Here is a 107,158-nt window from a genome sequence, read left to right on the forward strand (position 1 = left end):
GCAACACCTTATATTCTATCTGGGTAGCCTCCAACCTGATAGAATGAACATCAATTTCTCGAACTTCCCTTCCCTTTCTTCCATGGTTATTGGAGCTGAATTGGGCCGTTCGGCCCATCGAGTCTGCTCTGCCATTCCATCATGGCTGATTTATTATCCCTCTCAATCCCATTCTCCTGCCTTCGCTCAGTAAGCTTTGAAACCATTACTAATCAAGAACCTATCAACCTCCATTTTAAATATGAATACCCTATGACCTGGCCTCTACAGCCATCAATTGCAATGAATTCCACAGATTCACCACCCTCCAGCTAAAGAAATCCCTCCTCAACTCTGTTCTAAATAGAGATTCTTGTATTTTGAGGCATCTTGCTCTGATCCTAAACTCCCCCTCTACAGGAAACGTTCTTTCCATGTTTAGGTCTTTCAATATTTGAAAGGATTTAACGAGGTCACCCTCATTCTCATTCTTCTAAACTCCAGTGAGTACAGGCCCAGAGCCATCAAAGTTCCTAATATGTTAACCCTTTCATTCCTGAGATCATTTTTGTAAACCTTCTCAGGACCCTCTCCAAACCTAGCACATTTTTTTAAGACATGGGCACAAAACTGCTCACAATACACGAAATGTGATCTGACTAATGCCTTATAAAGCCTCAGCATTACATCCTTGCTCTTATATCCTAGTCCTCTTGAAATGAGTGCTAACATTGCATTTGCCTTCCTCACCACTGACTCAACCTTCAGGAAATCCTACACTAGGACTCCCAAGTCCCTTTGCACCTCCAATTTCTGAATTTCCTCTCTGTTCAGAAAATAGTCTACACCTTTATTCTAAGACCATACACTTCCCTACGCTAAATTCCATCTGCCACTTCTTTGCCCAGTCTCCCAACCTGTCCAAGTCCTTCTGCAGACTCCCTGCTTCCTCAATGCCACCTGCCCCCCATAGTTATCTTTGTATTACCCATCAACATGGCCACAAAACCATCAATTCTGTCAAACAGATCATTGACATACTGTATATTGTAAAAAGAAACTGTCCCAATACAACCCCTACAAAACATCACAAGTCGCCACTAGCCAACCAGAAAAGGCCCTCTTCATTCCCAATCTTTGCCTCCTGTCAGCAGCCAATGCTCTACCTATGCTAGTATCTTTGTAATACCATGGGCTTTTATCTTGTTTAGCAGCCTCATGTATGGCACCATGTCAAAGGCCTTTTGAAAGTACAACAAAACAAAATCCACTGACTCTCCTCTGTCTATCCTGTCTATTATCTCTTCAAATAATTCCTGCATATCTTAAACACGAGAAAGTCTACAGATGCTGGAATTCCAAAGCAACACAGACAAAATGCTGAAGAACTCAGCAGGTCAGGCAGCATCTGTGGAAATGAATAAACAGTCCAAGTTTCGGGCTGAGACCCTTCTTCACGACTGGAAAGGAAGGGAGAAGCTGCCAGAATAAAAAGGTGGTGGGGGGAAAGGGGAAGGAGGATAGCGAGAAGGTGATAGCTGAAGCCAGGTGGGTGAGAAAGGTAAAAGATTGGAGAGGAAGAAATCTGATGGGAGAGGAGAATGGCTGATTAGGAAAAGGGGAGGTGCAACGAGACCTGGGTGTCATTATACACCAGTCATTGAAAGTGGGCATGCAGGTACAGCAGGCGGTGAAAAAGACAAATGGTATGCTGGCATTTATAGCGAGAGGATTTGAGTACAGGAGCAGGGAGGTACTACTGCAGTTGTACAAGGCCTTGGTGAGACCACACCTGGAGTATTGTGTGCAGTTTTGGTCCCCTAATCTGAGGAAAGACATCCTTGCCATAGAGGGAGTACAAAGAAGGTTCACCAGATTGATTCCTGGGATGTCAGGACTTTCATATGAAGAAAGACTGGATGAACTGGCCTTGTACTCGTTGGAATTTAGAAGATTGAGGGGGGATCTGATTGAAACGTATAAAATCCTAAAGGGATTGGACAGGCTAGATGCAGGAAGATTGTTCCCGATGTTGGGGAAGTCCAGAACAAGGGGTCACAGTTTGAGGATAAAGGGGAAGCCTTTTAGGACCGAGATTAGGAAAAACTTCTTCACACAGAGAGTGGTGAATCTGTGGAATTCTCTGCCACAGGAAACAGTTGAGGCCAGTTCATTGGCTATATTTAAGAGGGAGTTAGATATAGCCCTTGTGGCTACGGGGATCAGGGGGTATGGAGGGAAGGCTGGGGCGGTGTTCTGAGTTGGATGATCAGCCATGATCATAATAAATGGCGGTGCAGGCTCGAAGGGCCGAATGGCCTACTCCTGCACCTATTTTCTATGTTTCTATGTTTCTATAACAGAAAGGGAAAGTGGAAGGAACCCAGTGGGAGGCAATAGACAGATAAGAAGACGTAAGAAGTCAAGGTAGGGAATAGAAGAAAAGGGTTGGGGGAACAACATTTCAAACAAGATTTTCCATTAAAGAAACCATCTGACGTCACAAACATGAAGACAACTGCAGATGCTGGAAATCCAGAGCAACACACACAAAATGCTGGAGGAACTGAGCAGGCCAGGCGGCATTTGTGGAGGCGCATGCAGTCGACGTTTTAGGCTGAGACCCTTCAACAGGACACTTCTCCATAGATGCTGCCCGGCCTGCCGAGTTCCTCCAGTATTTTGTGTGTGCTGCTATGTTGACTTCAGCCTATTTTATCCTGTGCCTCCAAGTACCCCAAAACATTCTTAATAACGGACTCCAACATTCTCCCAACCACTGAGGTAGGGCTAACTGGCCTACACACATAAATGGAAATACATAGATGATCCTAATGGAAACAAAATGTAAATATTGTAAATTGAAATTGAAATCTTGTATCTGGGGATGATCTTTGCATTGGAGTTAATGTGTTACTGTTGCTCTCCGAGTTTGGATACTAATGCAGACACATTGTATGACATTGTCTCAAGAACTCCTGTACTCACGTAGGTTTCCTGTAAGACTTCACGTTACACAATAAAACACCATATTTGGCCATTGGGGATTAACATCATATTTAAAGATCAAAATGGTGTACAATTTCAGCATCTTTTTCCATAATTAATAATAAGGCCTTATATCTGACAAGACATTTGGTATGCCATCCAAAGTTCAAAATTCAAAGTAAATTTATTCTCTAAGTACGTACAGTATATGCCACCATATACCACCTGAAGATTCATTTTCAATGTTCAAAGTACATTTATTATAAAAATATGTATACATTACACAACCTTGAGATTCTTCTCCTTACAGGCAGCCACTAAGCAAAGAAACCCAAAAGACCGTCAAACCCTTAATGTGCAGAGAGAGGGTAAGAACTGTGCAGACAATAAAAGAAAGCAAGTAGCATTTAGAATGAACGTGAGTCCTCAGACACGAAGCCTGGAGCAGGCCACAGCATCAGCATCAGTTTAGCATTGTGTGGAGTAAACATCGCGAAGCAGTGAACAGAACCAACCCTCACCTCTGTTCCGGTCCCAACACCCTGGCTTGGGGGAAAAAACTGCTGCCCAGTCTGGTCGCGAGAGCCCGAATGTTTCGGTGCCTTTTGCCAGATGGCAGGAGGGAGAAGAGTTTGTATGAGGGGTGCATGGGCTTCTTCATAATGCTGATTGTTTTACGGATGCAGTGTGTGGTATAAATGTTTGTAATGGCGGGAAGAGAGACCCCAATGATCTTCTCGGCTGACCTCACTATCCGCTGCAGGGTCTTGCGATCCAAGATGGTGCAATTTCCGAACCAGGCAGTGATGCAGCTGCTCAGGATGCTCTCAATACAACCTCTGTAGAATGTGGTGAGGATGGGGGGTGGGAGATGGACTTTTCTCAGCCCTCGCAGAAAGTAGAGATGCTGCTGGGCTTTCTTTGCTATGGAGCTGGTGTTGAGGGACCAGGTGAGATTCTCCGCCAGGTGAACACCAAGAAATTTGGTGTTCTTAACGATCTCTACGAAGGAGTCATCGATGTTCAGCAGAGAGTGGTCACTCCATGTCCTCCTGAAGTCAACAACCACCTCTTTTGTTCACATTCAGAGACAGGTTGTTGGCTCTGCACCAGTCCGTTAGCCGCTGCAACTCCTCTCTGTATGCTGACTCATCGTTCTTGCTGATGAGACCCATCACGGTCGTGTCATCGGCGAACTTGATGATGTGGTTCGAGCTGTGTGTTGCAGAACAGTCGTGGGTCAGCAGAGTGAACAGCAGTGAACTGAGCACACAGCCCTCGGGGGCCCCCGTGCTCAGTGTGATGCTGTTGGAGATGCTGCTTCCAATGTGGACTGACTTAGGTCTCCCAGTCAGGAAGTCTAGGATCCAGTTGCAGAGGGAGGTGTTCAGGCCCAGTAGGCTCAGCTTTCCAATCAGTTTCTGGGGAACGATTGTGTTGAATGCTGAACTGAAGTCTATGAACAGCCTCCGAACGTACGTGTCTTTTTTGTCCAGGTGGGTTAGGGCCAGATGGAGGGTGATGGTAATGGTGTCGTCTGTTGAACAGTTGGGACGGTACACGAACTGCAGGGGGTCCAGTGAGGGGGGCAGCAGGGTCTTGATACTCATGGCGAGCCTCTCGAAACACTTCATGATGATGGATGTGAGTGCAATGGGACAGTAGTCGTTGAGGCAGGACACTGAAGGCTTCGGCATGGGGACGATTACCATAATTACCCATGTCTAGGTAATAATCCATATTTACCCTATGTACAGGTAGTACCATAGTTACATAATAGTAATGCATCCTTCGTTAGGATGCTGTTCATTAACTATAGCTCAGCGTTTAATACCATCATTCCCACAGTCCTGATTGAGAAATTGCAGAACCTGGGCCTCTGTACCCTCCTCTGTAATTGGATCCTTGACTTCCTAACCGGAAGACCACAATCTGTGTGGATTGGTGATAACGTATCTTCTTCACTGCTGATCAACACTGGTGCACCTCAGGGGTGTGTGCTTAGCCCACTGCCCTACTCTCTGTATACACATGACTGTGTGGCTAGGCATAGCTCAAACACCATCTACAAATCAGCTGATGATACAACCATTGTTAGCAGAATCTCAGGTGGTGATGAGAGGGCGTACAGGAGTGAGATATGCCAACTAGTGGAGTGGTACCACAGCAACAACCTGGCACTCAACGTCAGTAAGACGAAAGAGCTGATTGTGGACTTCAGGAAGGGTAAGACGAAGGAACACAAACCAATCCTCATAGAGGGATCGGATGTGGAGAGTGAGCAGCTTCAAGTTCCTGATCTCTGAGGATCTAACCTGGTCCTAGTATATTGATGTAGTCATAAAGAAAGCAAGACAGCTGCTATACTTTATTAGGAGTTTGAAGCGATTTGGCATGTCAACAAATACACTCAAAAACTTCTATAGTTGTACTGTGGAGAGCATTCTGACAGGCTGCATCACTGTCTGGTATGGAGGGGCTACTGCACAGGACCGAAAGGAAGCTGCAGAGGGTTGTAAATCTAGTCAGTTCCATCTTCAGTACTAACCTAAAAAGTACCCAGGACATCTTTAGGGAGTGGTGTCTCAGAAAGGCAACGTCCATTATTAAGGACCTCCAGCACCCAGGACATGCCCTTTTCTCACTGTTACCATCAGGTAGAAGGCACAGAAGCCTGAAGGCACACACTCAGTGATTCAGGAACAACTTCTTCCCCTCTGCCATCTGATTCCTAAATGGACATTGAAGCTTTAGACACTACCTCACTTTTTAAAATAAACAGTTTTTCTGTTTTTGCAAATTTTTAAATAATCTATTTGGTATACGTAATTGATTTACTTGTTTATTTATTATTTTGTTTTATTTTATTTATTATTACTATATTTTTCTCTCTCTGCTAGATTATGTATTGCATTGAACTGCTGCTAAGTTAACAAATTTCACATCACATGCCGGTGATAATAAACCTGTTTCTGATTCTGGGTATTGTCCATTGTTACCCCATTTCTGTGCATTGTCCATAGTTATCCAATATCTGGATAATGTCCATAGTTACCCCATGTTGAGATATTGTGCATATTTAAACCATGTCTAGATATACCCCCATTTCTTGTATTGTCCATAGTTACCCCATGTCTAGGCATGACCAAAGTTACCCTATGTGTAGACAATGTCCATAATTACCCCACATCTATGTACTCTCTATAGTTACCCCATATCTGGATATTGTTCATAGTTACCCCATGTCTAGATATTGTCTGTAGTTACCCCATGTCTAGATATTGTCCCTGTGTGTGGGAGTATTTGCTCACAGGGTGCGTGTGAAGCGTCTAGCGCAGTAGTGTAGTAGTGCTTGTAGTTAGTGCATGCTGCATGCTGTATGCTGCACAGTGCTCTCTGCTTACAGCTATTGCCGCTGGCTGGCCTTCTTAATAGAGGGTGAAAAGAGGAGCCGAGTGTGTAAGCCTCCTCCTGCCAGTACAGAGCCTCTCCACCACCACGACTCCTCCTCGGGGCCACACACGGAAACTGGGTATCTTACAGTCCCAGGCCAAACTACAGGGGATCTCGGAGCAGCAGTGGGCCCCAGAGACGTGGCGTGCAGGCCCACCACTGTGTGGACACGCCCTGGCACCCGCCAACCACTGTCCTGGCTGTGGGCAAATAGCCCCACTGCCTTGTGGTAGGTCTGTTGAAACAAGGCTAAGGGAGCACACCCTGACAGAAAAGCAATGCGCTGGCGGCGTGCAGTAGGTGGACCTTAACATACCAAGGATCTAGCAGCCAAGATGTGGGACCAGTTGTCTTGGGACCACCCTTGCCACCAGGATTTACCTCGTCATGGTGAAGATAGTGCTGCTGGGGATGGCGCACCCCCTGTGGCACTTTAAAATCTTCCTTGCGCAGGTCTCCACCTCTGACCGCGGTGAACAATACCTAGGTATTGACCAGAGTTACCCCATGTCTATGTATTGTCCATAGTTACCCCATGTCTAGCTAATGTCTATAGTTACCCTATGTCTAGATATTGTCTATAGTTACCCCATGTCTAAATATTGTCTGTAGTTACCCCATGTCTAGATATTGTCCAGAATTACCCCATGTCTAGATATTGTCTGTAGTTACCCCACGTCTAGATATTGTCCATGGTTACCCCATTTTATTGGTATTGTCCACACTTAACTCATGTCAGGCTATTGTCAGTAGTAACCCTATGTATATGTATTGTCTATAGATACCGCTTATCTAGATATTGTCCAATATTACCCAGTGTCCAGGTATTGTGTACAGTTCCCCCCATGTCTAGGTAACCCATAGTTACTAACTATGGATGGACAATCATCTGTTTGAACTTCTTCCATCTGGCAGACATTATAAGATTTTCTATGCCCGCACTTCCAGACTGAAAAATAGCTTTTTCCCCAGAGCTATAATTGCTCAAGCATCATCCATAAATTTGTTATATATCTACATTTAATACTGGTTCTATGGCTGTCACGCATCTGAGTTGTGCTTTTGTACTGCTGGACATTGCTTGTACTGGCTGGTTACTTGATTTTATTTATTGTTTATTTATTTTATTTGTTGTTTTATAGCATTGAGTACGAGAGTTGCAAACTCATTTTCGCTGTATTAGTGCATGACAAATTGTACTATGCAATGACAATAAAGATATTTCATTTCATCCTATGGACAATACCTAGACATGGGGTAACTACAGACAATATCTCAACATGGGGTAACTCTGGACAATATCTAAACATGGGGTAACTACAGACAATATCTAGACATGGGGTAACTATGGACAATATCTCAACATGGGGTAACTTTGAACAATACATAGACATGGGGTAACTATGGGCATTATCTAGACATGGGGTAATTGTGAACAATATCTCAACACGGAGTAACTTTGGACAATACACAGGCTTGGGGTAACTATGGACATTATCTAGACATGGGGTAATTGTGAACAATATCTCAACATGGAGTAACTTTGGACAATACACAGGCATGGGGTAACTATGGACAATATCTAGACATGGGGTAATTGTGAACAATATGTACACATGGGGTAACTTTTGGTTATGCCTAGACATGGGGTAACTATGGTAATGTCTAGACATGGGGTAACTATTGAAAATACCTAGACATGGGGTAACTATGGTAATGTCTACTCACAATGTGCTGGAGGAACTCAGCAGCTCAGTCAGCATCAGTTGAAAAGATTAGTCGACGTTTCGGACTGAAACCGTTTGTCCTGACAAAGGGTTTCGGCCCAAAGCGTTGACTAATCTTTTCAACTGATGCTGACTGAGCTGCTGAGTTCCTCTAGCACACTGTGAGTGTTCCTTTGACAACAGCATCTGCAGATTATTTTGTGTTTATGGTAATATCTAGACATGAGGTAATTGTGGACAATATCTACACATGGGGTAACAATGGTAATGCCTAGACATGGGATAACTATGGAGAGTACCTAGACATGGGGTAATTATGGACAATATCTACTGTCCACAACTACCCCTTGCCCAGATATCGTCCATAGTTACTCCTATTGGACACGGCACATCACAATGATGATGACGATCCCAATCCTGACCGTACCCAGGTCTATGCGTCGCCCATTCCAAAGAAATGGAATGGGTATGTAGAGACTTGCTCCAAGTCTTTCATTGCCTGACTCTAGTCTGGGCGATATTCATAGATACCCGCCACCTGTCGGCGTTGCCGCTGGTTAGCCCACCCCGCCCATCTCCAGGCGCGGCCCTCTGATTGGCTGTTTCTGATCTGTCACTGTCTCGTTAGCTCGTCTCCCTAGTAACTGGTTGTAGGTCGTCTTCCTATCGGGCGCCCGGAGATGACGTTGGGCGCGCCGCGGAGCCAACATGGTGTCTGTGACTCTCGGTAAGTGCCGGGTGAACCCGCTCATGGTGTCGGCGGCAGATTGAGATGCGGATCTCGGGTTGGGGCGAGAAGACCGATCTTGGTCCTGGGGAGGGGGGAGAGGCCTCGGAACTCGGCGGCGAATCCAGATACGTCTCCTTGGTTGAGAAATGGGCTCCAGGGCCTGGGGAGGGACGAGCAGCTCCAGAGCTCGGTGGCGGCGAAGTCCAGCCGATCCCTGTCCCGCTCCCAGCCCGGCCCGGACCAGCGGCCTTCCGTCTCCCATAACGCAGGGACTGGAGCACAGAACCCAGGGAGAGTGCCTGCCGACTGGCTGAAGCTGTGCTCGGCTCCAATCCTAACCCCTACCCCTCCCCACCTTTTTTATTCTGGCGGCTTCCCCCTTCCTTTCCAGTCCTGTTAAAGGGTCTCGGCCACGAACGTTGTCTTTTTATTCCTTTCGATTGGTGCTGCCTGACCTACCAAGTTCCTCCAGCATTACGTGTGTGAGTTGCTTTGCATTTACAGCATCTGCAGACCTTCTCGTCTCGAAAGAACTCCTTTTGCTTCCAATCTAATTCGACAGGAAAAGCAGCAGCTGTTTTTTTGTAGGCAGCAAGATGTCACAAACCCCTCGAGGCAATGACCAGCTCGTCTATTTTTGACGTGGCTGGCTGGTTACATTTTCTGGAACAGGACAATCACTTTCAAAAATCTTATAAGATCATTCAGCCCTTAAAAAGACTGGGCATTTTTAAACCAAAATTAATACCATTGCACTAAGAAAATATGAAAGCTCAAAAAAACCCCTAAAATTCATTACTATATACTCGTTTCAACATTAATACTCCTTCCATTACTTCCACTTCAAGCAAGTTATCACTCAAAACCCCTTTGGTGCAGCCTGGGGGAGGCCGAGCCAAGGCCCATCTACCTCCCGTCCTGAAGTAACTTAGCCCAAAATGTCAACTCTCATTCGTTGTCCATAGTTGCTGCCTGATCTCCTGTGTTTCTTGGTGTACTTTGGATTTTCAGTAGAATCCTGCGGCCAGTTGGGTGACAGCTTGCTTGGATTATCTGAGATACAGAATTCAGACACAGGCAATGGGACAAATATTAGAACCTAGAAATCTACAACCCATTACAGGCCCTTCGGCCCACAATGTTGTGCCGACCATGTAACCTACTCTAGAAACTGCCTGGAATTTCCCCAGCGCATAGCCATCTATTTTTCTAAGCTCCATGTACTTATCTAGGAGTATCTTAAAAGACCCTTTTGTATCCGCTTCCACCACTGCCACGAGCAGCGCACTCTGTGTGGAAAAACCTACCCCTGACATCCTCTCGGTACCTATTTCCAAGCACCTTAAAACTGTACCCCCTCGTGTTAGCTCTGGGAAAAAGCCTCTGGCTATATCCACACAATCAATGCCTCTCATCATATTATACACTGTGTTAACATTAAAGCATTGAAGCAAGTGTATAGTAATGAATTTCTTTTTAGGCAAATTCAACTTTTGATTAATTTGCAACCACAGATGGATTGGAAGGGCTGAATGAACTTGTACTTGTATACCTGGTGAATGTTCCCGAAAAGGTTGTGACTGGCTATGCTGATCATTTGCTTTATGAGGGTTTGTGACAGCTGCTGCACCTCATGTCATATGGCCTGGAAGCAAAAGGGGTTCTGTAGTGATAATACACTGGAGAAAGTCTGCAGATGCTGGAAATCCAGAGCAGCTCTCTCAAAATGCTGGAGGAACTCAGCAGGTCAGGCAGCGTCTATGAAAAGCCAACGTTTCAGGCCTAGACCCTTCTTCATGACTGGAAAGGAAGGGGAAAGATGCCAGAATAAAAAGGTGGAGAGAGAAGAAGGACGAGAGCTAGAAGGTGATAGGGGAAGCCAGGTTGGTGGAAAGGTGAAGGGGAGAGTGGACTATAAGAGGAAGGGCATCAGGGGGAGGTGATAGGTAGGTGAGAAGAGGTTAGAGGCCGAAGTGGGGAATAGATGAGGAGGGGAAGGAATTTTTTTTTACTGAGAGGAGAATCTGATACTCGTGCCATGAGGTTGGAGGCTACCCAGATGGAATATAAGATGTTGTTCCACCACCCTGAGAGTGGCCTCATGCCATAAGGTGTGGTCCCAGCTCTTGAAAAGAATGTGAAAGAACTGAACTGGTTTCAGTCAATTGTTTATAACCTTTGACTTTAAAACAATTCACACCCTATAGCGATGTCATTTTATTTTTAAGCTTGTAATTTGAAGTTCAAAGCTGCAGTTACTTGTACATTATACACAGAAGAAGCTACTTTCTTGTATTGAAAGGTATTCATAACCGCTTTGGACACAAAATAATTTTACTTTGAACTTTGAAATTAGTGGACCGACAGCCCAGAGGCCCTGGATATGATCCAGAGATTTAAGTACAAATTCCACCATGCCAGCTGCTCTATTGAAATCCACTTACAGTAATTAAATAACTCTGGAATTAAAAAAAATACTGTAGATGGTGATCTATTTCCCTCTCAGCCACATTTTCCTGTTTTCTCTGTGTCCTTTCATGCTCTTGACTAATCAAGAATCTCTGCCTTAACCATACCCAATAACTTGGTTTCCAGAGCCACCTGTGGCAACAAATTCCCCAGATTCACCACACTCTGGCTAAAGCAGGGATATGGGGAGAAGTCAGGAGGATAGGGTTTGAGAGGGATAACAAATCAGCTATGATGGAATGGTGGAGTAGACTCAGTGGGCTGAATGGCCTTGACCTGCTGGAGGGTCTCAGCCCAAAACATTGACTGTACTCTTCCATGGACACTGCCTGGCCTGCTGAGTTCCTCCAGCATTTTGTGTGCTGTCGTCATCTTAGAAGTTTCTTCTCCCCCAACCCAGGCAGTTAATTGATCAACCTTTCTTGTTAGCCCCCAACCCCCTCTATTCGTCTTTGAAATTCCTCTCCATCTCTGTTTTCAAGCAACGTCTGAGGCTGTGTCCTCTGGTCCTGGACTCCACACTGTAGGAGACATCCTGTCCACATTCACTCTCTTGAAACCCTTCATCATTCTTGGTGAAAGGCCAATGTGAATTAGCAAGCCATTTTTAGTTTTGTCTTATCATTGACGCCAAAATAACCATTAAATTCATTATGGAGCTTGTCTTTGTAATAAGAACATAATATTATCCTGACTTATTCCCCTCCCTCTGTTATCCAGGTACTTGCTCTGTATTTTGGTACCTAGTTGGACCTTTTAAGAATCCATATGGAGTATGGGTGTGCTTTAGATTGTGACCTTCCCACTCCAGAGATCAAAAATGTTCCCAATGTGAGTTTTACACGGTGTTTGTTGATCTGAGGTGCAGTTTTTAATGGGGCAGCACAGTAATGTAGTGGTTAGCACAACACTTTACAGTAGCGGCCCCACCACCACCTGGAAGGAGTTTGCTCGTTCTCCCCATGGCCACGTGGGTTTTCTCCAGATGCTCCAGTTTCCTCCCACCGTTCAAAGACGTACCGGTTGGGAGGTTAATTGGTCATTGTGAATTGCCTTGTGATTAGGCGGGGATTACATCGGTGAATTGCTGGGCGGCACAGATCAAAGGGCTGGAAAAGCCTTTTGCGCGCTGTATCTCAAAATAAAGCAGATGAGCAGTCACTGGATAGTGAGGAGTAAATTTCATGGGTGACTGCAGCTGACTCAATAGTTGTAAAAAAAAATAAATTCCTTTAGATTCCAGCACTAATTTCAGATAAATTATAACTGAAAGGTGGAAAGTTTAATCAGAACATGAGGGGAAACCTCTTCACTGAGAGGGTAGTGAGAGCGTGGATGAGTTGCCAGTGCAAATGGTGCATGCAAAAGTTGAGCTTTTGAACTGCCTGTACAACCTGGCACTTTTGCAGTGTAAACCGAAGTGTTGGAGGAGCAGGCAAGTTGCGGCATGACGTGTCTGGGAACGAGCCGATGTATGCCATTGCTCGAGCGGACTTGGAGGCAATTTGATGCAGCAGAACTGAGGTGGGGCAGGGCCCGGGTCTGTGAGTGAGGAAAGACCCGAGGTTTGATCGATTTAAGTGCCGAGCTGAATTGGAAAGGTCGAGTACGGGCCAAATCGAGGTGGTAGGGCTCAGGTCTGAGAGTAGGGAACAACCCAGGCCAGGGTGTCAGGGCTGGAGGCGAGGGACGGGCTAGTTCAGCTCGTTGCTCCATGAGCTTTGCTTGTCTCTGCGCTGAACTGAGGCTGTGACCTGCAACTGACAGGCTTCTGGATCGCTGCAGTCATCCCTGGCTTTGCAAACATCAGTTCTAAATGCTATTAGCTTATGTTTATTGTTAGCACAATTTGTTTTTTTCTCTCTGCACATTGGGCTTTTGACAGTCTTTTGTTCTGATGGGTTTCTTTGTTTTGAGGCTGCCTTTTGGGAGATGAGCCTCAAGGTTGTATAAATAAATGTACTTTGGCTTTGCTGGGGAATAGATGGTCTTATTTGTTTAATTCATTGGAACAGGATGAGACCATACAGCTCTCAAGCCTGTTCTGAGTTTCAGAGGATGACTTGTGAACTGCTCTTATTTATTTTTATTTGACTCATTTCCCTTGATGTGTTTGGTCTTCCTCTTGCTGTGACAGGAGTGATGGAGAGAGGGAGATCAGAATCAGATTTAATATCACTGGCATATCGAAGTGTTGGGACAGGTACCTTTTGATGAACTTTAGATCAGGGTCTCATTGGAGGCTTTGCTGTAGCTTGCATGGTGTGTAGTGGGAGGCTGACGTTGCAGCAAGAGGTGTGGCGTGGAGGGAGAGTTGATGCTTGTGTGTTGGAAGGGGAGTGGTCTTTGGAGTTCTAACATTTTTCTGTCACTCATTCTGTGGGGTTTTCATCTGTCTCATGGATATTTACGAAGGTAACCATTTCAGGTTGGAAATTGTGTACATTCTCTGATACTAAATGGAGCCATTGAACCATTGGTCTCGGGTTTAATATTGACTTCACTTGTTTGTGGATGATTATTCCAAATTTCTACCATCTCCTGTGCATTGTTGTTCTGGCTTCGCTTCTGTGCGACTAATCTTACATTAATCTACGGATGTGTGGTAATACGTTATTCATATCACAGACCAATCTATGCCCCGTGCCTGCAAACGGTTTTATTTAGTAGTCCACGTTCTCTGTTACTCATATGGTGCTATTTTCATCCCAGCACTTGTCTCTGGGGCCCTGTGACCGCTTGACCTTCAGTGAGTGAACATCTGAGCTGCAGGTCACAGTAGAATTCCAACAGTGACAGAAATTGAAAGACGGGATTTCAAACAGCACATGAAAAGCAAAGGATTAGATCTTAGCACAGGAGATTCTGCAGATGCGGAAATCCAGAATACTGGAGGAACTCAGCAGGTCGGGCAGTGTGCATGGGAATGAACAAGCGGTCAAGCTTCTGGGTCGAGACCAAAGGAGCATTAGATCAGGGGTTCCCAACCTGGGGTCCATGGACCCCTCAGTTAATGGTAGGGTTCTATGGCATAATAAAGGTTGTGAACTCCTGGATTAGATCCATTGTTAAGTTGTAACTTAATCAGAATCGGGTTTAATATCACCAGCATATGTCATGAAAATTGTTGTTATGCGGTGGCAGTACAATGCAATACATAATAATCGTGAGAGAAAAAACTTGTGAATAATAAAAAAAGTACAAAAAATAGGAAATAAAAAAAGTACTGAGGTAGTGTTCATGGGTTCAAAGTCCATTCAGAAATCAGATGGCAGAGGGGAAGGTGCTGTTCCTGAATCGTTGAGTGTTTGCCTTCAGGCTTCTGTACCCTGTTCCTGAAGGTAGCAATGAGAACAAGGCATGTTCTGGGAAATGGAGGTCCTTAATGATGGACACCAATTTTTTGAGGCACCATTCCTTGAAGATGTCTTGGAGGCTAATGCTCATGATGAAGCTGATAGTGTTTACAACTCTCTGCAGTTGACTTTGATGCTGTGCAGTTCATCCCCCCCCCCATACTGGAAGGTGAGGCAGCTAGTTCAAATGCTCTCCATGCTACATATGTAGAAATTTGTGAGCGATTTTGGTGACATCTCCTCAAACTCCTAATGAAATATAGCCACTGTCTTGCTTACTTTATAGCTGCGTCAATATGTTGTATGCAGGTTAGGTCCTCAGAGATGTTGACACCCAGGAGCTTCACTCCCTTCATTAAGATCCCTCTGAGGACTGGTGTGTGTTCCCTCGTCTTACCCTTTCTGAAGTCCATAATCAGTTCTTTCATCTTACTGACGTTGAGGGCAAGGTTGTTGCTGTGACACCACTCAACCAGCTGGTATATCTCGCTCCTGTGTGCCCTCTCGTCATCATCTGAGGTTCTGTGCCAACAATGGTCATCAATGAACACATCTAAGATCAGCATTTGCAGTTAGGGATACATTTTATGCCCTCTTGAAATAGCTACAATTGCAACAAAAAGTTTGTGAACCCTTTGTAATTACCTGGTTGTCTGCATTGATTACTCATAAATTGCCTGATCTTAATCTAAGTCACAATAGTAGACAAACACAATCTGCCTAAACTAATAACACACAAATATTGTACTCTTCATGTCTTTATTGAACACATTGTTTAATCATTCACAGTCTAGTGTGGAAGAAGTATGTGAACACTTGTATTTAATAACTGGTAGAACTTTCTTTGGCAGCAGTAATCTCCACCAAACGGTGCCTGTAGCTACTGATCAGACTTTCACAATGGCGAGAAAGAATTTTAGATCATTCCTCCACATGAACTGTTTCAGTGTATCAATATTTCTGGGGTACCTTGCAAAAACAGCCCTCTTTAGGTCGTGCCACAGCATCTCAATTGGGTTAAGGTCTGGACACTGACTTGGCCATTCCAAACACGAATTTTCTTCTTTTTAAACCATTATTGCTGATTTACTTTTGTGTTTCGGATCATTGTTTTGTTGCATCATCCAACTTCTATTTAGCTTCAGATGATGGACTGCTACCCTGACATTCTCCTGTAAAATATCTTGATCCAATTTTAAATTCATTGTCCCCAAGCTGTCTAGACCCTGAGGCAGCAAAGCAGCTCCAAACCATGATGCTCCTTCCTCCATGCTTTACAGTTGGGATGAGGTTTTGCTGTTGATGTGTACTGCCCTTTTTCCTTATGGTGCACATAAAGGGATCTTTCTTGAGAAGAGAGCAGGCTCTGTCAGTTACCTGACTTCGTGCGTCTTTCTTAAAGGGCAGGGCACCTCTACAACCCACACCTTCAGTCTCACCTCATTGATGGAAACACCGGGCTCCAAATAGCTTTTGTAGGAGGCATCACCCCAGAGGTTTGCGTACTTTTTTTGAACCCAGACCGTGATTATTTAAATGGTATACTCAGTATTGATGAGAAGAAGCACAATTATTTGTGTGTCATTATTTTAGGCAGATTGCATTTGCCTATTTTCGTGGCTTAGATGAAGATCATTCTACAAATTATGTGTAATTAATGCAGAAAACCAGATTATTGCAAAGGGTTCACAAACTTTCTTGCAACTGTATGTCACATTGTCTTAACTGATTGATTTTAACTTTCTGATTCCCATATCTTTCATTCCCCAAAAGTCTAGAGCTCTTTTCACCCCTGAATGCATTTAATTATTTAATCGGTCTGGTTCCCCTGCCTTCAGCGGTAAAGAATTCCAAAGATTCATCATCCTCTGAGAGAAGTTCTCCTTCCTTGTCTTGGTTTTAAGTGAGTGATGTGCTGTGCTAAGAGTACCCCCTCCCATTCTAAATGATGGATACATCATGTGCACACCCGCTCATTAATTAACACCAGCTACAGGAGGTGCTGCATTTGAAAGGCAGCATCTGTTGTCAAGGATCCCACTGCTTGTGTCATGCCCGCTTCTTATGGCTGGGGGCACACAAGTCTGAAGACCCACACAACCAGGTACAGGAACAACTGCTTTCCTACAAACATCAAAGTCTATTTTTATTTTATCTTATTTATTGAGGTACAGCATGGAATAGGCCCCTCCTGCCCCTGGGGCTACACTGCCCAGCAATCCCCCCAATTTTCAATGACCAACAGGCACACTTAAGACTGTGGGAGGAAGCTGGAGCACCCGGGGGACAGAGTAGTGTAGAGGTTAGCACAACACTTTACAGAACAGGTGGCCTGGGTTCAATTCCTGACACTGCCTGTACGCTGTTCCTGTGACCATGTGGGTCTCCTCCCACAGTCCAAAGACCTACCGGTTGGTAGGTTAATTGGTCATTGTAAGTTGGCGCATGATTAGGCTAGGATTAAATCGGGGGAGCTCGAAGGGCCGGAAGAGCCTATTCTAAGTTGTAACTCAATAAATAAGTACGTAAATAAATGAGCCGATAATAAAGGAATGTGATCACGGGGAGAATGTACAAACTTCTTTCAGGCCGCACCAGGAATTGAACCCAGATTGCCAGTACTGTAAAGCATTGAGCTCACCACTACACTACCATGCTGGCCAATTCTTGAACCCACACAACCCTAACCCTATGGAACACTGTGGACCACCTCTTAAACTACCATGGGCTTGTTTCTGATTGTGTCTTTTTTGCTTTGTTTTGGCAGGTTTTGTTTTCTCAATTCACTGTTTTGATTACTTTCTGTTTGTTGTTTGTACTTGTGAGCCTTCGGTGCTGCAGACAAGTTTTCATTTTACCCAGAGTCAGCGCAGAATCAGGCCTATCGGGCCATCTAGTCCATGCCAAAACTATTTAAGCAGTCTACTTACAGTAACTTGCCCCTAGACCATAGCCTTCCATACCCCTGCCATCTACGTACCTATCGAACTTCTCTTAAGTGTTGAAATTGAGCTCGCATGTACCACTTGCACTGGCAGCTCATTCCACACTCTCATGACCCGTTGAGTGAAGAAGATTCCCCCCATGTTCCCCTCAATTTCACCATTCACCCTTAACCCATGACCTGTGGTTGTAGTCGTACCCAACCTCAGTGGGAAAAGCCTGCTTGCATTTACTCTATCTATCCCCCTCATAATTGTCTATACCTCTATCACATTGCCTCTCAATCTTCTACGTTCCAAGGAATAGCATCCTAACCTATTTAATCTTTCCATGTAACGTGGATCCTCCCAACCTAGCAACATACTTGTAAATTTTATCTGTACTCTTTTCAACCTTTACCTCTGTCCTGTAGGTAGGTGACCAAAACTACACATAGTATTTCTAATTAGGCTCAACAATGTCTTACACAACTTCAACTGACATCCCATCTCCTGTACTCAATATTTTGATTTACAAAGGCCAATATGCCAAAAGCTTTATTTACAACCCTATCTGCTTGTGACACCCACTTCAATGAATTATGGACTTGTACTCCTGGGTCCCTTTGTAGCAGCGCTACAGTGCAATACATAAAAAATCCTGTAAGTTACCATAAATAAGTGGTGCAAAAAGAGAGCCAGCAGTGAGTTAAGTTTTCATGGGTTCATGTTCTGCTGCCCAGAATGGCTGGAAGACCAAGATTTTGCCTGTAGAAGTGGGATGCAGGGGATTCGTTGCTACATCTACAACAAGTCTGTTGAAGAAGATGGGGGTGAGGCATCACTCGCTCCAACAAGCAGCCAAGTCCTTGTCAAATGCAGCAGAAGAAAGCAGCAATTGAATTTGGATTAAAAGGAAAGACAACAACTGGGCTGCAAGATGAAGACAGGAGGGTATGGAACTGAAGGGAGTGTATCTGGGACACCAGGTAGCACCTTCGAGCCCTCTGGAAACGTCATGGGCTTATCAACGAAACGTCAAAGAAGGAGGGTGCCCACCTGATGACCCCAATGCCGTACTTACCCTCCCTCCTTGTCACCACTCCAAACCCACTGCCAACATCGAGAGTGCCAACTTACCATAGGGATTGAAACATCAAGTCCTAGTAGCTCTACTGTTCAGAAATCTAATGGTGGAGGGGAAGAAGCTGATCCTAAAATGTTGGTGTGCCTTCCTCTGGCAGCTTGTTCCACATATGTTAAATCTTCACATGGAGATAATATTTGCCTCTCAGGTTCTTATTAAATCTTTTGGCTGCACCTGAATCTTATGCCCTGTAGCACTTGCTTCCTGACTCAGGGAAAAAGAATGATTACATTCAACCTCTCCATGCCCCTCATGATTTTGTACATCTTGATAAGATCACCCCGCAGTCCACTACACTTCAAGACAGGGGAAAAAGAGTACTTAAAATTTCTGGATTAACCTGCACAATTCATTCCAGCCACCAGCAGTGCAGCGTAGCCACAGTGTATACCATTTGCAGATACGGTGCAGTTATTCAACTGCGCTGCTCTGACACCAGCTTCCAAACCCATGACCTCTACCACCAAGAAGGACTTGGACAGTGGCTGCATAGAGGCACCGTGCTCTCTTCTCACTACTGGCATCAGGAAGGAGGTACAGGAACCTCAAGCCCCACACCAGCAGGTTCAGAACAATTATTATCCATCAGCCAACAGGCTCTTGAGCCAGAGAGGATAACTTCACTCACACTAACATTAAAATGATTGCACAACCTATAGACTCATTTTTAAGGACTCTACAATTCATGTTCTCAATGTTTATTGCTTATTATTTATTAGTATTATTTTGTTTCTCTTTATTTGCACAGTTTGTTGTCTTTTGCATGTTGGTTGTTTGTCCCTCTTTGTTGTGTAACATTATTGTGTTTGTGTTTACTGTGAATGCCCACAGGAAATTGAATCTCATTGTTGTATATGGTGACATATATGTACTTTGATAATAAATTCACTTTGAATTTTTAAACATTGCCATCAGTTCCTCTCCATGTCATGGAACATCCCGAGTTGGAAATGTCTCAAGGTTCGTTCACTGTTGTTCATTCTGCGCCGTGTTGTTTGATGTGGGCGATCACAGTCTTTCCATGACCATGATTGTTCTTGGCAAATTTTTCCACAGAAATGATTTGCTATTGCCACCTTCTGGGCAGAGTCTTTACAAGACAGGTGACTCCAGCCATTATCAATACTCCTCAGCGATTGTCTGCCTGGTGTCAGTGATCACATAACCAGGACTTGTGATGTCCAGCACATGCTCCCGTGGGGGGGGGGAGGGGGAGGGGGTGTGGGTATTGGGGGTAAGCAGGTGCTGTTCCTTGCCCAAGGGTGACCTGCAGGCTAGTGGAGGAAAAGAGCGCTTTACATCTCCTTTGGTAGAGACATAGTTGGATGCATCAGCAAGGGAGATGAGGCTGAGTACAGGGCTATGGTAGGAAACTTTGTCACATGGTGTGAGCAGATTATCTGCAGCTTAATGTGAAAAAGACTAAGGAGCTGGTGGTAGACCTGAGGAGAGCTAAGGTACTGGTAACCCTTGTTTCCATCCAGGGGGTCAGTGTGGACATGGTGGAGAATTATAAATACCTGGGGATACGAATTGACAATAAACTGGACTAGTCAAAGAACACTGAGGCTGTCTACAAGAAGGGTCAGAGCCGTCTCTATTTCCTGAGGAGACTGAGGTCCTTTAACATCTGCTGGAAGATGCTGAGGATGTTCTACGAGTCTGTGGTGGCCAGTGCGATCATGGTTGCTGTTGTGTGCTGGGGCAGCAGGCTGAGGGTGGCAGACACCAACAGAATCAACAAACTCATTCATAAGGCCAGTGATGTTGTGAGGATGGAACTGGACTCTCTGACAGTGGTGTCTGAAAAGAGGATGCTGTCTAAGTTGCATGCCATCTTGGACAATGTCTCCCATCCACTACATAATGTACTGCTTGGGCACAGGAGTACATTCAGTCAGAGACTCATTCCGCTGAGATGCAACACAGAGCATCACAGGAAGTCATTCCTGCCTGTGGCCATCAAACTTTACAACTCCTCCCTTGGAGGGCCAATAGGCTGGTCCTGGACTTATTTCCTGGCATAATTTACATGTTACTATTTAACTATTTATGGTTTTATTACCATTTATTATTTATGGTGCAACTGTAACGAAAACCACTTTCCTCTGGGATCAATAAAGTATGACTATGACATATCTCAACCCTGCCACCCTTTTCACTGAGTCTCAATTCTGACACCCCCTGTCTAACGACACTGTGGGAGAGGGATTGGGAGTACCTTCATCAGAAGGAGTGGCATGGTTGTCAGTAAAGCCGTTCACCACCGCCTTCTTGAAGTCTCGTCAGTGACTCTTAAGGTCCCAAAAAATGAATACAAATATAATGGTGAAGAACACACGCAAATTGCTGGAGGATCTCAGCAGGTCAGGTACCATCTGCTGAGAGGAATAAGCAGCCGATGTTTCAGACTCAAGCCCCTTCATTAGGACCCGATGAAGAGTCTTGGTCCAAATTGTCGACTGTTATTCTCCTCTGTAGATACTGCCTGACCTGCTGAGTTCCTCCATCATCCTGTGTTGCTCAGCATCTGCGGAATCTCTTGTGTTTACACAGAGAATGGTGCCCTCAATAGACTGGGGTGCCCCTTCCCATTTTACTCCAGGCAGATAGTCTGTTTACAGTTTAAATTTAGTTATTTCTTTCTATTCAGCCATAAGATTTCACCCTAATGGAGCTCAAACATTCAAAGTACATTTATTATCGAAATATGTATGCTGTATACAACCCTGAGATTCATCTCCCCACAGACAGCCACGAAACAAAGAAAACATTGGAACTAGTTCAACGAAAAGCATCAATCCCCCACCCTCCATCATGCGCAAAAAAATCAAACTGTGCAAACAACAACCAAAAAAAGCGAAAGACACAATATAAAATACAAAATCGAAAGAGTCCAGACATTTTCAGTTTAGTTCAGTGTTCATTATCTGCAGACTGCTCCGATTCAAAATCACCCAAAATAGCAACAAATAAAAAGCAGCATCCAGAAACCGAAAACACATCATAACATGAACTACAGAGAAGCGAAAATCTGCAGATGCTGGAAATCCAAGCAACGCGCACAAAATGCTGGAGGAGCTCAGCAGGCCAGGCAGCATCTGTGGAAAAGAGTACAGTCGACATTTTGGGCCGAGACCCTTCAGCAGGACAGTCGACTGTAGTCTTTTCCATAGATGCTGCCTGGCCTGCTGAGTTCCTCCAGCATTTTGTGTGTGTTGCATGAACTACAGAGTTCAATCTTGGTCAATATTTCCAGTCTGAAGTACACTTCTGTGTGGTTTTGTTTAGGATAGGTGCCCTACCTGTAAGTTGACAAACTTCAAAAATGAAAACCTTTTTTCTTTTCTGCAGCCACATCAGAGTGGATTCAGTTTTTCAAAGATGCCGGGATTCCAGCGGGACCAGCTGTCAACTACGCTGTCAGTTTTGTGGATAACAGGTAGGCCTGTGATTCTACAAGTTTTTTGTCTTCACTAGTTTGAAAATAACTTCCCTGTATAGTGAAGAATTTCTCTTATGTACTATAAACCGAGAGTGGTCAAACCTGATGTTTCTATCCATGATGTGACAATTTCAGATTTAGATTTTTTTTTATCACAAGTACCTGAAAGATACAGTGAAATGTGTGTTGGTGTTAACACACCCTGGGGATGTGCTGGGGGTACCCCACAAGTGTTGCCATATATTCCAGTGCCAATGGCATGCCCACAATGCTCGGCAGAGCAACACAGAATGCAACAAGCAGCAAAACAACAGCAAAGCAAGCTCCTTTCCTCCCGCTCTCCCACCCAGACATACACACAGTCCGCCAACCCCATTTCCAGCGTCCGTATTCGCAAATGTTGGGGCAGATACAGTGTTCTAGCCATCGGGCCCTGATGTCTGGGCTTTGGTCTTCAGCATCAACACCAGGACTCATTTGGGAGTTTGATGTAGATTAAGGGAGAATTAACAGACATTTAAGCAAAGTTTGGGTAAGTACATGGATGGGAGGAGTACAGAGAGCTATGCTGCAGGTGCAGATTGATGAGACTAGGCCGAGTAACAGTTCGGCATGCACAAGATGGGCCGAAGGGCCTGCTTCTCTGCTGTAGCACTATAACTGTAACTCCTCTCTGTGAGAAAATCTATGTGACTACACACAAAATACTGGAGGAACTCAGCAGGTCAGGCAGCATCTATGGAGGGGAATAAACATTCGACTTTTCGTGCCGAGACCCTTCTTCAGGACTGAAAAGGAAGGGGGAAGACCTCAGGATAAAAAGGTGGGGAGAGGGGGAAGAGGCTAGCTGGAAGGTTATTGGTGAAACTAGTTGGGTAGGAAAGACAAAAGGCTGGAGAGGAAGGAGTCTGATAGGAGAGGAGAGTCTCCCATAGGAGAAAAGGAAGGAGGAAGAAATCCAGAGGGAGGTGGTGGTCAGGTGAGAAGAGGTAAGAGGGCAGAGCAAAGAATAGAAGAAGGGGGAAGGGGAAAATAATTTTTTTTAACTGGAAGGAGAAATTGATATACATGCCATCAGGTTGGAGGCTACCTAGACAGAATATAAGGTGTAGCTCCTCCACCCTGAGGCTTTGAAGCGATGTGTCAGGACAGGAATGGGCATTGGAATTAAAATGTTTGGCCACCATGGTTTCTGGTTTGCCCTGGCAATGTAGCGCTTAATCACGATAACGTCCTCAGTACATTTTTCTATGTAGCCATTCACTGATCTTGCATATTCATCAATGTTGACCTGGTGATATAGGTAGTCATCTCCCTAAGTGTGCTCCAGTCCATGCTTTTGAAGCAGTCCTGAGGTGGCTCCTGATTTCCCTGTGAACTGGTTTGACTCTCTTAACCAGTGGTCTATGTTCAGGGATTAGCAAAATGGATATGTGGTCTGAATATCTGAGGTGGGGACGGGGATCAGACTTGTAGGCTCTATGAGCTTTGGTGTAAACCAGGTGTAATATATCCTCTCCTCTGGTTGTGAAGTTGACATGCTGGTAGAGCTTTTGGCAGGACTGTTTTTAAGTCGGTATGATTGAAGTCACCAGCAGCAATGACGAGGTTACAGATTGCGCATAGAGCTCCTGCAGCGCTTCCCCAGCACCAGCACGGCAGGTGTGGAGTGGCGAACGTAAACGCCAATAATCACAGTGACAGTGAACTCCCTCAGTACGCAGAAGGGGTTGCACTTCACCATTTAAAAACTCTATCTGCGGTGAGCAGTGGACCGTTACCACCAAGACATTTACACGCCAGTTTTTATTGACGTAAACACACAGACCAACTCCGCGGTTCTTCCCGGAGGTTGCAGCATTTCAGTCCACCTGAAGGCAGATTAGGCCTGCTAATTGGATGACTGAGTCGGGAGTGGTATCCTGGATTTCTGTCAGGATGAGCAATCCAATCCCTCATTAATTCTCCCTGTAATATTATTCTTCCCTGCAAGCAACAAACCTTTGGAATATGGGAGGAAACCAAAGCACTTGGAGGAAACCCACGTAGTCACAGAGGGAATGTGCAAACTCCACAGCGACCGAACTGGAAGTAAGGATGTCTCCAGGTGTTACAGGCCAGCAATAGAGGAATGGGGAATATGTATTTACAAAAGTGGATATAGATAGCAGCAGGAGAAAGCAAAACTAGTATCTAGGAACTAAGTCCACAATTCAAAAATGGTGAACCTTCAAAGGCAACTTTATTTGGTGTTAGAACAAAGCCTCAAGGACCATATTGTCAACTCCTGTTCCAGAGCAACACACACGTAATACTGGAGGAACTTGGCAGGTCCGGCAGCATCTATGGGAATGAATAAGTGATCAACGTTTTGGGCCGAGACTCTTCTTCGGGACTGGAAAGGAAGGGGGAAGGTGGCAGAATAAAAAGGTGGTGGGGAGGACTACCCCAAAAGGTGATAGGTGAAGCCAGATGGGTGGGAAAGGTCAAGGGCTGACAAGGAAGGAATCTGATAGGCGAGGACGGTGGATGATAAGAGAAAGGGAAGTAGGAGGGTCACCAGAGGAGATGATCGGTAGGTGAGGAGAAGAGGTGAGAAGCCAGAGTGGGCAATGGAGGAAGAGGGAAGTGGTAGGGTAAAAATAATTTACTGTAAGAAGAAATCAACGTTCATGCCATTAGGTTGGCTACCTAGACAGAATAGGAGGTGTTGCTCCTCCACCCTGAGAGTGACCTCATCATGACAAAAGAGGAGGCCGTGGACTGACACATTGGAATGGGGATGGGAATTAAAATGATTGGCCACCAGGAAATTCTGCTTGTAGTGGATGGAGCAGAGCTGCTTTATGAAGTACTCCCCTAATTTACATCATGTCTTACCAATGTAGAGGCAGCTGCATCAGGAGCACCAGATATGATAGACATCTCCAACAGATTTACAAATGAAGTGTTGCCTCACCTTTAAGGAATGTTTGGGATCCTGAATGGAGCTGAGGGAGGAGGTGAATGGGCAGGTACAGCATTTCTGTCCTTAGCAGTGATATGTGCTGGGGGGAGATTAGTAGGGAGGGATGAATGGACAATGGAATCACAGAGGGAGCAATCCCTGTGGAAAGCAGAGAGTGGGGTGGGGGTAAAGATGTGTTTGGTGGTAGGATCCTGTTGAGATGATAGAAGTTGCAGAAGATGATGTGTGGGAAGTGAAGGCTCATGGCTGGTAGGTGAGGACAAGAGGAACTCTGTCCTTGTTAAGGTGGCAGGAAGGTGGGGTGAGTGTGAATATCCAGGAAATGGAGAAGATGTATGTGAGGGCAGCATTAATGGTGGTGAAGGGAAACCCTGTTCTTTGAAGAAGGAGAACATCTCTGATGTTCTGGAAAGGGAAGCCTCATCCTTGGAACAAATGTGGAGATGAAGGAACTGAGAAAAGGAAATGGGATTTTTTTTTACAGGAGAAAGGGTGGGAAGAGCTGTAGTCAAGATAGCCATGGGTATTGGTAGGTTTATAAAAGATGTCAGTAGACAGCCTGTCTCCAGAGATAGAAATAGAGAGAGATCAAGAAAGGGGAGAGAGGTGTCAGTGAATTGAAGGGCAGGGTGGAAGTTGGAGGCAAGGTTGATGTAATTGATGAGCTCAGCATGGGTGCATGAAGCAGCACCAGTGCAGTCATCAATGTAGTGGAGGAAGATTTGGGGCGCATGACCGGGGAAGGCTTGGAACATGGACTGTTCTCTGTTGCCATGGCTACCCCTTGAGTCTGGAGAAAGTATGAGGAGCCGAAGGAGAAATCCTTGAGGGTGAGAATCAGTTCTGCTAGACAGAAGAAGGTGGTGGTGGAAGGGAACTGGTTGGCTGTTTTGTTGAGAAAGTAGAAGAGAACTTTAAGGCCTTCTTGATGGAGGATAGAAGTGCATAGCGACTGGACATCCATGGTGAAATTGAGGTAGTCAGGGAATTGAAAGTTGTTGAGATTGTGAGATTGTGAAGTGTTGCGGATGTAGGTGTGAAGGGACTGAGTAGAAGGGCACTTTATCTAAATGCCCGTAGTATTAGAAACAAGGTTAGTGAACTTGTGGCACAGATCAGTATCAAGGCATATGATTTAGTGGCCATTACAGAAACCTGGTTGCAAGGTGGAGTGACTGGGAATTAAATATCCAAGGGTATCAAGTAATACGGAAAGATGGGCAGGAAGGCAGAGGAGGTGGGGTGGCGCTCTTTATTAGGGATGAGATCAGGGCGATTGTGAGAGCTGATATAAGATCTGCGGAGCAGAATGTTGAGTCCATCTGGGAAAAAATCACTGGTGGGTGTTGTCTATAGGCCACCTAATAAATATATTGCAGTAGCAGAGGTTTTTAACCAAGAAATAACTGCGACTTGTAAGAAAGGAACGGCAGTTGTCATGGTGGATTTTAACTTCTACATAGATTGGGTGAATCAGGTTGGTCAAGGAAGTCTTGAGGAGGACTTCATAGAATGCATCCGTGATGACTTTCTTGAGCAGCATGTTAGTGAACTTACAAGGGAAAATACTACCTTGGATCTAGACCTGTGCAATGAGACAGGTAAGATTAATGAATTTGTAGTCAGGGATCCTCTTGGAAAGAGTGGTCATAGTATGATTGAATTTCTCATTCAGATGATGAATGAAATAGTTAGATCTAAGACTAGCGTATTATGCTTGAACAAGGGAGACTACAATGGGAGAAGTTGGCTAATGTGGATTGGGAGCGCAGGCTATTTGGTGGGACAGTTGGGGAACAGTGGAATACTTTCAAAGAGATTTTTCACAGTGCTCATCAAAAGTATATTCCAGTCAAAAGTAAGGACAGTAAATGTGGGGAGAGCCAGCCTTGGATAACTAAGGAAATAAAAGATAGTATCAAATTAAAAGCTCATGTACCAAGTCACAAAGAGTAGTGGGAGACTGGAGGATTTGGAAAACTTTAAAAAGTAACAGAGAACAACTAAACAAGAAATAAGGAAAGGAAAGATAGAGTATGAAAGCAAATTAGCGCAAAATATAAAAACAGATAGCAAAAGTTTTTATAAATATATAAAGTGGAAGAGGGTCACTAAAGTGGAAGACCAGAAGGGGAAATTGATATTGGGTGATAAGGAAATGGCTGAGGCATTGAACAACTATTTTGTGTCGGTCTTCACGGTGGAGGACACATCTAATATGCCAAAGAAGGATGTTATGGACGTAATGGGAGGTGAGGACCTGGATAAAATCACTGTCGCTAAAGAGATAGTGATGAGCTAACTAGAGGGCCTGAAGGTAGATAAGTCCCCTGGTCCTGATGGGATGCGTCCCAGGGTGCTGAAGGAATTGGCGGAGGTTATAGTAAACACGTTGGTAATCATTTATTAAAACACTCTGGACTCTGGGCAGGTCCAGGCAGATTGAAAGACAGCAAATGTCACGCCACTTTTTAAAAAAGGATGTAGGCAAAAGACAGGCAACTTTAGGCCAGTTAGCTTAACATCTGTAGTTGAGAAAATGCTTGAAGCTGTCATTAAGACCATAAGACAAAGGAGCAGAAGTAGGCCATTCGGCCCATCGAGTCTGCTCCGCCATTTTATCATGAGCTGATCCATTTTATCCTATTTAGTCCCACTGCCCCGCCTTCTCACCATAACCTTTGATGCCCTGGCTACTCAGATACCTATCAATCTCCGCCTTAAATACGCCCAATGACTTGGCCTCCACTGCTGCCCGTGGCAACAAATTCCAACAAATTAAGGAAGAAATTGTGAAACATTTGGAAAGGAGTGGTTCCATTAGACAGATGCAGCATGGATTCAGAAAGGGCAGGTCCTGTTTGACAAACTTACTGGAGTTCTTTGAAGACATAATGAGTGCAGTGGATAGAGGTGAACAGGTGGATGTCGTGTACTTGGACTTCCAGAAGGCGTTCGGTAAGGTGCCGAACAAGAGACTTATAAAGAAGATAAAGATGCATGGACTCAGAGGAAGTGTATTGGCATGGATAGTGGATTGATTAACCAGTAGAAGGCAGAGAGTTGGTATAAATGGGTGTTTCTCCGATTGGCAGTCAGGGGTGAGTGGGGTGCTGCAGCTGTTTACCATTTACATTGATGATTTGGAAGAGAGGACTGAGTGTAGTGTAGCAGAATTTGCTGATGACACTAAACTGAGTGGAAAAGCAAGTTCCACAGAGGATGTGGAGAGTCTGCAGAGGGATATAGATAGGTTATGTGAGTGGGCCAAGGTCTGGCAGATGGAATACAACACTGGTAAATGTGAGATCATCCACCTTGGAAGGAATAATAGAAGAGCAGATTATTATTTAAATGGTGAAAGATTGCAGCATGCTGTTGTGCAGAGGGACTTGGGAGTGCTTGTTCATGAATCGCAAGAAGTTGGCTTGCAGGTACAACAGGTTATTAAGGCAAACAGAACGTTGGCGCTCATTGCTAGAGGGATTGAATTCAAGAGCAGGGAGGTCATGCTGCAGCTATACAAGGTACTGATGAGGCTGCACCTGGAGTACTGTGTGCAGTTCTGGTCTCCATACTTGAGGAAGGATATACTGGCTTTGGAGGCAGTGCAGAGGTGGTTTGCCAGGTTGATTCCAGGGATGAAGGGGTTAACCTATGAGGAGACATTGAGTCGCCTGGGACTTTACTCTCTGGAGTTCAGAAGAATGAGAGGGGACCTTATAGAAAGATACAAAATTTTGAAAGGGATGGATAAGATCGAAGTAGGAAAGTTGTTTCCCTTGGTAGGTGAGACTAGAACTAGGGGGCTTTGCCTCAAGATTAAGGGGAGAAGATTTAGGACGGAGATGAGGAGAAACTGTTTTTCCCAGAGAGTGGTGAATCTGTTGAATTCTCTGCCCAGGGAAGCAGTTGAGGCTTCCTCACTAAATATATTTAAGAAACAGTTATATAGGTTTTTACATAGTAAGGGAATTAAGGGTTATGGGGAAGAGGCAGGCAGATGGAGCTGAGTTTACGGACAGGTCAGCCATGATTTTATTGAATGGCGGGGCAGGGTCGATGGGCTAGATGGCCTACTCCTGCTCCTATTTCTTATGTTCTTAGGAAAGAAGAGGGATAGAATGGAGTCGAGGTATGAAGACACAAGTGGGGCAGGAGCAGGAGGAAACAGTGGGCCTACCTGGACAGTCAGGTCTGTGGATATTGGGTAGGAGGTAGAAGTGAGCAGTGCGGGCTAAGGGAACTATGGTGGAAGTTGATGGACGTCTTCCAGAGTTTATGAAGTTAATGATGGTGTTGGAGACAGTTTACTGATGGTCTAGAATGGAGTTCTTTTCAATGGGGAGGTAAGAGGAGGTGTCTGAGAATTGTTGTCTGGCCTCAGCAAGGTAGTAGTCAGTCGGCCACACTACAACAGTGCCCATTTGTTTGATGGTAGGTTTGGGATCGAGAGAGCGGAGGTCCGTGCATTCAGAGCTCCTGTGCCTGTGTCGTTCGTTTTTGAGGCACTCCATTGGTCAGGATCGACCATGCATATTGCATCCTAGCTGTTGTACGGAAACCAGGGCAATATGATACGGTGAGCAGGCTGTTGCCCATGCAACAGACTACCCCCCGCCCCCACCCCACAGTTAATGAACCCAAGGCAGAGACTGATGCAGTTTGCTACCAGCGGCATTGCAGGAGAAATGGCTGGGCTTAGTAGCTGAGTCACATGTGAAGGCCAGGAGCTGGGCTTGGTTGCCAAAGGCTATTTGAAATGTATGCCATTCAAGATTTAATAGTTAGTGGGAGCCTATCTCCGCCTCCTCCCCTAGCTATGACAACCTCAAGAAACCTTTTGTTCTTAATATTTGTCTAATTGGATCTAGTGCAATTTAGTACACTTCTCTCAAGTTCTCCTCTCCAGAGAAAAAGAGATGTGATAGAATTGTGTGTCTGGTTTACAATGGGCAGGATGATGAGATTGCATAATATAAGATCTGAGGATAAGTGCGAAGTGTGTTATGAGGGATTGTTAAAAAATTCAGATATGCAGTTTGTGATACAGCAGGTCGTTTTGACCTAATAAAGTGGCCACTGACTGTACGTTCGTGGTCTTCTGCTGTTTTAGCCCATCTTCAAGGTTCGACCTGCTGTTTGTTCAGAGATGTTCTTTGGCACACCACTGTCGCAACACATGGCTATTTGAGTTACTGTCACCTTCCTGTCAGCTTGAACCAGTCTGCCCATTCTCCTCTGACCTCTCATTAACAGAACTGAACTACTGCTCACTGGATGGTGTTTGCTTTTTGCACCCCTCTCTGTAACCTCTAGAGACTGTTGTGTGTGAAAACCCCAGGAGATCAGTTTTTGAGATACTCAAGCACCCTGCCTGGCACCAACAATCATTCCACAGTCAAAATCACTTAGATCACATTTCTTTGCCATTGTGATGTTTGGTCTGAACAACAACTGAACCTCTTGCCAATGTCTGCATGCTTTTATGCATTGAGTTGCTGCCGTGTGATTGGCTGATTAAATACTTGCATTAATGAGCAGGTGTGCCTCACAATGCCATTGAGTGTGTACTTCAACGTTATATTACCACCCAGTCAGGAGCATAAACTATTAAGTTAGAACAGCAAGTGAGACCTTGAATTTGAGGCAGTTTGTAGATAACAAGGTTAATAGTTTGTGACTATGCTGTGAATGGAATACTGTGGGCAGTGTTTCCACAGGGTTTTGTTATTGCAGACCTTTGCTTTCATAACTTAAATAATTTAGATCTAAAGTCCAGATACCTTGATAAATGAGTCCCTCTAATACAGAGTTTCTCGACCGAGCTTCCACTGAAACCTAGGGTTCTGTGGGAGGTGGTTAGAGGTTCCGTGAGAGATCGTGATTTAAAAAAAAAATAGTCATTTTTTTGAACGTCATGCAATGTGCGATGTTAGTGCTCGCAGTGGTGGGCAGTGACCGAGCAGCCCCATTAACAGAGGTCTCTCAGCTCAGTTCGGCAGTGCGCAGTCAGACCATGGTTGAGTCCATTCTCAGTTTTTGACGCAAGATAGAGGAATTTGATAATTTGTGAACGCTGTATTGCTCGGAGGGGAGGACAGTAGGCTGATAATTGGTGAGCGGTATATTGCACAGAGGAGAGGATGGTAGGCTGATAATTGGTGAGCGGTGTTTTGAACGGAGGGGAGGATGGCAGGCTGATAATTGGTGAGCGGTGTTTTGAATGGAGGGGAGGATGGCAGGCTGATAATTGGTGAGCGGAGTATTGCATAGAGGGGAGGACGGTAGGCTGATATCCAAAGATGGTCTAGTGTGGTAATTTTTGAAGAGGAGGATTCTAGCCCTAGGCCTATGGACAATTCTGATAAGGTTAATGACGAAGAATTACAATCTTCTGAGCCATTTCACTGCTCTAGTGAAACAACAGTCAGAAAAATGTCCATCTTTACAATGAAAGCTATTTATCATTGGGTTTTCATGGACTGGTGATCCAAGTTGGCCTATTCCGTTTTATCTGGTCGGTGGCAAACAACTTACAAATGTAGCAATGGCTCCAGCAAAATTGAAAAGATACTTAACTACAAATCACAGCCATATGACATAGAAAAGTGCTAATTATTTTAAATAACTATTTGAATCTCAAAACAAAACAGATTAAAACTTTTGAAAATAAAGTCACAGTCAGTAAAGGAGTTCAGGAAGCAAGTTATTTAGTAGCTTTAAGACTAGTTCAGCTATGTGGAGTACTTCGCCTTGTCTTCAACCTGAGCCTGAGTCTCCAGAGGGTTCCTGTGCTGTGGAAGACGTCCTGCCTCGTCCCTGTGCCAAAGATGCGCGCCCCAGCGGCCTCAATGACTACAGACCGGTGGCATCGACCTCCCACATCATGAAGACCCTGGAGAGACTTGATCTGGAGCTGTCCCGGCCTATGATTAGGCCACACTTAGATCCCCTCCAGTTCGCCTACCAGCCCCGACTAGGAGTTGAGGATGCCATCGTCTACCTGCTGAACCGTGTCTACGCCCACCTGGACAAGCCAGCGAGCACTGTGAGGGTCATATTTTTTGACTTCTCCAGTGCGTTCAACACCATCCGCCCTGCTCTGCTGGAGGAGAAGGTGACAGCGATGCAGGTGGATGCTTTCCTGGTGTCATGGATTCTTGATTACCTGACTGGCAGACCACAGTACGTGTGCTTGCAACACTGTGTGTCCGACAGAGTGATCAGCAGCACTGGGGCTCCACAGGGGAATGTCTTGTCTCCCTTTCTCTTCACCATTTACACCTCGGACTTCAACTACTGCACAGAGTCTTGTCATCTTCAGGAGTTTTCTGATGACTCTGCCATAGTTGAATGCATCAGCAAGGGAGATGAGGCTGAGTACAAGGCTACGGTAGGAAACTTTGTCACATGGTGTGAGTAGAATTAACTGCAGCTTAATGTGAAAAAGACTAAGGAGCTGGTGGTAGACCTGAGGAGAGCTAAGGCACCGGTGACCTCTGTTTCCATCCAGGGGGTCAGTGTGGGCATGGTGGAGGATTACAAATATCTGGGGATACGAATTGACAATAAACTGGACTGGTCAAAGAACACTAAGGCTGTCTACAAGAAGGGTCAGAGCCGTCTCTATTTCCTGAGGAAACTGAGGTTCTTTAACATCTGCTGGACGATGCTGAGGATGTTCTACGAGTCTGTGGTTGCCAGTGTGATCATGTTTGCTGTTGTGTGCTGGGGCAGCAGGCTGAGGGTAGCAGCCACCAACAGAATCAACAGACTCATTTGTAAGGCCAGTGATGTTGTGGGGATGGAACTGGACTCTCTGACGGTGATGTCTGAAAAGGGAATGCTGTCCAAGTTGCATGCCATCTTGGTCAATGTCTCCCATCCACTACATAATGTACTGGGTGGGCACAGGAGTACATTCAGCCAGAGAATCATTCCACCAAGATGCAATACTGAGCGTCATAGGAAGTCATTCCTGCCTGTGGCCATCAAAATATACAACTCCTCCCTTGGAGGGTCAGACACCCTGAGCCAATAGGCTGGTCCTGGACTTATTTCATAATTTACTGGCATAATTTACATATTACTATTTAACTATTTATGGTTTTATTACTATTTATTATTTATGGTGCAACTGTAACGAAAACCAATTTCCCTCAGGATCAATAAAGTATGACTATGACTATAGTTCACTCAAGAATGCTTAAAAATTGTATGAAAGCCTGGAAAAAGAGCATACCAATCTCCTGCTACAGACAGAAATCCGGCGGCTTAGCAGAGGAACAGTTCTCAACAGGGTGTTTGAGCTGAAAGGTGAATTGCAGGAGTACTTTCAAGAAAATAGGCCAGATTTTTCTAAGTGCTTTGAAGGTGAAGAATGGCTGTAGCCTACTTAACCGACATTTGACATCATATGAACCAGTTGAACAAGTCTCTGCAAGGCCCTGGAGAAAATATTTTGACTTTAAGTGACATGATTCTTGGATTTAAAAGGAAACTGAATCTTTGGAAGATCATGTATTGGGGAAAAAAGGAAATTGCCTTTTAAACTCACGAGAGAGCCTTTTGAACTCACGAGATCAACTTTTTTTGCTGTTGATGTTTCTGTAACAGGGAATTTCTTTTTTACGAGGTCGAGTTGCTAGCTTGACAGTCAACCCAGCACGGATGGAAAGCGTTTCAGGGAGCTGGCTGGGTTCGAACTCGGAAGCTTTCGCTCCGAAGTCTGGCGCTAATGCCACTACGCCGCCAACCAGCCTATGTATTAGGAAATCTTGAAATGTTTCCTTTGCTGCTTGGCCTTGAGATTGAGGAAGGATATCAGAAAGTCTCAAGTCTTATTGAAAACCACCTAGAAGAAATGCAGAACAAAATTGAACAGTATTTTTCCTCCCTTTCAACACAAGTGTATGACTGGGTGAGGAACCCTTTCTCTGAATCTTCCGTTCAGCCTGAGAACTTGACTTTGAGAGAAGAGGAAGAGCTCTGTGAGCTGTACTCTGATGCTGCACTCAAGATGAGATCTTTCAGAAATCATTGGACTCTAGCATGGTGCTAGAGAACTGGAAAATTGCAAATGTCACTCCACTCTTTAAGAAAGGAGGGCAGCAGAAAGGAAATTATGGAGCAGTTAGCCTGACCTCAGCGGTTGGGAAGATGTTGGAGTCAATTGTTAAGGATGAGGTAAAGGAGTAGTTGGTGACACAGGACAAGATAGTTCAAAGTCGGCATGGATTCCTTCAGGGAAGATCCTGCCTGACGAGCCTGGAATTCTTTGAGGAGATTACAAGTAGGATCAATAAAGGGGATCACGAGGAAATCTGCAGATGCTGGAATTTCAAGCAACACACATCAAAGTTGCTGGTGAACACAGCAGGCCAGGCAGGAAGAGGTACAGTCGACGTTTTGGGCCGAGACCCTTCGTCAGGACTAACTGAAGGAAGAGTTAGTAAAAGATTTGAGAGGGGGAGGGTGAGATCCAAAATGATAGGAGAAGACAGGAGGAGGAGGGATGGAACCAAGAGATGGACAGTTGATTGGCAAAAGGGATATGAGAGGATCATGGGACAGGAGGCCTCGGGAGAAAGAAAAGGGGGAGGGTGGGAACCCAGAGGATGGGCAAGGGGTACAGTGAGGGGGGACAGAGGGAGAAAAAGGAGAGAGAGAAAAAGAATGTGTGTATATAAATAAATACTGGATGGGGTACGACGGGGAGGTGGGGCATTAGCGGAAGTTTGAGAAAGCAATGTTCATGCCATCAGGTTGGAGGCTACCCAGACGGAATATAAGGTGTTGTTCCTCCAACCTGAGTGTGGCTTCATCTTTACAGGAGAGGAGGCCGTGGATAGACATGTCAGAATGGGAATGGGGCGTGGAATTAAAATGTATGGCCACTGGGAGCAGGATCTCCCAGTGGCCACACATTTTAATTCTACGTCCACTTACGCTCTGTCCGCCAGAGAAAACAGGATCTCCCAGTGGCCACCCATTTTAATTCCACGTCCCATTCCCATTCTGATGTGTCTGTCCACGGCCTCCTCTACTGTAAAGATGAAGCCACACTCAGGTTGAAGGAACAATACCTTATATTCCGTCTGGGTAGCCTCCAACCTGATGGCATGAACACTGACTTCTCAAACTTCCGCTAATGCCCCACCTCCCCCTCGTACCCCATCTGTTATTTATTTATATACACACATTCTTTTTCTCTCCCTCCTTTTTCGCCCTCTGTCTCCCTCACTATATCCCTTGCCCATCCTCTGGGTCCCCCCCACCCCCTTTTCTTTCTCCTTAGGCCTCCTGCGCCATGATCCTCTCATATCCCTTTTGCCAATCAACTGTCCAGCTCTTGGCTCCATCCCTCCCCCTCCTGTCTTCTATCATTTCCGATTTCCCCCTCCCCCTCCCACTTTCAAATCTCTTACTAGCTCTTCTTTCAGTTAGTCCTGACGAAGGGTCTCGGCCCGAAACATCGACTGTACCTCTTCCTAGAGATGCTGCCTGGCCTGCTGCGTTCACCAGCAACTTTTATGTGTGTTGCTAGATAAAGGGAATGCAGTGGATGATGTATATTTGGACTTCCAGAAGGCCTTTGACAAGGCGTCACACATGAGGCTGCTTACCAGTGTAGAGCCCATGGTATTACAGGAAAGTTACTAATATGGTTAGAGTATTGGCTGATTGGTAGGAGGCAGCAAGTGGGAATAAAAGAATCATTTTCTGGTTGGCTGCCAGTGGTGTACCGCAGGGGTCGTTGTTGGGACCACTTCTTTTTATGCTGTATATCAGTGATTTAGATGATGGAATAGATGGCTTTGTTGTCAAGTTCGCAGATGATACAAAGATTGGTGGAGGGGCAGGTAGTGTGGAGGAAGAAGGGAGGATGCAGAAGGACTTAGATTAGGAGAATGGACAAGAAAGTGGCAAATGAAATACGATGTTGGAAAATGCATGATCATGCACTTTGGTAGTAGAGATAAATGTGCAGACTATTTTCTAAACGGGGAGAAAATCCAGGAATCTGAGATGCAGAGGGACTTGGGAGTCCTTGTGCAGAACACCTTGAAGGTTAACTTACAGGTTGAGTCGGTGATGAGGAAGGCAAATGCCATGTTAGCATTCATTTCAAGAGGTCTAGAATACAAGAGCAAGGATGTGATGCTGAGGCTTTATAAGGCACTGGTGAGGCCTCACCTTGAGTATTATGAACAATTTTGGTTCCCTTATTCTTAGAAAAGATGTGCTGGCATTGGGGAGGGTCCAGAGGAGATTCATGAGGATGAAGGGTTATCATACAAGGAACATTTGATGGCTCTGGGACTCCTCACTGGAATTCAGAAGGATGCGGGGGGGGGATCTCATTGAAACCTTTGGAATGTTGAAAGGCCTAGACAGAGTAGATGTGGAAAGGATGTATCCCATGGTGGGAGAGTCTAGGACGAGAGGGCACAGCCTCAGGATAGAGGGGCGCCATTTCAAAACAGAGATGCAGAGAAATTTCTTTAGCCAAAGGGTGGTGAATTTGTGGAATTTGTTGCCACATGTAGCTGTGGAGGCCAGGTTGTTGGGTGTATTTAAGGCAGAGATTGATAGGTTCTTGATTGGACATGGCATCAAAGGTTACAAGGAGAAGGCCGGGAACTGGGGTTGAAGAGGAGGGGAAAAAAGGAGGATTGGCCATGATTGAATGGTGGAGCAGACTCGATGGGCCAGATGGCCTAATTGTGCTCCTATGTCTTATGGAAATTTACTGACCTACCTCTGGCCAAGTTCTGGATTTCTGTGAAAGAAGAGTATCCTGTCATTCTTAGGAAAACAATGAACATTTTGCTGCTGTTTTCAACTTCTTATATGCATGAACAAACTTTTTCTTGTTTAACAGGCATCAAGAGCAAGCATAGAGATTGTTTCATTTCAGTTGAGGGTGAAATCTGTGTGTGCTTATCTCAAGTTCAATCCAAAATTGAGAAATTACATTTGCCTTATGAGTTTTTAAAATTTATGAAAGGGAAAGAAAGAGATTACTTTCAAGAAAGGTAAGCTATGCTTAACTACCTGTTTTTTTTAAAGAAAGGTTGGCTAAAAATTCATTCTCTTAAGAACATTGACAATTATTTTTGGATTATTATATCAACAACTTACTGATCAAGCTAACTTACTGTGAGCTGTAGATATAATTTTTATGCAGGGGTTCCCTGAGACCTGAATATTATTTCAAGGGTTCCTCCAGGGCAAAGAGGTTGAGAAAGGCTGCTCTAATTTCTCTGCATTTTTATTTATTTACTTAGAGACACCGCGAGGAACAGGCCCTTCCAGCCCACCGAGCCGTGCCCACAGATTTAACCCTAGCCTAATCACAGGACAATTTACAATGACCAATTACCCTACTAACCAGTATGTCTTTGGACTGCAGCAGGAAACCAGAGGAAGCCCCCCTCCCCACCCCCATCCACACTTGGGAAGGAATGTACAAACAGTTTTGTAGAGGTTGCTGGAATTGAACTCCAAATTCTGCTGCCCCGAGCTGTAATAGTGTTGCGCAATTTTGTATTAACAGGATGTACTGTGCTAAATGGCTGCCTCCTGTGTCAAACATGTTCTGTGATTGTGTTTCACAGATAACAAAGCCTAATTATTCATAGTTTAGGGTGTGTTCTCACCAAAGCCCTATGGAATTTAACCAATTTCCCCCTGGAATCAATAAAGTATGACTATGACTATGAATTGCAGTGAAACATAATAGTTAACATCTGGGCGGCATGATGGCGTAGTCGTTAGCATAACACTTTACATCACCAGTGAGTAGAAGATTGCGGTTCAGTTCATGCTGCTGTTTGTAAGGGGTTTGTTTTTTTTTGTTTATTGAGATAACAGCGTGGAATGGGCCCTTCAAGCCACACCACCAAGTAATCCCCTGGTTTAATCACAACCTAATTCAATTCAATTCGAGTTTAATTGTCATTCAACCATACATGAATACCCGTGAATACAGTCAAACGAGGTGGCATTACTCTGGGGCCAAGCTGCAACGGTTGCACAGCACAAAGCACACATAGCACGTAGAAAATAGCAAGCACATGGAAGATATCAGTAAGATACAGCCATGCAAAATGACCAATTAACCTACCAACCGGTACGTCTTTAGACTGTGGGAAGAAACCAGAGCACCTGGAGGAAACCCACACGGTCACCATTGAGAACTTACATACTTCTTACAGACAGCGGTGGGAATTGAACCTGGTGTACCTGTACTGTAAAACGTCTTGCTAACCACCGTCTTGCTGTGGCTGACAAGGGATGTAATGGACAGTATAAAAATAAAAGAGAAGAAGTATAACATAGCAAAGACGAGTGGGAAGCCGGAGGATTGGGAAACTTTTAAAGAGCAACAGAAGGTAACTAAAAAGGCAATACGTGGAGAAAAAAATGAAGTACAAAGGTAAACTAGCCAAGAATATAAAGGAGGATAGTAAAAGCTTCTTTAGGTATGTGAAAAGGAAAAAAAATAGTTAAGACCAAAATTGGGCCCTTGAAGACAGAAACAGGTGAATTTATTATGGGGAACAAGGAAATGGCAGACGAGTTGAACAGGTACTTTGGATCTGTCTTCACTAGGGAAGACACAAACAATATCCCAGATGTAATAGTGGCCAAAGGACCTAGGGTAATGGATGAATTGAAAGAAATTTATATTAGGCAGGAAATGGTGTTGGATAGGCTGTTGGGTCTGAAGGCTGGTAAGTCCCCAGGACCTGATGGTTTGCATCCCAGGGTACTTAAGGAGGTGGCTTTAGAAATCGTGGACACACTGGTAATCATTTTCCAATGTTCTATAGATTCAGGATCAGTGTGTTGGCTGGGTGGGTCGTGTCCTTGATTATCCTGGCAGCACTGTTCCGACAACGTGCAGTGTAAAGTGAGTCCACGGACGGAAGATTGGTTTGTGTGATGTGCTGCGCCGTGTTCACGATCTTCTGCAGCTTCTTTCGGTCTTGGACAGGACAACTTCCATACTAGGTTGTGATGCACCCTGGAAGAATGCTTTCTACGGTGCATCTATAAAAATTAGGGTTTTAGGGGATAGGCCAAATTTCTTTAGCTTTCTCAGGAAGTAAAGGTGCTGATGGGCCTTCTTGGCAGTGGACTCTGCTTGGTTGGACCAAGCAATATTATGTGTGAATTCATCACAGTTTTGTAAGTCCATCTGGTTCACTGATGTGCTTCAGGGTAGCAATATGTTATCGTTTCTCTCACTGACCTAAGTATAACTGCAGACTTCTATAGATGTGTGGTGGAGAGTATATTGACTGGCTACCTCACACCCTGGTATAGAAATACTAATGCCCTTGAATGGAAAATCCTACAGAAAATCGTGGATATGGCCCAGTCAATCATGGGTAAATCCATCTCAACCATTGAGCATATGCCCTCTTCTCATTGTTACTGTCAGAAAGGAGGTACAAAAGCCTGAAGGTACACACTCAGTGATTCAGGAGCAGCTTCTCCTCTGCCAACAAATTCCTAAATAGGCATTGAACCCATGAACACTACCTCGCTTTTTATTATTTCTGTTTTTACACTATTTTTAGTTTAACTATTTAATATAAATATACAGTTGCAGGAATACATTTCTGAACCCTTTACCATTACCTGGTTTCCTGCATTAATTACTCATAAACTGTGATCTGATCATTATCTAAGTCACAATACAGTAATAGGAAACGCAATCTGCCTAAACTAATAACACAAACAGTTATACTTCTCATCAATACTGAGTATACCATTCAAACAATCATAGTCTAGGTTCAAAAAGGTAAGTGAACCTCACGGGTAATGCCTTCTACAAAAGCTATTTGGATTCGGGTGTTCCAATCAGTGAGATGAGATTGGAGGTTAGGTTTTAAAAATGCCCTGCCCTATTAAAAAAGACACACAAAGTCAGGTTACTGACGAAGCCTGCTCTTCTCAAGAAAGAGATCTTTACATACGCTGTGGCTCAATCAAAACAACTTTCAGAGGACCTTAGAAGAAGAATTGTAGAGATGCACGCTTGAAGCTGTAAAAGGCTACAAAAGCATTTCTAAAGACCTGAGTGTCCATCAGTTCACAGTAAGAGAAATTGTCTACAAATGGAGGAAACTCAGTACCGTTGCTACTCTCCCCAGGAGTGGGCATCTTGCAAAGATCACATCAGTAGCACAATATGCAATGCTGAAAGAGGTAAAAAAAATACCCAAGGGTAGCAGTAAAACTGCAGGAATTTCCAGAACTTGCTAAAGTGTCTGTTCATGTGTCCACTATACGAAAAACACTGAACAAGGATAGTGTTTTATGGAAGGATACCACTAAGGAAATCACTGCTCAAACCATTGGTGCATGTCTCAAGTTTGCAAAAGACCACCTGGATGTTCTACAATGCTTCTGGGACAATGTTCTGTGGATAGATGAGACAAAAGTTGAACTTTTCGGCAGAAATGCACACTACTGTGTTTGGAGGGAAAAGGGCACTGCACACCAACATCAAAACCTCACTCCGACTGTGAAGCATGGTGGAAAGAGCATCATGGTTTGGGATGGCTTTGCTGCCTCAGGGCCTGGACAGTTTGTTATCATTGAGAGAACAGTGAATTCGAAATTGTATCAAGACAATTGTCAGGCAAATATCAGGGTAATGGTCCATCACCTGAAGGTTAATAGAAGTTAGATAATGCAACAAGACAATGATTCAAAATACAAGAGTAAATCAACAACAGAATGATTTAAAAAGAAAAATGTGTGCTTTGGAATGGCCAAGTCAAGAGTCCAGATATTAACCCAATTGAGATGCTGTGGCGTGACACGGAGAGGGCTGTTTATACAAGGTATCCCAGAAATATTGATGAACTGAAACTATTTTTTTTAAATGGCGGATTCGTCTAAAATTTCTCCTCACTGATGTGCAAGTCTGATCAGCAGCTACAGGAAATATTTGGTGGAGGTTACTGCTGCTAAAGGAGGTTCTACCAGATATTAAATACAAGGGTTCACACAGTTTTTCCAGCCTGGACTATGAATGATTAAACCATGTGTTCAATAAAGACATCAAGAGTACAATTGTCTGTGTGTTATTGGTTTAGGCAGATTGTGTTTGTCTATTATTGTAATTTGGATGAAGATCAGACCACATTTTATGAGTAATTAATGTACTCCAAGGAGCGCAAAGCACAGAATCAGATATCACTGTGATGATTGTATGTTCTAGTATCAATTGTTTGGTGACAATAAAGTATGCAGTATAAAAGTATAAAGTAGAAAACCAGGTAACTGCAAAGGGTTCACAAACTTTCTCTTGCAACTTGTGTAGATGGATAATAAGATTTACTTTGAAGTTTGAACTTTAGACATGGCAATCTAATTGACTACAGAGGCAGTACCAATGGATACTAAATGCCAGGATGGCTATTTTTGCCCACATTCAATAAACAAATATATTTTTAAAATGAAGAACTTGCAATGCTGTTCACTTGTTACCAAGGCTGAAGCATCACCAGCAACACACACAAAATGCTAGAGGGACTCAGCATTTCAGTCAACATCTATGGAAATGGATGAACAGTCAATGTTTCAGGACTGAGAAGGAAGGGGGAAGACACCAGAATAAAAAAGGTTGGGGGGGGGGAGGAGGATGGCTGGAACGTGATAGATGAAGCCAGGTGAGTAGGAAAGGAAAGGGTTGGAGAAGAAGGAATCCGATAAGAGGAGAGAGTGGACCATAGAACAAAGAGAAGGATGAGGAGACCTAGTGGGAAGTCGCAGGCAGGTGAGAAGAGGTAAAAGGTCAGACTGGGGAATAAGGAAAGAGGGATTTTTTTTTGTGCATCATACTCTGCCAGAGCCTCAGTGACCACTTTTTCAAGTGGTTGTCGTGGGGGAAATGTTCTGTGAGTGGTCCCCCACGTCCTTCTCACAGTGCAGTTTTTTTTTTATGAGGCCAAGTTGTGAGCTCGACACTCAACCCGGTACGGATGGAAAGTGTGCCCAGGAGCAGCCCGACTAGATTCGAGCTAGGAAACCTTCGCTCCGGAGTCCAGCGCTGATGTCACTGCGCCACCAGCCGATGAGAGAGGGATGGGAGGGAAGAATTTGTTTACTGGAAGGAGAAATCAATATTCATGCCATCAGGTTCAAGGCTACCCTGAGGGAATATAACATGTTTCTCCTCTGCCCTGAGAATGGCCTCCTCTTGTGCCAAGAGGAAGCCGTATATTTCCATGTTGGAATGGGAATGTAATTAAAATATTTGGTCACTGTGAAGTCCCACTTGTGGTGGATGGTGCAGAGGTGCTTGACAAGGAGGTCCCCCAATTTACGGTGGTCTTGCCCATGTGAGAAAGCCACATCAAGAGTGCTGGCCACAGTAGACTACCCCAGCAGGTTTGCAGCTGAAGTGTTGCCTCACCTGGAGGGACTGCTTGGGGCCCTGAATGGAGGTGAGGGTGTAGGCATCTTCAAGGTTCCTAACCATTTGCTAATAATCTGCATCTTGGCATTCTGAGATTTATGTAACAGAATACTCAAATCTCTCTAAACCATTTACTGGGCGATGGTCTTTTTCTGCATCAATATTTCTACTGTCAAAGACAAAAGTAATTGAAGATGGCTTCCAGCTCATAAGCAGTACTTCCCATAAATTACTCTCGCATGAGATAAATTTAGCTAACAATTAAATAATGCACCGGTGATGGCAAATGATCTGACAGTACGTTGTTTTATTAATATACTTGGAAGATCGAACTCTATCTTTACCTCTGTCTCTCTCCGCCCCCCTTTTCCCCTCCCTGCCCCCCTCCCCCACTCTCATTCACGCTCTCAAAAAAACTTGGAATAAAAGCAACGTTACAGACTGTAACATTTACTGTTTGTTAGCCTTCCTTCTCACTGTGGAAGGGGTGACATCTCACTCTCCCTTGTTAGAGAGAGAGAGAGACCGCCGGCCGCTGGGTTATGGACTGTAGAATTTGATGCATTGTAGATCATGGTCTCTTTGGGGACTTTGCTATTACTTCTTGCTCAAACAAATGGGGGGAGAGGGTTAATGCTTTGTTGCTGCTTGTGAGTGAGGGGGAGCTTTGGGGTACTAATGTTTTTCTGTCATTCATCCTTTGGCGTTTTTCCATTTTGTGGATTCTGTGAAGAGTAAAAATTAAGGTTACATACTGTAAATATTCTCTGATATGAAATTGAACCATTGAGAGTATGGTGGGTATCTATTCAAGCCTGAGGTTTCCTTCTTAACACTCAAAATGCTGTAACAGATTTTCCATGGTCAGAATTCCTTTACCTCGAGCTAAAGACTTCGGACCAAGTCCCACTCAGAGACTTGAGCGCAAAAATCCAGGCTGATATTCAGGCGATAATCCAGGCTAATCGAGGCGGGAGGAGAAAATGGCAGCGTGATGCAGTGCGCGCAGCTCTCCGGTGAAACGATATTGTATCTGTTAAATAGGGGCCGTGAATAACTCTGATTTGATGGAGACAGATGTGAAAGCACAGAGGAACATCTGGAGAAATTTCTGAAATGCCAGTTCGCTGCTGCTGCTACTATGCGATCAGAGCTCAAAGTTTTCGGACGACTCAGAGTCAGACTGTGGTCGGGCATGGCGGGGAGAGTTTTCCTCCTTCTCCCGTCTGCGTGAGATGTGGGACTTTCGAGAGACTTGGACTTTTTTACTGTGCCATGGCCTGTTCTTCATCAAGTTATGGTATTGCTTGCACTGTTGTAACTATATGTTATAATTATATGGTTTTTGTTAGTCTTTCAGTCTTGGTCTGTCCTGTGTTTCTGTGATATCACACTGGAGGAATATTGTATCATTTCTTAATGCATGCATTACTAAATGACAATAAAAGAGGACTGCATGGCCTCATAATCTAATCTAATATCTGACTGTTAATTCAAGGGAGCTGATGAGCAACTGAGGGAGAATAGTTTGTTGGTGCCAGCATGTAGGACCATGAGACATAGGAGCAAAATCAGGCCATTTGGCCCATTGAGTCTGCTACCCATTTCTAAGGGGCAGCACAGTAGCGTAGTGGTTAGCACAGAGCTTTACAGTCCCGGTACCCCAGGTTAATTTCCCACTGCTGCCTGTAAGAAGTCTGTACATTCTCCCTGTGACCGCTGGGGTTTTCTGTGGGTGTTCCAGTTCCCTCCCACTGTTCAAAGACCTACTGGTTCATAGGTTAACAAAGGGGCAACATGGTAGCATAGTGGTTGAGCCCAACACTCTCCAGTACAGGCAGCCAGGGTTCAATTCCCACTGCTGTCTGTAAGGAGAGTGTATATTCTCCCCGAGACCATCAGACATAGGAGCAGAATCAGGCCATTCAGGCCGTCAAGGCTGTACTGCCTTAATGCATCATTACTGATCCTGGATCCTACTCAACTCCATATGTCTTCTTTCTTGCCATAACTTTTGATGCCTTGACCAATCAGGAAGCTATCAATTTTTGCTTTAAATATACCCACAGTCTTGGCCTCCACAGCAGTCTGTGGTAGAGCATCCACAGATTCACTTCTCTCTGACTAAAAAAGATTCCTCATTATCTCTGTTCTAAAAGGTTGCCCCTCAATTTTGAGGCTTTGCCCTCTAGTTCTGGACACCCCACCAGAGGAAACATCCTCTCCACGTCCACCTTTCAACATTTGGTAGGATTCAATGAGATTCCCCTGCATTCTTCTAAATTCCAGTGAGTACAGGCCCAAAGCTGCCAAATGCTCCTCGTATGTTACCAGCTTTATCCCTGGAATCATCCTCGTGAACTTCCTCTGGACTCTCTCCGATGACAGCACATCCTTTCAGAGATATGGAGTCTAAAACTGTTGTCAATACTCCAAGTGTGGCCTGACTAGTGTCCTACAAAGCCTTGGCATTACCTCCTTGCTTGTGTATTCTATTCCCCTTGAAATGAATACCAACATTGCATTCGCCTTCTTTACCACAGACTCAATCTGTGAGTTAACCTGGAAGTCTTACACGAGATCTCTTCAGTCCCTTTGCACCTCTGATGTTTGAATTTTCTCCCCATTTAAGTTATCTGCTCTTTTGCTCCTTTTACCAAAATGCATTACCATAGACTTCCCAAAACTGTATTCCATCTGTCACTTTTTTGCCCATTCTTCCAATTTATCTTATTCCTGCTGCAATCACACCACCTACCCCTCCACCTATCTTCGTATCATCCACAAACTTTGCCACAAAGCCATCAATTCCATTATCCAAATCACTGACAAGCTATGTGAAAAGTAGCGGTCCTAATACTGACCCCTGAGGAATACCACTAGTAACTGGCAGTCAACCAGAAAAGGCCCCTTTTATTCCCACTCACTGCCTCCTGCCTGTCAGGCATTCCTTTAACCGTGCCAGTGTCTTTCCTGTAATGGCATAGGATTTTATCTTGTTAAGCAGCCTCATGTATGGCCCCTTATAGAAACATAGAAACATAGAAAATAGGTGCAGGAGTAGGCCATTCGGCCCTTCGAGCCTGCACTGCCATTTATTATGATCATGGCTGATCATCCAACTCAGAACCCCGCCCCAGCCTTCCCTCCATACCCCCCCCGATCCCCGTAGCCACAAGGGCCATATCTAACTCCCTCTTAAATATAGCCAATGAACTGGCCTCAACTGTTTCCTGTGGCAGAGAATTCCACAGATTCACCACTCTCTGTGTGAAGAAATTTTTCCTAATCTCGGTCCTAAAAGGCTTCCCCTTTATCCTCAAACTGTGACCCCTCGTTCTGGACTTCCCCAACATCGGGAACAATCTTCCTGCATCTAGCCTGTCCAATCCCCTTAGGATCTTATACGTTTCAATCAGATCCCCCCTCAATCTTCTAAATTCCAACGAGTACAAGCCCAGTTCATCCAGTCTTTCTTCATATGAAAGTCCTGCCATCCCAGGAATCAATCTGGTGAACCTTCTCTGTACTCCCTCTATGGCAAGGATGTCTTTCCTCAGATTAGGGGACCAAGACTGCACACAATACTCCAGGTGTGGTCTCACCAAGGCCTTGTACAACTGCAGTAGTACCTCCCTGCTCCTGTACTCAAATCCTCTCGCTATAAATGCCAGCATACCATTCGCCTTTTTCATCGCCTGCTGTACCTGCATGCCCACTTTCAATGACTGGTGTATAATGACACCCAGGTCACGTTGCACCTCCCCTTTTCCTAATCGGCCAGCATTCAGATAATAATCTGTTTTCCTATTTTTGCCACCAAAGTGGATAACTTCACATTTATCCACATTAAATTGCATCTGCCATGAATTTGCCCACTCACCCAACCTATCCAAGTCACCCTGCATCCTCTTAGCATCCTCCTCACAGCTAACACTGCCACCCAGCTTCGTGTCATCCGCAAACTTGGAGATGCTGCATTTAATTCCCTCATCCAAGTCATTAATATATATTGTAAACAACTGGGGTCCCAGCACTGAGCCTTGCGGTACCCCACTAGTCACCGCCTGCCATTCTGAAAAGGTCCTGTTTATTCCCACTCTTTGCTTCCTGTCTGCTAATCAACTCTCCACCCACACCAATACCTTACCCCCAATACCGTGTGCTTTAAGTTTGCACACTAATCTCCTGTGTGGGACCTTGTCAAAAGCCTTCTGAAAATCCAAATATACCACATCCACTGGTTCTCCCCTATCCACTCTACTAGTTACATCCTCAAAAAATTCTGTGAGATTCATCAGACATGATTTTCCTTTCACAAATCCATGCTGACTTTGTCCGATCATTTCACCGCTTTCCAAATGTGCTGTTATCATATCCTTGATAACTGACTCCAGCAGTTTCCCCACCACCGACGTTAGGCTAACCGGTCTATAATTCCCCGGTTTCTCCCTCCCTCCTTTTTTAAAAAGTGGAGTTACATTAGCCACCCTCCAATCCTCAGGAACTAGTCCAGAATCTAACGAGTTTTGAAAAATTATCACTAATGCATCCACTATTTCTTGGGCTACTTCCTTAAGCACCCTGGGATGCAGACCATCCGGCCCTGGGGATTTATCTGCCTTCAATCCCTTCAATTTACTTAACACCACTTCCCTACTAACATGTATTTCACTCAGTTCCTCCATCTCACTGGACCCTCTGTCCCCTACTATTTCTGGAAGATTATTTATGTCCTCCTTAGTGAAGACAGAACCAAAGTAATTATTCAATTGGTCTGCCATTTCCTTGCTCCCCATAATCAATTCACCTGTTTCTGCCTGCAGGGGACCTTCATTTGTCTTTACCAGTCTTTTCCTTTTTACATATCTATAAAAGCTTTTACAGTCTGTTTTTATGTTGCCTGCCAGTTTTCTCTCATAATCTTTTTTCCCCTTCCTAATTAAGCCCTTTGTCCTCCTCTGCTGAACTCTGAATTTCTCCCAGTCCTCAGGTGAGCCACTTTCTCTGGCTAATTTGTATGCTGCTTCTTTGGAATTGATACTATCCCTAATTTCTCTTGTCAGCCACGGGTGCACTACCTTCCTTGATTTATTCTTTTGCCAAACTGGGATGAACATTTGTTGCAGTTCATCCATGCAACCTTTAAATGCTTGCCATTGCATATCCACCGTCAATCCTTTAAGTGTCATTTGCCAGTCCATCTTGGCTAATTCACGTCTCATACCTTCAAAGTTACCCCTCTTTAAGTTCAGAACCTTTGTTTCTGAATTAACTATGTCACTCTCCATCTTAATGAAGAATTCCACCATATTATGGTCACTCTTACCCAAGGGGCCTCTCACGACAAGATTGCTAATTAACCCTTCCTCATTGCTCAAAACCCAGTCCAGAATAGCCTGCTCTCTAGTCGGTTCCTCGACATGTTGGTTCAAAAAACCATCCCGCATACATTCCAAGAAATCCTCTTCCTCAGCACCTTTACCAATTTGGTTCACCCAATCTACATGTAGATTGAAGTCACCCATTATAACTGCTGTTCTTTTATTGCACACATTTCTAATTTCCTGTTTAATACCATCTCCGACCTCACTACTACTGTTAGGTGGCCTGTACACAACTCCCACCAGCGTCTTCTGCCCCTTAGTGTTACACAACTCTACCCATATCGATTCCACATCTTCCCGGTTTATGTCCTTCCTTTCTATTGCGTTAATCTCTTCTTTAACCAGCAACGCCACCCCACCTCCCCTTCCTTCATGTCTATCCCTCCTGAATATTGAATATCCCTGAACGTTGAGCTCCCATCCCTGGTCACCCTGGAGCCATGTCTCTGTGATCCCAACTATATCATAATCATTAATAACAATCTGCACTTTCAATTCATCCACCTTATTACGAATGCTCCTTGCATTGACACACAAAGCCTTCAGGCGCTCTTTTACAACTCTCTTAGCCCTTATACAATTATGCTGAAAAGTGGCCCTTTTTAATGCTTGCCCTGGATTTGTCGGCCTGCCACTTTTACTTTTCTCCATAGTACTTTTTGTTTCTACCCTCACTTTACACCCCTCTGCCTCTCTGCACTGGTTCCCATCCCCCTGTAGTGAACTAACCTCCTCATGCCTAGCCTCTTTAATTTGATTCCCACCCCCCAACCATTCTAGTTTAAAGTCACCTCAGTAGCCCCCGCTAATCTCCCTGCCAGGATATTGGTCCCCCTAGGATTCAAGTGCAACCCGTCCTTTTTGTACAGGTCACGCCTGCGCCAAAAGAGGTCCCAATGATCCAAAAACTTGAATCCCTGCCCCCTGCTCCAATCCCTCAGCCACACATTTATCCTCCACCTCATCGCATTCCTACTCTCACTGTCGCGTGGCACAGGCAGTAATCCCGAGATTACTACCTTTGCGGTCCTTTTTCTCAACTCCCTTCCTAGCTCCCTATATTCTCCTTTCAGGACCTCATCCCTTTTCCTATCTATGTCATTGGTACCTATATGTACCACGACCTCTGGCTCCTCACCCTCCCACTTCAGGATATCTTGGACACGATCAGAAATATCCCGGACCCTGGCACCAGGGAGGCAAACTACCCTCCGGGTCTCTGGACTGCGTCCACAGAATCGCCTATCTGACCCCCTTACTATCGAGTCCCCTATCACAACTGCCCTCCTCTTCCTTGCCCTACCCTTCTGAGCTACAGGGCCGGACTCTGTGCTGGAGGCACGGCCACTGTCGCTTCCCCCCGGTAAGCTGTCCCCCCCAACAGTACTCAAACAGGAGTACCTGTTGTTAAGGGGCACAGCCACCGGGGTACTCCCTATTACCTGACTTTTCCCCTTCCCCCTCCTAACCGTGACCCACTTGTCTGCCTCCTGTGGCCCTGGCGTGACCACCTGCCTGCAACTCCTCTCTATCACCTCCTCACTCTCCCTGACCAGACGAAGGTCATCGAGCTGCAGCTCCAGTTCCGTAACGCGGTCCCTAAGGAGCTGCATCTCGATGCACTTGGCGCAGATGTAGACGTCCAGGAGGCTTGTAGACTCCAGGGCCTCCCACATCCGACACCGAGAACAGCAAACTGCCCTCACACTCATACTGCCCCTCTCCTCTCCTCAAATAATCAAATCTCCTCAATTATCAAATGCCTTCTGAAAATCCAAGTAAATGACATCCACTGCTTCTCCTTTGTCCACCCTGCTTGTTACTTCCTTGAAGAACCCTAATGGACTTGCCAGGCAAGATTTCCCTTTGCAGAAACCATGCTGACTTTGACTAATTTTATCATTAGTGTCCAAGTACCCCAAAACCTTGTCATTAATAATAAACTCCAACACTTTTCCCACCAACTGAGGTTAGTTTAACTGGCCTATCATTTCCTTTCTTTTGCCTTTCTCCCTTCTTAAAGAGTGGAGTGACATTTGCAATCTTCCAGTCCTCCGGAACCATGCCAGAATCAAGTGATTATTGAAAGATCATAACCAAGGTATCTGCTATCTCTTCAGAAACCTTTTTCAGAACTCTGGGATGTAGTACATCTGGTCCAGATGACTTTCCCACCTTAAGACCTTTTAGTTTATTGAGCTTTTTTTCCTTTGTAATAGCAATGAAACTCACTCCTGCTCCCTGATACTCACAGACCTCTGGCATACTGCTAGTGTATTCCATAGTGAAGATTGATGCAAACTACTTACTAAGTTCATCTGCCATTTCTTTGTCCCCCATTACTACCTCACCAGCATCATTTTCTAATGGTCTGTTATCAACTCTCACCTCTCTTTTATTCTTTGTACAACTGAAAATCTTTTACTATCCTTTATATTCATATTCCATTTTTCCCTTCTTATGACTTTTTTAGTTGCCTTTTGTTGAATTTTAAAAACTTCCCAATCACCCAACTTCCCACGCACTTTTGCTACATTATATATCCTTTCCTTGACTTTTATGCAGTCCTTAACTTCCTTTGTCAGCCACGGTTGCCTACCCCTGCCATTGACAACTTCTTCCTGTGAGACATATCTATCCTGTGCCTTGTAAACTTCCCAGAATCTTCAACCACGGCTGCCTTGCCGTCATCCCCGCCAGTATCCCCATCAATCCACCTGGGCAAGCTCCTCTCAAGTGCCTCTGTAATTCCCTTTTTCCTTTGCGACACTGATACATGTGACTTGTGCTTCTCTCTCTAAAATTGCAGTATGGATTCATTCATATTATAATCAATGTCTCCTAAGTGTTCCTGTACCTTAACCTCCCTAATAAAATCTGGATTATTACACAACACCTAATCTAAGATAGCCTTTCTTCGGGTAGTTTCAAGCACAAGCTGCTCTAATAAGCCACCTCGTATACATCCAACAAATCCCCTCTCTTGCGATCTCACACCAATCTGATTTTCCCAATCCCTTGCGTATTGAAGTCTCCATTACAATTGTGTCACACCTTTATTATACCCTTATTACATGCCCTTTCCAGCTCCCTTTACAATCTCAACCCCACATCTTTGCTACAATTTGGAAGCCTATATATGATTCCCAAAATGTTTTTTTTCACCCTTGCAGTAAACTCCACCCACAAAGATTTAACATTCTCTGACCCTATGTCAGTCTTTCTAAAGATGTAATTCTCTTACCATCAGTGTCACACCACCGCCTATGCCTTCCTGCCTGTCGTCTTGATACAAACTGTATCGTTTGATATTAAGCTGCCAACTATGACCTTCTTTCAGCCACAGTGCAGTGATGCCCACATCATACCAACCAATCTCTAATTGCACCACAAGTTCCCCCACCTTATTCCGAATACTATGTACATTTAAATACAGTAACTGTATTCCCGCATCCTTCGCCCTTTTGAATTTTGCCGCTGTGGTACAATTTAACTCTTTGAACTGTCTGCATTTCTGCCCAATTACTGGCTTGTCCTTCTTTACATTCATATTTCACTAATCATCTACTTGTAATACTTTGCAGGCTCATCCTCAACTCTATCATACTGGTTCCCATCCCTCTGCCTATGAGTTCAAACCATTCTGAACAAATGGTTTAGCAAACCTGTCTGGAAGGATATTAGTCCCCTCGGATTCAAGTGCAACCCTGTCCCTTTCACCCAGATTACCCCTGCTCCAGACCACTTGGGTCTTCTCCGGATGCTCCGGTTTCCTCCCACGTTCCAAAGACATACCAGTTGGCAGATTAATTGGTCATTGTAAATTGCCCCATGATCAGGCTAGGGTTAAGTTGGGGATTGCTGGGTGGCAAAAACTGGAAGGGCCTATTCCACGGTGTATCTCAATAAGTCATGGCTGATGTGTTATCCCTTTCGACCCTGTAGGAGCTATGTAAATTTTGTGCATTTATTGTGTATTATAGTAACTAGTCACATCAGTAGGAGTGTGGTAAAAGCGAAGGGAATAAGTTACGTGTTCATGTTTATTTTGTGGCAGTTTGTAGATTGGGAGCACGGGGGTCGTATCTTTTGCTAACCACTGACATACTGCTCAGTAATACTGAATGGAGGTGTACAAGATAATGAGAGCCATTGATTGTGTGGATAGTCAGAGGCTTTTCCCCAGGGCTGAAATGGCTAGCACAAGAGGGCATAGTTTTAAGGTGCTTGGAAGTAGGTATGGAGGAGATGTCAGGGGTAAGTTTTTCACAAGAGAGTGGTGAGTGCATGGAATGGGCTGCCGGTGACGGTGGTGGAGGTGGAAATGGTAGGGTCTTTTAAGAGACTTCTGGATGGGTACATGGAGCTTAGGAAAATAGAGGGCTTTGAGTAAAGCCTAGGTAGTTCTAAGGTAGGGACATGTTCGGCACAGCTTTGTGGGCTGAAGGGCCTATATTGTGCTGTATGTTTTCTACGTTTCTATGTTTCTGTGCTAATTGTATGTTTGCTATTGCGAATAGAGGATCGAAATAGGGAATTCGACTCTTTGGTGCTGTGGTCATGCCACGCAGTATAACAATGCTGTGAGGTCGCAGGCTGGCAGCAATTGTTTTGTTTTATGAATCAGTTCAGGCAAAATTCCAGGCCGCACTGCAGAGTTTGCCATGTAACCAATGAGTGACGAGACCTCTTGCCTACATCGCAATTATGTTTCCGTAATGGCGATAGGTATTTTAAGGTCAAGCATCCAGAGGGCACACCATCAATAACAGCGCTCTCGTGATGTCACGTCGTATGGTGATGAAATGTTTGCAAGTAAATTGCTAAGATTAGAGAACAACTCAACCTACCCATATAGGATTAGCTTTATTTGTCACGTGTACATCCAAACAACTGGTGAAATACATTGTTTGTGTCAACGACCAACACTGTCCGAGGATATGCTGAGGGCAGCTTGCATGTGTTGCCATGCTTCCAGTGCCAACGTAGCATGCCCACAGCTTGCTAACATGTACGTCTTTTGGACTATGGGAAGCCCACACGGTCATGGAAAGAACGTACAAACTCCACACAGACAGCAACAGGGATTGAACCCTGATCACTGGCACTGTAATAGTGTTATGCTAACTGCTTTTCTGCACGTCGCACCAGAATGTTGTGACATTTGTTATTTTACTGCAACAATAGCAATATAGTGTATGGGTGGTGGGGTGGAGATGTGCCCCTACCAAAAGAGGTAGAAGGTGCTCTTTCCCTCCATTAGCCCTTCGGTTCACCCTTGGGTAAGGTGTAGCACCTGCTGAGACCTCCCCCCCCCCCCCCCCCCCCCCCCCACCGCCGATCAGGGTTACGTGAAGTCACGGGAAGGGGAGGCAGGGGATAGTCGTATGAGCAGCCGGTGCATATCACGAGTCCTGATTATACGGCCACTGTCTCCAGGCAGACAATCTCTGAAGAGTATTGATAATTGCTGCAGGTCACCCGTCTTGTAAAGACACTGCCCAGAAGAAGGCAAAGGCAAACCACTTCTGTAGAAAAATTTGCCAAGAACAATCATGGCTGTGGAAGGACCACGGTCGCCCACATCATACAACAGGCTTGATGATGAGGATGATCGGATCTGGAGTAACAATCATTTTTTTTCCCCTTTCTCTTTACACTCGTGTACTGAATCTGGTTTTCCCAGCCTTCTCTCTTTTTTAATCTCAAGAGTTCGGGCATTTGCAGTTTTTTTTTCTTTATCTGGTTTTTAATATTAACAATGTTCAAATTAAATTTTATTATCGAAGTACATATATGTCACCATATGCAACCTTGAGATTCATTTCCTTGCAGGCATACTCAATAAGTCGATAGAATAATAACCAGAAGAGAATCAGTGAAAGGCTGCAGCAACTAGGGTGTTTAACCAGAGTGCAGAAGACAACAAACTGTGCAAATACTAAAAGAATAAATATCCAGGACATGTGATGAAGAGTCCTTGAAAGTGAGTTCATTAGTTGTGGGAACATTTCAATGATGGGGCAAGTGAAGTTGTCCCTTTGGTTCAAGAGCCTGACGGCTGAGGGGTAGTAACCATTCCTGACCCTGGTGGTGCGCGTCCTGAGGCTCCTGTAACCTTCTTCCTGATGGCACAGCGAGAAGAAAGCATGTCCTGGGTGGTGGGGGTCTCTGATGGAAGCTGCTTTCCTGCGACAGCATTTCATGTTGATGTACTTAATGGTGGGGAGGGCTTTACCACTGGTAATCTGGTAAAAAGGTTATTCAGGATCATGAGAAAGATGAAGGAAGCAGCAGAATATTGAATGTTTCTGTCATTATAAGTTTCTGTAATAAGTCTAATTAAAACTACAATGACCATTACTGTCAAGTAAGCTTGTACCGTGGATAGGTTCAGTGGTGTGCCTCTCCACGATGGGAATGTTAAACTCACCTTCGTGGTCCAGGTGAAGAATGGTCACCTATGTAAGATTGGTGGAGAGTGACCAGTACACATCACCTCCTCTGCAGCTCAATGCAGTGAGGCAGAGTGCAGGAATCGCCTCGCATGAATAACACCAACCCAGAAACTTGTTTGCTTTGTTGTTTGTGAAGCTATGCAGTTCGGAAAGTGGCTGTCATTTCATTTAATGAAACTTCCCAAGAGATTCATTGGCTTGCCTGCTTAAAAGACAGAAGATATTCCCTTTATGAGATGTTGCATTGGAACCCAGCCATTTATTCACTTAAACAGTTATTTGTTTTCTTTCTCTTCCTGTGTGAAGTCATTACTGTTACGTGGCTGCTTTGTAAAAATGTTTTCATGACTGAAGTTTACTGTTCCATGGGGTATCTCACACAGAGCATTTCATTAATGGATGTAGTTTCGAAGGAAAGTAATCTCTTCCCTCGCTCAGTAGTGAGCAGAAGACCCAATACCAATAATACAATTCCTTATCTTTTCATTGCACTGCAGAGGTCTTGAGCACAGATGAGAGTCATTTGAGCCATAATTACCATCACTGAAGAACTTGAAAGTACTTTCATGGGCTGGTCTTCTCACTGTCAAGGAATTTGCAACTCATGTTCTTAGTTCATTCCTCTCTGTCTCTCTGTCTGTCTGCCTTTGTTCTGTATCTTACTCTCTCTCTTTCTATGTCTCCCTCCAAGACTTTCTCCATGTCACCGTCTCTGCTTCCCTATCTCCTCCATCTCTCCCTTTGTCCCCCTCCCCCTCCCCCCCCATGGCTTCAATGTCCTTTCAGTAATCAGAAGCTGTTCCTGAATCATTGAGTGTGTGCCTTCAGGCTCCCGTACCTTCTTCCCGATGGTAGAAATGTGAAGAGGGCATGACCTGGGTGATTGAGATCATAATGATGACTTTTTGAGGCATTGCACCTTGAAGGTGCCCTGGGTACTACAGAGGCTAGCTGACTAAGTTTACATCTCTCTGCAGTTTACTTCTGTCCTGTGCAGTAGGACAGAAATAGGAGTTGTTGTGCCTTCTTCGTAGCTGCATTGAGACTTAGGCCCAGGATAGATCCTCAGAGATGTTGACATACTGAAACTTGAAATTGCTCTCACTGTCCATGTCTGACCATATTCTGACTGTACTTTCAGTGTATTCTACAGTAATGAAATGCTTAGAGAGGTTGTTTATGGATTAATTAACTCCTGTCAGAACCTGGGCCCACTGCAATTTGTCTATCACTGCAATAGGTCAATGGCAGATGCAATCTCATTGGCTCTTCATGTGGTCTTGGATCACCTGGACTTTTGTACAGTACTGTAGTAATTTAATGTACTGCACTGTATTGCTACTGCAAAAAAAAACAAATTTCATGACATATGTGAGTGATGATCAACCTGATTCTGTTATGGTATATTCCATTCTGGTCACTGAATTATAGGAAAGCTGTCAATAAAATTGAGAGAGTACAGAGGAGGTTTACTAAAATGTTGCCTGGGTTTCATCTCCTAAGTTACAGAGAAAGGTTAAATAAGTTAGGTCTTTATTCTTTGGAGCGTAGAAGGTTAAGGGGGGACTTGATAGTGGTGTTTAAAATTATGAGGGGGATAGATAGAGTTGACGTGGTTAGACTTTTTCCATTGAGAGTGGGGAAGATTCAAACAAGAGGATATGGGTTGAGAATTAGAGGACAAAAGTTTAGGGGTAACATGAGGGGGAACTTCTTCACTCAGAGAGTGGTAGCTTTGTGGAATGAGTTTCCAGCAGAAGTGGTTGAGGCAGGTTCGATGTTGTTGTTTAAAGTTAAATTGGATAGCTATATGGACAGGAAAGGAATGGAGGGTTATGGGCTTAGTGCAGGTTGGTGGGACTAGGATAGGGTAAGAGTTCGGCATGGACTAGAAGGGCCGAGATGGCCTCTTTCCGTGCTGTAATTGTTATATGGTTATACGGACTGGGAGTGGGAAAGGAGAGTCATGATTGGGAAAAAGGGAAGGGAGAGGGGAGGGTGCAGGAAGCACCAGAAAGACATTCTGTAATGCTCAATAAACCAGCTGTTTGGAATCAAATGACCTTGCCTAGTCCCTCAGGGCTGGGTGTGTCTGTAGCCACGCCACACCTCCACCCCCCCATGCCTAGCACTCCTCCTCTGCCACCCTTCCCACAGTACTCCCCATTCCGAACGTCATTTGTTCCCGCCTGATTTACAGATTCACTCTCTGCTCCATGATGAGTACAGTACTGTGCAAAAGTCTTAGCCACCTTAGATATAGACACGTGCTTAAGAGTTTTGTGTAGCACTGTACCTACTTTGATAGTAAATGTACATTGAACTTTGAGTTTTCCTATGAAAGTTCTGGATGATTTTTCTACCACTCTTAAAGGCAGTGAATTGCAGATCGCAACCTATATCTGAGTTAAAGGAAAAGTCCCTCATAACACATCCCTCCTACTTCTCTTTCGATCAATTTCCCTGGTCTTTGAACTCCATTAATGGAAATTGCTTCTCTCTATTTATGTCATATAATCCCATCATCCTGCCTATTATAAAGCATCCACACACTTGAATCAAATCTCCTTTTAACCTCTTTTTCTCCAGAGAGGAGAACCTTGTGAGAATTGCACTAGATTCAATTAGACAAATAGTTTTTAAAAAACTGGAATGGGAGCTGACAATACAAAACCATAAAGAGCACAATATGACCATTCAGCCCTTTGAGTCAGGTCTGCCGTTCCATCATGGCTGATTTATTATCCCTCATAGCCTAGTTCTCCTGCCTTCTCCCCCTATCCTTTGATAGGTTCTTGATTAATCAGGACATCAATCTCCGCTTTAAATATACTCAATGACTCGGCCTCCACAGCCATCTGTGGTAATGAATTCTAGAGATTCAGCACACTGGCTGAAGAAATTCCCTCTCAACTCCATTCTAAGTTGATATCCCTCTATTCCAAGGCTGTGCCTTCTGGTCCTAGACGCATCCACTATAGCAGGGGTTCCCAACCTGGGGTCCAAGGATCCTTTGGTTAATTGTAAGGGTCCATGGCATAAAAAAGGGTGGGAACCCATGCACTATAGGAAACATCCTTTCCACACCCACTCTGTCAAGGCCTTTATGGTCTTTTTAATTTGGTCCTTAAAACTTTGTTCTCCCACTGTACCATGGAAGCAGGTTCACGGGTTTGGTGAATGAGACATAAAACACTGACTGCAAATAAGCATATTAATCATTTATTTACCAACAGTAAAAAAAATTTGACCAAACAATTAAGTTTCCCCAAGTTACACAAACTACAAAACTAAATATTCAGCAAACAGTTACTTGGGTAAAAGAGCAAGTGGGGCATACTCCCCAGTGGTTCTGTGAAACGTGCCCTGGAGGCAAAGGGGGGAAAGTGAGAGAAAGCCTCCCACGCGTGCTAATCTGATATCTCCAAGGAGCTTAAAACTGGAGTTTAAGTGCAGCTGCAGTTTTTAAACGGACCAATCAACGACCAACGTGGTGGAAGTGGCTTTCGACTGGCAAATAAGCCACACCCTCACACAACACTTACTTCTTCCTTCCTTTTTAGACTTCACCAACGACAGATTAAACCTATCATCTCCTCACCTCTTGTCATCGTTTCCACTCCTCCTTGCTCTATCTGCTTACCCACCCTAACTATAGACCCTTCTCCTTCAGATCCACCCTTCCCTTCACCACTTTTTCAGTCCAGATGAGGGGTCCTGACCTGAAATGTCAACTATAAACTGCTTCATACTTGACATGTACAGTGACAAACATGGTTTTGCACGCCATCTAAACTTTGAGTTAGTAAAAGGTAACAGGAATATCTAGAACGCAGAATAAAGTGTTAGGAAGAAGAGAATATTAGAGTAACACGGAGAGAAGGTCTGTCTAAGATACTGAAGTGCTGGGTTATGGACTGTAGTTTTGATGGACTCTGAATCGGGGTCTCTTTGGGGGGCCCCTGCTGTTGCTTGCATGGTGGGTAGGTGGGGGTGCCTCGGTGCTTCTGCTGACACGAGTGTGGAGGGGGCATTCGATGCTTTTGCTACTGTTTGTGTGAAGGGAGGGAGTGGGGGCTTTGGCGGCTTCGATGTTTCTATCAGTCACTCTAGGGGTTTCTTGTTTAGTGCATGTCTGAAGAGTGTGAATTTCAGGTTGTATATGGAATACATTCTCTGATATTAAAATGAACCTTTGGACACAATACTGGAGGAGCTCAGCAGGTCAGGCAGCAACTATTGTAATGAATAAATAATCGAAATTTTGGGCCGAGACTTTTCATCAGGACTGGAAAGGAAGGGAGAAGGCACCAGAATAAAAAGGTGCAGGAGGGGAAAGGAGGGTAAGCTAGAAGGTGATAGATGAAGCCATTTGGCTAGGAAAGATAAAGTACTGGAGAAGAAGAGATCTGATAGGAGAGGAAAGAGAACTATAAGAGAATGATAAGGAGGAAGGACATCAAGGAGAAGTGATAGGCAGGCGAGAAGAGGTAAGAGTTCAGAGTGGGGAATAGAAGAAGAGGGGAGGGGAGGAAATCTTTTTTTAATGGAGGAGAAATTGATATCCATGCCTTTAGTTTGGAGACTACCCAGACAGAATATAAGGTATTGCTCCTCCACCTTGAGTGTGGCCTCTTCTTGGCACATGAAAAGGCCATAGACTGACATGACAGAACAGGAATGGGAATTGGAATTGAAATGTTAGCCCATTGAGAATTTCCGCTTGTGGTGAATGGTGCAGAGCTGCTCGACGAAGTGGTCCCTCAGTTTACGACATGTCTCGCCGATGTACATCCAGAGCACTGGACACAGTAGGGTGACCCCAGCAAGTTGATAGATGAAATGTTGCCTTGTGTAGAAGGACTGAATGGAGGTGCGGGAGGAAGTGAATAGGCAGGGATAAGTGCCAGGAGTGAGATGAGTGGGAAGGGACGAATCGACAAGGAAACCATTATTTGTAATTCTTAGAGTCAAAGGATTTAGATTTAAAATAGTATTATAATTATAATAGAAGGCTTTTTTCCACTGAATTTGGATGAAGCTTGAACTGGAGTTCACAGCTTAAAGGTGAAAGATGAAATATTTAACAGAAACATGAGGGCTCAACATATTGTTGCAAAGAGGGCAGACAGTGGCTATATTTCATTAGGAGTTTGAAGAGACTTGGAATGTCACCAAAGACATTGTCAAATTTCTACAGATTTACTATGGAGAGCATTCTAACTGGCTGCATCACTGTCTAATTTGGGAGGTGGGGGGGCTACTGTACAGGATTGAAGTAAACTGCAGAGAGTTGTATGATAAAGTTTAAGGGAATGGGGGATTCTCAGATGTCTGTAAACAATGAATTAAGTACTGACTATGTCTGTGACTGCAGTGTGTTTGAATAATGTCTCACAGCTGCTTTCTTTGGAGCAAGATGATTAAAGTTTGCCCAGATCCACATAGATATCTCTGGGCTTTTCACACTTTTTGATTTTGACAAAAAGCAGTACCTGATGGAAATTAGACAGAACATTTCTTTCTTAATTCAAGCATACATTTGACGGATGTTCTTAACTTTGTAATTAAGTTGTGGCTCCAGCAAACCAGGTAGGACGTTCTTTTCTTTAATTAAGGTGGCTGGAGAGTCTAACAAATTGATTGTACTTTGTATCAATAGTCCATTGACTTGGCCGGAATGGTTATCAAACTGATTGTTCTTTCGTATCGGTGGCCTTATAACTTCTGACAATTCTGACATCAGGCAGTGAACTTGTAGAACCACCGGGGAGATGAGAAAGGGTTTCTCCCTGATGTCGGGTCCAAGTTCACTTGCCAGCTGAGCTCGAAGAAATAAACGGGTGAAAAGATAAGTAACGATCTTTTTGTGCTGTTGTTATTTGATCCAGCAAAGTTACATTTACATTGTAAACTTAGTCAGCTCCTTCATGGGCACTAGCCTCCGTAGTATCCAGGACATCTTCAAGGAACGATGCCGTCAAGGAGGTGGCATCCATCATTGAGAACCCCATTACCCAGATCATGCCCTCTTCTCATTGCTACTATCAGGGAGGAGGTACAGAATTCTGAAGGCACACACTCAACTAATCAGATTTCTGAATGAATATTGAACCCATGAACACAACATTTTTTTGCACTAATTTAACTATTTAATACATATATTTACTGTAATTCGGTTTTATTTCTATGTATTGGATTGTACTGCTGCCACATAACAAGTTTCATGACATATGCTGGTGATTTTAAACCTGATTCTCATTCACTCAGAGGGTGGTGTGAGTGTGCAGAGAGCTGCCACCGCAAGAGGTAGATGCGGGTCCGATTGCAACAGTTAAGAGAAGTTTGGAAAGGCACGTGGATGAGAAGGTTGTAAAGTGTATTAGTCTAGATATGGGTTGATGGGACTAGGCAGAATAACAGTGTAGCACTGATTAGGTGTGCCAAAGATCCTGGTTCTGTGCTGTAGTGCTGTATGACTATGAGATCTGCATAGGGAATCCATGCTTTGGCTCCATCTTGTTGTCCATGGATGCCACCAGATCTGTTCCTCCAGTATTTTTCCATGTTTCTCCAGAGATTCCAGTGTCTGAAAGCTCTTGTGTCTCCAGTATTAATCTCTCAATCAACATCTCTGGGCAGTTTGTCTGGTTCTTGGTTAGTCAGGTCATGGTGTCAAAGGTTATGGGAGAAGGCAGGAAAATGGGATAATAAATCAGCCATGATAGAATGGCAGAGCAGACTTGAGGGCCGAATGCCTGATTCTGCTAGTATATCTTATGGGCATTATCACATGGTGAATTGGGGTTTGTTTGTAATTGAAGCTCCTGTTTCCTATACTTTGACAGGGACAGTCATCCAAAAGTATTTCTTTGTCTCTGTCTTCCTGGGACCACGTGGGTTTCCTCTGGGGTCTCTGATTTCCTAAGACGTTAGGGTTAATAAAGGTTTCTCCAAAGGGAAAATATCTATACTTAACTTCCTGCACCAGCCAGGTCTTGAGCCTGCCACCCCGACACTCAGCAAGACCTTTCTTTCTTTACACAGGATTCAGAAGAACATGCTCATGGACCTCACCAAAGACATCATGAATGAACTAGGCATCACAGCTGTCGGGGATATTATTGCCATTCTAAAACATGCCAAAGTGGTTTACAAGCAGGTGAGTGCTGCTAGAGCTGCTTTCTTTATCACATGGCTCCGAAACTAAATGCCAAAAATGGGAGGCCTCTGTAGGCAAGGAAGCATTTTGGAGCAAAGCCTAGATTCCCATCACCCAGGCCATGCTCTTTTCTCACTGCTGCCAGGTACAAGAGCCACCATCAGGTTCAAGAACAGTTCCTACCCCTCAACCATCAGGCTCTTGAACAAAAGGGGATAATGACACTCACTTGCCCATCTACTGAGATGTTCCCACAATCAGTGATCTCACTTTAAGGACTCTTTATCTCATGTTCTTGCTATTTATTTATATTTGCATGTACACAGTTTATTGTCTTCTGCACGCTGGTTGATCTTTCATTAATCCTGTTATAGTTGATATTCTATAGATTTGCTTATATGTCCACATGAAAAAGGATCTCAGGGTTGTATATGGTGACCTATATGTACATTAACAGTAAAATTTACTTTGAACTTTCAAATTAATGACTGTGCGTTCTGGCACTATGTTGGCCTTTAGTAAAATGGAAGATATTAATATGATTCTGTTGGGACTGTAATCTCCCTCTCATACTCTTCATTCATACCAATAATCAATGCTATAATCAATAGTGCTCTACTTTGTCAACATTCCAGCTGCTTTTCACTTTTTTCTTTCTAAAAACTGGTAAGAAATTGTGCTCAATAGGTACACCTGGAGGAAATCTGTTCAAGGGGGTACTGTGCTACATGAGAGCGACCTCCTCTGTACTGCAGAGACCAAGCGGCAGCTGTGAAAGGAGAGAGTGAAAAACCGAAAGCCCCAACCAGGACAGGGGTTGCCAAACCCTTGCTAATGGTATTGGTCCATGGCATAAAAAAGGTTGGGAACCCCTGCCTTGGGAGAATATCAAGTGATTGCAATAATATTATACCTTATGAATAACGGTTCAGTGGTTCCATTTAATATTAGAGAATGTATACTGTATACAGCATGAAATTCTTACTCTTCACAGACATTCACGAAACAGAAAACCCCAGTGAATGAATGACAGAAAAATGTTAGAACCCCAAAGTCCCCTCACACAAGCAGTAGCAAAGCATCAACCCTCCCCCCAACTGCCTCAGCAAAAACATCAGCCCCTCCCCACCACCACCTGCCAATCCTCCAAAGAGACCTTGAGCTATGGTCCAACAAAAAAAAACTGATGATCCCAACACTCTGACATCCCACGGTTGCACTCTCTCTCACTCACAAGGGAGAGAGGTATCACTCTTGCCACAGCAAGAGGGGAGGCCAACAGCTGGCTGTTTTGATGTTACAGTCTACAGCGTTGCTTATTCTGACAACAGCATACACTGCTGTCTTGATGTTCCAACGTCCTGTGACACTTCAGTTGGTAATACCGGTGAAGAACCGGGTCGTCCACAAGCCACAGTGCCCTACTCTAAAGGCACACATCTTCCAGGCTGCTCCTGGAGATATTGAAAACTCTAGACCTCTCGGCGAGCTCAGAGAGCGAGAATCTGCCACCATGAAGAACCGCAGTTTGCGCGTAGGTGTAGGTCACAGACTCCGACAGCACCCCAGCTACCTTGAAAAGACAAGAAAGAGACATTAAAAAGAATAATTTAAACTGTTTTGCAAATGCACTGGAAGAAGTCGCCCTCTCGCGCCATATTTAGCTCAATTAAAATGTGAAGACAAAGCAATTATTAAACACACACATGAAATAACGAAGCTGCAGCATTGCAGAGTTCCTCCACGTGCACATGCTTCCAGGGTTTATTGTTCCAAGCAAACCTTAGCCAGATCCAGAAATCCAACTGTGATGGCCCAGCTATACAACACGTGATAGATTCTGAGAATAGATTTCCGACCTTTGCAGCTGAGTTAACTGCTCTAAATTAATTTCAGAGAAAAATGACGTGAAGGGCAACAGCAGGTTATTTTTGGATGAACCAGTTAGTTGGGGCTTGAGGTATTTTTCCCAGTCCCACCCACCTTAAGTAGTGAAATGGATCACTTAGATTGGTCATCCCAGTCGCTTTCACAACATTTATAAACAGCATTCAGCACTTTGCCTGATAACATTGAAAAACGTAACATTATGTGGGCAGATGTAAAACAGATTGCACACTTGGTGTTTGGAGTTATCCCACACCACCAGGTTCAGGAACAGTTATTACCCCACAGCCAGCAGGTTCCTGAACCACTGTGGATAACTTCACTCACCACAATGAGCCTCAGGTCCCACACCACCAGGTTCAGGAACAGTTATTACCCCACAACCATCAGGCTCCTGTACCAGTGTGGATAACTTCACTCACCACAACGAGCCTCAGGTCCCACACCACCAGGTTCAGGAACAGTTATTACCCCTCAACCATCAGGCTCCTGAACCAGTGTGGATAACTTCACTCACCACAATGAGCCTCAGGTCCCACACCACCAGGTTCAGGAACAGTTATTACCCCACAACCATCAGGCTCCTGAACCAGTGTGGATAACTTCACTCACCACAATGAGCCTCAGGTCCCACACCACCAGGTTCAGGAACAGTTATTACCCCTCAACCATCAGGCTCCTGAACCAGTGTGGATAACTTCACTCACCACAATGAGCCTCAGGTCCCACACCACCAGGTTCAGGAACAGTTATTACCCCACAACCATCAGGCTCCTGAACCAGTGTGGATAACTTCACTCACCACAATGAGCCTCAGGTCCCACACCGCCAGGTTCAGGAACAGTTATTACCCCACAACCATCAGGCTCCTGAACCAGTGTGGATAACTTCACTCACCACAATGAGCCTCAGGTCCCACACCACCAGGTTCAGGAACAGTTATTACCCCACAACCATCAGGCTCCTGAACCAGTGTGGATAACTTCACTCACCACAATGAGCCTCAGGTCCCACACCGCCAGGTTCAGGAACAGTTATTACCCCACAACCATCAGGCTCCTGAACCAGTGTGGATAACTTCACTCACCACAATGAGCCTCAGGTCCCACACCGCCAGGTTCAGGAACAGTTATTACCCCACAACCATCAGGCTCCTGAACCAGTGTGGATAACTTCACTGACCTCAATTCTGAACTGATTCCACAACCTACAGACTCACTTTCAAGGACTCTGCAACTCTTGTTCTCAGTATTTTTTTTATTTGCACAGTTTGGCTTTTGCACATGGTGTTTGTTGGTCTTAGAATGTTTTCATAAAATTCGATTGTATTTATTTTCCTGTAAATGCCTGCAAGAAAATGAATCACAAGGTAGTATATAGTAACGTACACTCTGATAATAAATTTACTATGAACTTAAGACCATAAGATATAGGAGCAGAAGTAGGCCATTTGGCCCATCGAGTCTACTCCACCATTCTATCATGGGCTGATCCAATTCTTCCAGTCATCCCCACTCTCCTGCCTTCTCCCCATATCCTTTGATGCTCTGGCTATCAAGGACCTATCTATCTCTGCTTTAAGTACACCCAATGACTTGGCCTTCAGGTTTACCACCCCTTGACTAAAGTAATTTATCTACATCTCTGTTCTAAATGGACATCTTTCAATACTGAAGTTGTGCCCTCTAGTCCTAGACTCCCCTACCATGGGAAATAACTTTGCCATATCTAACCTGTTCAAGCTTTTTAACATTCAGAATGTTTGTGAGATTCCCTTTCATTCTTCTGAACTCCAGGGAATACAGCCCAAGAGCTGCCAGACGTTCCTCATATGGTAACACTTTCATTCCTGGAATAATTCTCATGAATCTTCTCTGAATCCTGCTGCCAAAGGTGCATCTATTAAATTCTCACTTGAACAGGGTGAATACTTATGCAATCAATAATTTTGTTTTATATATGAAATTAATTTAGATCACTTTGTCACAAAAGAGTCTTTTTCTGTTGATCAGTGTGAAAAAAGCCAAATTTAAATCCACTGTGATTCAATGCTGTAAAACAATAAAACATGAAAACTTTCAAGAAGGATGGATACTTTTTATAGGTACTATAGATTGTGAGTGAACAACCCTTTTCAAGTCCACCCACAAGTTCTCAATTGGATTGAGGTCCAGACTCTGACTTGGCCACTTCAGGGCATTAACTTTGCTGTTTTTAAGCCATTCCTGTGTAGCTTTGGCTTAATGTTTGGGGTCATCGTCTTGCTGGAAAACAAATCTCCCAAGTCGCAGTTCCCTTGCAGACTGCAACAGGTTTGCCTCCAGGATTTCCCTGTATTTTGCTTCATTCATTTTACTCTCTACCTTCACAAGCCTTCCAGGGCTGCTGTGGTGAAGCATCCCCACAGAATGATGCAGCCACCACCATGCTTCACGGTAGGGATGATGTGTGGTGTTTGGTCTGATAGCCAAAAAGCTCAGTTTTGGTTTCATCAGACCATAGAAACTTCTTCCAGCTGACTTCAGCATCTCCCATGTGACTTCTGACAAATTCTAGCTGAGATTTCATGTGAATTTTTTTCAATAGTGGCTTTCCCTTTGATACTCCCACAAAGCTGCGACTGGTGAAGCACCCAGGCAGCAACTGTTGTGGGTGCAGACTCTCCCTTCTCAGTCACTGAAGCTTGTAAGTCCTCCAGAGCCCCCCTCCCCCCACCCACTTCACTAGTCCCGTTCTTATGGTCACTCACTTTTTTGAGGATGGCCTGTTCCAGGCAGATTTGCAGCTGTGCGATATTCTTTCCATTTCTTGATCAGTGACTTGGAAATTTTCTTGAATCCATTTTCTGACTTGTATTTTTCATAACCTTTTCGTGAAGTTGCTTGGATTGATGGTGTAGCTTTTGCTAGGATACTGACTCACCAGCAGTTGGACCTTCCAGGTACAGGTGTATTTTTACTACAATCAATTGAAACGCCATGACTGTACATGGGTCTCCAAAAAAACCAAGATCTCCATTTAATTAATTATGTGACTCTGCAAGAGTGATAATTTAGTGTATCATATTAAAGGGGGTGGTGAATACTTATGCAATCAATTATTTTGTATTTTATAATTGTAATTTAGGTCACTTTGTAGAGATCTGTTTTCACTTTGACATGAAAGTCTTATTCTGTTGATCAGTCTGAGAAAAGCCAAATTAAGTCCACTGTGATTCAATGTAGTCAAACAATAAAGCATGGAAAAAATCCAAGGGGGTTAATACTTTTTATAGGTACTGTATATGTATATTAAATAGTTAGATGAAAAATAGTGCAAAACAGAAATAATATATTTTTAAAAAATTAGTTAGTGTTTGTGGATTGAATATCCATTTAGGAGTTGTATAGCAGAGGGGAAGAAGCTGTTTCTGAATCGTTGAGGGTGTGCCTTCAGGCTTCTGGACATTCTTTCTGATGGTAACAATGAGAAGAGAACATGTCCTGGATGATGGGGGTCCTTAATAATGGATGTGCCTTTCTGAGTCACCACTCCTTGAAGATGTCTTGGGTACTACGGAGCCTAGTAACCAAGATGATTAATTTTACAACTTTCTCTAGCTTTCGGTTCTGTGCAGTAGCCTCCCCAAATGCTCTCCACCATTCATCTAGTTTTCTGGTGTTTTAGGTGACAAACCAAATCTCCTCAAACTCCTAATGTAGTATAGCCACTATCTTGCCTTCTTTATAGCTGCTTCGATATGTTGGGACCAGGTTAGATCCTCAGATATCTTGACACCCTGGAACTTGAAATTGCACACTCTTCACTTCTGATCCCTCTAGAAGGACTGGTTTGTGTTCCCCCGTCTTACCCTTCCTGAAGTCCACAATCAGCACTTTTGTCTTACTGACCTTGAATGCACGGTTGTTGCTGTGACATCACTCAACTGGCAGGTATATCTCGCTCCTGTACTCCCTCTCACCTCTTTCCGAGAGTCTACTGGCAATAGTTGTATCATCAGCAAATTTATAGATAGCATTTGACCCATACGTAGCCACACAGTCATGGGTGTAGAGTGAGTAGGGCTGCAGGCTAAGCACACACTCTTGTGGTGTGCCAGTGTTGATATGCCCCCTTGTATAGGTCATTTCCACCCCAAGGAAAAAATCTGACTGTGTACTCTTATCATCTTGTACGCCTCTAACATATATTGTGTACAAGTAGAATAGGACCATCAGCCTGTCTTGACTGCAGTGGTGGATGATTTGGAATTTCCCACCTTTGGTAAACCGCAATCCTCCATTGTGTAGGACAGCTTGAATGTTTAAGGAGACCTGTGCACTGAAACAGGTTTCAGTGGTTCCATCACACAGTACAAAGTTCCATCGTATGGTGAGTTGCTTACCGACGGGAGTGGATAGCTGACCGTGACTTTGAAAGCAATTTGCTTTTCAATCAAAGTTCAAGGTTAATTTTATTATCAAAGTACATGTATATTACCTTACAACCCTGAGATTCATTTTCTTGCAGACATACTGAACAAATGTGTAGAATAATAACTATAGTAGAGTCAATGAAAGATCACCCAACTAGGGCGTTCAAGCAGAGTGCAGAAGACAACAAACTCTGCAAATACAAAAAAGAAAGAAAGAATAATAAATAAGGATTTAATATGGAGAACATGAGATGAGAAAAAGTTCAAAATACAATTTATTAACAGAGTACATACACGTCACCACATACAACCCTGAGATTCTTTTTCTGCGTGCATACTTAAAAGGAAGAATCCTTGAAAGTGAGTCCATTGGTTGTGGGAACATTTCAATGATGGACCAAATGAAGTTGAGTGAAGTTATCCCCTTTGGTTTAAGAGCCTGATGGTTGAGGGATAGTAACTATTCCTGAACCTGGTGGTGCAAGTCCTGAGGCTCTTACACATTCTCTCTTGGCGGCAGTGAGAAGAGAGCATGTCCTGGGTGGTGGTGGTGTGACTAAGGAGTTGACGATAGACCTGAGGAGAGCTAAGGCTCTGGTGACCCCTGTTTCCATCCAGGGGGTCAGTGTGGACATGGTGGAGGATTACAAATACCTGGGGATACGAATTGACAATAAACTGGACTGGTCAAAGAACACTGAGGCTGTCTACAAGAAAGGTCAGAGCCGTCTCTATTTCCTGAGGAGACTGAGGTCCTTTAACATCTGCCGGACGAGGCTGAGGATGTTCTACGAGTCTGTGGTGGCCAGTGCGATCATGTTTGCTGTTGTGTGCTGGGGCAGCAGACTGAGGGTAGCAGACACCAACAGAATCAACAAACTCATTCGTAAGGCCAGTGATGTTGTGGGGATGGAACTGGACTCTCTCACGGTGGTGTCTGAAAAGAGGATGCTGTCTAAGTTGCATGCCATCTTGGACAATGTCTCCCATCCACTACATAATGTACTGGTTAGGCACAGGAGTACATTCAGCCAGAGACTCATTCCACCGAGATACAACACAGAGCATCATAGGAAGTCATTCCTGTCTGTGACCATCAAACTTTACAACTCCTCCCTTGGAGGGTCAGACACCCTGAGCCAATAGGCTAGTCCTGGGCTTATTTCCTGGCATAATTTACATATTACTATTTAATTATGTATGGTTTTATTACTATTTAATTATTTATGGTGCAACTGTAAGGAAAACCAATTTCCCCCAGGATCAATAAAGTATGACTATGACTATCCTGATGGCGGATGCTGCTTTTGGTTTTGCTGAATATTCTGTCAAGAAGCACTGTCTGAAAACCCATTTGAACAATCGAATTTAGCACAGGGTTATGGATACAAGAACTGCTGCCTCAGAGCTCCGGCAGCCCAGTTTAATTCTGATTGGCACTGCCTTTATAGAGGTTGCATGTTCTTCCATGTTAGAACATAGCAATATTGTGCCAACTTTTTTACCTGCTCTAATATCAAGGTAACCCTCCCACATAGCTCTCCATTTTTAATTCAACCTGGTGCCCTTTGAAGAGTCTCTTTAATGTCCTTGATGCATCTATAGACCTCGTCGTGATTTGGAGGTTTGTGTGCCTCAATGACCTGGAGAGCTATGTTGGTTTGGAGTCAGGGCTTTATGCTTTGACTCTTGGTAGGGCCACCCGTACCAAACAGGTCAAAGGGCAGAGGCCAGACTAAGAGTGGTCAACTGGTCCTCCAGGTTCAGGGGTTCAGCTCAGGGCTAACAACCCCAACTGGTAAAACAAAACTGTTATGGAAACAGCAATGAAGAATCCTTCCACACCTGAGTGTGAGGGTATTCCTGAGTCTCCACCTGGGACTTACATGACTGACACTAGTGAGAACTGAGAGGAAGCTACTGTCACAATGTAGGAAGCCCTGAGCACCATCAGAGATGGAGGACCTTCATTGCTGCCCTAAACCTCAGTGGTGTAATGGGCAATAGGTGTCTACAGAGCATTCGCTTGGTTCCCTAGGTCCCTCCTACATTCCAAAGGTGAACAGTTGTTTTGTTACTTGGCTCTAAAATTGTCTCTGGTGTGTATGAGGATGGTAATATCCGGGGGAGTTAATGGTAGTGTGGGGAAATGGGTTCTAGAATAAATGACTGAGGTAACTTATATGTACCTAATTTTTATACAATTTAATTTTTATACAGTGTATTAAAATATATTCAGCCCTCACAACTATTTTGACATTTTACTGTCTCATTTTCTAATTGGAAATAATTTGGAAAATATGCAGCTCGGGAGGTTGATGGTGGGGTTGAGTTGTTCTCCAATCTTGGCAATCCATTTGCAATCATTTCGCCATACGAGGAGACGTCATCAGTGCACTGTTTACTTGTAGCGTGTCCTCTGAAAGCTTGGCCTTTATATACTTATCATTTGGTTGATTGGTCATCATTACAGAAAATCATTTGTGACGTAGGGAGAGGGGTCCCGTTGCTGATTGGTTGCGTGGTGAACTGTTGTGCATCGTTTGGAATTTTGCCCACATTGGCTTATAAATGGGATCGAGTGCTACATGTCTGTTTATAGAATTGTTTGTGGAAAACCATGCTTCTAGGAATTCTAGGGCAACCAGTCAACTGATAGATAAGTTTATAAACGCCAAGCATTTGGAGGACACACCAAAAGTAAACAGCACTGATGATGTCTCCTGTCATGGTGACAAAACATTTGCAAGTGGATTGCCAAGATCAGAGAACAGCTCAACCCAACCATTTTCTAAGTTTAAAATATTAATTCAGTTCAAGTTCAATTGTCGTTCAACTATACAAGAGTTCTCATGAATACCGCCCAACGAGACAGTGAATATGGCCTTTGGAAGATTTGAGCTCCAGCCTGTGCCCATTTGACTGATTAATAATAATGGGCCCTTTCTTCTTTCTTTTCTTTACTAGCTCTTTGGCTCAGTTAATGTTCACAAATATACTGCTCGTAATTGTTGCAGTGTGTAATCTGTTATTTTATGCTGACTGGCTATTGCAGGGCAGTAAATCACACAGCATTCACACAAACTGGGGATTGGATGGGCGAGTCATCCCAATCTCACGGATTTGGCGGGACCAACGTTGTATACACCTTAGATGTAGGAAGCCCGGAGAAAGGCCGGTTTATCGCCGCAGAATCCATTGGCTGCTGGCGAAAGGCCAACCAGCCGTATTTCCAGAGATGCCCAGAAAGGGGTTCATAAACATCAGATACTCTCGCCCAGGTGAACCAGCCGGGGTTGATTCTGCCCCATTTGGGTCCCAGTAGCATTGGTCCACAGGTCATACCTCTTGATCCATAGCCATCTGGAGGCTCGCTCAGCAGCCTCTGTGATGATCCCGATGGAACAGCCCCCATAATGCCAAGGAGAGTAGGTTCTGCAGAGTGAACAGCCAGCAAAACATCTACACCCCACCTGTATAGGCTTGCATCATGTCCTCCACCTCTCATTTTACTCTATATCTTCTTTTAGGAACTTGCTAAGATGGCTACAGAGTCGATAAACCCCTCTCCTGGAAACGTACAGTTTGAATTGAAAAGAACAACGGGCTCACGTAAGTAGACACAAATGCAGTGGGGAAAATTGTTCTAATAATACACCAGTTCAGGCAGTGAATGTGAAGAGAGCGAAACAAGAGTTACTATTTCAGGTTAACGACCTCTCATTAGAACTAGGAACTGTTATGAAAACAGTCATAAACACGAGATTTTAGAAACCCAGAGTAACATATTATAAGTTGGGAGAAGAGGTGCTGATTCAGATAAAGTGCACACGGAGAAACTGAATGATACAGATGCTGATTGTGCCACCTAAGAGAGGAATGATAAAGGCCTGTTCATGGCAGATGACCTCTCTATCCATCTATCCATCCACTGTGAGAGGCCCTTCCAGCCCTTTGAGCCGTGCTGCCCAGCAACACACCTATTTACAGTGACCAATTAACTTGCTGACCAGTCGGTCTTTGGACTGTGGGATGAGACTGAAGCACCCGGAGAAAACCCATGCACACACGGGAAGAAATGTACAAACTTTCTTAGACGTCGCCGGATTTGAGCTTTGAACTCCATCGCGCTAACTATGACATTACCTGGCGCAGCCTGTAGGAGATTTAAAGACAAGAGGATGCATGACGACAGGGGAGGGAATAGTGGTGATGGGATAGTGAGATACTGAACATCTCAGATGCTGTAAAGCTGAAATAAAAGAACAGTGGACATATTTTCTGATTTAGAGCTACAGCACATAATGGGTCCATTCAGCCAAACGAGCGTACTTTGCCCAGTTATACCCATGTGACCAATTAATTTACCAGTGCGTCTTTGGAATGTGGGAGGAAATCAGAGGATCCAGAGGAAACCTACACGGTCATGGGGAAAATGTACAAGCTCCTCACAGTAGCAATTAGTCTCTGACACTGTAATAGTGTTACGTTAACTATTACATTGCTGTGCCTCCCCAGAATACCCAAGAGGGCAGGAAGCATCTGTGGAGAGGGATTCATGTCACAAGTTGGATAACCTTTTCAATTCAAGCTTATTTGTCACTCAAGCATATTCAGGAATGCAGCCAAATGAAACAGTGTTACTCCAGGATCAAGGTGCAAAACACAGTACCAACAGTTACACACAGCACCAAGCACACACAAGATAGCCAGCACAAGTGGTATCACAATCACGAAATAAGAGTCCAAAACTCACGCCATCAATCTGCAGTCAACTGTAATAAAACTTGTACCCCGCTGAGCAAACACCGGGGGGGGGGGGGATTCAGCTGCGCCACACCACCCCCAGTGAAGCACATGAGCTCCGATGCCCCTCCCAGGCATCACACACCTACACACAAGGCAACAAGCACATACAGGATACCAGCAAAATGCAACTGTGCAAAATTTATATGCACATGGTCCATTGAAATCTTCAGTCGACCACAACATAGCTTGTTTTCTGCCAAACACGGGGGTGCGGGGTGGTTGGTGGAGCGTAGTGGCTGCAATGCCTCTCCCAGGCTTGAGGCCCAGTCCCCACACACATAAGACAGCAGGCGTGCACAGAATATCAGCAAAATATACATGTATATAGTCATCCCTCCTGCTTCCCTGCCACTTAAAACATGCTTGTTTTCGAACTATTCTTAACTCTGATGAAAGGTGATTGATGTGAAAAATTGATTGTATTCATATTTATCCGTTTGCAGACACTGCTTCACCTCTAACAGATTTTTTTATTTCAGATTTCCAACATTGACAATTTTATGACTTTTCTTAAAACTTTCGTTGGATAGCAGCTTTCAGAGATATATTTTACTGTTAAATTTGTACAACTTTAACCTTAAGCTATTGTAATGTGGAGTTTGACTGTATATTGGCTCAAGACTTGAAACTGCAAAATAGTTTAGTATTATGATGTTCTTGGTATTTATTGTTTATTTATTGTTAGTCTTATTTCTTTTATATTTGCACAGTTTGTTCTCTTTTGCACACTGCTTGTTTGTCTTGTTGGGGTGGTCTTTCATTGATTCTCTTTGTATTGTATGTGTCTTGTTTTGACTGTGAAAATGAATCTCAGGGTTGTATATGGTGACCTTTATGTTCTTTGATAAACAGTTATTCCCTAAATTATGAACGTCTGACTTACGAACAACTCGTACTTACGAACGGCCTGCCATAAAGCCTATTATATTAAAAATACGTCGGCTCGAGGAAGAAGAACGCTTTCCGCCATTTTAAGTCGGATCACGTTGTTGTTAACACTGTGTTGAGTGTGTAACTCTGTATTTGGCTAAAATTTTTCTTAGCAAGATTCACCCTGACCCCTCCCCCCTTTTCCAGTCAGCACCGCCCCCCACTTGTCCCATTGAACCTGTCTCAGTGCGGGTGGACTTTAGGACCCGGGGGAGCTCAGGATCTGCTGCCCGCAGCTGCTGCTGAATCCGCAGCGTCTCTGTTCCATTGACAGAGAACGATCACGATTGAAAATAAAGTGGAAATAATAAAGCGATCGGAAAGAGATGAAATGCCACCGGTCATTGGAAAGTGTTAGGCTATAGTCGGTCAATGACCAGAACAATTTTAAAGGATAAAGTGAGAATATTGGAGCATGTGAAAGGCCCTGCCCCGATGAAAGCTACAATTATTACTAAGCAACGCAGTGGTTTAATTATTGAAATACATACGTTTCTTAAGTATTTTATATGCATAGAAAGGCAAAATATATATGAGGGGTGATTGATAAGTTCGTGGCCTAAGGTAGAAGGAGTCAATTTTAGAAAACCTAGCATATTTATTTTTCAACATAGTCCCCTCCTACATTTGCACACTTAGTCCAGCGGTCGTGGAGCATACGGATCTTGGACCTCCAGAAAGTGTCCACAGCAGGGGTGATTGATAAGCTCATGTTCTAAGGTAGAAGGAGATGAGTTATACAGCTCTCTTTAGATGCATATACAGTTCAACTCTTTGAGTGATTATGCAGAAAGTTTGAAGTTAATAACTCATTGGGGTGATTGATAAGTTCGTGGCCTAGGGTAGAAGGAGATTCTTTGAACCCTCTCCAATGTCAACACATCCTTTCTTTAGACAAGGGGCCCAAAATTGCTCACAATACTCCAAGTGAGGCCTCACCCGTGCTTTAGAAAACCTCAACATTACATCCTTGCTTTTATATTCTAGTCCTAGTTTTATATCATGTACGTGAATGCCCTTGAAATTCATTTCTCAAAATAAAAATCTATTTTTTAGAAGAATTAAGAATCTAGGTGGTATTCCCTCACTCTATGTAATTGATACCTCCATGGGACAGTTTTCACTGTCTGCTGGGAATCAGGATTGCCAAGAGATCTGACTGCCCCTGAGCTGATGCTCGAGCAACTGGTTCACTATCCCTGCTTGATCACTACTGCTCAGTTAAGTGTTTGACGCAGGGAAGCATCAGACTTCACAGTGGTTGGTTGCTGTGGGACACGTAGCCGACTGTGGAATGTGCGCTGTCGTGCAGCAGCGCAGCTTTGAGGCCTTTGGACTGCGTCCGTGGAGAGCCGCTGGTTCACTGCTGCAGGTGACAGAGATGGATTTTGGCACTAATGTGACTACCGCTGTTTTATCACGGAGGCACTCAGTTAGGTAGTGATGTCCTCCCAATCAACAAGAGTTACATTCATCTTCTTGCAGCCTGCCGAATAATCACGGGCACACTGCGCCCCACACCCACTAACATCAGTTACAGACTTGCAGGCATTGCTCCCCCAGAGATCCGAAGACACACTACAACAAAAATTGAAAAAGGTAAACAGAACTGGGATCCACGGCACCCACTACATCATCATGTGCCAGTTTCCAACCGCCTAAAATCGAGGAAAAGCTTTGCTACAGTGGAGGAACTACTGCATGGAACATCCCCCCAGACACACAGGATTGACCTCTGGCAACAAACAGAAACCAAAACCCCACCAAACAATACAGTGCAAGACCCCACAGAAATGTTACCAGACGGGGCACTGTTTGACAGACGGAAGTGGTGCACTCTCCACAGAGCGAGAGTGGGAATTTGTTGGACGGGAGACAATATGGTGAAGTGGGGTTTAAAGACCAGCGAATCCTGTGAGTGTGGCAAAAGGGTGCAGAACATCGAACACGTTCTGCGCAACTGCCCACTCTCACCTGATTTAGCTGAGACTGACCTGCTCAACGTCAACCAAACAACACTAGAGTGGCTGGCTGTCTGCTGTGACAAGCTATGATGAGTGAACATAAAAGCAAGGATGTGATGTTGAGTCTTTATAAGGCCCTGATGAGGCCTCACTTAGAGTACTATGAGCAGTTTTGGGTCCCTTATCTAAGGATGTGCTGACATTGGCAATGGTTCAGAGGAAGTTCACGGGAATGATTCTGGGATTGAAAGGGTTATTATACAAGGAACATTTGATAACTCTGGGCCTGTACTCACTGAAATTCAGAAGAATGAGGTGTGACCTAATTGAAACCTATTGAATGTTGAAAGGCTCGATAGTGGATGTAGAGAGTATGTTTCCTATATGGGGGAATCTAAAACCAGAGGACACAACCTCAGAATAGAGGAGTGTCCTTTAAAACGGAGATGAGGTATTTCTTTTGCCAGAGACTGGTTGATCTGTGGAATTCGTGGCCACAGCTGGCTATAGAGGATAAGTCATTGGGTATATTTAAGTCAGAGGTTGATAGATTCTTGATTACAGAATGAAGGGATATGGAGAGAAGGCGGGAGATTGGGAGTGCGAAGGAAAATTTTTCAGCCATGATGAAATAGCAGGCAGAATGGATGGGCCAAATGGCCTAATTCTGCTCCTATATCTTATGACTGTTGTCTGTTTATACTTTAGAAAGGCCCTTGATGTGGCTATGCATGGGAAACTGGTCTCTAAGCTTGGATGTGGCTGAGACTACAATTAGCGGTTAAGGGTGAAAGGTGAAATGTTTAAGAGGTGCCTGAGGGGCAACTTCTTCACTTAGAGGGTGGTGAAATGTTTAAGGAAACATGAGGGGGATCTTCTTCACTCACGAGTTTGGTGGAATGAGCTACCAGCGGAAGGGTTCGATTTCAACGTTTCAGGGAAGTTGGGGTGAGCACCTTGATGGCAAGGTTATGGAGGGCTATTGTCTAGGTGCTGGTCAATGGACCTAGGCAGAATAATAGTTCAGCACAGACACAAGACGACATCAGTAAGTGGTGACTCCATTTACTGCCTTTGCAGTGTGTTGTGTACAAAGCTAGGGGGTGAGAAAACCTCAAAAATCACCCGAGGTGGAAGCTTTCTGCAGGGTTTTTAATGAGAAAACTTTGGAAAATACTTTGCTGTTTCTGGGGCAAATAAAGAGCGAATAGAGAGGGATCAAAAGAAAATAATTTCACTTACCTGAGATGCAATAGCCCGGGACTTTTTGACAGAAAAATGGCATATCCGGATGTCAAAAAAGGATAGCCCTGAGCTTCGGGCTATACGATTTCCGCAGCCCTTCATGGTGACAGCTGAAAACAGGCAAGGCCTGCTACCAGCTGCAGGGCAATATATTATAAGAAGTGAAATTAGATTGAGTGATGAAATCTGGTAATATGTTGAAACTTGAAATATGACTTTAATATGTTGAAATCTAATAAACATGCCAACAGGGTAGAGGGTGACAACCTTTTGTGCGCAGTTTAAATTCCTTTGTGCGTAGCTTAAATTCGTCTGTGCACTAGTAGCAAAAGATGTGTGCGTGCACACATACCTTAGAGGGATCATTGGTTGAGACCCTGCATCACTCCAATGTATATCACACACAAAATACTGGAGGAACTCAGCATCTATGGAGAGGAATGAACAGTCAATGTTTTGGACTGAAACCCTTCATCAGGACTGGGGAGGAAGCGGGGCAGAGGCCATAATAAGAAGGGGGGGGGAGGGGAAGGAGTCCGTGCTGGCAGGAGATAGGTGTGACCAGGTGGAGGGGAAGGTGGGTGGATAGGGGAGACGGATGATGTGAGAGGCTGGGAAGGGATAAGCTGAGGAGGTAAAGTGTTGAAGGAAAAGGAATCTGATAATAAAAGGCAGTGGATCATGAAAGAAAGGAAATGAGGGTTTCTTATCAAATTCCTTGCCCTCCCCCTCCACTTTTATACCACCTTCCTCCTCCCTTGGGTTCACTTATCACCTGCTAGCTTGTACTCTTTCCATAACTAACACCCTACCACCACCCCACCCCCCCCCCCCCCAAAACTTGGCTTCTTCCCCCTCCCTCTTCAGTCCTGCTGAAGGGACTTCGCCAGAAATGTCAACTGTTTATTCCCCTCTATAGATGCTGCCGGACCTGATGAGTTCTTCCAGCATATCGTGTGTGTTGAAACATATAAATTCTCTAAATCTCAGCAATGGCCCGAACTCCAGCCCCAGTTTCTTGGTGCCTTTGGAACCAGCTGGAGGTCCCCTCAGTACCCAGATCCTTGGATAATAAATCAGCAGGTAACAGGACTGGGTCTATACCTCGTGAATTTAATTCCAATATAATCAGTCATACTTTATCTGAAATAATGGGTTCTATTTCAAAGTTCAAAGTATATTTACAATCCAAGTATGTATACTATATACAACCTTGAGAGTTGCCTCCTTACAGGCAGCCACAAAACAAAGAAACCCAGTAGAACCCACTTAAAAAAAAGGAAGACTGACAAACACCCAGTGTGCAGAAAAAAAACAATAAAAGCATGCAAACTACTGAAGTTTGTGAAAGTGAGTCCACAGCCATGAAGCCAGTCATCACTGCAGCCGATTCTGGAGCCCTTGGGTTGCAGCCCACAGCCTAGTTCAGTGCAGAGACGAGCAAACCTCATGGAGCAGTGAGCTGAACCGGCCCGTCCTTCACCTCCAGCCCTAACACCCTGACCGTTTCAATCTGGCCCAGCACTAAATCATCCAGGCCTCAGGTTGTTCTTCACTGTTGGACCCAGACCCCGGACCCTGTTGCTTTGATATGCTCCCACCACCTTGGTTAGCCCCGTACCTGACCTTTCCAATTCAGCCCGGAGCTTAAATCAATCAAATCCTGGGTCGCCATTGCTCTTGGTCCCAGGCATTTCTGCATAAAGGGATGAATCTGTTCCTATTTCTTAGTTAACATCTGGTGGAAGACTGTGCTCTCTGCGTTCACCCTGTTTATGCTTTTCCCCATTCAGCTGCCTCTCGGATGATCACCAACAGCTTGAGCAGAGAATCCCCACCTTCTACTCCGGTTCGGAGGCCTGAAACGACCACTTCCAAAATATCTGTCACTGTGGCCAACAAGCTTGCCACAAAGAAAGCAGGTAGGAAAGGGGAATGGGATCTTGTCGAATTTAAAGATTTTTGGCTTTATTTGTCGCTTGTATATCAAAACATTTGTGTCAAATCAAGTCAGTGAGGATAGTGCTGGGGACAGCCCACAAGTGTCACCACACTTCCAGCATCAGCATAGCGTGCCCACAACCCGTGCGCCTTTGGGGGAAGAGGAAGCTCTCTTGGTTGTGGAGAGGAATTACAAACTCCTTACTGACAGAGGCAGGAATTGAACCTGGGTCGCTTGTGCTGACTGCTGAGGAATAGCAGAGGATGGTTTCGATCCATCAACCTCTGGGTTCTGGGCCCAGCACGCTTCCACTGCACCGCTATGCGTTAGACATTTTCTCCTGCAGATCCTGTCTGCTGCAGTCTTCTGCTTTCTCTCTGCAGGAAAGTGGAACAGCCTCTTTTACATCTTACATGTGACTGAATAACCAACCCACTGAATGGTCAATTCAATTCAAAGTACATTTATTATCACAGCATGTATACAGAATACAACCTTGAAATCCGTTCTCCTGCAGGCACCCACACAACAAAGAAACACCATGGAATCTGTTCAAGAAAACATCAAACACCCAGAGCGGGGGACAAAAGAAACATTGTACAAACTGCAAAAGTTAGGACATTTGACCCATTGAGTCTGCTCTGCCGTTTCATCATGACTAATCCATTTCCCCTCTCAGCCCCAATCCGGCCTTCTCCCTGTATCCCTCTAGGCCCTGACTAATCAGGAAACTATCAGCCTCTGTCTTAAGTATACCCAGTGACATGCCGTCCACAGCTGCCCCGGCACTAAATTCCACAGATTCATCACTCTCTAGCTAAAGAAATTCCTCCTCATCTCAGTTCTAAAAGGACATCCCTCTATACTGAGACTGTGTCCTATGGTCTTAAATTACCCCACCATAGGAAACATCCTCTCCACGCCCACTCTATCGAGACCTTTCAACATTCAATAGGTTTCAATGTGGTCACCCCACATTCTTCTGAATTCTAGTGAATACAGGCGCAGAGCCATCAAACTGTCTTCATATGACAAGCTGTTCAACCCTGGAATCTGTATGTACTGTATGCAAGACCAGCTTTTCACTCTCTATGCATGTGACAATAATAAATCAATTCTAATCCACCTTTTTATTCTGGTGTCCTTCCCCCTTCCTTTCCAGTCCTGAAGAAGGGTCACGACTGTAAACATTGACTGTTTATTCTTTTCCATTGATGCTGCCTGACCTGCTGAGTTCCCCTAGCATTTTGTGTGTGTTGCTTGGTATTCAGTTCAGTGCCGCACTGCTAGCCCACTGGGCTGCGTGTAGAGCCATCCTTCACTGAAGTTCCCTTTTCCAAACCACTGAAACACAGTACTAAAAAATAACCAGAAAAGGGTAGATGTTAACAACAGGAATTCTGCAGATGCTGGAAACTCAAGCAACACACATAAAAGTTGCTGGTGAACGCAGCAGGCCAGGCAGCATCTCTAGGAAGAGGTGCAGTCAACGTTTCAGTCTCGGCCTGAAACGTTGACTGCACCTCTTACTAGAGATGCTGCCTGGCCTGTGTTCACCAGCAACTTTTAAGGGTAGATATTTGTAGTTTTGCTATTGCAGAGCCAGTTGTTTTTTTATGATAAAGTTTAGATTCACTTTCTGTAGAATGTCATATGTGCTGGTTGTCCACGGTGTCCAGCAATGACAGGAAACCTGTGTGGGAGAGTTTTTAAAGTGGAAAAGCCATTGCACTGGGGCAGTTACACTCTTCAAATTTCAAAGTAAATTTATTATCAGAGTGCATGCATGTCACCATGTGCACCCTGAGATTCATTTTCTTGTGGCAATACTCAACAAATCCATAATAGAATCGATGAAAGACCGCACCAACTTGGGCATTCAACCACTGTGCAAAAGACAACAAACTGTGAAAATACAAACAGAAATAATAATAATAATAAATAAATAAGCAGTAAATATCTCTAACATAAGATGAAGAGTCCTTGAAAGTGATTCCATAGGTTGTGGGAACATTTCAATGATGGGGCAAATGAAGGTATCCCCTTTGGTTCATAGCTTGATGGCTGAGGAGTAATAACTGCTCCTGAACCTGGTAGTGTGAGTCTTGAGGCTGCTGTACAACCTTCCGGATGGTAGCAGCAAGAAGAGAGCGTGACCTTGGTGGCCTAGGATGTCTGTATCCATTCGTTACAAACAGGGAACTTCCTTGGTTGCAGTGGATGTCTCCTTCTATGCCTTCTCGTGCCCTTCACTCTCCACAGAGCATTGCAGAACTCACTTCCTGGCTGTTCAATCACACTGTATATCTCACCTGCCCGGTCTGCTTGAGCTGACTTCATATGCTAGGACACTGTCGCGTGCAAACAGCTACTTAGAGCCTCAGGTGGGAGCTGAGTGTCCAGAGGGGACCAAAAGTGAGTGAGCTGCCAGGAATGGACACAACAAACCCCTTCTCTAGAGGTGCTACCCCTCCCTGAACAGGCATCGAAAAATACTGTGAAATGTGCTGTTTGTGTCAAAAACCAACAAAGCCTAAGGATGTGCTGGGATCAGCCCGCAAGTGTCTCCAGTATACAGTGCCTATAAAAAGTATCCACCCCCTTGGAAGTTTCATGTTTTATTGTTGTACAACATTGAATCACAGTGGATTTAATTTGGCTTTTTTGACACCGATCAACAGAAAAAGACTCTTTCATGTCAAAATGAAAACAGATTTCTACTAAGTGATCTAAATTAGTTACAAATATAAAACACAAAATAATTGATTGCATAAGTATTCACCGCCCCCCCCCCCCCATATGTGTCATTACAGGTGCAGCCTGTATAAGAAGTCACATAATTAGTTAAGTGGAGATCTGTTTTTGGAGACCTGTGTGCAGTCAAGGTGTTTCAATTAATTGTAAAAATACACCTGTATCTGGAAGGTCCAGCTGCTGTTGAGCCAGTATCCTGACAATAACTACACCATGAAGACAAAAGAACAGTGCAAGCAGCTCCCTGAAAAGCACAAGTCAGGAGATGAATACGAGAAAATTTCCAAGTCACTGAGTGTCCCTTGGAGTACAGTTAAGTCAATCATCAAGAAATGGAAAGAATATGGCACAGCTGTAAATCTGCCTAGAGCAGGCCGTCCTCAAAAACTGAGTGACCATGCAAGAAGGGGACTAGTGAGAGAGGCCAAGAGATTTGAGTCATCTCTGGAGGAGTTACAAGCTTCAGTGGCTGAGATGGGAGAGACTGCGCATACAACAACTGTTGTCCGGGTGCTTCACCAGTCACAGCTTTATGGAGGAGTGGCAAAGAGAAAGTCTCTGTTGAAAAAATCTCTCATGAAATCTTGGCTAGAGTTTGTCAGAAGGCACGTGGGAGACTGAAGTCAGCTGGGAAAAGATTCTAATGTCTGATGAAACCAAAATTGAGCTTTTTGGCCATCAGACTGAATGCTATGTTTGGTGTAAGCCAAACACCACACATCATCAAAAACACACCATCCCTACTGTGAAACATGGTGGTGATTGAATCATGCTGTGGGGATGCTTCACTGCTGCAGACCCTGGAAGGCTTGTGAAGGTAAGAGGGTAAAATGAATGCAGCAAAATACAGGGAAATCCTGGAGGAATACCTGATGCAGTCTGCAAGAGAACTGTGACCTGAGAGATTTGTTTTCCAGCAAGACTGTGACTCCAAGCATAAAGCCAAAACTACACAGGATTGACTTAAAAAACACCAAAGTTAATGTCCTGGAGTGGCCAAGTAGAGCCCAGACCTCAATCCAATCCAAGAGATTTTGTGAGCTATTCACTCACGATCCCCATGCAATCTGACAAAGCTTGAGCAGTTTTAATAGACAATTGGTTGGCAGACAGAAGACAAAGAGTAGGGATTAACGGGTCCTTTTCAGAATGGCAGGCAGTGATTAGTGGGGTATCGCAAGGCTCGGTGCTGGGAGCGCAGCTATTTACAATATACATTAATGATTTAGATGAGGGATTAAAAGTAACAGAAGAATGGGGAAAAATTGCAGGGTCCAGATGTACAAAGTTGATAGAGACCTATCCACACAGACTCAAGGCTGTAATTGCTACCAAAGGTGCATCTACTAAATACTGACTTGAAGGGGGTGAATACTTATGCAATCAATTATTTTGTTTTGTATATGTAATTAATTTAGATCACTTTGTAGAAACCTGCTTTCACTTTGACACAGAAGAATCTTTTTCCGTTTATCAGAATTACGCAAATTAAATCTACTGTGATTCAATGTTGTAAAACTATAAAACGTAAAAACTTCCTGGGGGGGGGGGAGGGTGAATACTTTTCATAGGCACTGTAGCATGGCCACAACTTACAAACCCTAATTGTACATCTTTGAAACAGATGTACGGTGAGGAGCATTATAACTAGTTGCATCATCATCTGGTATGGAAAGGCCAATGCACAGGATTGAAAAAGGCTATAGAGGGTTGTAAACTGAACCAGCTCCATAATGGGCACTAGCTTTCCCAGCATCGAGGACATCTTCAAAAGGCGATGCCTCAAAAGGTGGTATCCTTCACTAAGCCGCCCCATCATCCAGCTCATGCCCACTTTTCATTGGTACCATCAGGGAGGAGGTACAGGAGCCTGAAGGCACACACTCAATGTTTCAGTAACAGCTTCATCTCTACCTTCAGGTTCCGGGTGGACTCAGAATCCATGTACACTGCCTCAATACTTTTATTTTTGCTCTGTTTTTATACTACGTATTTCATATTGTAATTTATAGCTTTTTTATTATGTATTGCGATGTACTGCTGCCGCAATACAACAAATTTCATCACATATGCCAGTGATACTAATCTGATTCTGACTGGCTGTCGTTTTTGCACATAACACTCACCTTTGGTGTTTTGGCCCAGTTCTTTCCAGACCAGCTGACCCCGGCCCGGACAATTCCGTAAAGCGACGGCGAGTGACTGCGGAAATGGAAGGTAAATACATAATCAATATGCCAAAAGGGACAACAGCAAAAACTAAGAAAATCCTGGAACAACAAGCCACGAAAGGTAATGTGATCACACCATGCTTACTGTTGGGTGACCCCTGCATGCTAACACAGCAAGGTATAGTGCAGGTTGTGGAAATGTTAGCACCAATAAATCGGTCGTCATTTTCTGTTCCCCGTGATTACAGCATGTTCCGGTATTTAAAGCTTATTCCTTTATTCAGTGACTAGACATGGATACCACTAACAAGCTCAGCACTTAATACTCTTCCCTTTTTCAAAGTTCAAAGTAAATTTATTATCAAAATACATGCATGTCACCAATAACTACCTTGAGATTCATTTTCTTGCGGGCAATCACAGTAAATACAAAGAGACACAATAGAATCAATGAAATACCACACCCAACAGGATGGACAAACAACCAATGTGCAAAAAAAAACAAACAAAAAGAAAGGGGAAAAATAATAATTTATAATTAAAAATAAATAATAATTTATAATAATAATAAATAAATGTAAGGCCCCCATTGGTCACGGTCGACTGGATGTTGCGTCCTAGCTGCCTGCATAGTACAATATGGAGAGCGAGCTGTTCAGTAATAAATAAGTGAGCAAGAAATATCAGAATATGATACGAAGAGTCCTTGAAAGTGAGTCCATAGTGTGTGGGAACAGTTCAGTGATGGGGCGAGTGAAGTTATCCCTTTTGGTTCAAGACCCTGATGGTTGAGGAATAAGAGCTGTCTTTGAACTTGGCGGTTTGGGTCCTGTGGCTCCTGTACCTCCTTTCTGATGGCAGTAGCGATGAGAGAGCGTAACCTGGGTTGTGCAGGTCCTTGATGAGTGCTGCTCTCCTGTGAAGACACCCTGCGATGTGCATCCGTCATCAGGGACCCCCACTATCCAGGGCATGCTCTCTTCTCTCTACTACCATCGGGCAGGAGGTATAGGAGCCTTGGGTCCCACACCTCTCAACCATCAGGCTCCTGAACCGGTGTGGGTAACTTCATTCACATCAACTCTCAACTGATCCACAACCAACAGACTCACTTTCAAAGACTCTACAACTCAGTATTATTTATTTACTTTCTTTTATGATTTGCCTTCGTTTGCATATTGGTTGTTTGTCAGTCTTGTTACTTACAGATTTTTTAAAATAAGTTCTATAGTATTTCTTTATTTGCCTGCAAATGCCTGCAGAAAAATGAATCTCAAAGTAGTAGATGGCGACATATAGGTATGATATATGATATGAGGCCTCTGTTGGTCAGGGTTCACCCTGGATGTTGCATCCTAGCTATCGACATGCACAAGCCTGGGCTGTACAATATGGAGAGCAAGCTGTTGTTCATGTAGCAAGTTTCCCCCTCGCCACACATCTGATGAACCCAAAGGAATGGCAGAGGACGATAGAGTCTGTTACCTGCAGCGTTGCAGGACTTGCCAGTCAGCTAAACACAATGTAGGACTATCTTACACATTCCAACTCCCGATTTTTTTCCCTGGGGGTTTACTCCCAAAGCCTTCTCTGTGAGTGGGTATAGCCGCAAAGCAGCAGAAGTTTGAGCTCAGAGTTTCCTTCTCCTGGATGAGCTGCCAGCCACGGCTGAGAAGCCCCATCTGCCCAAAGCAACTGGTTTTAAGGCGCCAGTAACCTGCCTTTGCCCCTTCTTCTCTCAGTAGAAATGGTCCTGCCGGGGCTTAGTAGCCAAGGTTATTTGCTTCTTAACCTGCCAAGGACACCATTGGGAGCACTTAATGCGTACTGAGACCTTATCCCCATTAGCAACCCCTCCCAGGTTGTAACAGCCTTAAGGAACCAACGTGTACAGTTGAAGTACAACGTTTACATACACCTTAGCCAAATACATTTAAGCTCAGTTTTTCACAATTCCTGGCATTTAATCCTAGAAAGCATTCCCTGTCTTAGGTCAGTTAGGATCACTACTTTATTTTAAGAATGTGTAATGTCAGAATAATAGTAGAGAGAATGATTTATCTCAGCTTTTATTTCTTTCATCACTTTCCCAGTGGGTCAGAAGTTTACATACACTTTGTGAGTATTTGGTAGTGTTGCCTTTAAATTGTTAAACTTGGGTCAAACGTTTTGGGTAGTCTTCCACAAGCTTCTCACAGTAAGTTGCTGGAATTTAGTTCCATTCCTCCAGACAGAACTGGTGTAACTAAGTCAGGTTTGTAAGCCTCCGTGCTCGCACATGCTTTTTCCAGTTCTGCCCACAAATTTTCTATCGGATTGAGGTCAGGGCTTTGTGATGGCCACTCCAATACCTTGACTTTGTTGCCCTTAAGCAATTTTGCCACTAGTTTGGAGGTATGCTTGGGGATATTGTCCATTTGGAAGACCCATTTGCGACTGAGCTTTAACTTCCTGACTGATGTCTTGAGATATTGCTTCAATATATCCACATCATTTTCCTTCCTCATGATGTCATCTATTTTGTGAAGTGCCCCAGTCCCTCCTGCAGCAAAGCACCCCCACAACGTGATGCTGCCACCCCCATGCTTCACGGTTGGGATGGTGTTCTTCGGCTTGCAAGTCTCACCCTTTTCCTCCAAACATAACGATGGTCATTATGGCCAAACAGTTCAATTTTTGTTTCAACAGACCAGAGGACGTTTCTCCAAAAAGTAAGATTTTTGTCCCCATGTGCACTTGCAAACTGCAGTTTGGCTTTTTTATGGTGGTTCTGGAGCAGTGGCTTCTTCCTTGCTGATCAGCCTTTCAGGTTATGTCGATATAGAACTCATTTTACTGTGGATATAGATACTTGTCTACCTGTTTCCTCCAGCATCTTCGCAAGGTCGTTTGCTGTTGTTCTGGAATTGATTTGCACTTTTCGCGCCAAAGTACATTCATCTCTAGGAGACAGAATGCATCTCCTTCCTGAGCGGTATGACGGCTGCGTGGTCCCATGGTGTTTATACTTGCGTACCATTGTTTGTACAGATGAACGTGGTACCTTCAGGTGTTTGGAAATTGCTCCCAAGGATGAACCAGACTTGACATTATTTCCTGACCTCAATCTGATAGAAAATTTGTGGGCAGAACTGAAAAAGCGTGTGCGAGCAAGGAGGCCTACAAACCTGACTCAGTTACACCAGTTCTGTCTGGAGGAATGGAACAAAATTCCAGCAACTTACTGTGAGAAGCTTGTGGAAAGCTACCCAAAACGTTTGAACCAAGTTAAACAACTTAAAGGCAATGCTACCAAATACTCACATAGTGTATGTAAACTTCTGACCCACTGGGAAAGTGATGAAAGAAATAAAAGCTGAAATAAATCATTCTCTTTACTACTATTCTGACATTTCACATTCTTAAAATAGTGATCCTAACTGACCTAAGACAGGGAATGTTTTCTAGGATTAAATGTCAGGAATTGTGAGAATCTGAGTTTAAATGTATTTGGCTAAGGTGTATGTAAATGTCTGACTTCAACTGTAGGTATTTGGAATTATGCTATTGGAGCCATCAGTGGGGCTTGGTTGCAGGATTGGCAGCTCAAAATTCCAGTGTTGTGAGAGTGTGGAACAAGTGGTGCATGTTAACTCGATTTCAATGTTTAGGTGAAGTTTGGATAGGTACATGGATGGTAGGGCTAGGGTCACGGTGCAGGTTGTTGGGAGTAGGTGGTTTAAGTAGTTCAGCATGGACTAGAAGGGCCCCATGGCCTGTTTCTATGCTGTCCTTTTCTGTGATTACATGTATGTCACCATATTCTACCCTGAGATTCATTTGCTTGTGGGCATTCACAGTAGATACAAAGCAATACAATAGAATCAGTGAAGAACTGCACACAAAGACTGACAACCAACCAATGTGCAAAAGAAAACTAGCTGCAATACAAAAATATTAGTAAATAAATAAACAAGTTATAAATAATACCGAGAACGTCAGTTGTAGAGTCCTTGAAAGTGAGTCTGTAGGTTGTGGAGTTGGATCATAGTTGGGGTGAGTGAAGTTATCCATGCTGGTTCAGGAGCCTGATGGGTGTAGGGACCTACCTTTTGCCCAATGGCAGCAGCGAGAAGAGAGCATGGCCTGGATGGTGGGAGACCTTGATGACGGAATTTAACCTGTGTACAGGTTTCCCCCGCTATCCGAAGGTAGAGCATTCCTATGAAACGGTTCATAAGCTGGAATATTGTAAAGTGAATAAGCAATTACCATTTATTAATACGGGAAAATTTTTTGAGCATTCCCAGACCCCAAAAAAAACCTACAAAATCATGCCAAATAACACAAAACCTAAAATAACACTAACATATAGTAAAAGCAGGAATGATATGATAAATACACAGCCTATATAAAGTAGCAATACTGTTCTACAAATTGCAGCACTCTCGGTGGAAGCACTTTCGGCAGAAACACTCTTTCCAGTAACCTTTAAGCTATGAAGCTGCCAAATCATACCAAATAACACGTTAAAAATACACAGCCTATATAAAGTAGAAATAATGTATGTATAGTGTAGTTTCACTTACCGGAATCGGGAAGACACGGTTTCCTCCAAACGCCATTTCTCATCGAAACTGTTAGCCCATCGAGAGCATCTCCAATGTTGGCGATTGCCAATTTTATATTGTATTCTTTCCAGAGCTCTCACAAAGATGCTTCGGAGTTACCCTCTCTGTCAATGGTACTTACAATAAAGCACATCACATTTTGCGTATAGTGAGCCTTAGTTGTGGCTATTAGGCCTTGGTTGCATGGCTGCAGCAACGATGTTGTATTCGGCGGTAAGAACGCAACACGAATGTTACCGCCATACTCGGTAATGCCAGGCGGATGAGAAGCACAATTAGCGCCAATCACAAGACACCTATTATCGAGGTTATTTTCTCTACAGTATTTTTCAACAAAAGGACTAACGTATCTGCTCATGTACTCAGAAAAAAGCACTTGGGTGTGAACGGAACACAACGGGAAGGGTTTTCTTATCAACGCCTTTAAGTGCCCTTGGATTTTCTGAATGGTACACTAGTAGAGGCTTAGTGGCGTTAATAATAGGCATTAGGGTAAACCTGTCCTTCGATGCCTTGTGTCCCTTAGCCTGCTTTTCTTCGATGGAAATAAATGTCTTGCTCGGCAATTTTTTCCAATAAATAGCAGTTTTGTCACAGTTAAACACTTGCTTATACGAATAACCACCTTCTGTAATTATTTTCTTCAGTTCTGCTGGGAGCTCTTTGGCAGCTTCCGTATCAGCCGAAGCACTCTCTCCAGTAAATGTTAAACTGTGAAGCTGTCCTCGCTTCAGAAACCGATCAAACCACCCATGACTAGCTTTAAATTCCACTTTCGCAACACTTTCATCACCATCGTCCACTGCTTTTTGTTTTAGCTTATTAAAAAGACTGACTGATTTCTCCTTAAGTATAAGAAAACTTAGCGGAACACCACGCTTTGTACACCCATCAATCCACTCAAGCAATAGACTTTCCATTTTATCCATTATTGGATGCCGACTAAGAGAGACCACTTTGCTATGAGCAGAACCAACCCTAACATCGGCAGCTTTCAAAATTCTTTCTCTCTGAGTATAAATAGTGCGAGTGGTGGACACAGACAAGTTCAACTCGCGGACAATGTCCTTACTTCATTCACCACGATCGAAATGTTTAATTATGTGTAGTTTTATGCTAAGTGAACACTCTTACGAGCTCTTTTAGGCTTTTCCGATACCTTTGAACTCATCTTGCACAAAATAAATGGAGATAAAGCACGTGTTTAAGCAGCGGCAGCTAGAATGCAGTTCTGGGGGAGGAGCTTGGCTGTTTGGGCGTGTGCTGCCTTTTTTCATAACAGTGAAAACACCTTCTGTTAGCGAAAACAGGTAACTAATGTAGGTCTTTCATAACAGCGAGGTGTCGTAAAGCGAACGTTCGGAAAATGGAGCCACCTGTACTTGCTTATCCAAATATTAGACACTACAAGGCTTCAAAATACTGTTAACATTGATTGCCATGGTGGTGTAACTGTTACATCTCAGGGCATCAGAGTTCTGTGTTCAATTCCGACACCGTCAGTAAGAAGTTTGTACATCCCCTTAGTGTGTGGGTTTCCTCCGGGTGTTCTGGTTTTCTCCCACATACAAAAGATGTACTGGTTAATTGCTCATAGTAAATTGTCCTTTGACTAGGCTAGGATTAAATCAGGCATTGCTGGGTGAAGCAGCTTGTTGAGCCGGGAAGGCCTGTTCCGCGCTCTTATCTTTATATGAATAAATAAAATCCTAATCTCACCAGTAATTTGCTTTCTTCAGTACACTTGACATGATTGAAATGGTGCTAACTACTATTTGTGTGAGCTTTTTGCTGTTTCGATTGCAGGTTTGCCAAGGACGTCAGTCTTTGATAGGCTTGGTGCCGAAACAAAAGCAGACACCACTACCGGGAGTAAGGTGAGACCTAAGCAAGTCTTCTCTTTAAGAAATAACAGGTTGCTTAATACTGTTTTAGTGACAACCTGCTGGGAACAGCACTGTATCACATAGAATGCTGTACTCAAGATGTTAGGACTTTATTCCCTGAAGTGTCGGAGAAGTAAGAAACATGATAGAGGTAAACAAAATTCTGAAGGGAATAGATGAGGTAATTGCAAGTAGGCTAGGCTTTTTCCACTGAGTTGGGTGAGACTAGAACCAGGGATCAGGGATTAACGGTGAAAGGTGACATATTTAATAGGACCTGGAGCAGGGATCTCCACGTTCAGAGTGGTGAGAGTGTGGAATGAGGTGCCAGTGGAAATGGTGGATGTGGACTCGATTGCAACATTTGAAGGATAGTTTGGATAGGTACATGGGTATGGAGAGCTATGGTCCAGGTGCAGGTCGATGGGACTGGCAAAGTAGTAGTTCAACACAGATTAGATGGGCCGGTGGACCTTTATCCTTGCAGTAGTGGTCTATGACTATATAGAAAACTAATCCTGCTATGGCTGCCTCTAAGACAGTAGGAATTAAGTCATAAGTGTTTTACAGGACAGAGACAGGGCCTTCAGCCAAACTCATCAATGCACTATTTAAGTTCAAGTTTATTGTCATCTGACTGTAAATGTATGCAGCCAAACAAAAGAGTGCTCCTCTGGATCACAGTGACCACAAAACCTTTATCACACACAGCACAAAAAAGACTGTCATACATAAGATAAAATATAATTCAAAAATGCGTGTAGCACAGAGCACAGGTAAACAGGATAAGAAATTTCACTGTTGCTTGGAGCCCGTGTGGCCATTGTGACCATGCATGTCACCATCTTGTGACATAGTATCTTGGTGGATATTCTAAATATCCAGCAGAATCCGAATCAGGTTTATTATCACAAGCATATGTTGTGAATTTGATGTTAGGTGGCAGCATTACCTTGCAGTACATAATAAAATCTAAATTACAGTAATAAGTATATATATTTTTTCAAGTTAAATAAATAGTACAAAAAAAATTAGTGAGGTAGTGTTCATTCAGAAATCAGATGACAGAGGTGAAGAAGCTGTTCCTGTATCATTGAGTGTGTGTCTTCAGGCTTCTGTACCTCTTTCTGATGGTAGCAATGAGAAGGGGGCAGGTACTGGGTGATGGATCCTGCCTTTTTCAGGCATTGCACCTTGAAGATGTCCTCGATGCTGGGGGAGACTAGTGCCCACGATGGAGATGACTAAGTTTACAACTTCCTGCAGCTTATTTCAATCCTGTACAGTAACCCCCCCCCCCCCCCCACTTTTCCTCTGCCATACCAGACGGTGATGCTTGCAGTTAGAATGCTCTCCATGGTACAACGGTAAAAATTTGCGAGTGTTCTTGGTGACACGGCTAATCTCCTCAAACTCCTAATGAACTATCGCTGCTGCCGTGCCTTCTTTGTAACTGCGTCAACGTGTTGAGCCCAGGATAGATCCTCAAAGATGCTGACACCCAGGAACTTGAAATTGCTCACTCTTTCCACTTCGGGTCCCTCGAAGAGGACTGGTGTGTGTTCCCTTGTCTTACCCTTTCTGAAGTCCTCAATCTTTGGTCTTACTGACATTGAGTGCAAGGTTATTGTTGCGACACCACTCAGCAAGCATCTCGCTCCTGTATGCCTTCTCATCACCAAGTTGCTTGCCTTGAGAGATTCCCTAACTTGTTGGCATAGGTAAGGAAGAACAGATAGAGACGTAGAGTGTTACAGCACAGTGCAGGCTCCTCAGCCCATAATGTTACGCTGACCTTTAAACCGACTCTAATTCAATCCTAACCATTTCCTCCTACATAGCTCTCCACTTTTCTCTCACCCCTGTTTCATTTTCTCAGATGTTTGCCTATCGAAGAGTTTCTAATGTTGCGTACGGTTCAGCTAGGTCTTTTAATATACAGTAACAGGCTACAACAAACTCAGAGCTGTTCAAATTATAAGCGCGTTTATTACTTACAAGGGAAAGTCTACTTCCGTACATTAAGTTGTTGGTAGGTAGCTTCAACCTTACAGCTCCAAACAGATCATTTTTGTAAATCTACAGAGTCCACTAAATCATCAGCTTCGTATCTTTGAGTTCATTCCGTTCCTTAATTGCGTTTCTGTCTTATCTCATAACCGTCTTGATGAGCCGGTTTGTTTTGAGGCTTCCCCCCCCCCACCCACCCCCCCAACATCTGCGTCCTGTTCCTCTCTACTTTCAAAATATTCCTTGCTGTCAAACACACATCCAACCCTGCAAGCTTCCTATTCAAACATGTCAACAACCCAGCAAAGCATTCTGGAATCACACACGTTCCATTTTGTCACATTATGCTTTACAAAAGTTATAAATTCATAAACACTTCAGGGTTACAGATATATTTCCACACTAACCTGTGAGCAGAATGAGCACAATGAGGACATTTTCAACCTCTCACTGCTATGGGCAGAAGTTCCCACTTGCTTCAAAAAGGCAACAATTATACCAGTGCCAAAGGAGAATATTGTGGGCTGCCTTAATGACTATCGCCCAGTAGCACTCACATTGACAGTGATGAAATGCTTTGAGAGGTTGGTCATGACTAGACCGAACTCCTGCCTCAGCAAGGACCTGGACCCATTGCAACTTGCCTATCGTCACAATAGGTCAGTGGCAGACGCAATCTCCATGGCTCTTCACACGGCTTTAGACCACCTAGACAACACAAACACCTACGTTAGGATGCTGTTCATCGACAATAGCTCAGTATTTAATACCATCATTCCCACAATCCTGATTGAGAAGTTGCAGAACCTGGGCCTCTGTACCTCCCTCTGTAATTGGATCTTCGACTTCCTAACCAGAAGACCACAATCTGTGTGGATTGGTGATAACGTATCCTCTTCGCGGATGATCAACACTGGCGCACCTCAGGGGTGTATGCTTAGCCCACTGCTCTACTCCCTGTCTACACATGACTGTGTGGCTAGGCACAGCTCAAACACCATCTACAAATTTGCTGATGATACAACCATTGTTGGCAGATTCTCAGATGGTGACGTGAAGGCGTACAGGAGTGAGATATGCCAACCAGTGGAGTGATGCTGCAGCGACAACCTGGCACTCAATGTCAATAAGACAGAAGAGCTGATTGTGGACTTCAGGAAGCGTAAGACAAAGGAATACACACCAATCCTCATAGAAGGATCAGAAGTGGAGAGAGTGAGCAGTTTCAAGTTTCTGGGTGTCAAGATCTCTGATCTAACCTGGTCCCAACACATTGATGTAGTCATAAAGAAGGCAAGACAGCTGCTATACTTTATTAGGAGTTTGAAGAGATTTGGCATGTCAACAAATACACTCAAACACCTCTATAGTCGTACCGTGGAGAGCATTCTGACAGGCTGCATCACTGTCTGGTATGGAGGAACTACTGCACAGGACCGAAAGAAGCTGCAGAAGGTTGTAAATCTAGTCAGCTCCATCTTGGGTACTAACCTACAAAGTACTCAGGAGACATCTTTAGGAAGCAGTGTCTCAGAAAGGCAGCGTTCATTATTAAGGACCTCCAGCACCCAGGGCATGCCCTTTTCTCACTGTTACCATCAGGTAGGAGGTACAGAAGCCTGAAGGCACACACTCAGTGATTCAGGAACAGCTTCTTCCCCTCTGCCATCTGATTCCTGAATGGACTTTGAAGCTTTGAACACTACCTCAATTTTTTTTTAATATACAGTATTTCTATTTTTGCACATTTTTTAATAATCTATTTAATACACATAATTGATTTATTTATTATTATGTTTTATTTTATTATTTTTTTCTCTCTCTCTGTTAGATTATGTATTGCATTGAACTGCTGCTGCTAAGTTAACAAATTTCATGTTGTACGCCGGTGATAATAAACCTGATTCTGATGCCTCAAAAAGATGGCTTCCGTCAATAATGGCCCCCATCACCCAGGGCCTAGCCTTGTTCTCATTGCTACCATCAGGGAAGAGGTACGGGAGCCTGATGGGACATATTCAATGATTCAGGAACACCTTCTTTCCCTCTGCCGTTGGATTTCTGAATTGACATTGAAGCCATGAACGCTACGTCACTAATTTTTTTTTAATTTTTTGCACTGCTTATTTAATTTAATTGTTATATACATACTGTAATTGAATGGCTTGTCATATGAGAATTATTTGATGGCTCTGGGCTTTTACTCACTGGAACTCAGAATAATGAGGGGTGACCTCATTGAAACCTATTGACTGTTTAAAGGCCTGGATAGAGTGGATGTGGAGAGGAGGATATTTCCTCTGGTGAAAGAGTCTAAAACCAGACGACACAGCCTAAGATTACAGGACAAGTGGAGGAATTTCTTTAGCCAGTGTGTATTGGATTGGAATTCATTGTTACAGGTGGCTGTGGAGGTCAAGTCATTGAGTATATTTAAGGCAGAGGTTGATTGACTCTTAATTAGTCAGGGCATGAAGGGATATGGGAGATTGGAGCTGAGAGGGAAATGGATCAGCCATGAGGAAATGATGGAGCAGACTCGATGGGCTAAATAGCCTCATTCTGCTCCTATATCTTGTCTTATGATCTTAAATTTCTGATTAATGGCCCTATGTTCAGGTGCTGTTTATGTCAGTGGGCCTGCTAGGTTCCACTAAATGTCAACGTCCTTAACATTCAGTGAAGAGATACTGATGTCATTCTGAGAGTAAATCTTCTGAAACTGCCCTGCATATTAGTATCACTGAATCACGGAGTTGTTACATCCTGGAAGTAGTCCATTTGGCCCATCAACTTCATAACTGCTCAACAATCAAGCTAGTCCCATTCTCTGTCCTATCAGATATTCACCCAAAGCAACACTCGCAAAATGCTGGAAGAACTCAGCAGGTCATGCCAAGTCATTGGGTGCTTTTAAGGCAGAGATAGATGGGTTCTTGATTAGCCAGGGCACCAAAGCGTATGGGGAGAAGGCAGGGGAGTGGGGATGGCCAGAAGAATTGGATCAACCCATGTTTGAAAGGCAGAGCAGACTTGATGGACCGAATGGCCTACTTCTACATAGAAACATAGAAAACCTACAGCACAGTACAGGCCCCTCAGTCCACAAAGCTGTGCCGAACATGGCCTTACCTTAGAACTACCTAGGCTTACCCATAGCCCTCTATTTTTCTAAGCTGCATGTATCCATCCAGGAGTCTCTTAAAAGACCCTATCGTTTCCACCGCCACCCCCGCCAGTTCCACGCACTCACCACTCTGTGTAAACAAAAACTTATCCCTGACATCTCCTCTGTACCTGCTTCCAAGCACCTTAAAACTATTCCCTCTTGTGCTAGCCATTTCAGCCTGGGAAAATGCCTCTGACTATCCACACTTATTATCTTGTACACCTCTGTCAGATCACCTCTCATCCTCTGTCGCTCCAAGGAGAAAAGGCGGAGTTCACTCAACCTGTTCTCATAAGGCATGCTCCCTAATCCAGGCAACATCCTTGTAAATCTCCTCTGCACCCTTTCTATGGTTTCCACACCCTTTCTGTAGTGAGGTGACCAGAATTGAGCACAGTACTCCAAGTGAGGTCTGACCAGTGTCCTATATAGCTGCAACATTACCTCTCGGCTCTTAAACTCAATCATAGAAACATAGAAAATAGGTGCAGGAGTAGACCAGCAGGCCCTTCGAGCCTGCACCGCCATTCAGTATGATCATGGCTGATCATCCAACTCAGAACCCTGTACCAGCCTTCCCTCCATACCCCCGATCCCTTTAGCCACAAGGGCCATATCTAACTCCCTCTTAAATATAGCCAATGAACTGGCCTCAACTGTTTCCTGTGGCAGAGAATTCCACAGATTCACCACTCTCTGTGTAAAGAAGTTTTTCCTCATCTCGGTCCTAAAAGGCTTCCCCTTTATCCTCAAACTGTGACCCCTCTTCCTTCTTCCTTCTCCCATGATTGATGAAGGCCAATACACTGTATGCCTTCTTAACCACAAAGTCAACCTGCGTAGCAGCTTTGAGTGTCCTATGGACTTGGACCCCAAGATCCCTCTGATCCTCCACACTGCCAAGACTCTTGTCATTAATGCTATATTCTTCCATCATACTTGACCTACCAAAATGAACCACCTCACACTTACCTGGGTTGAACTCCATCTGCCACTTCTCAGTCCAGTTTTGCATCCTATCAATGTCCTGCTGTAACCTCTGACATCCCTCCACACTGTCCACAACTCCCCCAACCTTTGTGTCATCAGCAAATTTACTAACCCATCCCTCCACTTCCTCATCCGGGTCATTTATAAAAATCACAAAGAGTAGAGGACCTAGAACAGATCCCTGAGGGACACCACTGGTAACCGGCCTCCATGCAGAATATGACCCATCTACAACCACTCTTTGCCTTCTGTGGGCAAGCCAGTTCTGGATCCACAAAGCAATGTCCCCTTGGATCCCATTCCTCCTTACTTTCTCAATAAGCCTTGCATGGGGTATCTTATCAAATGGTTTGCTAAAATCCATATACACTACATCTACGGCTCTACCTTCGTCAATGTGTTTAGTCACATCCTCAAAAAATTCAATTAGGCTCGTAAGGCACAACCTGCCTTCGACAAAGCCATGCTGACTATTCCTAATCATATTACGCTTCTCCAAATGTTCATAAATCCTGCCTCTCAGGGTCTTCTCCATCAACTCACCAACCACTGAAGTAAGACTCGCTGGTGTATAATTACTTGGGCTATCCCTATTCCCTTTCTTGAATAAGGGAACAACATCTGCGACCCTCCAATCCTCCGGAACCTCTCCTATCCTCATTGATGATGCAAAGATCATTGCCAGAGGCTCAGCAATCTCCTCCCTCGCCTCCCACAGTAGCCTGGGGTACATCTCATCTGGTCCTATATTTTATGGTCATGCAGCATCTATGGAAATGAATAAACAGTCAATGCTTCGTGTTAGGACCCTCCTCCTTCTCATGTTTATGAGCTTACTAATTCAGTTCCATTCTGATTACTGTAATTGAACTCCTCCCTACTACCACCCTTAGGAGGCCGTAGTCATAATTCATCACACCGCTTTGAGAGGCAGAAGCTAAGCTCAGATATATCGGTATGACAGTGGAGTAAAGGGATCACAGGGGCATGAGAGAGGAGCTGGTCAATGTTGATAGGGAGGGGACTCTAGCAGAGATGACAGTAGTGGAAAGGGCAGGATTGGTCCATCGCAAAGCATTTTGATGGGAGGATGAGGCAGCCATGGCTGACAAGAGAGGTCAAAGACAGCATAAAAGCCAAGGATAGGGCATACAATATAGCAAAAATCAGTGGGAATTTGGAGGATTAGGAAACTTTTAAAAACTAACAGAAGGCAACTAAATATAGCAATAAGGAGGAAAAGATGAAATATGAAGGTAAGCTAGTGAATAATAGAGAATACCAAAAGTTTTTTTTTCCAGATATATAAAGAGTAAAAGAGAGGCGAGAGTGGATATTTGACAGCTGGAAAATTACGCTGGAGATGTAGTAATGGGGACAAGGAAGTGGGGGGCAAAATTACTAAGTATTTTGCATTAGTCTACACTGTGGAAGACACTAGCAGTATGCCAGAAATTTGAGAGTGTCAGGAGGCAGAAATGAGTGAAGTTGCCATTACTAAGGAGAAGGTGCTTGGGAAGTCAAAAGGTCTGAAGGTAGGTAAATCACCTGGAGTAGATGGACTACACCCCAGTGATCTGAAAGAGGTAGCTGAAGATGTTGTAGTGATCATTCAAGAATCACTAGATTCTGGTGTGGTTCCAGAGGACTGGAAGATCGCAAATGTTATTCCACTCTTTAAGAAGAGAGGGAGGCAACAGACAGGAATTACAGGCCAGTTAGCCTGGCTTCAGTGGCTTGGAAGATGTTGGAGTTAATGTAGTTTTGGGGTGCTTGCTGCACATGATAAAGTAGGCCAACGTGAGTATTGCTTCCTTTAGGAGAAATCTTGCCTGACAAATCTGATGGAATTCTTTGAGGTAATAACAGGCAGGATAGACAAAGGAGACTCGATAGATGTGGTGTACTTGGATTTTCATAAGACCTTTGCCAAGGTGCCACACATGAGACTGCTAAAACTGGTAAGAGCCCATGGAGTTACAGTAAAGATACTAGCATGGACAGAAGATTGGCTGACAATCAGAAGGCAAAGAGTGGGAATAAAGGGACCCTTTTCTGACTGGTTGCCCATGACTAGTGGTGTTCTGCAGGGCCGGTGTTGTGACCGTTATTTTTACGTTATATGTCAATGATTTGGATGATGGAATTGATGGCTTTGTGGCCATGTTTGCTGATGATACAGAAATAGGTGGAGGGGCTGGTTTTGAGGAAGCAGAGAGGCTACAGAAGCACTTAGACAGGTTAGGAAAATGGGCAAAGAAGTGGCAGCTGCCGGAGTTGGGAAGTTTATGGTAATGCACTTTGGTAAAAGGCATAAAGACCTAGGTTATTTTCTAAATAGGGAAAAAGTTCAGAAATAGGGAGTCCTTGGGCAGGATTCCCTGAAGGTTAGTTTGCAGGTTGAGTCACTGGTGAGGAAGGCAAATGCAATGTTAGCATTTATTTTGAGAGGATTTGAATATAAAAACAAGGTAGTACTGCTGAGGATTTATAAAGCATTGATCAGACCACACTTGGAGTATTGTGAGCAGTTTTGGGCCTCATATTTAAGGTAGGATGTGCTGACATTGGAGAGGATCCAGAAGAGGTTTATGGGAATGACCATGGGAAAGAAAGGGTTAATGTATGGGGACCGCTTGACAGCTCTGGGCCTGTACACTTTAGAGTTTAGAAGAATGTGAGGGATCGCATTGAAACATATTGGAAGGCCTAGATTGAATGGATGTGGAGAGGATGTTTTCTACATTGAGAAGTCTAGGATCAGAGGATACAGCTTCAGATTACAGGGAAATCCCTTTAGAAGAGCGGTGAGGAGGAATTTCTTAGCCAGAGGGTGGTGAATCTATAATTACCACAGGCATCTGTGGAGGCCAAGTCAATGGGTATATTTAAAGCAGAAGTTGATAGACTTTTGATTTGTAAGGGGTCAGAGTTTATGGGGATAAGACAGGAGAATGGGGCTGAGAGGGAAAGTAAATCGGTCATGATGGAATGGCGGAGCAGGCTCGATACGCCAAATGGCCTAATTCTGCCCCAGTGCCTTATGAAGTTATCAGGCAATTCAGCCCATCTAGTCTGCTCTGCTGATTTACCTTTCCTGTCAACCCCATTCCCCATAGCCTTGAAACTTACTAATCAAGAATTTATCCCACCCAATCCACTTTTATCAATGTCGCCATGAGAACATGCTGGCTGGCAGCTGGACATTTGAATCAAACACCGAATGAATTCAGAGTGAAGTTGTCACGTACGTGTATGGAATGAAAACTTCCAACTGCATCACAGGCACGTAGCATTAGACAAACATCGTTCACCAGAAAAACACTGGGGTGGTATAGTAGCATGGCAGTTAGCATGCCGCTGTTACAACACTGTGGCCCAGGTTCACTTTCCATCAGTGTCTTAAGCAGTTTCTACATTCTCCATGTGACTGTGGGGATTTCCTCCAGGTGCTCTGGTTTCCTCCCGCCGTCTAAAGTCATACAGGTTAGTAATGTACAAGTAACTGTTAAACACATAGACTGATTTGAACCTACAGAACTGTGCAAAAGTTTTAGTCACGTCTATATAGCTAGGACGCCTAAGACTTTTGCACAGTACTGTTGCAATGATGTATTGCATAGTACAGCTGCAGCAAAAAAACACAAATTTCGTGACATATGTGAGTGATGATAAACCTGACTCTGATATGGGTCTCTATCGTGGACTGAGAATGGGAAGGAAGAGGAGAGGGGCAGGAAGAGAAGAATCATGTTTGGGAAAAGGGGAAGGGAGTGGGGAGGAAGTGGGAAACAGCAGAGAGACATTTTGTAATGATCAATAAACCAACTGTTTGGAATCGAGTAACCTTGCCTGGTGTCTCAGGGCTGGGTGTGTCTGCACCCTCACCACCCCCACCCCCCACCGGCATTCCTTCTCTACCACCTGTCCCACACCCCTCCCGCAGTGCTCCACCCTCGCCATTCTGAACATCCATTGCTCCAGCCAGATTTACAAGCTTGCTCTCCACTCCATGTTAACAAATACAGAACTGTGCAAAAGTCTTAGTAACCTGGCTCTATAACAAGACTTTTGTACAGTATTGTACAGAGAGTGATGCTAGGTGATGTGTTTATGGGGGTGGTGGGGTGGGTTAATGGGTGAAGATTTTGATCGACCTGATGGTTTGGGGGAAGTAATTGTTTTTGAGTCTGGTGGTCCTGGTGTGGAATCTACTTAACCTTCTCCCTGATGGGAGTGGGATAATCAGTCCATGAGCAGGGTGGGCAGGATCCTTCATGATATTGCTGTATAAATGTCTTCATGGTAGTTAGAGTGATTTTGCTGAAATTTGGATTCTCTTTCAGCCGACGGGAGTGTTCAGCCGCCTGGGTGAAGTAGTCTGTCAGAAGGAGAGCAGTGACGATGATGAAGCTGGTTCTGTGCTTCAGTACGCCGGGGTCTTGAAGAGGGCTCCGACTGCGTCCGCTCAGGAGAGCCCCACGCTTCCGCTCCTAACCAAGGAGAGAGCTGCAGCAGCGAGAGCCAAAGCCTCTGCCACCACGATAAGACGACTGGCGGTCCCGAAAGCTAGCAGTAGGACTGTGCCCGGCAAGGGTGTACAGGCCACAGGAGTGGTCCCCACCACCCGTCTGCAGTCGGCGAGCCAAGCCAAGGTCAGCATCAGGCAGAGGCTGGGGAAGCCCGCCCCCACTGAGGCCGACACACAGGACAACAAAGTCACCAGTACAAAAAGCCGCGGCAGCCCCGAGTTCACTGTGACCATCAAGAACACGGCACGGACTCCGGCCGGTACCAAAGTGACCAGCAGTACAGAGGGTCGCCTGGCTCAGATGGACTCCACGGCGACCATCAGTGTGTTCGAACGGCTGGGCAAGAAGCTGAAGTAACAAAAGGCACACGTGACACTTTATTTTTATATGTACATTAGGTGTCCCTTCATTCACAGCAACACACCATTCTCCCACCGACTGAAACAACGTCATCTGGGAAACTTTCCACCCAAAAGATCAACATAAGGAATCTATTGAGAGGATAATGGGAGAGAACAAGATTTTAAATAGCATTTAGATTTTGTTTTGATAATTTATTCAGAACCCTGTTGTTTTCTTTTGTGTGTGCGTGTGTTAATGGGAAGGGTGGTAAAGCTTTTTGAAGGGGTTAGTAAACTTTGGTGTAGATATTTTGTATATGATCACTGCCCTGGCACACGGGTTTAAGTGACGCCTCGTTATCAGTCAAGCCATTGTCACGCTGACTTTGCTGGGACTTTTTTTTCCCTCATTCACAGTTTATTCTGGTGCAGTGTGGTCACTGTCACTACTTCTAAGGCAGGGGTTCCCACCCTGGGGTCCACAGACCTCTTGCTTCATGGCATAAGAAAAGGCTGGGAACTCCTGTTATAAGGGGACTTGGATAAATCTGACTGTTTACTTCATTACAGAACTCCTACCATTCGTGGGTATGTGTCACGTTGGGATACCTTAGCACTGAGGAACATCTGGTGCAGGCCATTTTACAAAGTTATTGCCTTTTGGAGTGTTTTATGCCTAACCCTCGGTGTTTATAAGGCACCCTTTATTCCCATGCGTTTATTTTTCATGCTTCTGAGAAGATATAAAAAATATTTTAATTCATCTCTTGCTACTGTAGTTTGATTTGTGCTTTGACTGAGTAGCCAGTTTCAAATGGTTCAATTTAATATCAGAGAATGTATACAGTATGCAACCTGAAATCCTTACTCTTCACAAACATCCACGAAACAGGAAAAAAACCACAAAGAATGAATGTCAGAAAACATTAGAACCCCAAAGCTTCCCTCTTTACTCAATAACGTTGTTGACTGATGCTAATTTTGAAATGTTTAAGTTGTACCTGAAAGACAAATCTCTACTTTATCTTTTATTTTATTTCGAGATACAACTCAGTAGAAAGTTCTTCTGGCCCAATGAGTCCATGCCACCCAATTACACCCTTGTCACCATTTAACCCACCAACCGGTACATCGTTGGAATGTGAGAGGAAACTGGAGCACCCGTAGGACACCTACACATTCACAGGAAGAATTCACAAACACCTCACAGGCAGCATTGCAAATTGAACCCAGGCAATGCCTGAACTACTGTGTATTCGGAGATTGCTTGTAGTCAATGTGCTGTCTGTAGTGGAAGATGGATCTCAAGGTTATATACAGTACACTGTACATACATTGATAGCACTGGACAACAAATTATTTTGGAAGTGTTGCTTCCTCAGATTTTTTTTTAATGATAGACTTTTTAAAGCTGAATGCAAATATAATTTCAGACGACTTATATCATGTAGGATTTTGGAGAAACAAGAAATTAACTTCTATTGAATATAATGCGTTTAATTGCATAACAGTGCTGATGCTTTGCAATAGTTCAACTAAGCTAAAAATGTTTTATTGATCATTTTCACTTGTACTCAAGTGTCTGAGGATTCTCGCTTAAGTGCCCAACAATAATCAGCCAGCATTAATGGATTCCAGTTGCCCTGAAAACATTTCTCCATGACCACAATGTCCTGGTGAAATCTTTCACCATGCTCGTCACTGACAGCACCAAGATTTGCAGGGAAGAAGTCTAAATGGGAATGCAGAAAATGAATCGTTAGTGACATGTTGCACTTCATGATTTTGTATGTTTGAAGCATGTTGTCAGCCAGCTGCATAGTTTGGTGCTCTGTAGATGCCGAGAAAAATTTCAACAACATTCTTCAATGCCTTCCATGTGATTTCCTCTGGTCCCACTAGAAGTTCTTCAAAATGCCTGTCATTGATGACCTGTTTGATTTATGAACTAACAAAAATGCCTCCTTAATCTTGACATCAGTTATTTTGACTTGAATTATTAATTGAAATAACAGATACGGGCGATTTTTTTAAAAAAGAATTGTGCCTGATAGGGAAATTTCATGATGATTTTCTTGATTAGAAGCCCAAAAATTTATAAGGTACACTGTAAAGTCTTCAGGAAGCAAATTTTTGTTGTCCAGTGTATTCAGGCCAGTCTTTTATGATATATGCAAATTAAATGGAGATATTGCTTAAAACATCCTACCTTCACTCAAACTGGACAAGATTAATATTCAGTAACACAGAAAGGACACGAAACTCAGCTGGTCAGGCAGCATCTGTGATGGAGATGGACAGTCGATGCTTTGAGCCCCAACAACTGTAGATCTGCATCATTGACCATCCATTTCCTTCCTCGGATGTTGTCTGACCTGCCAAGTCCTTGTGTATTACTACAGATTCCAGCGTCTGTCATCCAAGTGTAATATTCAGGCCGGTCTTGCATGATGTTACAGGCACATTAAGCAGAGATATTGCTTACAACATCCTATGTTCATTTCTCTCTGATTTTGGCATTGCTGGTGGGATGGAGCTACAGTAGGTTCCAGTTAATTGAGACACATAGGGACCAATACATTTTGGCTAATTAAACGGCTATCACAGTTAGCCAAAATTTCATGGAAATCGCTAAAAAGGTATTTAAAAAAAGACAAACGGTAATAATTTATGTATTTAAATGAAATGCAGACATATTACAACACTACCAATACTACTGCAGTTCTATAAAACTATATTAGTTCATTGTTCTCGACAGAGGAATTCATCCAGTGTATGCTACTGTATTCTTGTGATTGACTAAAAAATCAGTGCAGACACCTGGTACAGATAATGGACTGCCTTCATACAATGCGTACAATTGCATTCTCCAAATCTTCATTATTTATTGTAACATTCAAGGTGATTGCCAATACTTTCAAATTCTTCAAGTTCCTAACATTGAAGTAGTGAAATCATTTCATTTTCTCTCTGGCTTCTCCAAGCCTGAATGTTTGAAACCACAGTGAGCAAAACAGTACTGAATTGCCTTACTGATTATTTCTTGCTAGCTATTAGTGACAAAAATCACTTTTTAAACACAAACACATACAACTGATGCTATTAAAAAACTTCTCGCTCAAAGCACAGTATAGTTAGTGTCACATGGCCACACGTGGTAGCATAGTCAACATATAATGCATTACAGTATAGGCGACCCAGGTTCAATTCCCACTGCTGCCTGCAAGGAGTTTGTAACTTCTCCCCATGACCATGTAGGTTTCCTTAGTGTGTTCTGGTTTCCTCCCACAGTCCAAAGACCTACTGATTTGTAGGTTAATCAGTCATTTTAAATTGTCCTGTGATTATGCGAGAAATAAATCAGAGAATTGCTGAAAGGAACAGAAGGGCCTATTTCGCATTGTATCTAATCAATAAATAAATATTGGGCCTCCAACCTTCAATAAATAAATATATGTGACTGACGCTAGTTAGGAATGGTTTGGCAACAGTCTCTTGTCCCAATTAGGTGTCATAGTGCCCCAAATAAATATCCCGGTATTTTCTAGATTAGTTTTTGTTCTTTAATAGTTGTCTCACTACTTTCTTGAGAAGCTGCAGGCGAGATAGCCAGGTGGAGTTGGGATTTTGATCAAGCATCCATCCCAGAATGGTTGATGTGTGCTTAGTATACGTTAATGTGTGCTCGTTATACAACTTCTGCCCAGAAACAGGTCCTTTGGCCCATCAAGTCCATACTGAACTGTTATTCTGCCTCATACCATTGACCTGCACTGGGAACAGAGACTCCAAACCCCTCACATCCATATACTTATCCAAATTGTTGTTAAATGCTGAAATTGAAACCTCATCCACCATTTGTGCTGACAGCTAGTTCCACGCTCTCTCTGCTCTCTGTGTGGAAAAAGTTCCCTTCAAATATTTTACCTTTCACCCTCAACCCATGACCACTAGTTTTACTCCCACCCGACCTCAGTGGAAAAAGTCTGCTTGCATTTAACCTGTCTATATTTCTAATAATTTTGTATACCTTTATCAAATCTCCCGGGCTCTAGGGAATAAAGTTGTAACCTATTCAACCTTATCGTGTAACTCAGATCCCTCAGGTCCTGGTATCATCCTTGTAAATATTCTGGGCACTCTTTCAATTTTATTGATATCTTGCCTGTAGGAAGGTGACCAGAACTGCTCACAATACTCTAAATTAGGCCTCACCCATGTCTTATACAACTTCAGCATAACATTCCAGCTCCTGTACTCAATACTTTGATTTGTGAAGTTCAATGTGCCAAAAGCTCTTTACGACCCTGTCAGCCTGTGACACCAGGATTCCTGGGGACCTGGCATCCAGCATAGTCACTTGCTAACATCACTGCCACAACTCTAACCAAAAAAAAAGCAGCAGAAAGCTTCAAAGAAAGATGTGAAAATGCTACTTTATAATCTCCCAGCTTCTTGTTAATGTGGGAAATATGGCAGTTAAAGGTTCCACTGTTGTAATAATGGTCAGATAAACACATGGAAAATGCTGGAGGAACCTAACAGGTCAGGCAGCATCTGTGAAGTGCAATAAAGACTGGATGTTTCCGGCTGAGACCCTTCATCAGGACTGGAAAGGAAGGGGGAAGATTCCAGAGTAAGAAAGTTTGTGGGTGGTGGAGGGGAAGAAGTACAAGCTGAAAGGTGATAAGTGAAGGGGATGGAGAATGAACTAAGAAGTTGGAGATGATGGGTAAAGGGCTGTAGAAGAAGGAATCTGAGAGGATAGGAGAAAGGGAAGGAGGGGGCACCAGGAGGAAGGGATAAGCAGGTGAGGAGAAGAGAAGAAGTAAGAGTGAGGAATTGAATAGGGAAGGGGAGAAAATTACTGGAAGTTAGAGGAATTGATGTTCATGCCATCAAGTTGGAGGCTACCCAGATGGGATATGAGGTGTTGCTCCTCTATCCTGAGGCTGGCCTCATTATAGCAGTAGAAGAGGCCATGTTTTGACATGTCAGAATGGGAGTGGAGACTGGTTGGTGACTGCAAAATCTAATTTTTGTGGATGGAGCGAAGGTGCTCTGCTCAGATAATCTGCTTTAGTGATCATAGAATAACAGAACATGGAAACCGGCCTTTCAACCCAACCTGTCAGTACTGACCAACATACCCACCTAAGTGATATTGGTTGAGAGAGAAATGTCAGTTCTACAGTCCAAAGACCTTCCCCCATGCACTTCATAAACAAGAAATTCTACAGATGGTAGTATTCTAGATTAACACACACAAAATGCCAGAAGAACTCAGCAGGTCAGGCAACATGAACGGAAGGAGATAGATGGTCAACGTTACAAGTTGAGACCCTCCATCTGGATTCTGTCTCAGTCCAAATCGGAAATATTGACCATCCATTTCCCTGCCTAGGTGTTGCCTGAACTGCTAAATGTGCCGGAAGATTGTGCACTTGTCAGATCCTTCAAAGGGTTGTTGACCAACCCTAACTTCGCCAATTGAAATGCTAGCTTATTCAGAGCAACACACAGCAGACGAGGCAATATCTATAGAGTCCCCAGTCATGAAGATGGGTCTCAGCCCAAACATCAACTGTTTATTCCCTTTCCAAAGATGCTACCTGACCTGCTGAGTTCATCCAGCCTTCTGAGTGTGTTACCCGCATGCACTTTATTCAGAATAATGCTGTTTCAGTACTTTATCTGCTCCGAGAAGACCACAACCTTGTGTGACTCAATCACCTGGAGAGCTATGTTGGCTGGAGTCAGGGCTTTATGCTTTAGCTCTTGGTAGGGTTATTCATGCCAAACAGGTTAAAGGGTAGAGGACAGACGCAGAGTGGTCCACCAGTTCTTTGGGTTTGGAGGTTCAACTCA

The 107,158-nt window shown here is 44.0% G+C and overlaps 1 protein-coding gene across 3 annotated transcripts; it reads left to right on the forward strand.

The window, feature by feature from the left end:
* The first annotated feature begins 8,811 nt into the window (after positions 1-8,811).
* Positions 8,812-102,053, forward strand: c12h19orf47 (chromosome 12 C19orf47 homolog). Of its 3 annotated transcripts, none has more exons than XM_072274485.1 (8): positions 8,812-8,874; positions 22,125-22,212; positions 61,522-61,636; positions 71,468-71,549; positions 78,679-78,807; positions 83,727-83,873; positions 90,169-90,239; positions 100,764-102,053. In XM_072274485.1, exons 1-8 carry the CDS (start codon positions 8,856-8,858, stop codon positions 101,304-101,306), a joined length of 1,194 nt encoding a protein of 397 aa, XP_072130586.1. In that variant the 5' UTR covers positions 8,812-8,855; the 3' UTR covers positions 101,307-102,053. The 3 variants fall into 3 exon arrangements, with proteins under 3 accessions (XP_072130586.1, XP_072130587.1, XP_072130588.1); XM_072274486.1 differs by having other exon boundaries at positions 83,727-83,798; XM_072274487.1 differs by lacking the exons at positions 8,812-8,874; positions 61,522-61,636 and having other exon boundaries at positions 22,139-22,212.
* The last annotated feature ends 5,105 nt before the right edge of the window (positions 102,054-107,158 follow it).

The sequence above is a fragment of the Mobula birostris genome, chromosome 12 (assembly GCF_030028105.1).
Source record: "Mobula birostris isolate sMobBir1 chromosome 12, sMobBir1.hap1, whole genome shotgun sequence".
Classification (NCBI taxonomy): Eukaryota; Metazoa; Chordata; class Chondrichthyes; order Myliobatiformes; family Myliobatidae; genus Mobula; species Mobula birostris.

Coding starts and splice junctions, on each gene's coding strand:
- c12h19orf47 (XM_072274485.1), top strand. Junction 22,213..61,521: donor GTCAGTTTTGTGGATAACAG/GTAGGCCTGTGA, acceptor TTCTTTACACAG/GATTCAGAAGAACATGCTCA. Junction 71,550..78,678: donor GAAAAGAACAACGGGCTCAC/GTAAGTAGACAC, acceptor TTCCCCATTCAG/CTGCCTCTCGGATGATCACC.